At 42.0% G+C, this 103,002-nt stretch overlaps 1 protein-coding gene and 1 non-coding gene across 3 annotated transcripts; both read left to right on the forward strand.

Moving 5' to 3' along the window:
- The first annotated feature begins 1,809 nt into the window (after positions 1–1,809).
- Positions 1,810–98,182, forward strand: XPO6 (exportin 6). 2 transcript variants are annotated; one of them, XM_032460580.1, is made up of 24 exons: positions 1,810–2,449; positions 30,691–30,781; positions 33,732–33,844; positions 34,894–35,091; positions 40,165–40,324; positions 42,232–42,330; positions 50,526–50,979; positions 54,228–54,354; positions 59,116–59,225; positions 66,843–66,951; positions 68,369–68,461; positions 69,605–69,674; positions 74,785–74,944; positions 78,207–78,299; positions 81,377–81,521; positions 83,080–83,226; positions 84,106–84,295; positions 89,083–89,238; positions 90,226–90,340; positions 90,507–90,678; positions 92,087–92,248; positions 94,705–94,803; positions 94,948–95,178; positions 97,488–98,182. In XM_032460580.1, exons 1-24 carry the CDS (start codon positions 2,447–2,449, stop codon positions 97,587–97,589), a joined length of 3,399 nt encoding a protein of 1,132 aa, XP_032316471.1. In that variant the 5' UTR covers positions 1,810–2,446; the 3' UTR covers positions 97,590–98,182. The 2 variants fall into 2 exon arrangements, with proteins under 2 accessions (XP_032316471.1, XP_032316472.1); XM_032460581.1 differs by having other exon boundaries at positions 1,811–2,449; positions 42,232–42,309.
- A 3,898-nt stretch (positions 98,183–102,080) lies between these two features.
- Positions 102,081–102,199, forward strand: LOC116657704. The gene has a single exon (XR_004312900.1). It is a non-coding gene; the product is annotated as a U11 spliceosomal RNA (small nuclear RNA).
- Positions 102,200–103,002: the final 803 nt, after the last annotated feature.

Here is a 103,002-nt window from a genome sequence, read left to right on the forward strand (position 1 = left end):
GCTTATTGCCATAAGATAGGACATGAGAAAAAGTGCTCTCTCTTGCTGGATGTCAACAGGGAATTTTGCAGCTGTGGCTGGTCCTGGAAGCCATTTTGAGGACTAGGCTGATACACAGAGGGTCATAGAGCCAAGAAAATCCCAGAGGAACAGATTCTGGGCTCCCATCACTCCCAGCCTGAAGCTGACCTATTTCTAGTTATCCAGTTCTGGGAGTTATGTGAGCCAAGGCTTACCTCTTATTGAGGATGAGGTGACTTTCTGTTATTTCATTCCATTACACAGTGAGGAAATTAAGATTTTGACAGTCCCTTGCTCAATATACCTCAGCTACTGGTAAGAGCTGGATTTTCCACTCCAAATTTCTCTCATCCCAAAGCCTTTGCTCATCTCAGTAAATTGAGCTAAGAAAGGACAAGTCACTTGGCCTCAATGCATTTACCTTCTGAAACAGCTCCTTTGTACATGCAGTTTATACTGTCTAGGTGATTCTATGCCCCCTCTCTTTGACCAGCAAACTATGATAAGTCTTTCAGGCTACAGCTAAATAAATGTCACTTCCTAACCTCCTCTCCATCCCAACCTCCAAGATTACCTTAGCTCCCTTGGCTATTCACTCTCAAGTGGTTTGTATTTTTCTTTAATGCTCTTATAACAATGATAATTGATTACTTATTTTGTAACATTTTAAAGATAATTTCTTTCTCTATTGATAAGGGCCCAAGTGTGTCTGTTTTGCTCAGCACTGAGTCCTCGGAACAGTGGTTGTCACTTAGTGGGCAACAATAAATATTTGATGAAGGAATAAATGGAAGCTGTTGTTTTCTGTGGTTATATCAGCAGTTCTCAAGTGTGACCCCTGGACCTGCAGCATTAGCATCACCTGGGAACTTGTCAGAAATGTAAATCATTAAGTGCTACTCCTGATCTACTGATTAGAAGCTCTGGGAGTGGGGAATGGCAATTAGTGTCTTAGCAGGAGGCCCTCCAGGTAATTTTGGTTCATGCTGGAGTTTGGAAGCCATTAATACAGATTTGCTCAGTCTGTGCAGTAAGCACGCCCTAGCAACACTTCTACTGCTTGGGACTGTTTCATGATTCTGTTTCGTAAAATCAGCATTTTCACAAGTGAAGTGGGTTGGAAGATAGGAACAGGAACCCATAATATCTTTACCCTCTCAGAACCTCTGCAGTTGCCGTTCCTTCGACTTTGATCGTGCTTCCCACTACTGACTTTATTCTTTGGGCTTCAGTTTACCTTTCCATTCCTCCGTTCCATTTTCTATCTCGGGCCCCGCGTATTCGTTGCGTTCATAACACTATTAGCACTCCTCACTTCTTACAATTAACTTATTCACTTGCTCTCTACTTGCTGCTTATCTGCCTCCTCGAGGGGCAAGGACTACAGCAATCTCGTTTACTGTACTAGTCCCAGAACCCGCAGTGGCGCCTGGGCCACAGAGGGCTCAAATGAGTGTGGACTGAATGGATGTAAGCTCCACGAGGGCAGAGGCTGCGCGCCGCTGACTTCCAGCCAGGTCCTGGGCACGTAAAAGGCGCTCCGTCAACATTTGCGGAATGAATGAGCGAAGATAGCGAAAGAGAAACCGCCCCTTTACTAAGATGGCAGGCCCAGCGCCCTGTACCAACATGGCCGCCAGCCCGCGTGGACGGGCGGAGGGCCGCGGGCACGGGGCGGGGCGGGGCGGAGGCGGGGCCAGACGAGAGCCGTCAGGTGCGGCCCCGCCCCGCGCCCCCACCCCCTCGCCCGCTCCATTCCGGATTGGTCCGGTTCCAGCGCCGCAGCCCGGCGGCCGCGCCGTGGGGCCGCGCCGGGCGCTCGCCACTTCCGGCGCGTTGGGGCTGTTGGTCGGGGGCGGCCGCGCGGCGCGAGCGGGCATCTCCGGGGCGGGCGCGCGCAGGGATGCTCCGGGGGGGCGGCGGCGGCGGTCGTGTGGGCTGAGGCTGCAAGGATAGCGCGGGCCCCCGGGCCTTTCCCTTGAGCCGGCCGCCTGGGCTGCGCCGCCGAGGCCCCTTCAGCCTCCGCCCCTTCAGCCTTGGGGCCGGGCCCGCCGCCGCTTCTGAACGCGGGGGCTGGGGAGCCCCTGCCTGGGTCCGGAGCCTCCCTTCAGGGGGTCCGGCCCGGGCGGGGGGCCCCGAGCCGTTGCCTTCCTCGCTGGCCTCCGAGCCCCATTTCCTGCTTTTTCAGTTTCCTTGGGGAGGGGCGGGTGGGTCTGGATGAATTGTTCCGGGGGGTCCCCGATGAGGCGGGCCGGGGGGCCGCTCTCTTTTTAGAGGGTCCCCGCAGGACCCGGGTGGGGAAGCGGTTGTGTTTGCATGGGTGGGGGACTTCCCGAGCCTTCTGGGACCATGACCTGAACTGTGCGAGCCGGACGTGTCCGAAGCCCGAGAGCCAGCTCACCTGAGCCGCCCCTCCCCGGCCAGCATGGTAAGTAGGGTCCGAGCCTCTTCCCTCCCCGGGTGCCCGGTCTGAGCGGCGGGAGCGGGCCCGGGACTGCTGAGCCATCGCTTCTCCCCAGGGCGGGGAGAGGCGCGTGCCGAGCCCGGCAGTGACACATGCGTGCAGGGTTTGCAGCCCGGCCCTGAGCTCCCCTCCCCCTCCCCCCCCCCCCCCGCCAGGGATGGCTCGGGACTGGGAGGGACCTGGACACGCAGCAGGCACAGACCTTGCATCTGATATATTGACCTCTTATATTGTAGTTTATCATAATAGTTATCATTTATTTTTTGAGGGCTTCCTACGTACCAGACGCTGTGCTAAGTGATTGACATGTATTATTTAATTAGCACACCAGCCCTCTGTTCTGAAGTGGGGAGATTGAGGCAAAGAGCAACTAGTTACCCAGCTCAAGGTCACTCCTAAGTGACAGTGGGAAGATTTGAACCTAGGTAGTCTGATTTCAGAGCTCCTATTAGATCAAACACATAACACAGCTGGAGAGGGTTTTGTTGTAGATTTATATATGGGGCAGCTGAGAGGGTTTATGGTTTTCAGAGGTCATTTACCTAAATAATAGCAAAGTCAGGAATGTCGTATTCTTTTGACACCAGTCTGCTTTTCTTTCTGCTACACGCTCTGGCCTTTTCCCTGGTGGTGCCTGGAGAACTCTTCATCCTTCCAGATCTAGTTCAGAAGCCACCTCTTCTGAAGATAACATTCCACGTTTTCCAGACCCACAGGCACTCTCAGTACTCCCATAGATTTGTGTAGTCACATCTGTTTTTAAGCATTTGTCTTATTGTTACTGTAATTATTTCTGAGACTTAACCTGTCTACTGCAGTAGACTCAGTTCCCTCAGAGATGAAATTGTGTGAAGTTTTATCTGGCCCAGCTCTTGGTGCATGGTAAGCCCGTAGGGAGTGGTTGATTCCCTAGCCTGTGTTTGAGCACCTCCAGATACAAAAGTGTTCTTAAGGCTGCCTGTTTTACCCCTCCCATGTTAGGGGTTTAGTAGAGAAAGGGCCGGAATGACATATGTAATGTTCAGGCCAGTGGGATTTTCAGAACATTCAGGGGGCCTGTGGGTGATGTGTTAGGTGCTGGGCATAGAAAGAAAACCTAAGGTATAACCCTTGTCTTCGTGGAGCTTACAACTAGTCAGATAAAACACACCATTAATACAGAGCAGTACAATATAATAGATACTATAGGATAGTGGCAGATCAGATAATCTCTCAGTCTCGATTTCCTCAGCTATAAAGTGTGGAGGCAGGAATTCTCTGAATAATCTACAGGTATGAGATATAATATTTAGTGAATGATGAAAGTAGTACTCAGTATTCCTTACTTCGTTTATTCTTTCAATGAATTTTCTTTTGCTTTTACTTTTAAATTGTGGTGTTATATGCATAACAAAACTTACCATTTTAACCATTTTTAAGATTATGGTTCAGTAGCATTAAGTACAATCACATTGTTAGGCATCCGGCCCCAGAACTTTTTTTCATCTTGTAAAACTGAAACTGTACTCACTGAACAACCCCCATTCACTTTTCCACCTGTCCCCTAGCAACCACTATTCTACTTTCTGTCTATGAATTTGATTACTCTCATAAATAGAATCATACAGTGTTTGTCTTTTTATGGCTGCCTTATTTCACTTAGGATAATGTCCTCAAGGTTCATCCGTGTTGTAGCATCTGTCAGGATTTCCTTCCTTTTTAAGGCTGAATAATATTCCATTGTGTGTATATCTCACATTTTGTTTATCCAGTCATCTTGTTGATGAACACTGGGTTACTTCCACCTTTTGACTATTGTGAATAATGATGGCTGTGAAAATGAGTGTACAAATCTTTTAATGAATTTTAAGTAGCCACTATATGCCAGGCTCTAGGGAATGTCAGGTAAACAAGAGAGACATGTGCCTCCCCTCGGTAGCTTACAACATTGCTTTAGAACCTTTCGATAGAATTTTATTGGTTATGGACTTCAGCTAGCTAAGCACCCTTGTATTCAGGTTTCATTTTAATTGGCAGTCAGGAGAGCATTGTAAAAATGACCTTTTAGCAATTAGTTGTAAAATAGTTGACTTCATGATCACCATTTACATTTTTTTCAGAGATAAGTTGTTTGTAATCTACCCCTCACTTACTTGAGTATGCAGAGGATGACCACAGCAGATGTAAGGTGAATAGGACTGTCAAATCGTGTCCTTTCTGCAGCACTGACACCAGGGGTTCATCTTCTGTAGGTGTCTCAGGGTTAGGAATGTGGGTGGGCAGATCTTGTCCCCCCAAAACAAGGAAGTCATTGTCTGGTTTGTGTGTTATAGGAGGGGAGTCTTTTGCCTGGGATCACGGTTCTAAATTGTTCCAGGAACTTTTTCCCTCTCTACTTATTACTGACTAAACATTTTTACTTTAAAGAGTTGGCATGTAAGTTTGGGCCTTTTTAATACCTTCTTTCTAAAACTTCTACACTAATAAGATGGAAATGGTGTAATATGATAAAACTACCATTTATTAAATATCTTAGGGGGGTGAGTGTAGCTCAGTGGTAGAGCACTTGCTTAGCAGGCACAGGGTACTGGGTTCAATCCCCAGTACCTCCATAAAAAAATTAATAATAAACCTAATTATCTCCCCCCCCAAACATACATATCTCCACTAAGCTAGCTATATTTCATTTATTGTTTTTTTTTTTTTTTTTTTTTTTAGGCACTCAGTATCAGTTAAGCACACCAGTCCTTCTAGGTACATTATTGCCGTTACTACCACAGGGGGAGATGAGCAGAGCTGCTGTAGGATACCTTTTTAACAAATGATGGAGTTGCCATTTGGGCCCAGGGTGCTCTACTCCCAAGCCTGTGCTCTTTGCAGTGCAGGTGCTGCCTGAGATGGAAGATGATCGGGACTGTCATCCAACTATGTTTTATTTGGTTCTGAGCCAGTAATGCAAGCTGGGGAGTATGGGAGTTTCTTTTAAACTGTCCCTCTACGAGGAGGGATCTTGACCTGCAAGTTTAGAACTAGTTAAAGTTTTGTAGTTGCAGCACAAAATTACTAGAACAGTTAAACTAACTACATTTGATTAAATCATCATTTGGGGTTGAATTCCTATGAGTTCTTAGGTGATGTAACATCTTAGAGGTTCCCACTACTTCTCTGAAAAGTTGTTACTTAATATTGAATGAGCTTTGCTTATTACTGAAATTTTGTGGGAAATTGAATCCTTGCTTAAAATAGCACTTTTTAAAGTTGTTTAGAAAATTACTTGGGTTACAAAGGCTTCTCATTTTTGAATTTTAAACTTCGTGAGTGATCCCTGTAATGGAGGCAAAATCAGATCTTAAATTTGGCCACTCAAATGGTGTTTCTTCCGTTTGTTCAACAGCTGTGTTACATTGTGCTCCCTGCAGTGAGAGGTATGAAGAAGCCATGGCGGTGGAGGGAGATGGCAGGAAAAGGTTCAGTGGTACTTAGAGGTTCCACCTGGCAGTCTCAACATTAGAGATAGTCTGGGAGACTATCAAGAAATGACCTGAACGGCTTTTGAAAAAATTAGTACATGACATGGTTAAAATGTGAAATTACTCAGCTAACAATCCTCCCCAAACCCTGTTAATGTGTTTGGAGAAGTAACTTCTTGCATCAAGCGTAAAATCCTGGGTACTGTGGATACAGTATTATAATGAGATAGTTTATATTTGTAGGGCTTAGCATATACCAGGCTAATGAGTTTACATATGCTAACTCATTTACTCTTTCAAGCAGTGTCAGGAGGCAGAGGCTATTCTTATTTCCCATTTTATAAATGAGAACATTCAAGGCCCAGAATGGTTAGGCAACTTTTCACGGTCACTCTGCAACCAAGTGGTGGAACTCGCATTCAGAGCCAGACAATCTGGCTCCAGAGTCAGTGCTCTTAAGTGTTACACTTTTTACCCCAGGAGGGGTAATATTGCTCCCGCCCTCTAGGAGTCGGTTTAGTGAGGAAATGGGACATATGTTCTGATAATTACAAGAGGCTGTGGTAAGAGTGACCATAGTAGATAAATGCAGTGGTACAAAGGGGCCTATCTGAGGGAGATTAGCTGAGGAGAGGGGCCAGGAGGAATATTTGAGTTTTGAAGGATTAGGAAGAGTTTGAGTTTGACAAGGAAAAAAGGGGCTTTCTACTTAAAAGTTTGCAGATAGTTATGAAGATTAGATATATATAAGAAAGGTCATAGAAAATAATAGGTGTCAAGGGTTGAAGTGAAGGAAGGAATTAACATTTGAGTGCTTAGGACATTTTAGGGCTTTATGTGCATATATGCACTCACAGACATGCTATTTTTTCCTCATCGTGAATGCCTTCACTGCTACTTTCCTGGCCAGCTACTGCCCCATTTCCTTGTTCCTCTTTGCAACAAAACTCCAGGAAAGAGTGGTTTCTGATTTCTCACCTTCCACTCTCTTAAGCTCACTTGTCAGGCCCAACACCCACTGTTGTTAAACGCAGTAGTTAGTCCTCATCTTACTTGATCTGATGTAGCACTGGACAAGTTGAATACTCCCCCTTCTGTTAGGCCTGCCTCCCTTCCTCCATCCCTCCCTCCAGAAATGTTAAGTCTTTCTTCACTTGGCCTCCAGGACACTGAAGTGTGCTTTTGGTTTCCCCACATCTTACTGGCTATTTCTGCCTCATCCCACTGATCTTTGAACAGCTGGAATGCCCTAGGCCTCAGACTTGGTGAGCTCCCAGGCCAGACTTCTCCCCTCAGCTGCAGTTGTGCCTATTTGATATGCAAGCTTATATGTCAGGCCCTTCAAATGTAATATGTCTAAAACTCAACTCTTGATCTTCCCCTCTAATTCTTTTCCACTGACAGCCTTCTCTATCTTAATTGGGGGCAACTCCAGCTTCTAGTTGCTTGTGCCAAAAACTTGGAAGTCATCCTTGAGCTTTCTTTCTCTCACACTATACATCTGGTCCATATCAGGAAAGCTGACTGTTTTCTACCTTCGAAATGTAGCCAGGATTTTATCTCTTCTTGTTCTTTCCACTGCTACCTCTCTGTTCAGGCCTTCATCATCTCTTGCCTGAATTACTGCAGTTGCCTCCTAACTGTTCTCCTTGCTTCTGACCTTGCCACGTTATAGACTGTTTTCAACACAGTAGCCTCAGTGATCCTTTGAAAAATCTCAGCCAAATCATGTGTCAGCCCTGTTCCCGTGGCTCCTCATCTCACTGAGAGTGAAGGCCATAGCGGCCCACGTGCGCCTCCATGACTTATGGTGCCCTCCAGGCCCCAGGTTACACTCTGATCCCATCTCCTGCTACTCTTCCCTTGGCTCACTCTGTTCAGCTACCCTGCCCTCCTTGCTGTTCATATGTTCCGGGTATGTTCCTGCCTCAGGGCTTTGGCCTGGCTGTCGCCTTTGCTTGGATCGCACTTTCCCCGAGATACCTACATGCCCAACATGACCTTCTTCAAGCCTTCTCCAGAGTCACCTTCCCAGTGAGGCCAGTTCTGACCACCCTACTTAAAATTTTAATCCCATTTCAGAACTCCCAGTCCTTCATATCCCACTTTGCTTCTTTATTTGTAGCATTTACACTTTTAAACACTTTACATGCTTAAGTTATTTATGAGGTCTATTTTTTGTTACCTCTTTCTGCTAAAATACTAACTCCCTAAAGCTTTGCTCTGTTCACTAATGTATCCCAAGAGCCTAGAGCAGTTTCTGGCGTAGTAGACAGTTACATTGTAGTTAGGAATGCTGTGGAGATCTTGAGTGTTCAAGACCTTTCGAGAAAGGGAGTAAGCGATGTTCCCTGTGATGACTAGAACTTTCAGAGAGGGGGTGTTTCAGAAGAGAAGGGTATAGCTAAACATGAAGTGTTAAGAAATCATCTAATAGACTGGTTTGGCCATGGTGGAGATTTTTGTGAAGTAGTTGGAGAGAAAGCTTATAAAAACAGTTAAAGGCTGGATGATGGAAAGCCTCCAGCACTACTCTGGGGAGTTTGGCTTTGTTTTTAGGCTAATTTTTCCTTAAAGGAAAATTAATCCATCTACTGTGTATAGGTTAAGAGTGGTGTGGGAAACCAGATAGGACACCAGGCCTATATGGATGTGACAAAGGTCTGCTCGTGGATGAGGAGTTACAAGTGGAGAGAAAGACTTGACCAAGAGAATTGTCACTTAAAACTGATTCCAGACTCGAGGGTTGAAGGAAGGGGTGAGCTTAAGCTGATTTTGGAAGCCTCTAAACTAGCAATTGGGAATAGTGGGAAATTTTAATTAATGGGTGATTTGGATTTGGTAGGAATGAAAGAGATACCAGGTAAAGAAGCTGACATGAAGATGTCAGCAGATGGGCTGATAGAATAAGGGATTTGACTCTGTCTGTAGGCAGGCATTTGCTGCTGTGTTGAGCTGAAGGTAATTGACTTTGGGCAGAACAAGGATCTTGATGATTTTAGGTAGTTGGATTGTCGACATACATGTCCAAGTCAAGGCGGATGTAACAGCACAGGCTGGGGTGAAGAGGGACCGAGCTCCTGAATGTGCGACTGCTACTTTCTGCCTCTACTTTTTCAACCTCCCTTTCCCTCCCTACCAGTGGTTCATTGTGCAACCCATTGCAGACTGGTTTTTTTGTCTTCACTACTTTTCAGTGATGCCTGTATGTTGAATCCAGTGTACATTTGTCCCTCAGTATCTGGGGGATTGGTTCTAGGAGCCCCTGTGTATACCAAAATCAGCGGATGCTCAAGTCCCTTATATAAAGTGGTGTAGTACAATGAATACATAAATAGCCTCTTTTCAGTCCTTGTGTCATCTGACTTTTCCTTTTGGCAACCACTGGTCCTCCTTTCCCCCACCCAAAACCCTTTTTCTTGGTTCCTTTGGCTTCCATTATTTTAGTTCAGTCTCCCTTGATCTTCTTTCTTATGGCCTCAGCTATGACCTGTGTACCAGTGAAAACTCAACCATCCTCTCCAGCCTTGAATATCCACCGGGGTGTCCTGTGGACATCAAATTATACATGTGTTAACCAAATCTATTATCTTCCCCTTGGGGTAGCGCCTCCACCCCCATACTTAGTTCTGTTACTGGTCTTATTCACTGGATACTCAAGTGATAAACCTGAGTCATCTTTAACTTCCTCTTTGCCTTTAGTCCCTCACTTGTAGACCTGTTGATGCTGTAGCTAACTTATTTGTGTCCTGAACTTGGCCTTTCCCTCCATTCCCTCCACTTCGGTCAGGCCAGTTGTCATCTCTTGCTCTCATGGTTGGTGTCTCGACAGCTTCCAGGTTCTTCTTCCTCTAGTCCATCTTCTTCCTGTATTCCTGCCAGAGCTACCTCATGGAACTGAGATGTGATCATGTCACTTGACCCCAAATTATTCAGAGCAGAAGGTCTCCAGTGTTGTCAGAGACCAAGTTTTTACCATGGAAGAATAGTGGAAAGCACATGGGTTCTGGATTTTCATAATTTCACCTACTTTTAGTTGTCTCAGTAAGGATGAAGATGATTAAATACTTAAAGTGATTTGTTTGGAATATCTTTTAAAGACTTCTCGAATTATATCTTGTTCTCTAACCGCAGCAAACCACTTGTCATTCCCAGAACACCAAGTACCCTTTCACACTTACCTGCCTTTTTCAGTACTCTTCCCTCTGCTTGAATGTCTTTTTCTTCTTTTTGCAGGTGAGACCTTACCTACCATGAACATGACCTCTTTGAGGCTCTCCAGCCACTGATTTAACATTTATTATCTTTGATTATAGTTACGTTTTCTTTTTGCTTTTATGTTTTGATTTATTTGTTTTTCTTATATAAGAATTACAAGACTACATTCTTGTAGTAAGTGTCAGATAATTCAGAAGTTTCAAGAGCGAAATGTGAACTCCTCCATCCTTTCCCTGGCTTCCTCTCCCTTCCTCCCCCTTCTTCCCCCTCCAAGCCTGGGGATGGAGAGGATTAGTTCTTTCACTTTATTATGAGTCCGTATCAGATGAGTCTCACTCTTTACGTTCCCAATGCCCAGTGAGCATTGAATAGATATTTATGTAATTGAAGAGTCAGGTTTGAAAACAAATCCAAGATGGTCAAGGTAGGCCCTTGAGGTTAGTAAATGATAGTAGCAGCATTTGGAGACTGTAGTAAGATTGAAAAATGAAGTAGAGTATGAATATAGTAAACACTCTGTTTTTCCAAAACCCATGCAGCCAGCAAGCTCAGATAATAGTATTTTACCCCTGGGCAGGTGGGGGTGGGGAGCAGGTGAGCAAGAGGAATTGTTAGAACAAATGCTGTGTGGATGGTCTACTTGTGAGGCTCCAAAAACTGCTCCTGAGAACTGCTGGGGAGGGGTGGGTGTGTGGGGGGTCAGGTGAGGGCTGTGGATAGTAACTGAGGAAACCCACAGGCAGAGGGAAGTGAGGGAGGTGAAAGAGGCTGATGGGAAGGGAAGGAAGCTGGGGTTCAGAGGGAGAAAAAGGTCTGTTTGTGTTTCATAATTATACTCTGTGCTAGTCATTGTTCAGGGGCCTGATGTATACTGCATGCAGTACCTCATGTAGTCCCTTACAGCCACCCTGCAAGGTTGGTATTACCTGTTCCCATTTTACAGTTGAGGAAGATGAGGACACTGGCTCAGGGAGGGTAATGTAAGTAGCTTGTCCAAAATTATATAGCAAGTTTATAAGAGGGTTCAGACCCAAGCTGCTAAATGTACAGCCTATGTTCTTTCTGTAGCACTAGGTTTCTTTTTGAGACTGGCACATTTACATAGGCATTTTTACTTGAAATGTAACCCAACTGGGTATGTTGTCCCAGGAAAAACAGTACATCTAGTCATCTGGCCTTAAAACATGCATAATTTACTTCTCATAATGGTAAAAGGCAAGATGGTAAAAGTTTGCTGATAACAAACAAGAAAATAGATATTTCTGCATATGCTCTAATGTGATAGAATAGAAGAAAATGTGACTTTGGAAGGCAAAGTGGTAGTTGGACCACATTACAGGACAACAGAATGGAAGGTTTCTTGACTTCTCTGGGTGTTTCAGTTCACTTAAGCTCATTAGGCTTAGCATATGCAGTAGTGCATTTACATCAGAGCAGCCTGCTGTTGCTTTATGTGAAGGTTATAATGAAAAAGATCTCTGGTCTCAGACTCTCTGAATAGGTAAAGGTATTTTGTGTGTTAAATGCAGTCTCGGGAAAAAAATCACTGGTTCCTAAATTAGATAATAATCAGACCCGGATAGATCTTTTTTTTTTTTAAGGTAACAGCTGGATAATTTTTATAAAAACTATGCTCAAAATCAAGCAGTGTCAAAAGACAAAGAACATGGCAAAAAAAAAAAAAAAAATCACCCTAAATCCTACTACCTAAAACTGTGATTAACATTATATAAATAGTCCATAGATCTTTGTATCTATTTGTCTATAGGATAAGGAGGGTAGATACCTAAAATGAATACTTTCATTAAAAAAGTGATCATGTTGATTTTTTTAGGTCATGAGAGTTTTAAAGTAAAAATCAATTTACTGTTGCATTTAACAAAACTGTACTTTTTGAAATATTTATATACTCACAAGAAGTTGCAAAATGAGTACAAGGAGTCCTGTGTATCCTTCACCCAGATTCCACCAACGGTGACATCTTACATAGCTGTGTGCAATACCAAAACCAGGAAGTTGACATTGGTACTATTCAATTATTGGCTTGACTACAGACCTTATTCAGTTTTCACCATTTTTTGACTTGCATTCATGTGAATGTGTATGGTTCTATGCAATTTATTTTATGTACTGATCTTGTAACTACCACCACAGTCAAGGTACTGAGCTTTTCCATCACCACAAAAGAACTAACTCTTGCCTAATATTCTTCGTATTTGTAGCCCTCCTCCCTTTCTCCTAGCAACCACTAATCTGTTCTCCATCTCTGTAGTTTTGTTGTTTTGATTTGGTTTATGAATGTAATCTGAAGGCTGTACCCTTTTGATCCTGATTTTTTTTTTCACTGAACATAGTGCTCTTGAGGTCTCTCCATCTCACTTGAATTTAACAGCAGAAGATGAAACAAGTGAAACTGAAAAATGAATTGTCAAGTATCTTCAATTATTACTTCAATAATTATTAGTTCTTGGTAAATCCTTATATGATAAAGAAAAAAGATAAGAAAAACATTACAAAGATGGCATCATTTTTTATAAATAAATTCCATGTTTCAGTTCTAGGCAGTATCAGTGAACTTCATAATAGGAAAAATAAGAAAATTTTCACTCCTTCCACTTTTCCCTCTCCCTCTTTTTATTTTACTTTGTCAGTGTCTTTAGAGCATTTGTAGCCTGTTCTGTAACCATAATACCCTTGGTATTTAGTCTTAGTTTTTTATTTTAAAGGATTCAAACGTTCCCCACTAGTTCTTTTAACTGTAGTCTTTCTGTATCTGAATTTTTTGATTAATTTCCCTGTTAGCTAGATTTTATTGTCCGTTTTTTTTAAATTTAATTTTTTGTATTTTTAATTTTTTTTCAGGGGGAGGTAATTACATATTTATTTGTTTATTGGTTTATTTATTTCAGTCAAGGCACTGGGAATTGAACCCAGGATCTCATGCACGCTAGGGTGCTCTACCACTGAGCTATACCCTCCCCGCTTGTCACTTTTAAAAAAGGTTGCCTTATTTGGTGAATTAAGAATGTCTGGCTGCCTTTATATTTGAAGGACATCTTGGCTAGGTATAAAATTCTTAGGTTGCACTCTTTCCCTCAGATCTTGTAGACATTGTTGAGTGTTTTCTTGACCCTTTTAATCTATTTAACATCGATCAGCTGATACATACATATTTTTCTGAAAGAGTTCGTGGTTGCTCTATTCTCTGAATTATTTCATTTTGAAAATGTCTGTTGTCCTTATCCATAAATGGTAACTTGGATGGGTATAATATTCATACTTCATACATTATTTTCCTTAAACTTCTGTGGATATTTCTCCATTGTTTCCTTCCATCGAAGGTGGTTGTGTAGAAAAGCTTGGTTAGCCTAATTCATGTAATGCTCTCCCTTTACCTCAGTTAGAGAGAACTTGCCTTTTTTGTATGATTGCAGGGAGAAATCTGTATTACAGAAGTTCATTAATTCAATTAGAGTATCTTTTAGTGTGGATCATTCTTTCATCAGTTTGCCCTGGAATATGGTATGCCTGCCTGAAAGTTCTTACCTAGGTCTTTAATGTTAATTACATTAGATTTTTGGTATATGCTGTTAATGCCATCAGTACTACAATAAACATCAAATATATCTTTGTCCATTTTGTGAGATTGTAGGATAAGATTCTAGAAATGGAATTGTGGTGGCAAACAGTGAATGCACTTAAAAATTCTGGTAAAGAAGAATTCTGATAGCTAGTACTCTTACTAATAGGATAGTTCCTGTTTCCCCATCTTCTGGCTGACACCAATAAAACTTTTTAATATGAAAGATGAAAATGGCACCTCAGGAATTAAATGTGCAGTCCTTTAGTTATGAGTGAAGTGGAACATCTTTTAATGTTTTATTTCTGGGTGTTTTTCCCTGTGTCAGCTGACCATTCCTGATCTCTACACTTTTCTGTTGGCCAACAACTTTTTTTTTTTAATAAAAAATACAATTCGGGTGAATAATTGTAGAGTGATAAAGTTAGGCTTGTATTAGCTTGCACATTTAGTTGATTAATCTTATGCTGCTGATTTTAGACAGATTAACAACACTATCATTTCTTGTGTACTAATATTGTAGGCTTGAATAAAATGATTGTCTTGGTAATGGGACTATAATCTGATAGTTTTCTGAACCATCATACATTTACCCTTTGTCTGATGATCTATGTAATTAAGTTATATATTGCTCCCCACTTGGTTTCGTGTTTATTTGTCATAATATAATGTAAGAACAGGTTTAATTGGAGGAAAGCAGTTCCATTGCCCAAAAGTTGCACAGCTCACCTTGATGAAGTGATTTTTCCTGTAATCATTTGTTGCTGGTTTTGTTAATTGGGCTTATGAACCAGAGCCTGAGTTTAAAATGTTAAAGGATGTATGAAGTAGCTTCATGGGAAAGTTTATAGTCATGCTTAGGGTTCTCTGATTTTCTACTGAAAATTCTCTAATGGCAGAGAGAGCGTACACCTGCTTGAGAAGGCATCTGTCCTGGGGCTATAGGTAAACTTGAAATTTCTTGAAAATTGTGGATTGTTAAGCCTTAATTGTTTAAAAGTCAATATATGTTTTTTCTTTCTTCCTCCTCCCTCTTTTCTTTTTTTCCTCCCTTCCCTCCTCATATACCCCCAACCTTTACAAGCAAATTAAAGATCCAGGCACATATGTTATCTTTGAGGAACACCAGTGGCCTTCATTGCATTTTACTGTGTGGGTGACTGGTCCATGTCTCCAGGGCTCAGTGGGCAGACATGTTTTTCTGAGAAGTGATGAAAAATCCTATCCTTGTGTAGCTGTAAAGGAGACTTTTTATGAAGAGAAAAAACTTGACTTTTGAAAAGATCTCAAAGAAATACAAGAAAATATTTTGAGAAGATCCCCCTTTACACCTCCATAGTGAACAGATTAAAAGAGCTTTGAGTGGACGGCTTTTGTTGGTATACTTAGTAGACACTTGATACTTAACTCTTGTGTTTTTGACTGTCAGTAACCTTCAAAGCCTTTGATAAATCATTTGTTATTCTAAAAAAAAAAAAAAGGCTTGCAATGCCTTCAGGTGTCTGGAGTTAATCATTTGCCTGGCAAGAGTGGGCCCAGCTGATCTAGCTCATTGCAGCCTGGAGGTTCTTTACTCATCAGGGTTATGACTTGGGAGTTATAATAATCTTCATTACTTTATAGAAAATAATCCCCAAAAGAAATTAAGCTAGTAGGACTGGTGTTGCAGATGAGAAGATATGAGGAAGTTTAAGTTCTTAGTTAGCAGAGAAATTATGGATAAATTAAAGAGTAGAATGTTAAAATTTGGTGTCTTAGATCCACCATATTCTGGATGTAGAAAGAGAAAAGCAATTCCTAATATTAAGTGAATGCTGGACCGTTGCTAACACTGCTGATTTTTTTGGAGAAAGTTGAAAAGACACTTGTGTCGGTGTACTCACTGGAATGTGTGTAATTTGTAATTCTTTACTGAAATGGAAAGTCAGGAGCTGGAGGGAGCATTGTTGGTAAATTTGGGGGCTCACTTGAAACAGAGTTGCAAAATAACTGAGAAATCATTTGGCCTACAGCTATTGAATGTAAGTAGGGAAAAGTTCTAAAGTTCTAAAACTAGAAGTTCTAGAAGTTTATTAACTTCTGGAAGAGGAGATGTACAAGTCAGCAAATGAATACAGTTTCTGAGGAATAACTACAGACATAGAACCTTATGAGAGGTACAGCATACTTTAAAAAAAAAAAAAAAAAAAGCCCTGGCCACACTGGGGATGGGAGGGTTGTTATCAGGGAAGACTTCCCAAAGGAGGTGACAAATGAGTTGGGTTTCAAAGCAGAAGTAGGAAGTCACTAGGCAAAGAATTTGAGGCATGAAGTGGGTAAGCAAAGGGCCATTTTGGGCAGATGGAGTCACAGATATACACAGAAGAGTGAAAAAACGCAGTTCATGAAGATGAAATCTTTGAAATATTGAAGAAAAAGACGTCTAATAGGCAGCGCAGGTGATTTCTGTGAAGGCAATTAATCCTGGAAAGGGTTTTATTTAATTCATGAGGAAAGGAGCCATGTACTTTATTAGTGCCCAGGAAATTATTTGTCTATACTCTGCATTCTGTTTTTAGAGAAAGACAAATTAAGTGATCTATCAAGGATTCATTTATTTAATTTAAACATCTTATGTTGAGATATTTTAGACTTGCAGAAGAGTGCAAAAATAGTATGGAGATTTCCTGTGTACTCTTTTCCCAGTAGGGGTTTTTAAAGACAAAAACAAAAACAAAACTGCAGTAGCCAAGCTTTCCAACGTTTGTGGGCAGTGATTTAGCTCAGTTTCTGCACCTTCTTCATCCTAGTAGTGTTTGGCAGTTAAAGCAGGTACTGATGTGATCACAGGTCTTCTCTGTCATCTTTTGATTTTGCTTATTTTTTCCTGATTGTAAAAAGTATCTTGAACTCTGTAGACTATTTGATGAGTATGCAATAGACAAGAAATTATCACCATCTGATTCAACCTCTAATAACACTTTTGTTTCCTTCTAGTCTTTTTTTCTGTTTGCTTTTTAAATATGGTTGATCACACTGTAAATGTGCTTTTTTCTTCTGCCTTTTCCACTTAATGTAGTATAAGTGGTTTTTCAAATCATTAAATACTTCATAAATATTTACAACGGCTCTATAATATTGCATTGCGTGGATTCTTCAGCAGTTAGATTGTTCCATTTTTTTGGCCATTGTAAATAATATGTGATTAATGTTTTTGCGAAAAGCTTTTTCTGTATTTCAGAAAATTGCCTTAGGCTAGATTCCAAGAAGGGCCCAAGGGGTATGAAGATTGTTTTTAAAAATAAACCTTTAATTTTAAAATAGTTTTAGATTTAATATGAACATTTTAAAGGTATGTCAGCAGCTATTTTCTGGACAGGTTATACCAGTTTATTCTTCCACCAGCTGTAGATAAATACTTATCAGCTTTGGGTAGTCTTAATATTGTTGCAAATTTAGTAGGTAAAAAAATGGCTTTTCATTGTTCCTCAGTATCTTTTTTTTTTTTTTTTCGGTAGGAAAAGTTTTCACCAAGTTAGATTTTATTTATCTGCTTATAGGAGACAGATCCCGTATGCTTACTTTATTAACTATTTAAGTATCCTTTATACTCACTTTACTGTATTGGAAATGGTGTCTTAACATATTTTTTCCCGCAGTCTTAAGTTGGTTATTATTTTTTGACTGTGGTAAAATAACACATAATGGAAAGTTGACCATTTAAAGCCTGCAGTTCCGTGACATTAAAGTACATTTACCATGTTGTACAACCACTACCACTCGAGTTTTAGAGCTTTTTATCACTCCAGAGGAAACCCTGTACCCATTAACAGTCACTCCCCATTTCTGTCTCCCTCTAGCCCCTGACAGTCACAAATCTGCATTCTGTCTCTATAGCTATGCCTGTTCTAGATATTTCATATAAATGGAATCATACATTATATGGCATCTCAGTATCTTTTAGAGCAGAGAAAAAAAGATGAATTAGAATAAGTAAAGCTTAATTTGAATCTGTATTAATATTAAAGTTTGAAAATTGACAATCTACCTATGGCAGCAATGTTGAATTCAGCATATTTAGTTGGTCATGATGTCCCATTTGTCATTTACGGTTGCTGTTGGTGGGCAGAGGGCTCCACAGACTTTGGGGGAGGAGGGAACCTAAAACAGGGACAAAGCTAGGAAGAGGGTGGTGCTTGGAGAGTGAAAGCCAATGAAATGACAGCACATTCCATGACTGGGAATATACGGGAAACTTGTAGAAGTTAACCTCTACTAGCAATCATGCAAGCAGCAACAAAGTAGCCAGCCTAAGAATAAATGAGTAAGTTTGTTACAATATCTAATACATAAGACCTCAGAACTGTATACATTTTTGCTTAGAAGTAAGAGTGATGTTGAAGACAACAAGGACAACCAGAGAGGGTCCAGGGGTGTCTATTTTTCGTGTTGGACAACTTCACTGAAGTCCTGGGTGGTGGGGGAAGTTTAGTATTTCTAGGTGAGTGGTTTTCATTTTTCGGGAAGTTTTTCTAGAGGCCTTCAGAGTTTGATCAGGCACCTACTGAGATGGAATGCTTGGTATAGATAGAGGATTTTATTTATTGAACCAAATATAGCTTCCATGGTAAATTCATAAGTGGGCAAGTCCATGTCTTGTTTTCATTAGTCTGTTAATCATTTCTCTAGAGCATGACCCCCTTGAGGGTGGGTTGGGGTCAGTGTGAGTCAGCCCAACCAGTGATACCCTGGGTGGTGGGGAGGGGCTTGCAGTTTGAAGGTAATTTGAGAATTTGCAAACCAGTCTTTCAGCATCCATTTAGTACCTGAAGAAAACCTCCCAGACTTGGTAGAACCTGAATCAAATCTGGAAGGGCTGTAATGCTTAGGAATTTACATGTGTTTTCTGTGCTCTGTAGGCCCTTAGTGTTTCTTGGAGGTGTCCAAATGCTGAGTGGGCATTTGTGTCCTCCTCCACCCCCGTTAACTAAGCAGAGTCTCTGATTGAGTCTGTTTTATATATTATGATTCTATGTAATATTTTTTTCTTTAAAAAAAAAACTTTTTTTTCTTGCTGGAATCAATGGATCTGATTCCTATCTGTGTTGTCCTAAACAGAGTCTGGAAGATGGTGGTGCTGGTCTTATATTCTTTCTTTGTGGCACTGGTAGGTTGATCTGTAGAAAAATGAAAGTGAAGGCAGTGGTATTCTTGGAATTTTTTTGAGCATTTAGTTGACTTATGTGGGATTTTTGTTTATTTGGTCCCCCCCCCCCCAAACTCATTGACTCACCAGTGATGTATAGTGAAATAGCTTTGCTCATTTGTGGTTGAAAGTGCCAAGGGATTTACCTACATTATGTCGTTCATTTCTCACAATTACCTGGTGAGGGGGAATACTGTTGTAAATTCATTTTGCAAGTGAAGAACCTGAGACCCAGAGAGGTTAATTTGCTGAAAGCCATGCACAAAGTAAGAGGTGAAGTTGGAGATCAGATGCAGATCTGGGCTGTCTCCTGAGCCCACACCCTTCACAGTTACTCTGTGGCAAACAATTCATCTTAAGGTGTTCCCAGGATAGGGAGCACCTAACCACTTGTACAGTAGAAGGGCACAGGTGGAATGGTGTGGAGTTTCTAGTCCTTGGCTTTGCCTGCTGCCCATAGTGAGGAGCAGAGCTGGGAGGTGTGACTGAGAAGCAGCACTTTATCTTGACCTCTTTTCCACTACTTTCCCCTATGGTCTAGCAGGGTCAGTTGAGAACTCTGGGAAGGGTGACTACATGCTCCCCTCTCAAGCTCATTGTGCTTATTGTGTGGGGATTGGAGGCTGATGGAGAACTGCATGTTGAGTCATCCCTTCATTATCCAAGGATGTGAGCAAGGCCAGCGTTCCTGGCATGGTCAGACAATTGGACAGGAGCTAAGTATCCATTTCCTTTCTCCTGCATACCTCCCACCTCCAGTCCTCCCACTCCTCATTGCCTTCCTACCCCACCTCCCCAAAATATCCAAAAAGCTGCCACTGTTCTGTCTTTCTAACCCAGTGAGTCTTCAGTGGAGTGGAGGAAGAGAATCCTGTATAGTTTCAGTATTACAGTAGCTTTCCATATTGTAAAAGTTACAGCTTTTAAAAAAATCACAGTTTTGATTACCAAGCATACTATTGAAAGTAAGACTTAAGAAAATTGCATCGACTAGTAGTACTGGGCAGAACCTGGGACATAGGAGAGTTCCTGGCCAGAGAGGGTTGCTCTCACTGGAGCTTTTGGTATCTTCTTTGTGGCTAGTCATTATCTGTGGTGATGGGAGGAGCATTTAGAGCCCTCCAGCCAGGAAGAGTCACTTCCTACTGAATGCAGATCTCTGCTTGTGCCCCACCATCAGGCTTCCTGTATAATGTGTAACACCATCAAAGGTCCTCCAGCAGCTGCTCTCGTGGCCATTATCGTTTATATTGTGTGGGATACATAAGCACCCTTTGGCAGTTGGTAATGGTACTTTGAGAGCCTTAGAGTAATATCATAAATTAAGAATTAAAGTGTTAAGGTGGTGCTGGGTGTATTAAGAGGGACGAGCTGATGACAACTTAGGGGACTTTGCCTTTATAAAAGCAAATCCAAACATGGAAGGCCAGGTAAGAGAAGCTTGTAGTCAGGGAGGAATGACTATATTAGGCAACATTTGCATAGTGCTTTATAATCAACACACAGTACACACACCTACTTGCATTTAATACCGAAGATGCTCCAAGAACTTGCAGGATTTGCCCTAAGTTATGCAGCTGTACTCTGGAGCTGGGGCTGGCTCTCACCTAGTGTTTTCTCTGCCAGGCTGTGGCTGAGGACCTCTCTCTCAGTGGTAGCAGTGGTTCCCATGAAGCCTGTGAGTTCTCTCATTGCTCATGTAGAGAGCACCTTTTCTATGTCCCCTCAGCCCTGCTTTGGCGCACATTCAGGGGGTTGTCTGTACCCCAGATGGGAGCAGTACTGGAGCACATTATTCTGGGCCCTGTCCTCTTCCTCTTATTTCCCACAGGAGTGATTTATCTTCTGATTCATCTGTGATGGGTGCACTGAGAGGAGGTTGGCACGATGGCCCACATGTGCCAGGTGCAAAGTCACTATCAGAACACTGCCCAGCTTTATGCTTGTGTCTTCTCACCTGCTTACCCTCAGGAGAAGCTTGTCTTTCTGTGTCCCACTTCCAATCGTGGCTTCTGTTTGTTTTTTCAGGTTTATTTCTTCATTTTATAAGTTAGACCAGGGGATCCCCAAACACAAGTGATGGTGGTGGATATGGATATGGCATACTGTTTAGTTCAGGTAAAGGAGTCGGAGGAGGAGGAGCAATTCCTGCGGGTAGAAGTGGCGCTGGTAGAGCTGGTGGTGGGGAATGGCCCTCTACCTGTCTGTGGACGCGGGCAACCTGTGAGTCCATGCTCCTGGGTTTCAGGCTGGAATTCTGTTCCAAGGTCTTTGCTTTTTCTATTCCTATTTTTGCAGCTTATCTTGAGTCTATGTTTGGGTTCTGAATTCTTCATTTTTCTATCAGAAGTGTGAAATCAGTGTCTTATTTTTGTCTGTGCTTGAACTCTGTCCACACCTGGGCATTGCGTGAGCTGTTGATCACGCTCTTTGGTTTTCTTACAAAACTGTGACCTGGCTGAGGGTGCGTGCAGGCGGGAAAGATCAGCCTGCACCCAGTCGTGCAGCTTTGGGCCACCCCGGCTGCCACACCTTGGATCCTGGATAGGCAGCCACCACCTGTCCCCATTACCCCCGCTTCTCTGCCTTGTTCCTGGGAGAGGTGGTGGGCCAAGTCAGTTTGGGAGCGGAAGGAGGTTGCAGCTTTGCCAGTCATGAGAAGGACGTTAGATTTTGATCTGTTCTTGGTCTCTTGAGGCTATGTATCAATGAATAGAACCAGGACAGGGGAAAGGAAGTGATTATGCTCCCCCAGATTCCAATAGTCTGTAATACAGTCTGGAGGTTTTTACCAAAATTTCAAACAAATGTTATTTTAACTGTTATTTAAAATGCTAGTTCTGTCTGGGAGTAATTCAGGATAAAGGTGGTATGGGTTTTATAAGAGACTTGCTCTTAAACAGTGCATTTGGTAACAGCAACTGAAATGAAATTATTTACATAGGAGTTGTAGCATTAATTGTGATTCAGATTTGCAGCATGTTCTTATGGTGGTCTGTCAACCTCACACCCATTTGTTAACCTGATTTCATCAGATGCAAGGTAATGCCAGCTTATTCATCATCCTTACAGCCCTTAGAGCAGAGCTCCTGTGCTTTAAGGGGTAAAGGAGCCATTGCTGGGAAAGGGGTCTGGTGGCCCTGCCTGGTGACTTGCCCAATAGCTAGTCGATTTTGGGCAAGATCCTCTCTCTGAGCTTCATTTTCCCCATCTGTAAAATGAGATTGGACTTGCTGTTCTCTGGGGTTTGCTTATTTCTCACTTAAGATTCTGTGATCCTGTTTTAGGAATTCTTGGGTAGCATGCCTTGCGTTAAAGTGCTCAGTAAGTATCTTTTGGAGTTTAATTGTCTAGGCATGCAGATGTAAACACTCATCCTCCTGGGATGTGTACCTGGGAAAGAGAAGCAGATGGGATTGTGGAGAGAGAGCTTATTCTTGGCTATATTACTTATTTATTTTAGACAGTTTCTTGCAGAATAACTATTTTTATCATTTGCTTTTTTGGCTGTCTAATCAAAGCCTTCTGACTAGAATATAAATAAATAAGCATATAAATTATATGTATTTTAGCTCTTAGTAGGTTATGGTTGTTGCCCAACCAACAGATGTGAAATTTTTAATGTCTAGGGTGTGTAATACTCTTTTTCAAAAACAATGTGCAGTAATAAATCTGGCATCTGAGAGAATCAAGTAATCCTCTCCCTCCTGCTGTACTATTTTTTCACTTTTTCTTTCCACTTTGGCCATCTAGCTTGGAGCAGTGAGGAGCAAGGTGGAGGTTACCAATCCAACAGATGCAATTAAAAAAAACTTTTTATTTGGAGAAATTTCAAACTGACAGAAGCTTTCAAGGAAAGAGTAGTGCCAAGAACACTCTTATACTCTTTACTCAAACTCGCCTCTTGTTAATATTTTGCCATGTTTGTTTTATTATTTGCACTTTCTAGGTGTATATATATGCACATACATATATAAACACACAATATTTTCTGACCATTGGAGAGTAAGGTGCCTACATCATGGTCCATTGCCCCTATATAGTATATTTCCTAATAGGGATGTTCTTTTACATAACCATGGTGCAATTGTCAACTTTAATTAATTTAACATTGATTCAGTACTTGAATCTAATCTACCATCTGTATTCTAGTTTTATCACTTGGCTCATTTGTGATCTTTATAGAATTTCCCTCCAGTACAGGATCTAGTCTAGAATCAGGTATAGCATTTACTTGTTATGACTCAGTAGCTTTCTTTAGATTTGTTGGAAATTTTTGAAACCAGTGCATCTGTCCGTTGGTAGCTAATTGGTACTTCTTGTTTTTATAGATTGTCCAGTAGTACATGAATAGGTTTTTCCCAGCATAAAACACACTGTCCTCTGTGTACAAGATGTTTCCTCTAATTGGTCCCTGTGGGGACAGAATATGCTGCCTTGACTTTCTCACTACCACAGTGGGACCAATTGGGCTTTCTGGCCCAGACACCTGGCAGTCAGCCTGCTCCTAACTCATGGTCCTCAGCAGTAAACAGATCCTTTTGTTCATGAAGGAGACAGAGAATCTGACTGGGCACTTTATGCAAACCCAAGAAACACTAAGGGGGAATGTCTTGCTGTTGCCAACTTTATGGTAGTTTTAGACTAAAGCAGAAAAGTGCCTTTTAATGATTAGAATTATGTTTAGGTGCTGCCAAAGTGTACATTTAATCAAATATTAAGTATTTGCTTGATGATATCATATGAAGTTACGTCTGTAGTTATTCTCAGAGGGCAAATATGCTCAGCTTTAAGCTGTAGGCAAGACAAGAAGGAGACAACATTTCCCTTTCTGAGGCAAATGTATATAACTTGAACAGTTAGTTCCAGTCGTGTGTTCATAGAATTGTGGTGAGTGCGTCTGCCCCAGCCTTGCTTTCCCGGAACATGGTGTGGCTCTGTTTCTTTCCTTTAGTAGAAAAAAAATTTTTTCCCTGCAGCTTTTGTGTCTAACTTTCAGAGTTAATTAATTCAATGTATATCTGTAACCCTAGTCTCCCGTTGGTCTTTAAGCGAGGCAGTCAACATCCCAGGGCCTTAGTGGCTGCACTTCTGAGTGATAGACTTTGAAGATTTGGCTGGTTTCACCAGTTTGCTTTTAGAGAAATAAAGTGAGTTTTCTACTTCATCATGACGTATATAGTTTGTTTTTTAAAAGGACAGTCTCTGTAGGTTGAGACACAAAGAGCAGCCACAGGAAAGATGGGAAGAAGACTTGTTCTGAGTATCATTCTCCTGAGTGGGGCTTCCTTTCTAGTGTTTTGAGCTGACTTCAGGAGGGGATGGATAGATGTCACGTTGATTCCTATTGTGTCTTATTTAAGCTTGTATTTCATCTCATACTTCTCTACAGGCCTAAAGGCCAAAGAGATTTTTCCCGTCATCTGTTTTCTTTGCAGCGGTGAAGGGTGTAGGGAAGAATGTGAATGTTCTTTTGAGAGTTTAGACATCCATGATAATCCTGTTAGCTTCCAGAGAGAGTTTATATGAGATTGGATTTCTTTGTTAATGGCCTCTGTTGTAATACACCAGGTATGTTTTACATACTTTTAAACCTTGGTCAGCAGTCAGTATACAATCACTTTGCTCAGAAACCTTCTTTATATATAAGCAAATAGAGTAATAAAACTATTTTAGATATGCTACAGGAATATTTGAATTGTGACTGGTATTCTGGCCCTCAGTTTTTTAGGTTTAGTATCCAGGAAGCATGAAGCTGAATACAGAAGGCTCATGTGATTTACCTCCTTGAAGGACAGACAAAATGTGGCTCCTGGAAAAATGGCAAAAAGCTTGATAAAAGCTTGTATAAAAAAGGGTCATCCCCCTCCCCTCCCCCCCCAGCACCAATTTTGGAAAAAGGTTATGATTTGGAGAGGGCTGTTTTAGAGGCAGTTAGGTAAAACATTACAGATTTAATCAGGATTTGAGAAAACTCATCTAGGTATCTTGTCTTAAGAGTCAGCATCATATCCACCTTCAGTCTCAGTGTTTTTAAGATAAATTATTAGCAGTCTTCTGTTTTTCAAAACATTTTCATTGAGTGCTTTTGAGCAAAGGTCATTATGGTCAGAGCCCTTGGCGTGGGAAATCTAAACAGAGTCATATGTCACTTGAATTCTGAGGAATTACCAGTATTCCTGAGAAACTAAAACTGATACTGACAGTCAGCTTGTTCCTTTTGCTCTTCTGAATTTGGCCTGTAAAATATTTTGAGTACCAGTTTATATTGGGTGTTATAGGAAATACAAATATATTAGGCAGAATCTCTTTCCAATTTATGTTCTGGTTAGAACAGGCCTGATATCTATGAATTATTAACTGTTACAGATACGACTTTCAACCATTACTTTATTCCTGGCATTATGTTTTACTACATGCTTTACATAGCTTATTTTATTTAATCCTCAGAACAACCAACCCCATGTGTTAGGTTCTCTTGTTATCCCCAGTTCACGAGAGGAAAAGGAGTGACAGTAAATAACAAGGCCAGGGTTGAGGTGCATTCTGATTCAAACCCAAGGAACCTGACACCAGAGCTTGTGCTCTTTAATTGTGCCTTTCTGGAATGAGCAGAAAGCAGTGCCATGGGCAAAATTCTGATACTGGTTACAAGAAGAGACAAAAGATGAAAACAAGGAAGGGATCTGTGCTGTAAACTTGGTAAGAAGTTTCATGAAGGTTGAACTATGAATTGCAGACCCAGGAGTAAACGCAGGATGAGAGTAGACATTTGTTATGATACTGAGTATCGAGACTGGAAAGATGGCTTCCTGTGGTGAGTAATGGTAAATTAGGCGTGCTGTCCTTCCTTCCTAGTAAACTCTGCATTCTTCAAAGCCCAAAATGTGTTATCACTTTTGCGAAGCTTTCCCCATCTCCCTCAGACAGGGTTCTATTTGGGCTCCTGAAACCTTTTATATGTGTGTCAGTACTATGCCATGTAAACTGTCATATTCTACATTTTTCTTCATAGGTCTCCCCTTCTTCCTCCGATCATCTCCATTTCTTTGAAGTAAGGAACAGTGTTACTCATCCTTGTATTTCAAGGACTTAATGCAGTATCAGTTACTTAGTGAATATTGATTGAGCTTACTTGTTTGTTAAATGAACAGCTGAGATTCTCAGTTGGTTCAGATTTAAAACTTCTTTATAACTAGGTTTAGAATATATGGAGTAGAAAATCTGTTTAGGAGAATTTAATTGGTAGTGAAGTACAGATTGGAATTGGGAAAGCTGAATTCAGTGTGACTAGGTAAAAGAAGTTACAGTGATCTGGGCAGGAGGTGATTAGGGCCTGGTAGAAGTGGTGGTGAGGGAAAAGGCACAAATCTAAGAAATAGTGTGAAGTAAGAATCAGCAGACCTGATGACATTTGTAGGGAGTTTAAGGGATATGGGGAAGAGTCAAAAAAGATTTCAAATTATGTGACCCTTCCCCTTCTTTCCAATTTTTCTTATAATTTATTAGGTGATTGTGAGTCTTGGTTGACTTGGTAGTTCCATAACAAATTAATCAGTCATATAGTGTAGGTCTCTGAACTGCTGGACCATGAGCAGTGCAATAGAAAAGCAGATAAAGTCAAGGCACGCCCCACTTGGCAGATTTTAACTCTTTCTGGAGCAGAAAAAATATTTTAGATATATACATAGCTCTTCAAGAGTGTATATATTCTGGAGCCAAAGTTTAATTCATCATCCTGCCTAAGGATTTTAATTTGCTGTTGAAGTAAGCCACGTAACTCTTGGGGAAGCAAAGACTCATAGGATTGTAGTACTTTCTGTTGTTACTCTTGCAGTTTTGAAGACAAATAGGTGATGGTCCAGGAGTCCCACGCTCAGACTTCACCTATAGGCCCCGACCCTGCTCTTAGCAGTTGTACTAATAGAGGAAAAACACAATTTCTAAAATCAGAGCCTGCAAATACCAACCTGAGCGTTAAAAATAAGTATTAACATTAAGTTTTAAAAATTCTGTATATATACTTACAGAAGAATACAGAAAGCAATCATCCTTGTGTAACTAAACATTCAGATCAAGAAAATAGAGTATTACTCCTCCCCAAAGGTTAACCGCTATTCTGATTATAACACCATGGATTCGTTTTGCTTATTTTTAAAAGGTTAGCATAAAATGAATAGTGAAGAATGCGTTTTGGCTTCTTTCACTCAACATTGTTAGATTGATGCATGTTGTTGTATGAAGTAATATTCGTTCATTCTTGTTGTCTTACATTATCTTCCTGATGAATAAACCACAGCTTATTCCACTGGTGATGAACACTTGGGTTCTTTTGACTTTTTGGGTATTATGAGTAATGGTGCTGTAAACATTTGTGTACATTTTTGGGGGTATACATGTACAAACGTCTGTATTGTCAAGGAGTAGAATTACAGAGTCATAAAATATGCATATGTTCATTTTCCAGAACGGTTATACCAGTTTATACTTTCACCAGCAGCAGTATGTGTGTGTCCCAGTTGCTCAGCATCCTCACAACACTTGTTACTGTCTTAAATTTTAGCCATTCTGATAGGTTTGTAGCGCTATCTTGTGGGGGTTGTCTTGTTTTGTTTTGTTTTTAATTTAGATTTCTGTGCTGACTGATGAAATTGAGCACTTGTTTTATGTATAGGCTTTTTGAATATCCTCTTTTATAACTATTTGTCTATCAAAAAGTTGAGTCACTTATCTTTTCCTCATTGATTTGTAGAAGTTATTTTATACTCTGATAGGAGTTCTGTGTTACCTATATTGCAGATATCTTTTCCCATTTTGTGGCTTTCTTTTACACTCCATTGTGCCATCTGATGAATATTCTGACTTATCAATCTTTTCCTTTATGATTAGTGTTTCCAAGAATTTTTTCCCTACCCTAGGATCACGAGGATGTTCTGTATTATCTTCCAGAAGCCTTAATGTTTTACCTCTCACATTTTATATCTACCATCTAACTGAAATTTTTTTGTGTGAATATGCTTCACTTGGTTTAAGTTGACCTTATCTTTCCTTAGTTTAGCAAGATCTGGGTCTTAAATCCCAAGTACAAGCTAAGAAGCAATCACGTGTGTCTGAATCCTTACTGTTCTGCATAAATTAGTCAATACAGTGCTTGAATAGCTTTTAGGAATTGAAACCTTCTCTTCCTACCATACCATGGCATTTGGTTTTTGTTTCATGCCTTTGTGCTTTTATTACTTAAAAGTGTAGTCTGTGTGGAATATTACCATGTATTACTTGCCACTAATTTCTTAACCCACTGCAATCTGCTTCAGTACTTGCTTAAAACAGCGGTAAAGAGCCTAGTGGCCTTCTTGCCAAATGGCGGTAACTCTCCAGTGATACTATCCTTCAGCCATTTGCAGGTCTTGAATGTATCCTTTGTCTTTATATCTCTGTTCTCATTGTATGACCTTGGCAAAGTCTCAGCCTCCTTTTCTTCTGAAACTTACATAGTTTTGTTTTGAAATCCAGTTGGAAAAACCCCATTAGATATGACTGGGACAAAGCCCTTACACCTGAGGGCACAAATCTCCAGTTTCAAGGTAGGCCTGACCACTTTTGTTGTTTTGCTTTGGTCTGTTTTCATTTGGTATCTGAGACCAAACAAAAATGATAGCAGCCATAACTATGAATTAGATAACTCCTTGGAGTTTACATAGCAACTTTACGTGGAACACTTCATTTGATCCTCTTAACACCCTGTGAGGTAGGCGTTTGTACTGTAGTTAGAGAAGTGATTGAAAATGCAAACAGCACATTATTTGTTCTTGTTGAGAAACACCTGGTGATGCCATGGGATTATTAGGTTTTGGAGTTTCCTTTTTCATATAGCCATCATTTGATGAGAGCATCATCCCTGTGATTTTTTGGGGTACTTTTGTCTTTCCACTTCCTGTGAGAATGTTAGCTTCTTGGGTTGGGGCGGGGAGGGTGGGGTTGATGGGACTGGGAATGGACGTAGAGTTGGAATCTTTGGGGAGTCAGAAACTTAAGTCAGCAGCCTTTGATGTATGGCCGTATATATTGTAATACTTTCTGTTGTCACCCTTGCAGCAAACTTTTTAAAAATAGCAAACCTTTTTTTTCGGATGAAATGGTACACCAAGTTGATTTATGAAACAGACCAAAGCATTCTTTTATTTATATTAATTCATTTTAGGAATCTGAATTTATAGCACTTACTTAGAAAGTCTGTCAGTGAGAACAGTGAGGCTGTTTTGATCAACACAAAAGCTTGAAACAGGTTAAAAAGGATTGCAGTCCTATTTTTGTCCCACATCCCAGTTATTTCTGCATTTGAAAAACTGTGCAGTTTGTAATAAAACAGCTTAGCTTACAATTCAAAGGTATTTTTTAGTTGAATGATATATTGGTTTGACAAAGGACTGATATTTAACATAAAATTCAGACAAGACAGTCCCTCAGACTAACAAGTGCTTGGACAATAATTCATCCCTCAACATGTCAGAAGTCTGCTATCATTGCACAGCCGTCACGATGACTGCAGCATGGGAGGGACAGCTGTGCCTGGCATTGCTTGAACGTGGCCCCCGTGTGCTGTGTAGTGTGCTTAACGTGTGCTCGTTGATGTAGATGGGCTGATACAAGCCTGATTCAGCCTCTATAATTAGTACCAGTCCTAAGAAGTGCTGGTTTATCCACAGAGATGGTCCAAGTTCCTTAGTGTCCTCAGCAGCCAATTACCAAATGGAGGCCCCTGTAATATTACAGTTTGATATGTGACACATTTGAGTGTGGACTTGTTTTAAAACACAGTTTTTATAGTTAGCTTCCATTCTGGGGTCAGTGGAGTGAGTATGCGCAAGATGGGTGGGAAGAAGGAAATGAAGAGACAATTAAGAAATCAGAACTGCGGTTGGCTCTTGATTATCTCTGGGCACATTAATGCCTGTGAGGATTCAGAAATGGTTTGGGGATGCTCACCTTTTTGCAGACTAGTTGTGTGAAGGAGTGGTGACTCAAGTTCATTGCTGTACCTGATGTCGCCTACTTCAGTGAGAGAAGAGGAAGTGGATTTGGGGGTCCACATGGTAGAGGGAGAGGATGAGCCTTGGGAAGGTCGAGGGCCCCTCTCCTCTCATTGTCCACCTGAGCGGTTCTGTTGGAGAGTCCGGATGTCTGTGGGCCAGTGGTTGGGAGGCACTGTCTAATTTTGAGTCCTTGCTTGGCTTGGCTCTTAGATGCACCTTAATCTCTGTTGGCTGTTCATGTGAGATGAGAGTTGAGTGGATGTTGGCTTTTGAAATCCCTTCAAAAAACCCCAAGAATCCATGCAGCAGTTTGACTGCAACTGCTCTGAATCAAATATGGCTGATTATTCAGACACTGGGCAAATATTCTGTTGATGGATAGTCTATAAAGCACCCTCACCTCCCTGAATCTCTTCACTCTATTCAGCCAGGGCCAGGGGCTGTAATTTGCTTTCAATATGTTTCTAGAATTACATTTTAAGTAATTTGCTCCTTTTTCCTTAGCATAAATCATTGAAAATCGATTGAATTTATAGAGTGTACTAAAACTGTGTTTTGAGCCAGCCAGGAAATTCCCTGCAATTTTTCTGGCTAATCTCATGTATTTGAAGAATGTTGAACCAAGGTATTTTTGAGGAAGTAAATTACTATGGCTATTGAATGTGACCTAGAAGGAACTGAGGAACAGTAGAACGGAAAATACAGTTACTAATTTTTTTTGCTTCCAATTCCTTTGTTAGGCATCTGAAGAAGCCTCTCTCAGGGCATTGGAAAGTCTGATGACAGAGTTTTTCCATGACTGTACAACCAACGAAAGAAAACGGGAGATAGGTAAGTCAAGTGTTCAGTTGTAAGGAGTCACCTATAATGAAAGGGCCCTAGTGGGGAGGAAGGAGTTGGTAGCCTTGACTGGTCAAGCCTGCAATTTTCACCTTGAATTCTTGCTCTTTTTGCTCCGGTCCTGCTGGTTGATGGCTGTGAGGTCCACAAACCTCTCTGCAAGGGTGATGGTCCATGGAGCCCACTATAATCCATAGTGATGAATTTTCTTTCCTTTGGCCACGTGTGAAAAACAGTCCCCTGTCTCTCGGCTTTGCTCTTAATTTCAGCAATGTTGAGCTTTTATAAGAAGTCTGTGATAAATTAAAAAAAAAAAAACCCTCATGAAAGTGTCAAAACAAACGTTTTTGGTGTGTAGAAGTGTAACCTGCACCTCATCTAGTGCCCAGAAATCCTTTAATGGGTATTACCTTTGGGGCTTCTTGCTTTTTCCTTATCGCCACTGTTATTGCTCTCATTCTGCAAGTTTTGATGAACAAAGGCTTCAAACAACAGAGAGGTGTAGGTATGATAACTTTAGGTCTTCTGGGAACCTCAGCACTTTGTAGAATCTTTTTTTCAATTTTGTAGTCACTGATAATGCACGACATTCATTAAAACATACTGTAAACTAGAAAGTGTATTCAAGTGTCAGATCTCTGCCTCAGGGACATGCTGCACTGAGGTCCTGGAGTAGGCTTTTTATTCTGAGTCCTCATTTAAACCCTGAACTTGAAAATGAAAAGTATTTTTCTTGATCCAAACCTGCAGGCTTTTCCCTGCATGTCTGACTGCTCTGTACAACCTTCATTGTTTTCACCTCTTTGGAGGCCTTTTTCTGTGTCTCCAGGACTCTGCAGACCCATTTCTCTCCACGTGGCTTCTTTAAGTCGTATTATCCAGCTAAGTGTTATGGCTAAGTTCTGCCCTTGGTCGGGAGCTTGATTAGGGTTTGGATTTTCAGGTGGCCAGTAAACCTTTGGCTGCAGCCCATTTTCCCTTTCATCCTTTGAGCATCACATCAGCTCCTGGTAGATGCTAACTTCTTACCTCTTTTAATTTTAAATGCGGTGGTCTCTTTTGGGCCTGCCCTGTATATATCTTTTTTTTTTTTTTTCTTTTTCTGAGACTGTGCTGTAGGGAACTGGAGCATTGATAAACAAGGGATACTGACAGAAGCTGAGCCCAGTAGATGATCAGGCACCTGGCTTAGAAGATCCACTCTGCTTGCTTCTCTAGGTTTTCTCCTATTACTCAGTTGGGCTAACCCTCCTCCTGCCCCCAGAGTGATCCCTTTGTTAGTTTTATGCTATCTGTTACCTTTTACTTACAGTAAAAATGTCACTGGTGCTTTCTACCAAAGAGGCGAAGGATCTTTGCCTTACGTTAGTCTGTTACATTCCAACGCTAATTTCTCTGAAGTCCTATTTTTAGCTTATAATTGATATGCTTTTGGTTTTTCTCTTAAATTTTGGTTTACAAAGCAGATATTGCTCACGTTCAGCATTCATGAATTAAAAGCGGAACCTTTTTAACATGTTCCTATTCTAATCTGATTTTAAAACAGTTTTAAAGTACAAATATCTAATTTAAATGCTGACTAAGGGGAATCCGGGGGTTTGATAGTGGGCATGCCTTAGTTTAGTTCTCTTTGTACCTGGTCTTCATAGCTTCGAATGTGTAGGCTGGAACTGCTGCTTGCTTCTTTTTTCATGTCTTAGGATAAACTAAAGGCTTTCCTAGCTAGGTAGGAGAAAGGAGGGAGATCTTTTATTGTAGGGGCTCCACCCACCCTCCACCAAAGTGTGTTTTTAGTGCTCTAGAGATAGAGCTGTTAGGGAACCTCAAGAAACAGTCTGATCATTTTAACAGTGGAGATGGGTGAAGCATCAAAGAGGAACAGTGATTTGCTTGGGCTCAGACTCAGTGAATTAGTGGTAAAGTCTAGGACAGAGTCCAGAGTTCTTTATTTCCAGCCAGAGATCATTCTCTCTGGTTGGACTTCACCTCTGGGATTCATAGGAACTTTTGCTTACTTAAAAGAACACGCCATCAGTTTCCTTTTATGGAATTTGTAATGAGACTGTCTTGGTGCATTTAGCCTAAGTTGTAGGATGCTGGGAGAGCAGTAACTTTAGGATTAGAATGGCCTGCTGTGCTTGCTGCTTTTCCAAGGGCTTCCTGTAATTTCTCAGGATTGTTGCCTTTGTGTTATATTTCGTGACCAGCGCAGTGGGTCAGGGTGACTAAGGGGCAGCATGTCCAGAAACATGGTGACAGACTCTTCATGCTTGCTGTCTGTGGGTCTGGCTGATACTACCAGCAGTCCCGGGATGAGGAAAACCATTTCTAACTGATTTGAGGTGGACAGGGCAATCCCATGATTGCTACTCTTCTTTTTCACAGACTTTTTTGGGTGATATTTTTTAAGAAAACCAACCCAAATGAGGAGAGTTAGCCATTTTGTATTCTCTTACATTTTTTTTCCAATCCTGTGTTTATAAAGTTAGTTTTAATTTTTTCTTTCCCTACTTTTCTAGCCATCATCTTGTGTATGTGAGTGAGAACAGTGTTGAGTGGTGAGGAGATATATATATATAGTTGTACCCCAGAGGAAACAAGTTACCAATTAGCCATCATTTATAAGGTAAAGTGGTACTCTTACAACTATCTATCCACACATTAGGTTAAGTAAGAACTTCAACAGTGAAGGTTTCTCTGCCTAAAAAAGTGTCCATAGCAAGGTTATTGGTTTTTAGATGGCTGAATACACTGTCAGTGTTCATGGCTACCTCAGAGTCAGAAAAATACTGTATGCTCTGTCCTTTGTATCTTGAAGAATCAGCTGAATTTTGTGATTAGTTTTGATGTAATTTATATTATATCAAGAGAGGTGTGTTTACTATTTTATTAATTTCGTGTATTTTCATAGCCTTCTCTTGTTGCTATTTAACTTTTCCAGAGGAGCTTCTTAATAACTTTGCCCAGCAAATAGGAGCTTGGAGATTCTGCCTGTATTTTCTCTCCAGCACTAGGAATGACTATGTAATGATGTACAGTTTAACAGTTTTTGAGGTAAGTTGTCAGATAATTTTATACTATTCTGAAGAGTATTTTGTAAGGGGGTGGGAAGGGATTAATTGGGAGTTCAGGATTTGCAGATCCTAACTAATATATATAAAATAAACAAGTTCCTACTGTATAGTACAGGGAACTATATTCAATGTCTTATAACTGATGGTGAAAAAGAATATGAAAATGAATATATGTATATGTTCATGTATGACTGAAGCATTATGCTGTATGTCAGAAATTGACACAACATTGTAAACTGATTATACTTCAATAAAAATATATATATTAAAAAAAAAGTATTTTGTAGTCACATTGGCATGTCATTGGACTTTACTTTTGATGTGTACCTGGCTCGGAAATAGTAGCTCAGCTCAGGAACTTCTTCCCACATATCGCCTTTGTCAGGATATCTGGGTTTTCAGGGCACCTATCTTCAATACCAAAAGATAAGATGGAGTTAGGTCATTTGTGGCAACATATAACTTCTTCTTCCATGTTACCATTTAAAAGAGAGAGATAATTAAAGAAAAACAGTTTGGGAGGGGGGATGATACCCATTATGCCATCATCCCAACTACAAAAAGTTTTCATTTATATCAACTCTCTTGTAATCTTTGTCTTCCCATGCACACTTAAAAAAAAACCTAATTATAATCATATTGCTTATGCTGTTTTGCATTCTGCTTTTTTCCCCGCTTACCTTTATGTTACAATCCTGTACGTGGTTGTACTGTTATTCACCAAGCCGTTCTCCTATTTTTGGATGTTGAAGTTGTTTTTGTCATTATTTTTTGGTAGAGACAATGGTGTAATAGAAAGTTTTTGCACCTATACCTTTTTGTTTCTGTTAAATTATGTAGCTCATCTTTTTAGGAATGGGATTGCTGTATCATAAGATTTGAACATTTTATTACTCTTATTGCCAAATTGCTGCAAACTTTCATTTAAAAGCATAGTTTCTCGGTTGAGGGATATAGCTACTATTGGATGAAAACCAGTGTGTTTTGTGTATAGATTATTAACTTTAAAGGTGTATACTTGTTTTTCAGAATCTGATCAATAAAATGTGGCTTGGGGTCCCATCTCAGGATAAGATGGAAATCCGTAGCTGCCTGCCCAAACTCCTCTTGGCTCACCACAAAACCTTACCTTACTTCATCCGGAACAAGCTCTGCAAAGTGATTGTTGACATTGGCCGTCAGGATTGGCCCATGTTCTACCATGACTTTTTTACTAACATTTTACAGGTAAGGAGATACCTGTGGAAACCTTGTAAATTGTTTTTAAAAGTGATTATTTTCTTGTCTTGAAGAGGAGTTTTAAGATTAGCATTTTGCAACTGCAGTAGTGAGGTCATTGTGGGATAGATTATCTCATTCACTTAACTTTGTGTTCTTGAGACATGTTGTACCTTTGTGCAGTGGAGAAGGTGGTGTTAGGGGAACCCTAATCGCTTTGTTAACCTCTTGTAAAATTTTGTCCAGCAAAATTTGAAAGCCAGTTAGATACTGTGCCAGGTGTTGGGTGCAAGGATGTGGCCTCCAATGGAGTTTAGTGGGGTGATAGCTCTGCAAATAGTAAGTACCCAATAATGTGTTAATTACTATTACTGGAGTATTGTGCAGAGTGCACTGGTAGTACAGCATTTAGACTCAAGGAGCTGAGATGTTTTCAGTGTTGTTAGTGATGAGATGTGGAGTGGTAGAGTGGAGGCAAGACTGATGGGCAGGACCACAGCAGGAGGGGCCTTGCTCTTGCACGGGGCTTCAGTGTTTAATTCATAGTCCTTCCTTGGGAACTAATGAAAAGTTTGGAAAAGGGAGTCAACATGGTCACATTGTTATATTGAAGTGACAATTCTAGCTATAGTGTGGAGTCTGGATTGCAGAGGGGCAAGGCTGGAGCAAAGGAGGCCGGGAAGGCTGCTGTTGGAGAGGTCCCAGTGAGCTAAGGGGGCCTGAGCCAAGCAGAGGCCTGGCTGGTGGATGGAGGCAAGGCATGTAGGAAGCAGAATCAAGACGCTTTGGCCAAGGACTAGGCTGCAGGGATGTGGTGGGGGAGGACTCTACAGTGCCTTTCAAGTTCCTGGCTTAGATGGCAGATTTTCTAGATCAAGGATGAAGGAGGAGGAAATGGGTTTGGGTAGAAGATGGTGAATTCAGTTTGGCAGAAAATGCATTTAAGATTTGTTTGTTCCTTCTGTGCATATCTGATGAGACATTAGGAAGTGTGGATCTGGGGTTTAGGATTTGGAAATCATCAGAGAATAAGTGAGACCTAAAAGCCAAGAAGGAGATACTTTTCTTCATTTGAATCCCATGATAAAGTTGGAAATGTTTTTATGTAATTGAGGGAGTCTTGGTGTGCAGGGAGTGGGTATTAAGCACAGTTTATAGAAATAAAATTCTATGAAAATTGATTATAGTCTCAGTGACTGTAGGTTCTGAATTTTCCAGGAAACAATACCATTTCCTAATGTTTTGCTTGCTCTCCCTATGAAGTATTTGAATGATGCAGCAATTTAAAAAAAAGATTCAGCATCCATATTGCTTCTGTCAGATTGCCTCTCAAAGTGGCACAAAAATTCTTCATTCCGTATTGTTTTGTATAGTGATTTATTTATCTAGAAAGTTATAGAATTGATATCGTAAAGGAGAGTCATGAATTTCTTCCATAAACTATTTGTTGAATTCCAGCCATGTACTAACCAAGCACATATGGGGGGATATAGTAATGAACAAACACTTGCCTTCGTGGATATAGACCCAAGGGGGAGGCATCAGTAAATAATAAGCAAATAAATTCTTTCAGGTAGTTATAAGTATTGTGAGAAAACTAAATCCAGGGTAAGGAGGAGGAGAACCATACTTAGATGGGATGATCATGGAAGCATTTTCTGAGAAGCAGACATTTGTGCAGAAACCTGAGTAGAAGTGATGGAGTGAGCTGGTGGGCATCCAGGGGAGCAGTGTTGTGGGCAGAGGGAATCACAGTGCAAAGAACCTGAGGAATGGCAAGGGGGCAGGGAGCCTGGAGCAGTGGGTTAGGAGGCGAGAGGCTTTGCTGACTCTCTGATGACACTTGCTTTCACTCCAAGTTGACAAGCAGTTGTGGTCACTCTTCATGGCTCTCTAAGAGGGAGCCAGGAAGTCCTTTGGAGATGGAAAGGACCTAGAAGATTAGGGGTCTTGTGAATTCCTTCCTGGGTTGTTCAGTGGCACGTCTTGTGGGGAAGAGCAGTGGAATGTGAGCCAGACAGAGAGCCACAGCCCTACCAGCAGCAGTGAGGAGGAGCCGCGCTTTCCCCTGGCTAGGATCAGTTCCTCTGATGAAGAACAGGTTTCATCTGCTTGTGAAACATAATTAATGATAATAAATGAGAGTTTGGAAGAGCATTTCTGGGTGAGGTGCTAATGGAGATTTAAAAAAGGTAGTTGTCTTCCTCTCTCCCCCACCACCTCCTTCTGTCTAGCCTTCAGAAATGACTCCTTTCACCTCATGCAGCCCTCATGACTTTGAAACACCCCGTAGAGGAAGGAGTGCCGGATTGGGAGGCAACTGGTTTGCGATCTGTGTCCATTTTTGTCACAGATCACCTTGATTTTAGCAGCTCTTGCCACTTTCGTGAAACTCCATTTCCTTCTTTGTAAGATGGGAGGATTGGACTAAGTGATCTTTAAAATTCTTTCCAATTGTGTTATTCTCTGCTTCTTATTCATGCATGAGAACCAGTCAGTAGCATGAGAGCCATGTCAAGAAGGATTGGTGCTCAATTGCTGACATTTCTGATAAAGATAGTAAAGTAAATCTTTTCTTCAGGTATTGGTAAACACGACCAAATTAGTTCTGGAATCAGCTTCACCATCATTTAATCTTTTGATTAAACCATTTGAAAGATTTTTTTTTGCCTAATTCCATTATGTCTGCTTGTAGCCTGGGGTGCGTAGTTTTTTGTTTTTTAAAAAGTTCTGTAACATTTGGCTTGGGGACATCTGTGCAAGTTTATGCCATGATCGTGATGACTGCCATACAGGCAAAGAGGAGTTGATTTGGGAGCCGCAGAAAGATACTTGGAGTTCTGTGTGTTGGTTGTAGCCTTTCTAAGCCATTGGAGAAGGAAGTAGTTGAAGTCAGAACTGACCTTGTTCTCCCTACCTCCCCTCCACCTGCACCAGCACACATCACACCTTTCTAGAGACTGTTCTTCAGAGTCCTGAAATCTGCTGAGCTGGACCTGTGGTCACATTGTGCCTGGGGCCAGATAATAAAGGGGCAGACACTGAAAAGAAGCATAGGAAAGAATTGATGTTTCTTCTCGATTGAGTGGTGCAAGAAAAATTGTCAAACCTTTTCTGAAGCTGACACTAAGAACCTGAACTTGATCTTCAACCTAAAGGTGCTTATTCTCTATTAAAATAAATTGCAGAGGTTACCTGTGTTGTTACTTTTGTTGTGAGCTTTAATCATATATGTGAAGATAGTAAAAGGAAATCCTTTTAATAAAAAGCTTTCTGGACACAAAGCTAGTGAGAAGGAAAGTTACATATTTCATCAGGCTGTTCTTTCAAGTAAAAAAGAACTTTCATTTGCAGCCAGCTTCTTGCCTGACTGTGTTCCCTTCTCCCAAATGATTAGGGAAGGTAGGGCCTTTAAGATACATTTTCCATTTTGTAGGAATTTTTAATTTCTGGAGAGCACAGAAGCATTTCATATGTGCAGGAAGAGTACTGCCCAATGGAATGTTTGGTCTCAGCTGAGTTATTCCCAGCTGAGAGTAAAAATGAGGTCTTGGGGGAAAATAAAGACAGATGAGGTGGAGGAGAAAGACAGAAGTGGAAGGGGAAAAGTTATAGAACTCTATTAAAATATAGATTGATAATCCAAAGGTGTCTGATGAAAAGAAGTGCTTAGGAAGGGTCAATTCTATTTTACTGTATAAAGAAAAATTGCTGGAGGAGAATATTTGTTTCTCTCCCAATGCATTACCTGAATTTAAGTTAGTGTTACAAATAGTCCAAACTTACAGAAAATGAAGGGAAAACATGTGGAGGATGTACTTTAAGTTTAGCGTTCAAGAGAACCGATTTAACAGAGAGCAGTTTAAATGTGTCATTACTTGCTGCTGGTTTTCTGTAATCTGCTTTGAGGGCAGTAGGATGTCTCTGAGTTTCTATTATTGAGTGCTACTCTTTGGGGACGTGCTTCCCTTTGTCTGCAATGGGAAGAATTATTTTTAAGGGACAGGGAAGTGCCCTGTGTTTTTTGAAACAGAATATCCTTTATATCTTTCTGTGCGGTCCCTGGTGTCCTCCTCTTCCTTAAGGCTTATGTGTTGTAGACTGAATAAATAAAAAACTTATTTTTATCAGGGAGTGAACTACATTTAAAGTTAGTTATCAAAGAAGATGGTCAAGTGTTTGTTAAATTGTTTCTTTTTTATAGATTATAGCAAATAACCCAACAGAATTTTAATAGCACCTTGATTACTTTGTTCTACCATTTCTGGAAACTAAAAAATAAATGTTTTGAATTTGTGAAATTGGTTAAAAAGATATAAGTAGTGTTATGCTTTTGAGTGCACCTTTTTTCTGTCTTATTTAAGGAAACTTTCCAAGGATATAGTGGATATTGCAGGTGATAGAAAAAGTAACTTAATTTACTATTTAGGTATTTGAAAATCATAATAACCATATTATAGTTTAATGATACCTATGCATGTTTCTGCTCTGCCACATGTTTAATCTTGAATGTTTATGAAGCATGCAAAGCTTAGAACTGTAAAGTTGATTTAACACGTGAATGTTGGAAAAATATCACAAATTGGTTTATACATATCTTAATCACTAGTATTTTAACCCTGGCAGAGTAACTAAGGCTCTGTTGGGAATGTGGACATGTATAAAGATTGTCATGTTGGTTGTCAAAGAGCATTGTTTCCTTGTTGTTTTTAAGTTCATGGTATTAGAATTTTGTCTTTAAAAATAAGATGAGAATATATTTTGAATGGTTGAAAAAGGTACATCAATATACTCTGTCATTTTTCTTAAGTGTTGATTTATGTAGCCTATTCATATAGGACTACCACATACAGTTGACATTCTGTATCCATGGGATTCACATCCTCAGATGAGGAGGGCTGACTGCACCACACCACTGAATCTAAAGGACTTGAATGTCCTTGGATTTTGGTATCCACGGGGTCCTGGAACCAACCCCCGACAGATACTGAGGGAAGACTGTACTTCACAGGTTTAACATCCTTTAGTCTTTTTTATACCTTAATTGGCCAGACACTACTCAGAACTTAATTTTCCTGGCAGTTAATTCAATCCCCTGTGACAACTCCCCTTGGGCTGATCATGTTGAAGACAACTTCAGAAGAGCTGGCTTGTCCGCGTGAGGACCTCAGCGTGGCTCGGAAGGAGGAGTTGCGGAAGTTGCTGCTGGATCAGGTGCAGACAGTACTCGGGCTACTGACAGGTGAGCAGTCCGGCGGTGCCACAAGTCGGAGGCCTGCCTGCAGACGCCCAGAGCGCACGCCCTGGCGCTCGGACTTCCGAGTAGTTGTTTTAGCTGTTACTGAGCCTGAGCGTAAAAACAAAGAGTGAGGTGCTGTATTCCCAGTACCTAGCTCAATGGTTTGTACATGGTAGGACCTCAAGAAATGTTTGTAATTTATTTTCCTTTAAAGTCTTTCATTAATTTGTCCTCGTCATAGCTGTGATTAGTGAAGTAGAGACTGGGTCATAGGAATGTGATTGAAATGCTGATTACTGCATTCTAAGTAAGGTGGGTGGCAAGCACTTTAAGATGATTTGAATCTAAGGTCAAGAGAAGTTGGAGGAGGAAGATGTGAACATTTCAAATCCTGTGTCAGGAAGTGAGACAAGGTGTGGAGTCAGCACCCTGTGCCCTGGGTTGTAGTTGTACATAGCATTTGCCTTGTCCTCCTGTATGTTTTAGTAGAGCCTCATGACGATGAGTGAAGAGTAAGAATAAGCAGAAGGCAAACTGCAGATGAGACTGGAGGGTGGGAAGAGAGCGGAGCCCCCGCATCACGAGGGCGAGGGCCGTGCCTCGCTGCGCCATCAGTGGAGCTGCTGGTTCTGAGGTGTGAGTGCAGCACCAGGCCATGAGGCCGAGCCACGCTGCTCAGGGAAACGTTATACTGAAAAGAAGTGTTTTTATCCCCAGCTCTTCTACCCAGGTTTCTTCTTGGATGTCTAGGAACTTTTTTTTTTTTTTTTGCATGTGTTACAGAAGTGCTTGGCATGTAATGGGCACTTAAAATTGTTTGTAAGAATGTTTGATTAAAAGTAAACTTGTTATCCCGCACCCCCATCCTTCCCCAAATCCCTAGGGGGAAATGCAAACCTCAGAGCATTTATTCATTCAAAGCATGTTTGTTGACACCCCAAACTAGAAACTAGATATTAAATTTCTGGTGTTAGGGACCATGTCTGATATCTGTGTCCTACTTGGGCGGACATTAAAGTTTTTAAATTGAAATTAATTCACTTATCATAAAATCTATCTTTTTAAAGTGTAGTTTAATATAGTCACAAGGTTGTGCTACTGTTACACTATCTAATTCCAGAACATTTTCATCACCCCCAACCCCTGGCAACCACTAATCTATTATTACCTGTCTCTATGGATTTTCTTATTTGGATGTCTCATAAAAATGGAATCACAGAATATGTGACCTTTTGTGTCTGGTTTCTTTTACTTAGCATGGTATTTTCAAGGTTTTCCATCTTGTAATTTTTATGATCATTTTAGGTGCCAGGTCCTGTAAGGAGATAAACAGAGGAATAAAACACAGTCCCTGCCCTCTAGTACTAAATATTCTAGTATGGCAGAAAGACAGCGTGTTAAAAGAGTTATAGTAGAGGTATGTTTTATGTACAGCTAAACTGAGGAGGGACTTCCTGGAGGAGGTGACAGCTGATTGGAATTCTGATGGACAGACAGGTAGCAGTTAGTCTGCTGAAAGGTCAAGTTGGGATTGAAGGTAAGAGAGCAAGTTAGAGGTTGAGAAGAAGGACACATGAGGAAGAACAGCTAACAGTTCAGCATGATGATGCCTTTGTGTGGGGGGAGGGTGAGGCCAAATGAGGAGAGCAGAGGCCAGATGCCTAGATTGCGTGGGGTGGTATTGTTGACTGGGTGAGGAATATAAAAAGATTAGTGGCAGGTTTGTGGGAGAAGATAAATTGAGTTTGGAATATCCAAGTGGTGTTGTCCAGAAAAAGCAGTTTGACATACAGATGGACATTTAAATACTGGTATTTGATGAAAGATATCAGTACATCGTTTTTCTAAATCTGATTTTCATATGTTGGATTTTATTTCTCTCTTGAACTCAACCTCTCCTCTCTTGGTAGGTATCTTGGAGACTGTCTGGGACAAACACAGTGTGACTGCCGCCACCCCACCACCATCCCCGACCTCAGGAGAAAGTGGTATGGTCTGCACCACACATGGTATTCCTCTTTTTAAATGCAGTTGGGGGTCTCGGCTGGGTAATAATTGCTTATCTATGCAAGATACAGATGCAGATTCTTCCTTAAACTATTTTTGGCCTTTCTGCCCATGTCTTCTGAGTAGCTAGCTTTCTTAGTTCCTTGTAAGAACTTGTACTTTCTAATACAGTATTTTGAACAACATATTTTTTTTCCTTGCCCATATGGAGGATGGCACCTTTGATCTTCTGTCATCCACTCCTATTCCCTTCAGCTTATGGCTGTCCCTCCTGGTTTTTTTTTTGGTTTTTGTTTTTTTTCCTTTTTCTCAAATTTCATGACAATTGCTCATGCTGAGGTTGGCATGAGCCTGTGGGTGTGATGGGTCTGCTTTGCAGTTATTCAGGGGTCGGGTCACAGGAGGTGGGTGGCAGGAGGAGGGGTCGTGGGAATGTGGAGTGCTTTCTTCCCCACTGGGCTCAGGGAAGTCATGTTGGCCTGGACAGATTGGGGACCAGTGTGCAGTAATCAGTGTTGACTTTCTATCAGTTTAGATTCAGTTGCCAAAGGATGGACATATTTACAGTGGTTATTAAATAGTTTACTGGTGGCTAGTTATTGTCCACAGTAAAAGTCAGAGTGCAGTTCACCTAAAAATGGCTACTTTCAAGGATGGATGGAAAGAGGAAATTGTGTCTGAGCAGCAACTTTTAGTTTCTAAATGGTTTCTGTTTACACTAAATGATCACAGATGCTTTTCAAGTACAGTACATCCTGTGAAATGGCACATACTTCTTCCTCTACTGTAAAGGTTGATGTGGCTAATGAGAAACATTTCCACATTTTCCTCCTTTACCTCAAGGAAATGGGCTGTTGAAATCAGACATTTCTAAGCCCAAGCTGTTTTCTGTAGCCTGTCGTACTGTGTGGAAGTTAAAATTCTTGCAGAATTACTATAGAATTGAAAATATTTCCATAAAAAGAGAGGAAATATTTCATGAAGTTTTGAGGACTAGTAATTTACTCTAATTCCATTTATCATACTTGGATTAAAAACTATGAGAGTCATTTGTCATACTTCTTAGATTAAAAACTATTACAGAGTTCTAGAGTATATTAAAAGCCTATAGGAAATTGAACTTTATTTGTACTTGGTGGCAAACCTTCATTTTCAAAGTAGGTTTTTAAAGTGGGGTAGATTTATTGAATTTTTTTTTTTAAATGGAGGAACTAGGGATTGAACCCAGGACTTTGTGCATGCTAAGCACACACTCTACCACTGAGCCACATTCTCTCCTGCAAAGTATATATTTGAGGTGACTTAGATTCATATTTTGCAATATTTGAATGATTAAAGAAAAACATTACAAAGATGCAGAGATTTGATTTTACCGAGTGTATGCCTTCGAATCTTGTGTAGTTTGGCTAATCTTAAAATTTGTCATCTTATTTAAACAATTGTTTGCAAAGGTTAGTTCTTTTGCATTAGATTTGTTTTAAGGTAGTTGAATACTAGCTTGGCATCCAAACTAAGATAGCAGCAGCAGTTTGGTAAAGTTCAGTAAAGTATAGTAAAACTTTGTTTTTCTGAAATCGCTTTCTAGTACCAAAGCTGGGAGTTTTAGTTGGCGTCATTCAGGTATACGTTCTGAGCTGACTCAGTTTATATTTTGCTAGACTTATTTTTCTGGAGGCCGGGGTGGGGAATATCAGATAATAGAAATCAAAAATAAATGCTTGCTTCTTTCATGTATTGCCTATGTTTAGTTTATGAGGTTAGGTGAAATAAAATAGGAACTCACGTGACATTTCCATATAAACAAAACCTAAAAATATGGTACAAACTTCTCACAAGTTGCCTCTTAGCCATTGTTAAAATTTTCGAAGTTTTGAATTTTAGTATTTGAGAAAAAGTAAACTAAATTGAGACTGGGGCGGGTGGAGTAGGAAGTTAAGTAAGTTTTCAAACTGATATACTTCCTCTTTAAAAAAAAGAATTGCGTGTTCATTTGTTACTTTTTTCTTCTCTTTATGACAGTTGCAAGTGAAGTCATCAGATGTTGCCCCATTATTTGGGCAGTGCTGATGATTTAATTAACATTCATTTTGATTCTTTTGCTTAACTGCCTTTGTGCCCTGAAGACACCTAGTTAAACAGTAAAACTTCTAGAAAATTATTTAGCTTTCTTGACTGTGAGCTCAGTTTTATGGAGGAAGTTGATTCTGAGCAACCTTAGGGCTTAATGAGTAAAACAAGTAATTCCTTAACACACCTCATCAGCAGTCCCTGCCAGGCTCTCATTACCCTGCCCAGCTGCCTGTCAGACTTGGCTTTTGGTCTCTTTTCTCGTCCACTTTCTTGTAATGTCATTTTCTACCTGATCACTTTCAAAGAATGAAACCTGGTTGAAAAATGAAAGTAAAAGTGAACAAAATGAAATTATATAAATACTGTAGTTCTGAGTTAACTTTGTTTGTTCTGCAGTAAAAATTAAGGTATATCTTTCTTGTCCAGATAGCATTTAGTTTCACATATAGATCTGTACATATACTGGTGATAGAAAGTTTTTCAGGGTGTAGATGTCTTAGCTCGAGTTGATTGAGACAGATTTATACCTTCCTGTTTTCTCCTGAAGTCTTTCCAAGTTGCGCATGTTCGTGCACTTGCAGTTCTTTTCACTTAAGGAAAGAAGGGACTTGAGAGGGTCACTCACAACTCCTGTAATCTTGTTTCTTCCTTCCCAGGGGTTCCCTGAAAAGAGTTTCTCCCCATTTTACTGGACTGAGGCTACAGTTAGGTCAGAGGTTCCCAGTTGGGGTGATTTTGCCCTTCAGCGGGTATTTGGCAATGTGGAGAATGTTTTTCGTTAACATAACTGAAGGAGAAAGTACTACTGGCGTCGGGTGAATGGAGGCCAGAGATGCTGCTAAATATCCTGCAATGCGCAGAACAGCAAAGAACTATCCAACTCCAAATGTGAATAGTGCTGAGGTTGAGAAACTCTGAGTTAGTAAATAGAGAGCTGAATAGAAAAACATAAAATTTCAATAATTAGAATGAAAAAGCTGAGGGGATCTTTGCATGAAAGTCCATTACAAATGTTCCAGCCACGTCTGAGTCACTTCCAAGTTAGTAAGTGCACTGGAGTTGCCCACGCACTGCTTTGGGCACGCGTGCGTGTTGCCGCCCGGGCCTGCCCTGGTCTGCCCAGGTCAGGGATGATGAAGTTGCTCACAGGTTTTCTGACCAAGGTGCCCTCTTACTCAGGGTGCTTGTTAGAAAGCTCTCTCAGCTTTGCTTTGGACATGCTGCAGCATGAAGCAGGGTCTCTGTTCTGTGGCAGTTCCTTCCACTTTGATTAAAATACAGTTTTGGAAAAACTCTGCTACAGTTTACTAAAATTTCTTGAAGTATTTAAAGTTGAATAAAATAATTTTTATTAAAACGTTAAAAGATTATAACATTAAAAGATTTTTTTTATAATTTTATTATAACATTAAAAGATTCTTGTTCTGAGGGAAAAAAAAATCAGAGATCATCGTCTCCACCTAAACGGTATTTACCTTTGCATAATCCTGTTCAGTCTTTCTACAGTTGTAGTCATGGTGTATACACATTCTTTTATATATGACTTTAGAGCCTACGTATTTTTCTATATTTGAGTATTAGCTTTCTGACTGATCATTTTCCCGGCTGCACAATCTTGTAGTTGACTGCCTTCAGGGAAGGAGCATATGCTTTGGGGCCAGACCTAGGTTTTAGTTTCTGCTCTGTCTCTTAGGAGCTGAGAAACATGGTGGAAGTGCTTAATCTATTTGTATTTTAGTTACTCTAACAGTCTGTAAATGCAGATAATAGTAATACCTACCTTAGAGTTAGGAGATTTAAATGAGACTGTATGTAAAATGCTTAGTACAGGAGCAACCTATGTCCATCGACAGATGAGTGGATAAAAATGTGGTATATATACAATGGGACATTACACAGCAATGAAAAAGAATGAAAGAATGCCATTTGCAGTAATATGGATGGACCTAGAAATTATCATACTAAGTGAAATAAGTTAGGCAGAGAAAGAGAAATACCATATGATATCAATTATATGTGGAATCTAAAAAAAAAATAACACAAATTAACTTATTTACAAAATAGAAATAGACTCACAGACATGGAAAACAAACTTATGGTTACCAAAGGATAAGTGGAGGGGAGGAATAAATTAGAAGTTTGGGATTAACAGGTACCACTACTATATATAAAATAGATATGGCACAAGGAACTATATTCAGTGTCTTGTAATAACCTATAATGGAAAAGAATCTGAAAATATATATATATGTGTGTTTAAAAAAGAAAAAAGTGCTTAGGCCAGCACCAAGCAGATAACAGCACATGAAATGGTAGCTATTCTTAACAACATTATTACCATTAATATTTTGCTTTTTTCCCCCACTTAGCAGTCCCACTCTGGAAAAATTCTTCTGAGCAAGAGAATAGGGCTAACCTTGTTTGTTTGTTTGCTTTGTTTTTAAAGCCAGAATTTACTTCTACTTAACAATTTTCAAGATACTTTTAAAAAGGCCCAAGGGCCCAAAGATATCCAGGTTTAATACAAGATCATGTTGAGGTGCTATCTGTTGGTTCCTCCATTGCTAAAACCTCAGTTTGATCCTGGTTGATACATGCCCCGATAATTCTAATAGTTGAGTAATGATGATTTCCTCTGACTTTGGCATCTTTCATAAATGGCTATCAGAAAAAAGCAATGCCAGAAACAGTCATTGAAAGAAAATTGTATGACTCAAGTGGAAAGCCACCACAGCAAGTCAAAAAATCAAAAATTAATCTAGTAACAAAACAAACTGAAATGTTTGCAGATTCTGCTTGAACATCTTTCTTGCATTGTTCTTTGAAATCAGGTCTTCTGATTATCAGTTTGGATAGCTGAGATCATGATGAGGCTCATCTGGTATTAAATGTAGCTCTTAAAGAATAGAAACAACAAATGCCCTTTAAGATAAGATGCCAGGGGACAACTTTCTAATCTACTTATAACAGTGGAAATCAAATCCCTTATTAATAAGTCACAAAAATCCTCATTTTAATGGTTAGGGAGATGGAAGCTAAGAAAGGTGAACTACTTTGTTCATGTTAATCCAACATTAGTATAAGACAGCAGTTCTGAGTAGGTCTGGGGACCCCTGGAGGTCCCCCAAACCCTTTAAGGTCAAAGATGTATTTATAAAAATACTAAGATATTGTTTGTCATTTTTATTCTCATTCTCTCATGAGTATACTGAATAAAATAGCTTATTCAGATTCTACCTTAGCAATTAACCTTTTAGAAATTAGTACTCATCAATTTTTAATATTATATTAAAGCAATAGCTGCAATTACCTGAAAAGACCACTAAAATACGTCTTTTCTTTTTCAGGGGGAGGGGATAGCTCAGTGGTAGAGTGCCTGCCTCGCATGCACATGGGTTCAGTTCCCAGTACCTACACTTAAATCCTGGGTTCAATCCCCAGTACCCCCACTTAAAAAATAAGTAAATAAATAAACCTAATTACCTTTTCCCTTTAAAAAAAAAAGGCGTTTATTTTCAGTTACATATCTATGTGAAGCTGGGTTTTCTTCATATACTTCAATAAAACAACATAGTGCAACAGATTGAATACAGAAGCAGATGAGAGAATCTAGCTGTCTTTTTTAAAGCCACACATAAAAGAGATTTTTTAAAATGTAAAAACAGTGCTATTCTTCTCACTAATTTTGGGGGGTGTAAATACAATTTTTTCCTTTAAAAATGTTACTTATGTTAACATGTAATGGGTTTACCATTAAATGAAGTATTTAAAAATTTCCGAGTTTTAATTTCTAATATGACAAATAATCAGTAGGAATAACCTACGTAAACAAGCTTTTTGATGGCCTCAATAGTTTTTAAGAGTGTAAAGGGGTTCTAAGACCAAAGCATTTGAGGACTGCCTGCTGTAAGGTAAAAAATGAAATGTAATAATTTACCTAGTATCCACCATACAGAAATAACATCGTTCCAGACCTCTCTCTCTCCATATCTATAGATAAAGATAGATTAAACTGAATAAAGAGATAAAATGACATACATATTTTTGTTTTTAATAAAAACAATTATATTTTAGTTTTACTTGGATTTAACAGAAAGTATTTAACGGAAGGAGTACTGACCTTGAGATGCTTTTTCCACAAAGAATATTAGTTTGTAAAAGATGTCTTTAAGGTTAAGAAAAAAAAGATTATGAAAACCAATTTCTGTTTTAATTTTAGACCATATAATTTGAGACTTCTTGCTTTTGAAAGATGAGAAAGTTAGCTAGCACACCCTTCTATAATTCCTGCATTTTTTAGTCCTGATTCTATATTTAATTCAAATTCAATGCTTGTATTAGTCCCTTTGCCACAGCCTCTTCATTCCTTAATTCTTTATTTTTGTTTCTTTATTTGCATGGTTTCATTGTTCAATATCCTCCTTAAGAATTTGTGGGCAGTATATCATCTGAATTGTGCATGTTTGAAAAAATGTCACCTTTCTTAAGGAGACCTTTGGATTAAGTCATTCTTTGTCTAGAACTTGTAGACACTGCACCACTGTATTTTAGCTTTGAGTGTTACTGTGGTGAAGTGAGTTTGGTGTTTTCTCCTTTGTAGATGTGCTCTTTCTTCCTCCATTCCTTCCTTATTCCCAAAGTCTTTGTATTGACTACTCTTTAGATTTTTTTTTAGATTACTTTTTTTTAATGGGCTTGTTTTTATTTTAATTAATTAATTAATTAATTAATTAATTAATTAATTAATTAAGTATGGGGAGGTAGTTAGGTTATTTTTGGAAGAGGTGCTGGGAATTGAACCCAAGACCTCATGCTTGCTAAGCACAGGCTCTACCACTTGAGCTATCCTCTCCCCCCATGTATTGACTACTCTTCATAATTTTTTCTTGGGGCAGAATAAGCCCTTTTGTATAGTTGCATCTTTATTTCAGGAAAGTTTTCTTCTTGTTATAATTATGAATATTTTTCTTCTTTAGAAATCATTTTATAGCGCCCCCCCCCCCATTTCATTTTGCATGCTTTCCTTTAGTGTTTGGTTCAGTGCTTCTCAAAAATTGAGCAAGTGTAAGAATCACCTGGAGAGCTTGTAACAGCATGGCTTCCGTCCTGCTCCCCTCAGGTTCTCCTTCAGTGGGTGTGGGTGGGGCCTGATTATTTGTGTTTCTGAGAAGCTCCGGATTATGTTGATGATGCCAGTCTTTGACTAGCCCAGTATGTTCAAAGTTTTGGTCTCTGGACCTGTTTACTCTTTTTAAAAAATTGTGATATAAATTACATATAACACTGTTAGTGTTAGTTTCAGGTATATAATAACATAATGATTTGCTATCTGTATAGATTGTGAAATGATCACTACAGTAAATCTAGTTAATATCCATCACCACACAGTTACAAATTATTTTCCTTGTGGTGAAAACTTAGTTTACTTTCTTAGCAACTTTAAAATACACAGTACAGTATTGTTAACTATAGTCACCATGTGGTACATTACATTCCCAGGACTCCTTTGTCTTACAACTGGAGGTTTATACCTTTTACCACCTTCACCCATTTCGCTCACCCTGGACTCCTTAACTCTTGAGAATTATTGAGGTCCTCAGAGAGCTTTGTGAGTTTTATCTACTAATATTAAAACTGGGAAATTTTAGAAATATTTATTTTTTTAAAAAAAAACTGTGATGAACTCTGTGTATAACAAATAATATATTTTAATGAAAAATATTTTCAAAAGCAAACAAGTTTTTACTAATAAGAGCAGCATTATTTTTACATTGTCACAAATCTCTTTAATATGTAGCAAATCTCTTTAATGATAAGATAGCTTTTGCTTTTCCACTGGTGCATATCACATGTATTGTAGCCTCTGGGAAGCTCTGTTGTACACCTGTCAGATAATAAAAGAGAGGAAAATAACATTCTTTTGAAAATAGTGTTGAATTTGTGACCACCCCTTCACCCACCCCCACCCCAAATGGTCCTAGGAACCTTCAGGGATCGCTGGACCAAACTTTGGGAGCGTCTGCTTTATACTAATGCTTGGATTTTCTTGTTTTTTAAAGGAGAATTACTTAAATTGGTTTGTGAGAAATTTGATAGCATTGTATCTTAAAAGCCTTTTGTATTTCAGGTGACTTACTGAGTAACCTGTTGCAGAGTCCTAGTTCAGCCAAACTGTTGAATCAGCCAATCCCCATCCTTGATGCGGAGAGTGAGTATATCTGTTCCCTGGCCTTGGAGTGCCTGGCTCATCTCTTCAGTTGGATTCCTCTGTCTGCCAGCATCACCCCATCCCTCCTTACCACCATCTTCCACTTTGCACGCTTTGGCTGTGACATCCGGGCCAGGAAGATGGCATCAGTTAATGGCAGCAGCCAGAACTGTGTGTTGGGTCAGGAGCGCGGCCGGCTCGGGGTCCTAGCCATGTCCTGCATCAATGAACTCATGTCCAAGAACTGTGTGCCTATGGAATTCGAGGAGTACCTACTGCGTATGTTCCAGCAGACTTTCTACCTCCTGCAGAAAATCACCAAGGATAACAATGCCCACACGGTGAAGAGCAGGCTAGAAGAGCTCGATGAGAGGTAATGAGAACAGGTGTGGAGTCGGCTGTGCCCTGAGAATGGGCCTTGGCTGTTTTATCACATTGTGCTGCATAGTGTCTGTAATCCTTTTTGGTTTCAGAATTTGGGGCTCCTGGTGAGGAACGGAGAGGTAGGTGTGTACCAGTAAGTCTGAGCTTAGCTGGAAGGGCTAGGGTGGTTAAGGGAAAGAGTTGAGTTAGAAAAGTGGTTGTGAATTGTGTAGGTTGGTTGTCTTCTTTGCCCATCCATCTTCTGTCCTCCCTTCCACCCTCGTCCGCCCTCTTCCTCACTCTTTGCCTGCAGGTCTGAGATGGTGCAGGAACTGAGACTGCCGGTCATGCGTAGCCAAGAACAGGAGAGGAGGCCCGTGGAGGTACAGGAGTTACAATCGCCCTTCCTCACTTGATGTTGCCTGTCGGGTCTTACTATTTGACTTTGCTCAAGTGAACATCGTGCAGTGCATAGAAATATTGTCATTATTTTGAATTTTATACTGATGACGAGTTTACACCTAAAGAAAGAAGATAATGTGGGCACATTAATGGGGGCACACACCTGTGTTTCTCAGTTACTGTCCTCTTAAATGGAGCCTCAAATCACCTGGCCTCTCTCTAGTAAGAGCTCTAAAGGATGACTCCACAGTATGCTGAGGCATGGTCTCATTTATTTCCCTTACAGATGGTGTCATTTATGTATCTTACAGCCTTCATTAATATGATGCTACTACTGTGTGAAAACAAGGGGGGGAACCTGGAAACTTATATTAAGAATGTTATGTTGACTGTTCAGAAACTTTCAAGCAGATGAATCGTATTGAATTAGTAAATATAGATTGCCTCGCAGCAAAAGTTGTTAGTATTTTAATCAATTTTCCTTCGCTTGTTTTTGTTATTAAGTCATACAGAATTAAGCCGTTTCCTTTTCCTTAGAGTAAGTAGCAGAATATAAAGTCAAGTGCCTAAAGTTAAGACAGTTTGGTGCTTCTTAAATTTAGAGATTTTAGTAAGTTTTTCTAAAGTTAAAAAAATTGGCACGGAAGATTATTTTGGTTTGGTTCATTGTAAACAAGCTTTGTGTGAAATTTTCTTTGTATAATCACAAAAGAACTAATAATCTAATATGGTAATGTGTTGGTTTTATTTGTATTATTTGGTAATGGCTTTCTATTTGAGTTTAGAGGCATTAGCATTCAAAGACACAATTTTATATCCTTTCTAGCTTTGGTTAAGAAAGACTGTATTTTCATATGTAAAAAAAAAAAAAACCACAACAGTACCTAGCTGCTTGTACCAACCATCAGATATCAGTTGTTTAGACTTTGACTTGTAGTCTAATGTTTGCTATGGCTTCTGTTTGGGTGGTGTAGAAATGTCATCATGGGTCATCTATTTGCTGATTTTGTTACGTATAACTTGTGTGCTCTCGGTTTTATATTTTAATCCTATGCTTCCTATTGCCCTGTGAAAGCTGAGAGGTGCCTGGAAGCAGAAAGGTGACATGACCAATACTGTGTGTTTGCTTCTTGGCTCCTGGGCCCCTTAACCACTAATTCTCAACAGCTAAGTCCATTCTCAGTTGTTTAGGAGCTTCTTAACCAGGTCCTTTGCTTCTCTTCTCCCCTACTGCCTTTTTTCTAACTTTCTACTGCTCATTAGCACCTGTACCAGAAGGTGGGCCAGGGAAAGAAAATGAGGTGAAATAAAATCTGAAGTTTTAGCTACTGAACAGTCTTGCTTGTATTCTTTAAAAAAAAAAAATTGGGTTGGAGATTACAATAAAATTGAGATTGCATAGCATTTGACCCGTGACTTCTCTTTATTCTTTTGTGGGTGGTAGGGAAATGAGTGCACCTTCCTAAAGAGCAGTAAACTGAGCAAGGAATGAGCAGTTCCTGCTCTGGAGGGTTAGGGACTGAAGGCCCCAGAGAGAAGTCTTTTTGTACTTCCCATCTCTAAAATCAGTTGATTAGTGCTTTACTGTTTTTGAAGTATTTAGCCCCATGATCCTTATTAAAAAGGTTAGTTCTTGTTTTTCTTTTTTTTAAGCCGCACATAAGCGCCCATATGTGTGGTGGTCACACAGACAGATGGGCCACCCTCAGGGTGATAGGTCCCAGGAACAATATGGGACATTTTCGTTATGGGCCAGTTTTGCTCTTCACAATAGTAGTTATCTTCTTCCCCTTTACTGTTTCATGTATCTTCACTTAAAAAAAAAAAAAAACTTTTTGCAGTTAGGAGTTTCAGAATTGCTTTTAGCCATTATTCAGATTTTGTTGAAGGCCTAGTGTATCTTTATCTTTTTTCAGCAGTCTTTGAAATGTGATTTATGGAGGTGTGTCCATCTCATTTTCGAATCACCTTTTGGTATTTAGGGGCTCAAAATGACAGTTTCTGAAATGTGAGAGTGGTGATGTGCTGTGTATTTAATAACAAAAATCTCTTATCCTTGCAGCTGTGACCCACGCTCTTCTGTGAAATGATTTTTGAATACAAATGAATTGGGAATTCACTGTGATGTGAAAAGAAACAGCACTGGATGGGGAGTGGATGGTAGTCCTATTCTGCCATGTGCTGGCTGAGTGACCTTGGGCCACTCACTTTTATCTCTTGGGGCCTCATCTGTAAAATGAAGCATCACTCAATTGTCCCTGAGTCTTGTCCAGCTCTAACAGCCCTCCTCTCTTACACTGAAATCACTTTCAGAGTGGATTGGGATGTGCTATGTTTAGTTAGCACCAGGAGCCAGAGGGTGGGGGAAAAAGGGAACACTAGGTTGCAACTGAACATATCTTACCTGGATGCCATGCCTTTTTTGTAGCCTTGTCTTGTTTTTTGGCTTTTATTAGCACATTCATTTTGATATTTTGGCCTCCTAGCAGAGAAAACCAGCCTTCCAGACCTCCCACATTGATATGACACATGATCTGCCCACTGACTTTTTAGTACCATTTCCTTTACTTTAATTGGGTCATAACACTGACTTAGAAAATATGAGAGCACTAGCTTATAAGATGCCTTACAAGATAGTGTCTGAGGATTAAAGTTGCTTTTCTGCTATGTTTCAGGTGGTAATGGAATGAAGGGTTGCCTGACCTGTAGGTAATTGTTGCAGGCCTTTATATTTTTAACTGAAAATATGTTATAAATCTGTATAGTTCTATACTGAAAGAAATTTGGATTGAATTTGAGTTCTGTTCAAAGGAGGTGGCTGGGTTTCTCATTGTTACCTTTTGTCTTCTTATGTAGCTACATTGAGAAGTTTACTGACTTCCTGCGGCTCTTTGTGAGTGTTCACCTAAGAAGAATTGAGTCCTACTCCCAGTTCCCTGTGGTGGAGTTTTTGACACTTTTGTTCAAGTACACATTTCATCAGGTAAAGCATCAGAACTGCCCATTCCTTCCTGCCCCCAAAGTCTACTTTGTTTTCTTTGGGAGAAAGAACTTACTTATTTCTCAAACATTTATATAGTGCTTACTATATGAAGATTAACACATTTATCCTTCATAACGCCCCTATGAGGTAGGTGTTATTATCATCCCCATTTTGCAGATAAAGAAACGGAGGCACAAAGAAACTTGCTGAGGGTCATACAGTTAGTTAAGTGGGGGAGCCAGAACCCATAGAGTCTGTGCCCTCTTAACCACTATTATGTTGGAGAAGCAAAATATAGAAAAAGTCTGAAGTTAGGGCCTTTAGTTTTAGCCTGCAACTAGCACTAAAAATTCCCACAAGGAGATTATAAATAGTGAAGCTCTCAAGAGTTAAGTTTTGATGGATCCACTTGTTTCCCCCATTCAACAAAACAAAGTCCTTGCCTTCACTGAATTTACATTCTGGTGACCCAGTAGTTTTTATTTGTGTATGTATTTTAGCAGCTTTATTGAGATAAAACTCACATACTAAGAAACTCATCCGTTGTAATTTTACTGTTCAATGATGTTCAGTAGATTTGTAGATTTGTACAACCATCATCACAGTCCAGCTTTAGACACTTCCATCATACCCTATCACTTGTGTGTCTTTTTAAAATCAGCTTTTTATTGAAGTATCACACACATGGAAAAGTACATACATCATACATGAACAGCTTCATGAGCTTTCCCAAAATGAACAGACCATTTAACCATCACCTAAGTCAAGAAATAGAACGTGACCAGCACTCCCAGAAATCCCCTCGTGTCCCTTCCCAGTCACTCCCCTCCTCCCGAGAAGTAACCCTAGTCCTGACTTTTACCTCCTAGAACAGTTGTGCCTGTGGTAGAACCTCTCTAAATAGAAGCACCCAATGTGTATTTGTTTTGTTTGGCTTTTTTCGTTCAACATCGTGTTATGAGATTCATCTGTGTTGTGTGTGGCAGTACTCATTGTTTTATAGGAAGTCATTAGAAAACCCACTTTGCTGCTGATTTGGGCTGCTTCCAGTTTTTGGCGATCATGAATCATGTTGCAGTGAACATTCTTGTCCGTGCTTTTTGGTGTACATGTGTGGCTCTTCTGTTGGTGCATACTAGGGATGAAACTGCTGGGTCAGTGAGGGCACCTGATTTTATAAGTAGACTTTTTTGGTTGTTTAAATCACTGATGTTGTAACTTAATGAGGCTAGAGGAGAAGGCTAGGGTGGAGGCTGGAAGGGGTGTGTGTGTGTGTCACAGGGGATTTGGGAGGGTGCAGGTGCAGGAGGATCAGCGGTTGAAGAAGTGACAAGATGTCTGATAGAGGGACGTGTGAGTGCAGAGCGAGGAAACACGCTGAGCTCACCAGGCCTAAGAAGGGATAGAAGAGGTAATGAGACGTAGGAGTTTGAGGATGTAGGAGAGAAAGCTCAGAGGTGGGAGAGTTTTGGATGGATCCAGAGAAGTCTTAAGGAAAAAAGAGAAGGATTTGATAGATACCTTAGAATAAGTGTAGCAGAAATGGAAGAGAGATAAAGAGCCGGTGCTGAGGTCAGAGAGAAGGGGTTTATTTGGAAAAACAGAAGGAAAATGTCTTGCAGTTTTGTTCCCTTTATTAAATGGGGTCTTCTGGTATACATGGTATAGAGGAAAGTGAAAGAAATGTGTTAAAGTATACATGTCTTATGCCTGCTTCTTTGGACATGGACCCAAAAGTTCTGTGTTTGAGCTCTGGTTTTTCTGTTAGGTCTGTCTTTGGGCAGGTCTTTTAAATTTCTTTAGATTTCAGTTTCCTCACCTAAGGAGACTGTAGTGGGCACCTCTAGAGTCTTTCCGTGTTCATCTTCTCTGATTGTTCACTTGAATCCTACATGTTAGTTTTCTGTTGAACTGGTTTTATATGTTTATATATGTTATGTACTGAGAAGAGAGCTAGACTGGTCATGAAGCAAACAGCAGGCTTCTCTCGTCCTCCCTCACCAGCAGGTCACTGTCAGCTGAGCTCCCCGTACTCTCCTGGTCTCCCATGTGAGAACTTTCTGGGCGCAGACTCTCGACTGTGGGGGTCGGTGGCCTTGAGGTGCAGGCAGAAGCAGGCTCTGAGCCCTGGGCGGTGCCCCGGGCAGTTCAGCCTCAGGGAGGCCGCCCTTTTCTAGAGAAGTGGGGAGGGGAAAAGATGGCAGGGTGCACTCGATAGGAGTGGAATTCTTTGGGATAAGATTTAAGAATAAGAAATTGCTCTCAAGAGAGAGCTTTAAGTTCTCATTTATTCATTAACAGTGTATTCTTCCTTTATCATAGTTTAATTATTTATAAAATGAGAAAACATGTGTTTTCTTTTGTTAAGAGGGTTATTATGACTGTACTTAGCCTAAAATTCATGGAAATTTTAGTACTGGTCAGCACATTTTCAAAGAACAGTAATAAGACAGACGGCGTTAGTATCGTCCTTTAACTGCTCCCTCTCTGTCTTTTCCTGCGTCTTTTCTTTCACCTGAGCGTCCCGCCACGGTCCTTCCAGCCACTAGTGCACACCTCGTGTTTGCCTCCACGGTTACTTTCCTTGCTTGCTGAGGCCCTGGGGTGTCTGTATAAGCACATGATTTCTGTCCTCCTCTTTCTCTTGCTGTATCATCACCAGTTCCTTCTTGGTCTTGCAGTTTCCAGTTTGCCCCTTCTTCCTAAAACATGCCTGAGATAGTGTGGCAGAGGGGGAAGGGCTCTGGACCTGGAGCCTTAAGATCCATGTTCTAGTTCTGTTTTTGTTCCTTGCCACCTTGGGCAGGTGACTTTACTTCTGAGCCATGGTTTCTTTATCTGTAAAATGGGAAGAAACAAAATACCTGTCGACTTTCCAGGACTATTGCAAAGATCAAATAGACCAGTGCCAATGAAAAGAAACCACTTGGAGACAAGAGTGGTATCATTAGTTTCTTAAAGAAACTTGTCAGGATCGTTAGTGACTAACCAGCCCTGGGACCTAAAAGGTAAATCTGAGTACAGGTACATTTTAAAAATGGGTCTGGGAGGGCTCTGAAAAGTTATATAACTCAAGTGCAGTCAGCCTATCTTTGTGACCTTAATGATCTGCTCCCACAGCATTTGTCAAAGGCCAGATTGCAGACAGTGTACACAGTGCACTCACAGTGAGGGCTGTAGATATGGATGTGAACAGTGGTGTTTCAGGTCCTGCAGAGAGTGTATCTGCTCACCCTTTTTTCCTAGCCTCGAGCCACATAGTAAATCCTTAATTGAAAGACGTGGGGAAGATGTGTATAGTTGTGAAGAACTTTGACATAGCCATAATATTTGGATTTATGAGGTGGCTTTTCTCAAAAGCACTTCCACATTCATCTGATCAGTTATGTTTTTTTGGCAAGGGGGCTGGTAACTATTTTTAAGCCAAGGAGGGACGACTGGGTGACTTACAGGAAGCCAGCAAGCCAAAGCCCAGACAAGACTACAACTCCTGGCTACAAGTCGAGTACCTGTCTGCTATATTATTTCCACATGGCTTATTAATTATTTTTCCTGCTTATTCTTCAGGTTCATTTTGTGTTCTGAGGATGGCCCTGCCTGTGGTTCTGACTGAGCTGTAGCAATCTACTTCCAGGGCTACCCTGTGGGTTGTGAGGTTGGAGTCTGCCACATTTTTTAAGTTTACAGTTTTTCTGTCTCAGACTCAGCCTGAATACAGAACTCTCACTGTACGTCACCACCATCATTGTTAGTTATTCCTTGGACAGATTCCATATGTGCCCTTGTAAACTTCTGGATTTTCTTGTGGATCAGAAATGAAAGGAAACTGATAAACCATGAAGGTGATAGTATTATTTCTTTCCATATCAAACCTGCCACCAAACTGTAGTTCAATGAAGTAACCACAAGTAAAACCAAAGAGTTCTTGTAGGTAGCAAGAATTCGAGTGGATGTATAAGGGATTGGGGGACCACAAGTTAAAACTGAATGTGTATGAGAAGGACTAGATGTTGGAGAATATAGTGCTTGTATTTTGCATAAAATAGAATCTCAAGGCTCTTGAGAAGGTTGATGAGTGCAGTGGTCCAGGCGCTAGGACCCTGCAGAGACTTGCTCTTATCTCCTCACTTTGTCCTTATTAGCACCTGGCTAGAGGTTGCTCTTTGCCTGTTTGACACCCCTGCTTTTCAGATGAGCTAAAGCCTGTGGGTCAGATTTAACAAGCTCATTTTCAATCTGTTATGTAGGAAAACTGCAAATGTTACTTTCCCAGTGTACAAATATGTAAGCCTGTCACTTTGGAGCCACTGAAACTTATTTTTGGTTTTGTAATAGTATGTAGTGGAAAGAGCATTGGCTGAAGGTAAAGGGACCTCCTCCTACTCCTGACTTTGAACATATCTCTGCATCTCAATTTCTTTTTCTCTAAAACAGATTGGAACTGGATGATCTGTAAGAGCTATCTGCATCACAGTCTCAGATTTTAGGATGTGTGTTCACCTGGCTTATTTTGTGAATCATTTTGTCCTGTCCTGCATAGTATCTCCTCAGTGATGTGTTCCATGGTACCCTTGTTTTGTTAGGTTTACCAGGGACCAATCATGAAGACTGAATAAAAGACACCAGTTGTGGTTATCAAGAAGCTGAGGGAACCTAGGCTTATGGTTGTACCATTCTGGTGGAAGTAAATGCTGGTGGGTGTGTTTCTAAGGAGTAGCTGCATTAAGTAATTTCATTGTCTGGATTTCTTTTGCATCATAGCCTACTCATGAAGGTTACTTCTCTTGTTTGGATATCTGGACGCTCTTTTTGGATTATCTGACAAGTAAAATTAAAAGTCGTCTGGGAGACAAGGAAGCAGTTCTCAACAGGTAAACCACAGAAACATTGATAACTAGAAATAGACCTTTTTGTTAGTTTTTCTTATGACCATGTAGAGGCAACCATGCAGTCAGACCACTTTAGTGAAACTGAGTCATGTAAGCTATTTAGGTAGTAATGCCACTGAGCAGTTTCTTCTTTTTTCCCCTTAGATATCTTTTTAAAAAAACATTTTTCTGATTAAAAAAGTAATATGTATCATTAATTTTTTTAGGTATGATAATACTTTCTTGGTTCCCCCCCCCATAACCATGGCCTTTACTTGAGAGATATAAATGGAAGTATTTATTGGATGAAATGATAGGACATCTGGGATTTGCTTTAAAATAATTCCCTGGGACTATAGGGGAAAGTGGATTGGCCATGTGCTGGTAATTGATGTCAGACTTAGTTGATAGGAACTTGGGGTTCATTATATTCTTACTCCTTCTGTATGTGCTTGAAATTTTCCTTAATAAAATAATAAATAATTGTCATAAAAATATTTATTTTAAAAACTAGCAAAGACAGAAAAATATGAAGACGATAAGTTATCCGTAATCCCACAGTCCAGAGATAATTATTTTTATACTTATTATATTTTAGAAAACAGAAAATGGGGAAATGTTGTTTTCTTCATATGTTTCTCAAGCCCATTTTTCTTGTTTGCAGGCAGAGAGTATGTTTCCTGTACACTGTGGTCATTATATATCTAATACCTAAAGCTAGTATATCTAGAACGCCTTGCACATTGTGTTGTGGTATAATGGAGATGGTGAAGACACACTCCCCCTCCCTCCATCCCTGGTCTGGGAAGAGTTGGACTGAACCTCTAAAGCCCTTTCTATTACTGAGGTTTTATGAGTTTTAAAAATTCTAAACAGTATTTGCATTCCATGTTTAAGCATTTGCACTTTTGTTTCCAAAATTATTTTTAAAGTTATTATGGTGTCAAGTCATATGGGTAGTATATTTGTAACTCAGAAACCTTCTTACACAACAGTAGATCCTATTTTTAGTGAATTTGCCAACTGTGAGTAATTGTGTTTTTGAATGAGATTCTTCAAAGAAAAGGCACTTCCGCCAACTTCTCTTTCTTGTATGCCGAACAGTTGCATCCTTTGGTTCTGGGGCTGTGCCTGATTTTGCTATACTTAAGTGGTAGATATTTTTTCACATCTCTCAGACTTGTTGAAAGAATAAACTGAGGAAATGATTAATATGAAAATGCTTTTTAAAGCACAGTACAAATGTGCTTTAGGTGTGGAGAATATGGTTCCATTGAGAAAATATATGCTAGCACATTATTAATATTAAATATACGCTTGTGCAGATGATTGCACCAGTAGAAGAGCAGTGGTGCAGAGTTTAAATTCCTTTTCTGCTTCATGGTAGCAGTGTTACTTTTGGTCAAGTTACATGCTGAGCACATTTCCTCTTGCACAGTGAACATACTAAGAACTGCTTGCAGGATGGTTAGGATTCAAGGAAATCGTGCGTGTAAAAAACCTGGCACAGCATCTAGCATGTATTAGGCACTCAATCAGTGGTCACCACGATGACCACACTAGTCATAATAAGTAATAGACGATGCTGCTGCCATTTAACTGAGGTGGTGACCATGGAGTTAAGTGAACAGGGCCCCTGGACGGCAAAGCCCAGTTACAGATGTTGACCTGCCTGCCCAGGCATCTGTCATCTGCTGTCTCAGTTGTCAGTGGTTCTGGCTGACCACTTTTAAACACTAGGGATTTTTCTCATTGATCATTTGATTATTATCCATGCAAGGCTTTATAATTTTTCATGGCTTTTCTTTTTTTAAACATATACGTGTAACACTTATGCCTTTAAAAAAACAAAACAAAAAAACCCCAGACCTTCAAAGCTGGTCTGTGGTTTATGCTGTTAAATGGTAACCATCATCTGGGGAACTGCTTGTCCATCAGACACCTCCTGGTGGTCTAAGGTAGTAGAGTACAAAGAAGGGTGTATAAGGTAGTCCTCTGGGGTGCACAAAGAAAATAGTTGGACTTTAATTTATATGTTTTTCCTATTACCTCTTAAGGGTGTATGTTTATACAAGTATGTACTCCAAAATTTTTAATTGAAAGTTTTGAAAGTTTGACAACCACTACTCTAGGTTATATTAGAGACCCCAGTATATTAGAGATGCACTGTTTTGCAGAAGCAGCTGATAAAGAGCACTGGCTACTGGTAATTACCGTTTTCATTTTAACGAAGAGCATGTAAATGCGATCAAATGTGTTTCAACTGATAAAATATATCTGTAAAGGAGTTGGGGGGCTTTTGTGGCTTGAGCCAAAATTTCAGAAGCAACTGATCTTGCAGGAAGTAGTCAAGAATGTTTTCTTGGTGTCTTAAATGGGAAACGTAGGTGTGGTTAAGTCACAGAAGCAGCATTCAGTTCCTGTCCCTTGTGGTTTAAAGGTTTTGCATCATTCATCACAACAAAGTGGTAGGCATTGTAGGCTACGAATTTAGAAGCACAAACGTACATGGATTTATTTTTGGTCCTAGGAGCTTGGAAATTGGAGCTCTACATGCCTTGCTCAGTGAGAATGCTTAAGGGTTTTTTGATCAGAGCTGGTGGGGACTTAGAGAACTGAGTCCCAGTTTTAATGGAATAAGTGTTCTGTAACATGCTAAGCTGAACACAGCTGTTCATGGGGTTCGTTGTCTAGGTTTGCCATTTTGAAGGGGCGGTGTGGGAAGACCTGAATTTCAGTCTTTTCCTCTTTGTACTTGGGGAATGGTTGTGCTTACTTTACAAGTTGAGAATATTAAATGAAGCGATGTGTGTAAAGTATCTTGGTTGACATTAGGTGTCCAACAAGTAAGTACTGGCTGTCTGCCCTTTTCTCTCTCTCTCACTCCCTTCTCTTTGTGCTTGTCAGTGTGAAAGGAGACACCTATGTAGAAACTTCTTTTTACAGGAAGATGAGGAAATCTGAAGTGAGTTAAGCAACCAAAAGTTATTGAGTCATGTCCTGTGAACCTCTTTGTCATGAGAGTGCTGGCAAGTGCTGACCACAGCCTGCCAGGGATTCTGGGTGACATTAGATTGGCCTGTAAACAAACATGGCTAAGCGTGAGAAAAATGGCTACCCCTTTTTTTCCCGAGTGTGTCTTTCTGCTTAATAAAGAAGAAGTGCCATTGTGACACATAGCATTTTCATGCAATTAGTAAAAGGTACTAACGAGGTTTATATCAGGGCTCCAGTAGCATTCTAGCTCCTGCTAAGAGAAATTCATGCTGTTGACTTGCCCCAGAGAGCAAGATCTTAGTTATTTCACTGAGTTGAAAAAGCTATCCAGGATTGTGCTTCAGTCCTTTGTACTTACCTGACTTGGAATTTTGTCTCTTTATTGCCTGTGTTTTTATTCATTTGTTTGTTCTTTAAATCATCATGTATTTACTAAGCACTTCTTCTGTAGTTGCCTTAACATATATATAATTTTAGTTATTTCTCAGAAGAAGTTGGGGTGCTTTTGAAGTCACATTTGTGGCTTGAGCTGCACAGGTCTATAGGTTATCTCCATTCTATATTTAAGCATTTTAATGCTGTAGATTTCCCTCTGAGCACTGCTTTAGGTTTATTTATCAAATTTTAATATGTTGTATTTTCCTTTTCATTCAGTTTAAAATATTTTGTAATTTCTCTTGATATTTCCACTCTGTTGTTTAATTTCTAAATCTTTGGGCATTTTCCATGTTTTCTTGTTAACTATTTTCTAGTTTATTATGATCTGCAAGCATATTTTGTGTGATTTCAGTTCTTTTCAATTTGTTAAGGTTTGTTTTATGACCTAGTGTTCTTGGTTGTTGTTCATTGTGCACTGGAAAGGGCTGTGCATCCTGCTGTTGCTGAGTGGAGTGTTCCAGGTATGTCTGTTCTGTCAGGTTGGTTGATAGTATTCTACATGTGGTCTTTATCCAGTTTGTTGTACCCATTACCAAGAGACAGGTGAACTCTCCAAAGTATAATTGTGGATTCATCTATATCTTCTTTCAGTTCTGTCAGTTTTTGCTTCACTTATTTTGAGACTCTTGTTAGTTTCATACAAATTTAGTTTGCCTTTTCAGTGTCTATTGAATGTTTGACTGTATCTCTTCATGTGTTTTTTTTTAAATGATTGCTCTGGGTATTAAAATACATATATATTTAACTTTTCAAGTTAACTGAATAGCACTTCAAGTGGAATGTAGAAGCCTTACCACCAGATAGATCCTTTTGCCCTCCCTTCTCTATATTGAGGTTATATATTTTATATCTATGCACATTGAAAACCCCCCCATACAATGTTCTATTTTTGCTTTCATCCAGCTTCATATTTTAAAGATCTTAAGAGAAACAATAGAAAAACAATCTATTGTTTTTACCCAGACATTTGTCAGTTCCCTTGCTTTTTCCCTTCATTCTTGAAGTTCCAGGTTTCTTTCTCATTATCATTTGCCTTCTGTATTAATCAGCTTGGATTGCCATAATAAAATACACTGGTTGGGTGGCTTAAACAACACAAATTTATTTTCTCATACTTCTGGAGACTGGAAGTCAGGGATCAGGGACGGTGTTGTTAGATTCAGTTTCTGATGAGGGCTCTCTTCCTGACTCGCAGACACTGTCTTCTCTGTCCTCACGTGGCCACTTTTCTGTACATTCATGGGGAGGGGGAGAGAGACAGTGAGCACACTCGCACCCTCCTTGTCTCCTCCTCGTCATATAAGGGCACTAGTCCTGTTGGATTAAGGTCCCACCCTTATGGTCTCACTTAACTTTTATTGCCTTTCATAGGCCTTATCTCTTAATGCAGTCGCACTGAGAATTAGGGCTTCAACCAGCTTTGCTTTTTGAGTGGACACAGTTCAGTCTGTAACACCTTCCATCTGAAGAACCTCATAGAGAATGGTTACAATAGCTGCTTTAAAAATCCTCGATAATTCTAACATCTGTCATCTGTGACAATCTGTTGACTGTCCTTCCCTCCACAAATGGTCAGTGTCTCCTTACTCTTTGTATGTCAGCTAATATTTTGGATCTCTTTACCTGTTTGTTTTACCAACTTTAGTCGTGGCTTCCTTGTTGCCTTATGGTCAAAAATGGATGCTGAACCTGTAGACATCACACTCATGATTCAGGTGGCAGGAATAAAGGGAAGAGGTTGGACAAAAGAAGCTTTCCCCGAGGCCCCACCTAATGACTTCTTCTATGTCCTTGGCCACCTCTGTCTGCAGGGAGGCTGGGAAATGCGGTCTTTCAGTTGGCCTCGATGCCTAGTGTTCTCTTACCAGGGAAGAAGGGAAGGATGGATTATTGGGTAGGGAAATGACAAAATGACAAATATAAGTTCTAGGCTTACGTGTTAAATCTTACCTTTCTCTGCAGTTTACCGAAGTGAAATTTTGAGTCTGTCAGCAGTTCTACCCACAGATGTTACCTATTTTATTGGTGATTTTCTCTGCCAGCATTCTTCTCTGGGCTATCATGCTCAGTTGCTAATATCTTGTCTAGGTTGTTAAGTTGTTTGTAAAACACTGAGTGACTCATTTTGAGGGGAGGGATGGACAATGTTTGTCTCTAATGAAGAAATGAGCTCTTGTGCCCACCCAGCTCTGAAGTGAGACAGTTCAGGAGGATTTTTAAGTAGTTTCTACAGTCTCATCACAGGGATTATCACTCTTAGACTAGGTGGACTGTATTTGATCTTGGCATTGGATACCTTTTAGTTTTCATTACCTTATTGTCCTGCTACTCACATATATAAGATTAGGTAGTTTATTTGAGTCCTGTTAGGAAAATAGAACCACATTTCATTATTTTAAGAATTCAGTGTAGGAAGTTGATTAAAAAGGTTTTAGAGGAGTGGAAAGCAAAAAGGGAACACTGAGACAACACAGATGATAACTAGAGGAAGCAGCTCCACCCCTAGGGCTAGGGGTGCAAAGGAAAGAGGTGTTGGGATCATTAAAATGTAGGCTATCAGAGGGACGGCCCCCATGCAGCTAGAGCTCAGATCTCTGAAGAGAGGTCACCAGCTGCCACAGGAGCTCAGAGGAGGGGTCCCAGGGAGCTGGGATTTATTTCTTTGAAGACACGATGTAACCTGGCTGCTGCTTGCACCTCTGAGAGTGCATGATGAGTCTGATTTGGGGAATATGGAAGCTGGAAACTGGAACCAGTTATTACTGCCAGGTGACATTGAGGTAACACTGTCAGGACAGCAAGCCCACAGGAAGAATGGAGTCCCTTCAGCCCTCCTTCTGCCTTCTGGTTTTCCTCCAGTGCCCCGTTGACAGAGCCAAACAGATAGAGGAGAAATGTGTTTTATGTAGTCTCAGCCCCATGTCACAAAGTGTGGAGAGTGGACTGGTGCTGAGAGCTGAATAACCAGCGTGGGTGGTTTGCTTGTGAGTGAGAGCAGCCCTGAACTTCTCTTAGAAACATTTCAGGACAGGCATACATTTAGGCTCCATGATTTGTTCTTGGAAATTAGTGGTGTGTTGGCCCTTGTGGTAGTGTTACATATAACTTTGGTGTCTTCTGAGTTAGCTTCTTACTATGTGTAGGAAGTATCCAAGCCTTAGGCTCAAAATGTTTTTTTGAGAAATTATTCTTAGACATACATCAAAGGGTCAGGGTTTCCCTAGGCTTTTCCCATCTCTTCTTTTAGGTTTTATGTGTTCTTAAAGGTTGACTGAAGTTTTAAGTTTTGGGGAGTGGGTGGAGCAGGCACAAAGCCTGTTGGTGGTTTATGTGTAGAGAGAAGAACATGAGATGTTGCGTTAGGGAGCCCTAGCTTCGTGACCTTAGGCAATGTATTTGACTGCTGTTAACTGTGGTTTCCTCATCAGAAAAATACCGATAATACCACCTACTTCTCACAGTTGTTAAAAGGACTGAATCATTAAATTGATACTCATATATAGTACTTATAATCCTAGGGCAACCACTGAGAAGAAAGCTTTAAAAAATATGATAAAACGGCAAGGGAATTAAAATAGTGCACTAGAAAATATCTGTTTAACACACTAGGGGACAGTACTGGAGAAATTGAGGAATAAAAAGTATGACAGAGAAAACAAATAGCAAAATGGCAGAAGTAAGTCCTTCCTTATCAGTAATTACCTTAAGTATAAAAGATTAACTTCTGCAGTTAAAAAGCAGAGATTGGTAGAATGGATTATACAACAGGTAGTTGGATTTTTTTTTTTTTTTACAAGAGACTCATTTGAATTGTAAAGACACAGGTATGTTTAAAGTGAAAAGATAGAAAAAGATATTCCATGCAAACAATAACCAAAGGAGAGCTAGCATAGCTGTACTAATAGATTTTAAGACAAAAATTGCTACCAGAGCCAGAGAGGGACATTGGATAATGATAAAATGGTCAATCCATCAAGAAGGTGCCTAGAACATAACTAAATAAATAAACACCCCTGCTACTGTTCTACTCTCACTTGCCATCCCATAAACTAAGTTTAGTTTAGATGCTTCTCGTGCATGGTAATCCGACACAGACACCATTCCCTTCATAGTGCAGAGGCCTTTTTGAAATCCTAGGCTAAAAGCCTGTTCTCACCTGATGTTGCATTTCTCTCTGCCGCATAGGTACGAAGATGCTTTAGTCCTCTTGCTCACGGAGGTGCTGAATCGAATCCAGTTCAGATACAACCAGGCCCAGCTGGAGGAGTTGGATGACGAGACTCTGGATGACGATGTAAGCAGCACCCCCTGATTGACCTTAGTCATTGCCATGCTGTGGTGTGAATGAAATGGAGACTTGGAACCTGTAGCCCTTTGCTCTGGAGACTGTTTTTAAGCCAGAGTAGTCTTAAAGTTTGAGTTATGCACTTGAAATGTATATCCTACTGGTTTCCTTGGGTTCATTCACTGTTTTAAGAAAAGAAGTTTTGCAGGCATTTACCTATATAGACCAGAGATATAAATAGAGAAACCATATGTACAGTGAAAAATGGTTTAGTAAGAGCTCTGGATCCCTCCTATTTCTCCTGCCTTGCACCCAGACTGGCAACAAATAAAAGTTAGCTGGATGCTGGTGGAATTGGTTAAAAGAGATATTTAAATGATAAGGCTAGAATGAAAGGAAGTCTTTTTTGACTGTATTTTGTAAACTGATATCTCTTAAAATTAATCTTGAATTTATTGATGCTGGTGTGCTCAACACTGGTAAGGAAAATGTCTTATAAGGACACAACCCAGTGTCCCTTAACCACCCTGCATTTAAAAATTTTCAAGTTGCTGCTATGGCTCTTAAAATAACAGTGATTGTGGCATGATCAAGACCTTGAGGGCAGCCATACTTGCGTTAGAAATAGCCTTGTACTTGGAACCAGATGGCCAGGTTTGAATCTCTGCAACCTTGGGAGATGGAGATCTGGTCACTGAATTTCTCTGAGCTTTAATTTCCTCAGCTCCTAAAAGGGGAAGGATATATCTGGCTGACCTGTGTTGACAGTTATGTGAAGGTAATACATGTGGGTATACTGGCTCTGTGCCTGGTGGGTAGTAGGAGCTGGGTAAACTTTGGCTTCACTTCCTGTTAACTGTCTGATATAGGCCAGCGAATCTCATATTTTAGCATGGATAAGAATCACTAGAAGACCTTGTTAAACAGACTTTGATTCAGGAGGTCTGGGGCGCAGCCACAGAGCGTGCATTTCCGGCAAACCCCCAGGAGACGCTGACGCTGCCTGTCCATAGACCTTGCTTTGCGCGGCGCTGGTGTGGTCGGTTTTGCTTTCTCCAGCTTAGTAATGGGCTGTCTCACAAAGTAATGAATGACCAATCCCTATAGCTGGGATGACGTAAAGAGGACTCGAGCATTTCACAGGTGGCTTTTTAAATCTCTCATTCTTGTGACAATAGGGAGAAAAGAAGGTCATTCTATGGGATCATTTGCTTTTTGAGGAAATAACTTCTTATGAAATTAATTCATTGGATTAAACAATTTTTTTAGCTTGGCCTTTTTAAAGTACCAAATAACCTGGTTGCATTATTTGCTATTCAGAATATTTATGTCTAAGGGTGGACTTGAGGTTGAGGACAGATTGGCAGGGAAGATGAAGAGACTGTGCCTGCCTGGGAAAGCTGATCCCTCTGTGTTTCCCCTGCAGCAGCAAACAGAGTGGCAGCGGTACTTACGCCAGAGCTTGGAGGTAGTGGCCAAAGTGATGGAGCTCCTTCCCACACACGCCTTCTCAACACTGGTAACTCAACCATTTGGAGGGGAACGAAGAGCCTAATTGTTTCCCTGCATATAGCATGAGTAGTAAGGCTTTTTTTGCTCACCAGTATTATAAAATACATATATTTTAAACAGAGAATAGTACTTACCATAACCGATCCTCAAATTTAACGAATGTTAACATTTTCCCAAAATATTTTAAAATCAACTTTTAGAAGCCCTGCTTTTCTTTCCTAAACTCTTGGATATAATGTGTACTAATGCCTTCATGCTTTCATCAGTAGCTCATAAGTGGCCAAGCCAAGTAGAAAATTTACCTATAAAAATTACGTTGCTGGAAAGCTAGCCTTTAGAAAGCTTACTCTTGGCAAATTGCTGGGCACTCTTACGTTTATGTGCAAGCACCTTTAGTCACAAGGATTGATTTCATTCACTAAGTGATACTTGTTATTTGAGGTGATTTCATTAAGTCCATCTCTCCTTCAAAGGCAAGATGACTTATTGGAGCCAGCTTTGCATTGCATAGTCCAGCTGCATCTTGTGTTCTTTTACGGAGAGTGCCATTTTATTTTGCCATCTGCCTTTCTGTCATATTAAAGGCTTAATTTTATCTTCATGGTGAGTTAGTAGCTTTAGAAAGAAGGATACAGCTCTGGTTATGAAGGTCCTGTCTGCTAAATGAGTAAGGCACACTGACTTGCAGATAATTTGGCTGTCTTTTCACTGTGCCATGCACTTTAATAAGGCGTATCTGCTGCTTCTTTCAAGGGCAGGGTCTCCCTTGGACTTGAAGGGAGGTAGGCCCTGTCTCAGAGCTCTAGAAGATGTAGATCATTTGGGGGCTTGATGTCCTTTTTTAGGAACATAATAGTGATAATAATCATACCAGGCATCCAGTGCTTTGTTTAGAAAAAGAGTATCAGGCTGATATGTTATTTTCTTTCTTAATCCAGATATTAACTGATGTTTTCAATTGTAGAAATTGTTGGGGGTGGGAGGCACCGAAAGCTCTTAGCTACGTGTAGAGGTTCCCAGAGAAAAGTTTTTTGTCCTGCTCCCCCCCTGCCCCCCGCCATAGGTACTTCTTTTAATGTTGAAATGCTATTACAATTCACATTTTTGGTTTTTTGGTTTTTTTTTTTAATCTTTGTTTCTTTGTTTTCAGTTCCCAGTTCTTCAGGACAATTTAGAAGTTTATCTGGGGTTACAGCAGTTTATAGTTACTTCAGGGTCAGGTAAACTGGCTTTTATTTTCTAATTTAACCAACATTCAGAAAAAAGTGGACTAATATTTAATTACTGCCTTCTTTGTTGTCAGAACACCATTTCTCCACTGCCCCTTCCCCGCGGCTCCATCTCCCTCCGTTTCTAAACAGAGAAAATTAAAAAAACAGAAAAACCCAAAAAACATGATAAAAGGGAGCTGTGGGGGAGGTAAAAGATGGGGCTGAGACAGTATATTCTAAAGAGGTGTTTCAGTGAAAGAAAAGAATCTAATTTGGAGCAAAGAGGAAAGACTTTTTTTTTTTAAAACCCTAGAAATTAGAATATTTCTCTGTCTTTTAAACTAGCAAGAAAAAATTGGCCTTGGACTTTCCTGCGATGTATTCTTCTGGCTTTTAGAATCAGGAGAACATAGGAGCCACTCAGGACTCAGGGAGCTGATCCTAGGGATTGTTAGCTCTCCTGTGTAAATGGCCCTGGGAGGCTCTGACTGTAGCGGGTTGGAAAGGCTTTGGCTTGTTGTTTGCAGGTTTCACCAGCTTGGGGTTTAGGGTTAGTATTTTTGGTTATTTTGCTAATAATAACAACAATAACTTCTATTTGTAGAATACTCATTACATACCAGGTACTGTATTATTCGCTTATGATATCTTAATTTAGTTCTCTGAACTGTCCTGTAAGGTGTAAGTGCTAATAGTAGTTACCCTGTTTTACAGAAGAAGAAATTGATTTTCAGAGATGTTAGTTTACCGAAACTCACATAGCTGTTAGTGCTAGCTATTCCTGAGATCTCATCCCCAGTATAATAGGGGATGATTAAAAAGTTCAGTTAACCAAAATCTGACATTCATTCTGCCAGCTGAAAATACCAGAAACTTAACATTGTGCTTGCACACACACACCTGTCCTGCACGCACACACAGTCGTTTCACACCACTCTTTTACTCAATTTTCCTTACAGGAGTTGTGCCTGGCCCTGGCCTGTGGTTCCTCTGTTGTGTAACTCTGTTGTTTCAGCCTGGCACAGAGCTGCACAGGGTGCAGCCTATCGTCTGGATGGGCTTGCTATTTGTGGCAGAGCCTCCCTGGGAGGCTCTTTCTGAGGCTGCCCTTCTTGGTGGCCTGTGACAGCTTGTTTCCATGACTATAATAGCTCCTAAATAATCCACTGGGCCCCAGGAGGTTGACGGGACTTGGCATGCCCCAACTACAGGCCTGGTTGTGTAGATAGGGTAGGAACAGCTCATGCAGAACTTTAGAAAGACCACTTTTCAAAGCAAACATGCCTGTAAATATGCTGTCAACATTAATGGAGGTCATTTGACTGTGTACAAATGCTACAAATGTCTCCAGAATCCATTCTTGGGAAAAATCATACTGTGGTGGTCTGTCCCTCTTGATCCTAAAGGCCCTAAAGACATTGTTCTTGATCTTAATTAAAAAATTGAGCATGTATTCCTTTCCCCCAAAATTGCCCCCTAAACTTCCTTTTCAGTGTTAGTAGCTTACTTTTTTATATTTTGTTGAGTCTGTCTTTAGGTGAAAATCTGTAGTGACCCTTAAGTTCTTTTTCTGAGACATAGCTGATAACTTAGAGCTTCTCAAGTGAGAAGGATAGTCTAATTTATTTTTCCCTAAGTGAAATATCGCGTAAACCTGTGCTCACTGAGGCGCATTTACTGGCATTTTCACAGTGCGCTTGGTTCTTCCCGGTCGTTTCTAAATTTCATCCCTAGCACCGATCCTTGGTGCATATACTCCAGTGGCAAAACCTCTCCAGCCAGAGAAATACTTATTTCCTGTTTTAAACTGAGCTCTCTTATCCATGACAAAGCAAAAGCCAAGTTTCCAATGCAAAGGCTATTAAAAAATGGAAACTCTGAAAACGTTTTGTTCCTTGGTTCCCATGACCATTTACCCCTCACATAACCTCCATGCTATGTTAGTCAGCCTTACTGCCTCTTCCCAGAAACCACATTGCCTTTTCCCCTGGTGGGTTATGGCCTGTTCCTCTCAGTCGCATTTACCCTCTGGCCAGCTTGAGTTCTTGGGTCTCCTCTGGAGCCTGAGATGAGATGAGAGTCTTAGCTTTGTGATTGTTGATCGTCCTGCTTCCACTTCCTCAGTAAAGCCCAGGGCAGAGCACATTGTGGCTGTGCCTCTCCTGCCACTGGGAGTCGTCCTTTGCTCCCTGTCTTTCCCACCTGGTTGTGGTTTGAGAAATCCTTTTATCGGTTGTTGTGCTGCTTGTGTCCTTACTAGAGGTGTATTTCAGCCAAGAGGAGATTTGCACAAATGCGACCCTTGTCTCCACATCTCCCCAAGACTGTCATGTGGCCACAGGCTTAGGCTTATTCTTTGTTCTGCCCTCAAGGGGCGGAACCAGGGATAATGAAGAGGAATTATAGGGAGACAAAGATTTCTTCTGTGCTTTTGACCAAGCTGTTCAAAGATGGAAGAGGTGCTGGGCTCTAGTGGTCAGTTGAGGTGTCCAGGAAGAGGCTGAAGGGCCAGGTGAGAAAGTGAGGAAAGCATGTATCAGATGTGTGTGTGTAGATGCAGGGGAAGAGGGGCAGGCCTGTTCAGGATGACTTTTAAGCTGTCTAATGATCATCTATTAGGGAAACCTGATTTAGGGTGGTGTTTTGGTATAGTTTTTAAAAGAGAAACACAGTGTTTCCCTTCATGCTTAAAGTAGTTAAGAAACTAGTTCTTTGGTTGCACCTAGGGGTGCCTAGTTCTAGATATAAGAACAGTGAATAAGTTGAAAACTAGTCATCAGGGTAGAGCTCGGTGGGAGATGGAGTGGACAGTGAAGATGGGTGCGTGCAGGGAGAGCGAGGGGTTACTGATGCTGATTGAAAACCTGTGCACATTGCTCTTTGAAAGAAAAGCTGACCTCATCTCTTTTTGAAGCCTGTTCCACATCCAGTTCCAGGGTATATTTTTCTTAAGGGTTTCTTTCCCGCAGAGCCCGAAGGCTTGGTTGGAGTGCAAACAGCTGGACCAGCAGGTTTTAGTTTACCCTGGGCTTTGGTTACATAGCAGTAACTGAAAATCCTTGACATTTGGAAAGGTGTATACTTGTGGAACTTTTGTTAACTGGAAGAGGAGAGAGGCATCGTTCTCTCATATGACCTGCATGGCCAAAACCACTTCTTGGTTCTGTGTATTCTGTGAGTTCATCTGGCTGGCGGTATGGGGTGGTCACCCTCTTGCTCTGACTAGAGGAGCTGGCCCACCCTCCTTAGATGCCCACCCAGTGGCCTTGGCAGGGCTGCCTGCAGGCTGAGAATCCCACTGGGTGTTTTCTGCACTGAGATTCTGCTCTCCATGTGGTGTGGGGGGATGGGGTCAGGGGACAGGCTTTGTTCCTGGCTGTCTCCTTCAGTTGCCCTTTCCTTTTGTTCTCCTGCTCCTTGGGGTGTGACCCTCTGTAACAATGTCCTGGCCAAAGTATCCCCTTTTTCAGGCTCCTTTCCCCCCCTTCAGGGCTGTCACAGGCTCTGTTCCAGCTTCACCTTGGAAGTTGGTATAGGAACTGAGCACTGAACTTGCTACCTCATCCACCACTTTCGTAGGTGTCAGCCTTCCTTTTTCTTCTCCACCCGTGTTGATTGTCCATATTCACCTTTAAATAGTAAAGTGAATATTCCCAAGGGCAGTAGGAGGAAATTCAGCCCCCTAAGTTTCCCTCTCCTGCTCTAGCTTGCTCTGTTCTTTTGTATCGAATTCATTGATACATGTGGTCACTCATTGTGTCCCAGGTGCTGTGCTGGGCATAGCCCCCTCACCACGGAGGAGTTCATAGTCAGTGAGGAGACAAATTTGTAAATCAGTAGTTTTTCTCTGTGTGCACAAGGTTGCCTGGAGGGATGGAGGAGGGGAGGGAAGCTGATACTTCGGTGAGTTTGCAGGATATGTGAGAGTGTGCGAGGTATGAGTGGCCAGAGGGTGAAGTGGGGAGTCCAGGCAGGGACACCAGCTTGTGCAGAGACAAGGCACCGGGGGTTATCAGTGGGTCCAGATGGTAGAGTGGAATTGTAGGAAGAGGTGAAGTCACAGAGACCTGGACTTGAGGCTGGGGAGGTCAGGCTTTCCCCCTTTGGCCGGAGGGATCTTACTCTCAACTGCCTGTCCCTTCCTCCTCCTGGATGCAGAAGTGGGACTTGGTGTTCTAGCTTGGCAGTCCTTACTGTCTTTTGTGGACCTTTGTGGGGAGAAGGGTCCAAAGGGCAAGGAGGTGGCTGAATTGAGGATGTTTTTGTTCTTCACCTTTGCCTCCTCCTTGCTCAGCTTGAAGACATTATGTTGAAGGAAAGTTTCAGGCCTTAGAAATCACTAGCTTTTTGTTACTCATTATGAACAATGAATAATGCTCTACAGTTTACAGGGTTCTTTACGCATTCTAACTCAGCCCTTACTGTAGCGAATTAGGTAGTAGTGGTTGTTTCCATTTTAAAGATGAGGAAACTTATAGAGGAGCTTTAGAAGGGCTCCCTGAGGTACAGAGCCTGCAAGTGACAGGGAACTTGTGTCTCCTGAATCCAAGTCCTGTGCCTTTGTTCCATACGGTGTGATCTACAAACCTTCTGAGGTGGAGTGCTGAGTACACCCAGTGCTTTGAACAGGGATGAGCCCGACCTTTGAGCCCATGGAGGTTTCACTTCTGTGAAATGAGTCTGTGTGCAGAAGGCCAGCAGATTTGGAGTCACATAGGCTTAACTTAGGAAACCAACTCTGCTCCGAAAATATGACCCACATTGGGCAAGTTACTAGGCCTCCCTGGGTGCATTTCCTTATATGTAAAATTGGCGGTGTTTTACCTCACAGGGTCAAGAGGAATCCGCTCATGGATCAGATTGGTCCATGTGAGCATGCCCCAGGCCATCTGTCCCCCTCCCTCCAATCTATCTGTCTCTCCCTCTGGCCTCGGGATACACGTGGGTCTGGCTGGAGATCAGCCAGTTTCCCTGCTCAGTTACTGGGCAGCAGTCTGTGGGTTGCTGTATTTCAAAAATTGTTTTTGCTAAATGTTGCTTGCCTGGATGAGCTGTTATCTGTAGTGGTAACTACAGCGTGTTCTTCCTGTGGAAAACCTTCTGAGGTGCTTTGTTCCAGGTCACAGGTTGAACATCACGGCGGAGAACGACTGCCGGCGCCTGCACTGCTCGCTGCGAGACCTAAGTTCCCTCCTGCAGGCTGCGGGCCGCCTGGCTGAGTACTTCATCGGGGACGTGTTTGCCGCGCGCTTCAACGATGCCCTCACCGTGGTGGAGAGGTGGGTTGGAGCTCAATTGTCCTTACTTATGTGAGGGACGGCGTCTTGCCAGGCCGCTTCTGCTCTGGTGCCAGGTGAATGGAGGCTCTGCCGCATACAAGGGAATAGGGAGCAGTCACTTACCCTCTCTGAACTTCAGGCCCCTCGTCTGTGCAGTGGCGTAGACGTCATATCCTGTGGGCTTATTTGAGAATTAAATGAGGTAAGGCAGTGAGCATGGTGCCTCGCGTGTAGCAGGTAATAAATCTAAGCTGTTATTTCATGGGAGATCTTACATATATATATATATATATATAGGTGTGAAGACAGGATTAACCTTGGAAGGAACGAATGAGGTCAGTCTTAGGTCTTTGCTCATAGGATAAAGAGGCGTTAGGAAAGCCCTGTCAGTAAAAGGACAAACAAGTAAGCAGTAGGCGCTATCCGAGTAGGCAGCTGAATGCCAGAGGGGGGCCTTTTCCAGTCCTATTAGAAGGGGATTGGTTTTCCTAGTCCTCTTAGGGTCCTCAGGAATTGGAGCTGGGCAGCCTCCAGGTCTGACCTTGAGGGGTGGTTCCCGACCTTCCCACCACTGAGCTCCTTTTATTACTTTTTCCTTGAGACTCCTTCACAGGGTTCATGGCTGCCTTTGTTGAGGGTCATTGCATACTGCCTAGTCCTCCCCCTCCCTTCTCATGAACACATACACTTAAAAAGTCATTTGCTCAAAATATAAATGACAGGAGGGTCAGATCACTTCAAGGTAACCAGTGATTTGATTAGCTCAAAACTGGGTGGGCGTGGGTCCAGCTCAAATTTGAGACACCTGATGATTTCACTGGCCTAGTAGCTGTATCCTTGGTAACACATGATGGGGAACTAGGCCCCAAGCCTAAGTACTTGCATACCAGATTTTTCATTAGTCCTAACTTAAAAGCAAAGATAACTAAGAATTTTAAATAAATCTTAAAAAGTCAGATTAATATTAATAATAAAAGCAGCATACAGTAGCAGGAAGTTTTCAAAGTAGTTTTGTACATTTTCTTTCATTCTGTACTTTGATGGCCAGGTATTGTCATTTCATCTGAGTGGACTATAGCCCAGAGAAGATGAGTGCCTTGCCTCAGTCACACAGTTCATGAGAAGGGAGCACGTGGACTGTAACCAGTTTCCTGAGACCAAATGCTACGCTCTTTCCAAACCACAGAGCGTCTACTTCCAGAGTCCTTTTTCCTCTTCTTGCCCTAGGCCTGTTTCCACTGATAGTAGAAATAGAACATGTCTTTCTGTCATATTTTTAAAATTTAAACATAAGCAATGTATTATATTCATCAGATAGCTCAACTTCATAGTGAGATGACTGATTAGAGATCCTGAATTTTTATTTTATAAGTCCTTATATGTACATGTTTCTGCACTGCTTAGTTTACAGATTCAGTACTTAAAAGATACTTTGCTATCTTGTCTTCATTTAGAATAAAGCAGGAGAGAAGCCTCCTTGTTAAGGCTACGTGATCTTAATAGCCATTATGATTAGTAGTGTTTTCACTTATAGGTTACGTAAAATACAGCTAATATTAAAAACAGAAATATTAAAAGACACATTTAGAAGTTCATTTTTAGTGTAGAACAACATTAGCGAATGCTACTGAATGTAAAAACACAATGTAAAGTCCCAAACTATGATTTCACTTACGTGAGGTACTTAGAGTAGTCAAAATCATAGGCAGAAAGCAGAGTGGGGGTTGCCAGGGACTGGGGTGGGAGGAGGTACGGAGAGTTGTTATTTAATGGATATAGAGTTTCAGTTTTACAAGATGAAAGAGTAATGGAGATGGATGATGGGGGTGGCTGCACATTATGAATACATATATATATTTTTAAAGATTTTATTTTACTTATTTTTATTTGTTAATAGAGGTATTGGGGATTGAACCTAGGACCTCATGCATGCTCAGCCTATGCTCTGCTACACCCCATTATGGATATATTTAATGTTCCTGAACTGTACACTCAACAGCATGGATGTAAAGAATGTAGAACAGTTTAAAAAATTAAATACGGAGTGCACATTGGTGTATTACTGATAGTAGTTGTTTTGATGCCTAATTATTACCACTACACCCCCCTTCCTAGGACTTCAGATTGAGAATTCTTGGCTCTTTTACCCTTACTTCCTTGGCTGACTGGAAATGCCTTTCTGACTGCTCCCTAACCCTGAATAAGTTGTGGCTCAAGCTTGTGGTTTTCTATTAGAGTCCTGCTTTCTTCCCTCCTCAGGGAGGAGCATTTTTCAGAATATGCGCCACATGCATCAGGGTCCCCTGGATGCTTCTCAAAGATGCAGATTTCCAGACCTCTCCCCACAGCTACGAGTCAGTCTGTGGGCAGGACCAGTGAGCTGCATCTGTAACAAGTTCCCCAGTTGATTCTTATGCTCAGTGAAGTTTGGGACCCTCTGCACTGCTGAATTGAGGGCGAGAAACACACCCTGTCTTCCCTGTGTCCCTCGCAGACCTGCTCCCAGGATTCCTTACAGAGTAGGGACAGATAAAACTTAGCCACTCGCCAGTTGTTGTTTTTTAACCTCGACTCAGAAAGGAACGTCTGTCTCTAATGAAAGAGGCATTTCCCATTTCCAGCAGAGCTGGCTGTTAATTATTGTATTTAATGTTCATTTGTGTATAGTGAGCCCTTGGGCAACCAGTGGGCTCAGTAACTTGCTTCTTAAAGAATTGTGCTTGAAGTGAAAAATACTTTAATCTATTTTAGAAACTTCTATGTGCCTCCCGCTCCCAATGTTTTATCATGAACATTTTCAGATCTTCAGAAAGTTAAAAAAAATTATATAGGGGATATCCATATACCCATCACCTAGATTCTACAGTGAACATTTTGCTGTATTTTGTTTATCGTATGTCCATCCACCTGAAACATATACTTTCTTCCCAATTTTTTTAATGTAGTAAAAGTACACATAGCATAAAATTTTCCATCCTAATCATTTTTATTGTATATATTATATTACATTATATTATGTTCTCTGCGTTGGATATTTATATTGTTTTCAAAATTTGGGGGGACTCTAAGTGAATGAAGCTTTATATATAAATCTATATGTACATCTCAGATTATATCTTTGGGATAAAATTGAAGACCTGGTCTTAATTCTTTACTGAATGAAAAAAGTCTGATCCTCAAGACCTTTGCTGGTACCTTGTCCATTTTGTCTGTTTTAGTCCGTGAGCTGAATGTTTTTTCTTACCTGCTTCCTTGCCGACAGGTTGGTTAAAGTCACTTTGTATGGATCTCAGATAAAATTGTACAACATTGAGACTGCCGTGCCATCAGTATTGAAGCCTGATCTCATTGATGTGTAAGTATAGTTCTCCATCTGTGTGTTCTCAGAAAGACTCTGTCCTCTGGCCCCAGATAATTTTAGAGATGAAAAAGGAACTGTAGTGGCTGCCGTGAAAAGAAAAAAAACTCCTACCTCCAAACTTAGAAAGGGAGAAGTTTGTTTGATTATATCTGGGGCAGGTGTTGGTTGGAGTAAGTGGAATTCATCAGATGAGAGCTAGGAGCAGAGGGTATGTGGAGCAGGCATTTCAGGAGGAAAGAACAGCACAAACCAAGACACAGACATGCTATAGAGTCCCATGGTTAGGGAGGTGGTGAGCAGTTTCTGTGGTGAGAGTCGAGGCTGGATGGGCATTTTAGGATGAAGGTGTTTCACCTTGAATGCCATGAATCTTACCCTGTAGACCAGTGACTGAAACTGTAGGGTGCAGAAGAATTGCTTGAGGAACATATTCCCTCAGAGATTGTGGTACTAGCAGAATGGCATAAGGCTTGGGTATTTGCATATTGAATAAGAACCTCAAGTGATTTTGAAGCAGGATATCCAGGGACCACACTTTAAGAAACTTCAGAGATAGTGGGAAGCCATTAGGAAAGTGACATATAGAAGGGATAGAGGAATGGGGACTAGAGATGGGGCCATATCGCAGAGATCACACTGCCCAGAAGGCTTGCTCTAGAGCAAGAGTTGGCAAACTATGGCCTGTGCCAAATCAGCCCACTGAGCTTTTGTAAATGATGATTTATTCGGAACACAGCCATGCCCATTCATTTACATATCATCTGTGGCTGCTTTTGCACTACAGTGGCAGAGTTGAATAGTTGAGACAGAGAGTGGATGGCCTGGCAAAGCTAAAATATTTATGCTTTAGTTTCTGCAGAATAAGTCTCTGACCCCTGTTCTAGAAATAATAGAGTCTTATTTACTGTGGTGGTTAAAGGTTTTTTGTTCTTTTTAAAAAAATATTGCTTTCCTTTTTAAAATTTAGAGAAAGCTTCTTCCAAGAAAGACACTCTAATTTCCTCATAAACACAATGTCTTGCACATTTTAGAGCTCCTCCTTTCACCCTTAAGGAGCTCTATAAATTTGGTAGGTTGACTGAAATTCTTAGATTCCCAAAGACAGACTTTGATGCCTTCCTCCTTATGTTTGGTACTTTATTTAATATAAAATACAAAATAACTGCCTGGTCACTATGAATTTCAAACTCCCAATATCTATATTTTCTTACCTTAATGTAATTAGTACTTAACTATTTTCTTATTTTCTTGTCTAACTTCTTATCTTGAAAAAGTTCAAACCTATAGATTAGGGCAAAAATAAATGAATACTCATATACTCTCAAGCTAGATTCATCAGTTATAAATATTTGCTGCTTTTTTCCCCGTGCTTTCTCTCTGTATATACATGTGCACACACATATGTTTTTTTGTGAACTGTTTGAAAATAAATTGCAGACATGTCACTGCATTTTTATATCCTTCAGCATGTATCTCCTAGGAACATTCTCCTATGTAACCATAATACCATTATCAACACTCAAGACTTTCATAGATACAGTTATGTCATCTCTTATTTTAAAGAGTATATGTATATATATTCCATATTCAGGTTTTCCCAGTTGACCCAGGAATGTCATTTTTACAGATGTATCTATAGATATATATTTTGTGGATCCAAGTTATAACTAATTGTGAAACACACGGTATGTTTATCTCCTGTAATCTAGAGCCAGCTCCCCAAATTATGTGTGTTTGGGAGGGGTAAGGTGGAGAGAGAGAAAGAGAAAGTGACTTTTCGGAGATCTGGACCTTAATTTTTTTTTTTAAGAGAATCTTAAAAATCTGTATTTGTCTAGTTGTTTTTCTCTGTATTACACTGAAGTTAAACATTTTTAGCAAGAATACTACACAGGTTGATGATATGTCCTTCTTGCATCATATCGAGGCACTTGGGGTCAGTTTGCTCTGTAAATTCTAAATTTGCCCTATGTATTCTAAAATATACTCTCCACTAATGGGAACCAGAGCTCCTTGGAGAAATGCTCCAAGTCTGGTGCAGGTTGATCCTGAAGAATCGTGAGTCAGTAAAGAACGTTGGCAACATACGAAAAGGACCCAGAGGCTAGCTTGAAAGGAATTTTCCTGGTCAAACTTGACAATTTGATCCTTAAAATGAGTTACAGTATATTGAATATAAAGAATCCATGCATCCATATGATTAAAAAAAAAAAAAAGATCTGGGAGGGAAAGCTCTTTTTACAGAGGAATACTTAGCTAATAAACAGAAAAAGAAAGAGAAAATTTTCACCAGTTTGCAACCACGAAGACAAGAATGATTTACGCAGGATCCTCAACAGGTGTTTGTTGGGAACGGCATGTTTACATAGTCTCAAAGTTACCACTCCACGGATTACTTGGTAATTTTTTCAGGAAAGGGAGAAATTACCCACTTAGGTTTTTAGAAGGTCTGGTGTTTGTAAGCTCTGAGACAGCTGCTTCACTTTGTTTAAGGTTTATTATTTATTATCTTTGAATTATGAGCTTTTATATATTTTGTTAATGTCTGTGGTACTGTACAAAATTGGCAGAAACCAAACATAGTCTTCGCTACTTCGTCTCTAGCCAGATAATTTGCATGGTGTGATGGAAGCTTAAACTTGAGAGTCTCTTATCAAAGCTTATTTCTGAAGCTGTAATTCCTGGTAGTTTTCTACATCTTCACCTGTATTTATGGGTGTAAAATGTTTACTAGTTCCCAAGTCAATACATTATCACTTAAGGTCTTTGTTTTTTGGTTTTTTTTTTTTTAATATTTACCATTCTCTCAGGTGAACTCACTGTTTGTCACAGAAAGATTGAATGAGATCTGATAGGCAACTGCTTTCTGTATTCCAGGCAATGGTGGCATATTTAGATGATGAGTTTTAACTTTTAGGTTCTATTCAAGCAAGTAAATGGTTTCCATGCTTTCACGTGTGACCTAGAATAGGAAATGTGATGGATGGAATTCTTACCTCCTGTGGAAACAAGTTTAGTACTAATATATTTTGACCATAACCTTTAAAATTGCGTCTCCTCTCCTTTCGCAGGCATGCTCAGTCCCTGGCTGCTCTGCAGGCTTACTCTCACTGGTTAGCGCAGTACTGCAGCGAGGCTCACCGGCAGAACACGCAGCAGTTTGTTACGCTCATCTCCACCACCATGGATGCAGTCACACCTCTGATCAGCACCAAGGTCTTGAAACAGCGAAGGCTACACCTTTTATATAACTCTGTGTCTGTCTTTCTGTTCACATACCCACTTTATTATAAAATTCAAATATAGTATTAGGTCGAATTCTTACTGCTGTGATAGAACTGTGTGTCATTTCATGTTCCTCTTTATATATAAATGTGAACTCTAATTTTTTTCAGTTCTCTAAGTCCCACATGAATAATGCTCATTGTGAAGAAGTAAAATATTGTTCAAATGTACAGACTAAAAAAGTTATAATACTCTTTAATCCCTTCCTCCAGAACATTTTCCTTTCCAAGATGAACACTGTTGGCAGTTCACTGTATATTCTTCAGACTTTTTTCTGTGCTTACACATATAAGTAAAAATTTGCAGATAGCTGGAAATGTATCTTCTTTTGCTTAACAATATACCTCAGAGACCTTTCTATATGTAGAGCAGCTTTAGTTTTTCAAATTGTCCAGTGCTATTCTGTAGTGGGGGTGTATGATAATTTTTCTATTGATGGAAATTAAACCCTTGTATGTACATCCTTGTAGGATGGATTCCTGGAAGTGTAATTGCTGGGTCAAAGGTTATAGTCATGTAAAATTTGATAGATTTTATTAAGTTGTCCTCCAAGAAGACCACCAATTTATATTACTAAAGCATATGGAAGGATGTTTTTCTTTTCTTTTCGTAGTTTTAATCATACGTAGCATTTTGTACCACTATTAACAGAACAGTGTATTGTTTCCCATAAATTTTTGGTGTGTTTGTAATTTATAAATGAGTTATGATATCCTGAGAGGGGGTGTTTCAAACTTTATCCATTGATGGGCTTTTAAGTTGCTTCCATTTGATAAAAAGTCGTTACAAATAATTCTGAAATGTGTGTACTCGTGACTGTAGCTTTATCCTTTTAGGTAATTTTCTTAGAATAAGTGGGATTATAAGGTTAAAGGTTAGGGATATTTTATGGTTCTAGGAAATTATGGTAATTTTTTTTCCTAAATAATTCTACATGCCACTGACTCTTTGGTGTGCTGTTTTCACTAGTCTTGCCAGTGTTAGTTTTTGTCTACAAAGAGTTTTCTCTTTTGCTAATAGAATGGTACTTGAACCAAGGTTTTGATTGTCATGTTGAGGTGAAGGACGTGTAGGGTCTGATTGGGTACAGAAAGGGGGGGGTGGAGAGAGAGGAGCAAGTTTGGTTTGGTTGGAGCAAGAGGAGTGAGATGAACAATACCAAATTGTTTGAATGATGTGCCAAGGAGTTTGTCATGTGATTTAAGAGCTGATAGGGAGCCAGTGTAGATTCTTGAGCTAAAGAGTGACTGAGTTCGAAGATGCGAGTGACTAAGAGCCAGAGGAGCTGGAGATAGTAATCCTGATTTGAGGGCAGGGGTTATGGGTGTGGCAAAGAAGAGGATGCCTAGTTGCTGGGCATCATCCAAGGAAAACTTTGAGACAGAGCTTAGGTGGTATAATTTGGCATCTGAGAACCACATTTAGCTGCTTCTAATACTAGTCTCACAGGGAATGTAGTGTGAGCTGACATGCCCTCTTCCCTCTCCAGGTCCAAGACAAGCTGTTGTTATCCGCGTGCCACTTACTAGTCTCACTGGCCACCACAGTGCGACCTGTCTTTCTGATCAGCATCCCCGCAGTACAGAAACTATTCAACAGAATCACCGATGCCTCTGCCCAGCGACTTGTCGATAAGGTGAGGCCCCAGGGCTACACAGAGCCATGTGGCTCAGACTCAGGGAAGCTGAGGAAGAAGAGTCTGGCTTTTTTTTTTTTTTTTTTTTTTTTTGGCCCTCAGAGCTTACAGGCCGTGCCAGCGTAGATGGACATTGTACATGTGTGGCACTGATGCAGCCTCAGTGCTCTCTTGTTGTCACTCCCCAGCACAGTCAGTGTGCTGATTCAGACATAAAAAGTTCCTCCCAGTAGGCACCGAGGTGGTGCTGCTTTGAGAACTGGGAGTTTGGTATTATGAGCATCCTCTCTGCATTCTTTTTGGTTTAAAACAGTCTGCTTTTGTTGTTATATGTTTATTTTCTTAAGGTTGAGACACTCCAGACAAATATACTCTGCTAAAATCCTCCAGGAAGCTTAGGCTAGAAGTTTAAAAACAATAAAACGGGTGGGGTCAGAAGGGAGTTAAAGCGGTTACTCTTGAGCACCTGGGACATGAATGTATTGCTTCTAACCTGGCGCTGAGAGATTTTCTTAACAGCCCTGTTCTGAGTAGCTTCTTGGAGGGTGTCTGAAGCCAGCAGCTGAGGGACAAGTTAGATCCAGCCTCTGTGATTGCTCCCTCTGTAATGCTTCCAGCACCAGATTAGAGGGGAAGCGACAGCAGTAAGAATGATTATTGAGGCTGGCCCTGGGATGTGATGGACCCAGACTTAGTATTACTGCCTCAGTTTCTCTTTTCCCCTGGATGCCTGAATTGGACCAAAGTCCCAGGCCTGGATTGTAAGGAAGGAGCCTGAGCTCAGTGTGTGTGGTAGGTGCCCAAGGTGGTGTCAAGCACAGCTGCTCTGTGTCCACATTGCTCTTAAACCTCTGATGGATGCCTTGGGGTCTCTTCCAGGCCCAGGTGTTGGTGTGCCGTGCCCTCTCTAACATCTTGCTGCTTCCATGGCCAAACCTCCCAGAGAATGAGCAGCAGTGGCCCGTGCGCTCCATCAACCATGCCAGCCTCATCTCTGCACTCTCCCGAGATTATCGCAACCTGAAACCCAATGCTGTCGCCCCACAGAGGAAGATGCCACTGGATGACAGTAAGTGACCCCTCAGCAGGGGCAGCCTCAGGGGATAAGTAGGGCAGGCATTGTTCTTTCGTGGCAGATGGGGCTTGCCTCTGGGGCTCATGGGTGAATCATCTGTCCACAGTCACACAGCTGCTAAGCAGAAGAGTCAGACTCGGGGGTAGAAACCTGCTCATTCGTGGAATTCAGTGAACACATCAGCTGGGCCTATTTCCTGAATGCAGGAGGTCCCTTCTCTTACTTAAAATGTCAAAAATAAGAAAAATACCCATTTGAAGGCACTACTGATGGTGCCTTCCATGGATAAAAATCCTACAGTGATTATCAATCCATTTCAGATACGTGTATAAGCAGTCAAAGCAGTTCACTTCTACACACTGGGAAACAGGAATTTAAGAACTATCTTTTAAAACTGTTTTTAACCTTTCTCCAAATACAGATATTTTAGAGGCTTTGAAAGAGCTTAGTATCTTCACAAATGACACTTCAAATCTGATTATATTAAAGGAGGAAAAAAAGAATCAAGAGAGCACAATAGTTCAAGTAGAAGGCATCAGATTTTTCTGAAAAATCTTCCTAAAATAGCAAATATTACAGAAATATTTTGAAAATACAAGTCTATTTTCACAAAAAGAAAATAACAGAACATTATCAGATGATGTCATTTATAGAATTCAACAAAAATGCGTTGTAAAATGTTAGAAATACTAATAAATACTCAACATTTTTTAAAAAAACATTACTTTTATGATCAGCAATATTAACATATGCTCATTGTACAAAAATATTAGAATAGTATACAGAAGGAAAATGAAACAAATCTCACCATTTTTAGTATTTTAGAAAGTAACCCATTATTTTAACTATCTTGTTGTCCACCTTAATAATATAATAGACAATTATTTTACCAGCAAAAGCTAGTTTATTCGGGAATAGCCAGAGGAATTGCACTTTGGGATATGAGACCCATGGCAGAGGATAGGCAAATCCAAAGAATAAGAAAGGGGAACTTGCTTTTATAGGGTAAAGGGGGGGGAGTTGGGAGGAGCTGTAATAACCAGAGTTCTCTGGAGAAACCTGGGAGTTCAGAGTATGAAGGCTTCTCATTGTTTGGGCTCCTACAGTCTCTGATTGGCTGGGCTGTCTTCCGGTGGAAGAGTAGTTTTCTTCCTCCTCCTGGATAAAGTAGGCAACACCTTCCTGTTTGTAGTAGTTGACAATACACGGTGGGGGATGGGAGCTCCCCCTGCAGGCCTGTCCTGACTCTTAGCTGAGGTTCTGTTCCCCACTGTCTTCCTTTTTCTATTTGTAAATATATTTTATAGTTATATAGTTGCATAAGAATGGCTGTCTTAATGAGGACATTCTGTGTGCTAGGCTCTTGCCTTGGTGATCTTAACATCCTCGTCAAATCTCTGGCTATGCCAGCATCAGCCTTCAGAGTCTAGTATTTGATCCTTGTTCTAAGTGTTCTGCATTCAGTAATTCATCTAATTCTAACATCAGCTTTATGAGATAGGTACTGTTAAATATCCTCATTTTATCCCTGAGGAAACTGAGGTATGGGAAGATCAAGTAACCTGCTCAGGGGTTACATATAGCTATTGTGGAATCATGTTTTATAAAGTTTAATGGTGTTTTCTCACTTTATCTTACATGTACTTACATCAGGCAGCATAGGCTAGGTTATGCTATAGTAGTAGCAAACAGTCCCCAAGGCTTAGTGGCTTTTATTTCTTGCTCATACTACATATCCAGTGTGGGTCAGGGGCTTGGGGAGGTCCTGCTTACTCTAGTCACTCAAGGCTCCATTGCAGTATGCACTTACACTGGGCAAGCAATGTGGTGAACTGTGGAGTGGTTCTTAGAAGTTCTTGCCTAGAAGTGACGCTTGTCATTTCCACTCACATTTCATTGGCCAGAGTGAATGGTTATATGGCCATGGCTTGACTGCAGAGCAGGTAGGAATTGTGATGCCACCATATGCTGGAAATACTTGCTGCATAGCATTAATAGTTTCCACAGTGAGCATAATGAAAAACATGGTTAACACTTGTTGAGTGTTTACTGTGTGCCAGGCGCTGGGCTGAGAACTTTATATACATTATTTAATTTAGTCTTCCCTATAGCCCTGTGAGGTGTGTCTTACTATCCTTATTCTACAAGTAATGAAATGAAGGCCTGGAAAGTTTTTCCTATCTCAACTTTATACTTTGCAAAAATGTCCAGACCTACAGAATAGTTGAAAGATTAAGAAAATGAGCAACTGTTTATCTTTCACCAGGATTCACCAGTTGTTAATATTTCGCCACACTTGTGTTCTTCTCGACCTCACACACGCTTTTTTCTTTTTAACTGAGCCATTTAAAGGAAGTTGCTGACATCAGCACTTTATCCCTGAATACTTAATTAACCTTTATCTTTGAGAACAAGATATTCTCTTATATAACCAGAACACCATTAATGCAACCAACCAAGCTGTGGGACATTGTTATAGTAATGTCATTTGACAAGTAGACCATGTTTAAATTTTCCCCAGTTGTTATCAAAATGTGCTTTTTGCTTTTTAAAAATCCAAGATACTTTCAAGGATCATGAGTTACATTTGGTTGTCACATCTCTTTAATCTCTTTTAATGTAAAAAAAATTCCTTTTTTTTTTTTTTTTTTTTACTATTTTTTTTTTAATGACGTTGACTTTTTTTTTTTAATGACATTGACATTTTTAGCGTCCAGGCCTATTTTCTTATAAAATACCCCATAATCTTGTTCTGTCTGATCGTCTCTAGCAGTCATTGGTGATGTTCGTGGGATCACCAGCTTTAGGCAGCGGCTGCCAATCTCTCCGTCATAAAGGTTGCTGCCCCCCCACCCCTACCCCGGCCCAGGCTCAGCAGGTGTAAATTGCTCCAGATCGTAGAGGAAGTAGTAGCGTCAGGAATGGTTCTGAAAAGTTTCAGATCCCCTGCTCTTCACCACATTGCCCTTTCTTCTTGAAAGCATTGTTTTTAATGGCTTTATAACATCCTATCCTGTGGAAGTACCACAATTTACATACCCATTCTCTTATTACTACATATTAGTTTCTCAGTTTCACATATTAGTGCTTTTAGTTTTCCATTTTTCTGAATAAATCTTGGCTCTTGTTTAAGGTTTTGTTTGTTTTTTTGGTCTGTTTTTTGTTTTATTTTTTAATGGAAGTACTAGGGATTGAACCCAGGACCTCGTGCATGCCAAGCACATGCTCTACCACTGAGCTATACCCTCCACCCCCAGTTTTTGTTTGAATTTCCTTTATACATCAGAGGTCAGACTTGGGTCTCTTGACTCTGTTTTCTTTTCCCCCTGAGCTGTTTTCCCTGTGCCTCGTGTGTTCTTGGGGGAAGGGTCTGGCCAGTGCAGTTTCCTGGTTTGGTGAGTGTCCCTGTGCTGGTAGTGTTGAGAGAGCTGCTCCTTCAGGAGTAACAGGTGCCTTTCCTTCACTTTCCAACATCCCCATGACCCACCTTCAGTGGCCAGGCTTGTTGTGCCATGTTTTCTTCATGCCCAGTCCTCTGAGTGTGTGATGAGGAAACTGAGACTCAGAATAAGCAGTGTCAGGAGTCAAACCTGATTCCACCTCCCTCCAAAGCATGTAACCTGTCTGCTTGTCTCCTTCCCTGGGAGCTGCTGCTGCTGCCTGCACAGAGGCTGGTGAGCCCTGGGAGCCAGAGCCACCCAGAGAGCTGCCAGGTGGAGGCTGGCTCTCAGCCCAGCCTGGTTCCACTGCTGGAGCTCTGCCGGGGTTGAGTCGCCAGGCTCAGGCGGAGCCCCAGGGGGCTTCTTGAGGCAGCTGGTGGGAAGAGGAACCCTTTCCCACCAGAACCAAGGAATGTTGACAGCTTTCCTGTGCTGGTCTTCTTATATGCCAGGTGCTTTGCTGGAATCATTCTGAACCCTGTCTCTAATCCTCATGGCAACCCTGCAGGGGTGGGGGCTGTTGACCAACCCTGGTGTACTGACAAGAAACATGCCCCTGGTATATAGCCGTGTTGACCATGTGCAGTTCATACGCAGGCTCCTCTGATCTGGGCTCTCACTGTGTCCTCTGAGATCCTGCTTGTTTGCTAGCTCCTGCCTCTGTTTTCCCTCTGTGCTGTCTGGAGTCATCCACGAGCTCTTACATGGGGTATAGTTATATGTATTTATTGCCAATGTCATATAATATAATGCAGAATAATAATAAAAATTATATATTTTTTTAGGCCATAGGCCCAGTAGGCCAAGGATTAATCAGGTAGTTTATTCCTTACAGCAGTGGTAGATGTGCACAGCGGGTGTGGTGTGGATGGCCAGAGCCTTGCCTGGAATTGAAGGAGGGTGTTTGATCCACATGTGCCCATTCTTGCCTGTGGTAATTACCACGTGACACTTACTCTCACTGGTCTGCTCACCGTCTTACAGTCTGAAGTCTGAGACACCTCCAATGAGGGACATTTCATCTTCTCTGTGCATTTGTTTCAGGTGGATAGAGGCAGAATACAGGCAAAAACTGAGCAGGCTGGCTCACAGGCAACTGGCATCCTGGTAGGAAAGGGGGAACAAAAAAGAAAGAAATGGATATAGAAAGAGGGATACAGAGAGAGCCTTTGATAACTCAGTCAAGAGAGACTGAAAAAAAAAAGAGACTGAGTTCCTTCCCGATTTCTGTGTGATTGTCCTCTGAATACCTTTGCAGATTTCTCCCCTTCCCTGTGTTCCCTCTTAACTCTGCTTTATCCTCAGACAAGTCATAACGTGCAACTTAATCTTGGTTTGCAGCCAAAGTGATTATCCACCAGACACTTAGTGTCTTAGAAGATATCGTGGAGAATATCTCTGGGGAATCCACCAAGTCCCGACAGATCTGCTACCAGTCCCTGCAGGAATCCGTTCAGGTCTCCCTGGCCCTCTTTCCAGCTTTTATCCATCAGTCAGGTAGGAGCTGGTCGCAGGCCTCACTCCTGGGTGGTGCTGACAAGGACCAGAGTAACTGCTTAGCTCTGTAGAGCATGCCGAGTTTGTCGGCAGAGCAGGCCTTGCTGGTGAAGGCAGAGGGCTGTGACATCCTGTGACACTGGATCACTTGGGAACATAAATGGATGACAGAAATAGGAGCATTATGTAGGAGCGGACAAAGAACTTTTTCTGATGAGTTCTACTTATTTTATGGCAAGGTGGGGTTTGCTGAGATGCTTCGCCTTGCCACACTCTGTCACTGTCACTGAGAGAGGCTCTTGCTAGGTCCCTGTGCTTGTGTCGCCTGGCTCTCATGAGAGCATTTACAGTAGTCTTGTCAGTCTTATGAGAGAAATATCGGGAGCTTCTCCATTAACAAATATTCACTGATTGCCTCTTGTGAACAATCAGAGTGTGCTGCTCAGGCCAGGACATACTGTACAAGATGATCGTTCAGGTCTGGAAGTGGAGCCACATTAAATGTAGACAATATTTTCTGCAGTTAATCCATTTAATGGCCCAGGGCCATGCAGTCTGAGTGCCCCCTCGTTATCCACTTTCAGCCACTTAACCCCTGACCCAGCTGCAGGGATTATTGGTCATAGAAATGACCGAAGCCCTCAGGTGCTGACCCAATTCAGTTGTTGCATCAGTGAGCACAAAATGACCCATCTGCAGTGAGAATTCTGCATGTGTCTGGATGCTGGGCAGTGAGGGTGGCTTCAAGATGACCTTCATTTCCTATCATGAGCTATCAGGCAGAGTTCACTGTATCAGAGCTGTTTTCTTAGCATGTTCTTAATTTTCTACTTTCCATCATTGGCTCTGATGGTGTTGGGGATGTGTCTTCCAGCAGGAAGCCTTGGAGAGGATAGTGCAGATTGCAGAAGGAAGACCATCAAGCCCAGGGCTTCTGTTTATCCCTGAGTGTGTGCCTCTCATCGTTTGCTTTGTCCCTTTATTTAGATGTGACTGATGAGATGCTGAGCTTCTTCCTTACTCTATTTCGAGGCCTTAGAGTACAGATGGGCGTGCCTTTCACTGAACAGATCATACAGACTTTCCTCAATATGTTTACCAGGTAACTGCAGACCTGCTGTCCTTGGTTTTTGGACACCACTTAGAGACTTGTTGGGACCTGGCTACAAAGCATGGGACTTTTTGCTCCTTTTCTTCACTTGTCACAAGTATTGGTTTTCATGCTGGTCCCCAGAGAAACATTTCTTTGTGCTTTCTCTTGTCTGCAGAGAACAGTTGGCCGAGAGCATCCTCCACGAAGGCAGTACTGGCTGCCGGGTGGTTGAGAAGTTCCTGAAGATCCTGCAGGTGGTGGTCCAGGAACCTGGCCAGGTGTTCAAGCCCTTTCTCCCCAGCATCATCTCCCTGTGCATGGAGCAGGTGTATCCCATCATCGCAGAGGTATGAGGGGCTGGGGTGGTTCCCTGTGCTGCCTCCTGACTGCAACTGAGGAAGGAATGAAATGTTGAGGAAAATGTGTTCTAAAGCTAATTTCTTAGTTATTTTATTTTTCTTGTAAAGTAATTTTTCTTGCAAGAACAAATGCCATTAGCTTGGTACAGTTTTTTTGTTTTCGTTTTTTTTTAATATGTGTTGAGTTACTTAGAAACTAGTGTAGTGTAAGCATAGCAGGTTAATGTCACAAGTTTGGTTGGTAAGGAAAATCAGTCTCCCATGGCAAACAATTTATAACTTAAGGTGAGTATGTGGTTTTCTCCAGCAAACACTGTTTTAATAACAAATGTTAATAATAACAACAATACTTTATAATACTTTCCTATTAAGAACTTTCATGATCTCAAGGGTACAAAACAAGTTCTTGGAACCATTCAGAGCTTTCATTGTTAGAAAGCTCTTTGTCCTTCTTTGAAAACAGACACCTAGCATGACAAAATCCAAAATAAGTATAAATGTATATTTAGTTTAAGTTTTCTATAATAGGTAAATAAGTGCCAGCCTTTCTTACTGCTCAAATTCAGGGTTAGGTAAGTCTGGTTGCTTTGCCTCATTAAACACACCTGCGCCCTCTGAGGATTCCTGCCATGGAAGCTGGTGCCCTCTGGTCTTAACTTAATTTTAATCAAGGCCGAGTTAAAAAGATCTGGGCCTTATAATTTTGAATTCTGCCGAGACAGCTTGAGTAATGTGACCTGCCATGCTCTTGAGTGACGTGGAGGTTTTTGGATAAACTAGAAAATACTGCCTAGCCTGCCTCCCTCTCCTCTCGTCCTCCTGCCAGTGAAAGAGGAGACAGGCTCAGAGAGCTGCCTCCACCTGGAGGTCCTCTAATGCTGCTTTCAGTGGTTTCTTAGTGCTCTTTAGTCTCCTTTTCTGTAGCGAGCAGAGCCACTTTGAAGTCTTATTTGTCTTTATCCTTATCCTTATGTTGGCATAAGACCAACAGGTGAGCTGGGACAGCATTTTTTAATCCTGGAAAAGGAACAGCACAACCAGGATGTGACAGTTCAAACCAGCTGCTTTTGAAATAGGAAATCCATATTCCTAATTGTTCTTCCATTTAGTAGCCTTTTTTCCTAGCTTAAAAAGCTGAGTGCCTCCATCAGAAACAGGGCCCCTTGGCACCCACCCAGGCGTCCTGTGTCAGCCGGGGCCCTGTCTCTGCCGGGGTACTCCTTGTTGGAACTGCTGGCCCACAGGGGCTCAGGAGGATGAGAGCGTGGGTGGGGAGCTGACACGCTGCTTACTGTTACCAGGCCTCTCTCAGACCCCTTTGTTACCTGGGCCCAGGCTATGAGTGACTCCCTCACGTAGGAAGGGAAGGTTTGAGGGTCTGTGTGTGTCTCCACAGCGCCCCTCCCCTGATGTGAAGGCTGAGCTGTTTGAGCTCCTTTTTCGGACGCTCCATCACAACTGGAGGTATTTCTTCAAGTCCACTGTCCTGGCCAGTGTCCAGAGGGGGATTGCTGAGGAGCAGATGGAGAATGAGCCCCAGTTCAGTGCCATCATGCAGGTAACGTGGAAGAGCTGGTGAGGCTGCCATTTGATCCAAGATCAGACAGGCCCTCCTGGACACCACCTGGGTCCGTTGGCTGACTGTCTCTTTGTTTGCTCCCTGGCATACAGTCCCACTTCCTCAAACGTGGTCACTGCAACAAGTTCTGTTTTTGAAGCCTTGTGGTTTTGGGTCTGAAGCTCGTCTCTGCCTCTTAGTACCTGTGAAGTTAGTTAACTTCTTGGAGCCTTAGGTCTCTCCATCTGTCTGGTAGGGATAACACTGCCTATTTCCTGGTTTGCGGAGTTAAATGAGGGCACACACAACATTCCCGGCACAGGGAGTGCTGGGTAGATGTCCGTTCCCTTGGCCTTGCAGCAGTGTTCCCACGTGTAAGGAGACTGCCTGCCTCGGGATCCCCTGGGGCCCTGCTTAGCTGCACGCTGACTGAGTGGACTCTCCTGGGGAGGGGCCAGTCAGCTGCATTTTTTAAAAATAATTGAAGTATACTCGACCTACAACACTATGTTAGCTGATCTGCATTTTTGAAAGAGAACCCTGACTTGCCCCATGTTGGGAGAAGCACTGCCTTGTGGTTCAGTGCTCCCTTTTAGATCCTGTTACACCCTAGAGAGCGAGTTCTCTGGGGGCTGAGCACATGCTGTGGAAGACAGGGGCGGCCTCCCCCTGCCAGGGTGGCTGGCCGGTCAGCGACCGCTTTCAGGCACTCTCCTTGTTCTGCACTCAGTTGTATAACCTTATTATTCTGAGCCTCAGTTGGAGTAGAGCGTTTTTCTGTTTGTTTGGTTTTTTTTGTTTTTTTTTTTCCAGTGCGAGCTTTTCCTCACGGGGAAGCCAGAGGGATTCTACCACTCCTCCCTTCAGCTCCCCGCCAACTCGCACGCACTCCCTGTGCGGAGATTCCTCTCTGGAAGAGCAGATGTTCCACCCCTGGTCTCTGCGGTTGTTTCCCTGTACTTTCATCTCCGACGCCCCATTGCGGGCTTGGGTTTGGAGTATTCAGTGCTTGCCCCTCTCGCCCTCGTACCTCCCTCTTAAACTCTGTCCTTGTGTAAGACTTTTTTGGTAGACTGATGCCTGATCCTCTGTTCAGGACTGTAATAGCCACTCTGGGAAACAGCTTCACGTTTGGCAGTTAATTTATAAAGTTAAAACGTATAGTTACTATGTGATCTAGCGTCCCGCCTCTAAATATTTTACTGAAGGTGAATGAAAACATATATTCCCACAACCTGTACACAGATGTTTATAGTGGCTTCTTTCATAAAAATTGCTAAAAGCTGGAAGCAATCCAAATATCCATCAGCTGGTGAGTAGATAGACTGTGGCAGGTGCTACCCAGCAGTCAAAAGGAACACGTTCCCACGCACACACAGCATAGATGACTTCCGTGTGTGCTGTGCTAGGTGAAGGAAGCCAGACCTGGAGGGCTGCTTGCTACAGGATTCCATGCTGTTATATGATGCATGTTCTAGAAAAGGCACATCTAGAGGAACAGAGAATGAGCAGTGGTTGCCTGGGGCAGGGGGAGAGTACTGACGACAAAGGGAGCTTGAGGGAACTTTTGGGGAGAGGGAGACGTTCTGTGTCTTAATTGTCATGGTGGGTAGGTGACTCTGTGGTCAGAATCACACAGTGGTGAGCCTCAAAAGGGTGAATATTACTCTGTCACACTTTGATAAACCAACTTTAAAAAATAAATAAAACCATTGGGCACTCTTCACTGCAGCAGGGATTACATGATCCCCTTACATGCAGTTGAGGAGCCCAAGGACAGAATGGCAAGGGGTCACCGGCTTCTAGGGAGTGTCCTGCACACCAGTGGGTGTGCGTGTCACTGGCCCTCCCTACTCCTCCACTGTCACTTTCTGTCAGAGCAGGGCTCTTTGTGTTTTAGGGGGCAAAGGGGTATTTCTTTCTGCCCTTGAACTAGTAACTTCCACAGCCCAGAAACAGCAAAGCAGTTTAAAAATTTGCTCTCACTTAACCTCAAGGTAGAGGCAGCCAGTTGGGAAGGAGCCTTCAAGGATTTGTGGTTTATAAGACCTGGGATGCCAAGGAGAGGATGGGCAAGTGGTTGGCATTGGGTTGAGGGGAGGAGGGCAGCCTTTGGTGCCTGCCAAGATGGCTGAGGTATTTGACTAGGGGTGTTAGCCTCTTCCTTTAAAGACAGATCCTGTTTGGGTGGATGGGTAGAGTTTTATTACAGAAGGTGTAAGATGAAACCAAACAAGAAATGAGGCCCAAGGGGGAGGACTTAGGAGCTAAGACTATCCGGAGCGTTCCACAGATCTGAGGGGACAGGCCAGGAGAATGAGGCAGCAGAAGCCCTCGCCCTGCATCCAGGGAGCTGGCTGCAGAGTGTTGGTTCCTAGGGCGTAGGTAGTGCCCTAGAAGGGCTGGGTCTGAGGGTGTTTAAATGCTGCTTATAAAATGGTGGTCTTATTTCCTAGGCTTTCGGACAGTCCTTTCTGCAGCCTGATATCCACCTATTTAAACAAAATCTGTTTTACTTGGAGACTCTCAACACCAAGCAGAAGCTCTACCACAAGGTAAGTGCCCCTCCTCTTAGAAATCGGTTTCTTCATCAGAGGTGTCCCAGGCCGGGCTGAGTCCCACCCTTCTCAGGTCAGCGCTGCAGAGCATGACGGGAGCCCTCCCGGCCGTCACTCACCCTGGTCTCTGTCTGTCTGCAGAAGATCTTCCGGACCACCATGCTGTTTCAGTTTGTGAACGTGCTGCTCCAGGTCCTGGTTCACAAGTCCCACGACCTTCTGCAGGAGGAGATTGGTATCGCCATTTACAACATGGCCTCTGTGGACTTTGATGGCTTCTTTGCAGCCTTCCTCCCAGAGTTCCTGACCAGCTGTGACGGTGTGGATGCCAACCAGAAAAATGTGTTGGGGCGGAACTTCAAGATGGATCGGGTGAGGAGAGAGAGAGAGGCCAGGCTGAAGTGAAGGCAGGCGTGGGCTCTCCAGCCAGCGCCTGTTCGGTGAGGTGGGGGCAGGCTGCCTTGTGCGTGGTTGTGCCCCTGGTAGTGGTGGCTCCACTGTAGCTCGTGCGGCTCCCGGATGACTCGGTGCTGTGGCTGGCTTGAAGGGTACATGCTCTCCCCCAGCGGTGGCTTCTGCAGCACGTATGTTCTTCGTTGCAGCCACTGGTACTCAGGTCCAGCCCCAGCTGTCCATCTGATTAGTCTCAGCTTCTTTGTACTCACTATGCCCTGTTGAGCACACCTCCGACTGGGGCCCAGCTGTTGTGTCCTCATTGGTTGTGAATCAGTTACAGCCGAACTTGCAGACAGGCTGAGAAAGAAGATTGATGCTTGGAACTGCATCTCTGGGTCCCCAGGGTTGGAGGTGGGGCCCTGGACTCTTTCCAGATGCCAGGCTCTGCAGGGGCTGACCTGCTGCCGGGTCCTGGGAGGAGCCCTCACAACACACACGCTCTTGCCCCCAGCAGTCCACCCGGGGAAGATGAGGTGGGGCTGTCCCGCCCGTGCAGCCCCTTGGGTGGGAACTGGGCTGGTGAGGTCTCTAGATGCGCACAAAGCCGTCGTTACTAGTATGTCTGGGTCTAGTGGTACCCAGCTTCTCCTGTCCCAGGGTTCTGATTCCTCACCTGCCCTCCTCCTTCCTATGTCAGCTGTTAAGTCTCTGCTTCTCACCTGAGAGGCTCTTCCCGGAACTTCTCCTGTAGAATAATTTTTGTCTTTCACCACCTCACACTTGATACAGTGACATCTTCTCTTTCTCCCACATCCTCTTGGTGTTGCTGACCCTACTCCTGCACACGAGCAGCCTGTCCACGGTTCCACTTCAGTGTTCAGGGTTGCATGTTGCTCTGGCTGGAGCAAACTCTACTTACTCCTTGCAGGTCTCACCTGTTAAATGTGCCAGGAGAGTTCTTTCTCAGACTCAGCTCCTGTCTTCCTTTGACTTGGAGTCTTTCTCTCCTTGGGATCGATCTTGTTTTTTCCTGAGCTTGACGTTCACGTCAGCTACTTGGGTATTTTGTCATCTTTGTCCTGGAGGCCAAATCCTAATATTTAATGATCAGTTTCTGATTACATCAGTATCAGTCAACTTCTCCTCCTCCCTCTTCCTCCTCCTCCTTTTTTTTCAGTCAACTTCTTGATTTAAAGTGATTTCCACATCTAGGTATGCATCAGAGCTCCTGGGGTGCTTATTAAAAATGCATAAATATACTCCTGTATTCGATTCAGGGAACTCGAATTTGGCATTTGGGAGCCACTGATTAGGAAAACATCCCTTGGTTTGTTTTCTTGAGGATGAAATAAGTAAAGGAATCAGCACCTTCACTCATTCATCCCCTGTGTATCTGAAGTTGGCTGCCTCTCCGGCCTTGCGCCAGGTGTCCAGAGCTCCCTGCTCCCTGCCTTCAAGGAGTCTTGCTGGAGAGACAGGCAACAGCGCCCTCTGTGGACCACACTGAGCCAAGCACCTTGTGTGCTTTCCAACAGCTTTCTCAAGTGTCGGTCCTGTTAACCCCATTTCACAGATGAGCCCAGGCTCAGAAAGGTTAGCAGTTAGTTGGCAGTTACAGAACTTGGGACTGATAGAGCCGGGAAGCAGGCTCCAGAGCCTGCATGCACCGTCCACAAATACGGTGAGCTTACAGAGCTTGGAGCAGAGGCGCCAGCCTAGCCCACTGGGGCCAGGAAATAGGTGTCCGAATGGCCTTTTTGGAGCGGGCAGGCTTTGAGCTGAAGTTTGAAGCGGAGGAGAGGTTGGCCAGGTACCTGGAGCCCTAGGTGGAAAAGGTGCTGCAGACGTGGCTGGGCTGGCCGTGGTGGGGGGAGGCGTGTGCTGGCAGCCACACCGGTGCTCACGGGCGACACCAGGCTGGATCCCCTCCCTTCCTGTCTGTGTGACCTGCGGCAAGTCTCTTCATCTCTCCGAGCTTCCCTTTCTTTACCTTTAAAATGGTGGTACTGATGAGCCTGCATCACAAGCTGGTGTGAGGATTAAATGAGTTTGTACCTGAATTGCTTGGGACGGGGCCTGGCACGTGGTGGGCTCTCGGGGAGCATTAGCTGTTGCTCCTTCTCCCACCGTGCCTTTACTGACACATGGGGAAAGAGTGAGTAGAAGTTTCGAGTTTTGTAAAATGCAGATCTCCAGGGTGCGCTGTGGGGTAGAAGTGGCTGGGGGGTGGGGGTGATTTGGGGTGTCGTGTGGGGCTGGGCTGCAGCTGTGCCCCTGCCTTCCAGGACCTGCCCTCGTTCACCCAGAATGTGCACAGGCTGGTCAACGACCTGCGTTACTACAGACTCTGCAACGACAGCCTGCCCCCCGGCACCGTGAAGCTCTAGGCACAGCCTGCTCACCGCCCGAGGGACGCCAGCTCCCGCCACTGCGCCACCTGCACCTGCTGCCACCGGTGTCTCCCAGCCGGGCCAAAGCAGCGTGGCCTGCCCCCGCCCTCCTCCATGCCCCTCTCCTGCCACCTGCCCAGCAGAGCTGGCGCCAGGGTGTCTCAGCACTGGTTGGAGTGCCCGGGGCATTTGGAGCAGGCAGGGGTCATGCAGCCAGGTACCAGGGAGGCACCGGGAAGCCCCGTGGGGTGGTCTCTGCCGATCATGCGTGTGTCAGTCATGAGGCCGAAATGCCAAGGACAGCTGTGACGGTGCCACCTTCTCACCATTCCACCTCCCCACCCCTCCCCGGCCCAGCCGGCTCAGGAGAGGCATGATGTTGGAACTGTTTGGCACTTCTGTCAAGCCTCTCCCCCCCTTCCCCCCTCAATTGCCTTGAAGTCTCTGCTCTTTGTCGGAGATTTGCAGACTCGTGGGGTTTTTTTGTTTTTTGGGTTTTTTTGTTTTTGTTTTCTCATCATTCCATTGTGATACCAAGAAACTAAGAAGCTTAATGAAAAAATAAAATGCTTATGTTGTTGTTATATAAATGCTGGTTAGGGAGGTTTTTTCCCACTCACAGCTTCCTCCAGGGCCAGCATCCAAGTGAAGGGGACCCTCCTAGTGGGGAGCAGCGCAGTGAGGGGGAGGCCTGTGCCCTGGAAGAGCCTGCCAGGGGAGGACTGACTTGGGTGGTGTCTGGTGACGTCCCGTCCTCTTCTAGATAATGTCTTTCACCCTGAGAAGATGCAGGGTCCCGTTTCTTCTGTTCAGGGAGGGTGGGGACTTGGTCTTAACTGACAGTTGGCCTAGTGGTGGAGGTGGGTGTGGAACCAGGTGGTATCCGCCCTCCTGCTCCTCAAAACGTGGGCTCCTACTCCTCCCCCTCCCAGAGAATGGACCCCTCGATGGACCAGCGTCTCGCCTGAGGATGGCCGGGAGGTGGAGTTCTCTTGATGAAGATTATCTGAGAGTGGTGGTTGGAGAGGGGAGGGGAGATGGTGTAGCCAGCTGGGGGAGTAGGTGGGACTCAGGGTTCACTGGTTTGGCCTTGGTCAGCTGTTCATGTGTGGAAATGGACTTGTCCTCGAAGTTTCTGGGAAAATGGATCAGCAGCTCCTCCTGCTTTAGGTGTCACAGGGACTGGACAGACGGGACTGGGTAGCTTCTAATGAATACCATGCCAGGAGGTTCGCTCACCTGAAAATGAGGGTAAGGTTGTGTTCTCTGAAGGAGAGGATGGCCATTAGCTAGATCGGGGGAGGAAGAGAGTTGGGGGCCGAGGGCTTCTACTTCTGAGATCATTCTGTACAAGAATCACTGGGTGGGAATGGGGATCTGGGCTGGGTCTGAGCAACATGTGAGGTGGGGTGTGTGTGCGCACAGCCCTTGCTCCGTATCAGTCACAGCCTCCCAGCTGCAGCTAGCCTCACTAAAGAGTTCATAGAGGAGGGAATTGAAACTTCAGTCGCTCTTCTATAGAAGGGAATTAACATCCAATTATTCTCGGGCTGTAAATACCGCCTCACCTGCCTGCTAGGGAAGGCCAGGAGCACTCTCAATGCCTGAGATTATGAAAGGGCTTTTTGAGTGCCTAGAGGTGGAGTGGGTGAGGGGATGGGTTTTGTCACCTGTGAATCCTACCCTTGGACAGAACACAGGCAGGACTTGGGATGATAGGGGAAAGGCCTTGAGGACTAAGGTGGGCTGGGATGGAGGATTTTTCTCAAAGACTGATGGGCACAGCCCCAGCTGTATGGACTGTGTTGAGCTCTCAGTCCTTGGTGGTGGGCATAAAGAGGCTGGGTGACCTGCAGGAAGGGTCCCACCCCTGGGATGGAGTCAGACAGATTTCTGATTCGATTCCTCTTGACTGCAGTGCCCCATGTAGGGGCTGGCACAGAGCAGGCCTCAAAGAAGCATGGCTGGAATTGGATGAGTTCTCAGGCCCTTGGCAAATCCAGAAACAGCCCTTACATGCTGAGGACGGGGATACGGGAAGGCTAGAGATGGACCAGAGGGAGACTTTAGGTCAGTCTCAGCTGGGGACAGATAATGGCTGGGAAGTTTTTCAGCCACCTTCGTGTGCAAGGAAGCTGTCCTAGCTCCATTCTGGTCCCCATGTCCGGCTTCCTCCCTAGGTTATATCATTTGCATCCTGCAAAGAAAGGCGCGGCCAGTGGCTTTGGGAAGGAAGGGATCTGGTGAAACATTTATCTTCAATTTATCTACGATTTCCAGTATTTTCCTCCACTGCCTACCATTGGCCTCATGCAATGGAGGATTGACTTTTTTAACAGCTCTTTTTTTTCTTCGACTATAAAATGTAGAAGAATATGTGGAAAATGCAGAAAACTGGCGGGGGGGGGGCCAGGGGGAGCTAATCCCAGTTCCCAGAGAAAACCAATTAATATTTTGGTGAATTTTCTTTCCAGATTTCCCTATATGTGTGGAAATATATATGGTTTTCCATTTCCTTTTTTTTTTCTTTACACACTGAGTTTCAGTTTTTGTAGTCTTTCAAAAATGTACCTAACATGACCATTTTTCTCATTATGTAATTCTGTGAAAACATGATTTTTAACAGCAGATGGTATTCTATCATATGGCTGTACCGTGGTTTGTTTATAATTTTTCTTATTACAAATGAGGCTGCAGTGAGCATCCTTCTACATAAATCTTGGTGCTCGTCTGATTATTTCCATAGGTCCAGTTCCTGTACGTGAAATTGCTGGGTCACATATTTTTGAGGCTTGTGATATCACTGGGGCCCAATTTCTATTCAGAAGAAGGATAAAAGTTAGAGACTTCAGAGCTGCAAAATGCCTGAGCTGTAAGTCTCCGCTGGGACCATTTGACCAAATCAGCCCCTAGTTTTGTGGGTCCCCAGAACTCTGAGCCCCAGGACCTCTTGGCTGGTTGGTGGCGGCCTAACACTTCTGAGGAGCATCATTGTCCCAGACTGACCCCCCTGCAGGGTGGCTGGGACTGGGGAAAGGAGAGAGCTTATAGTTCTAGTTGGTTCCTTGAGCCTTGACAGGAACCGTGATTGATGGTGGCTCAGCAGTTTACCCAAGTTACTGAGTGCCTCTGTAAGCCAGAGACTGGCCTGCGAGTGAAGGATTTGGAGATTAATAAGACACAGCCTGTGTCTGCAAGGAGTTCACAGACCAGTGAGGAGGCAGGCAGGCAGACCTTTGCAGAACCTAGGTGCTAAGTACCGTGATGGGGGTTAGGAGTCCAGCAAATGGACACAGGGTTGTAGAGGGAACTAGGGGAGGGCCGAGAGAAGGGGAGCCTTCACTGCTGGTGATGATCATCTGAGCAGGTCCCTGAAGGATGGGGAGGAGCTCGCCCGTGGGCAAGTGGTGTAGAGAGGGTGAAGACACAGGCGTGACGGCGTCTTAAGGCTGGCATGCTGACTGGAGACATTTGAAGATTGCCGTGAAGCTTGGGTGGAGAAATGGGTAAGTGACACCATTAGCAGTAATTCTGGGACAACAGGTGTGAGCTGGGACTTCAGTTCTCCCAAATCCTGGAAGGGAAACTGCCCCTGTGAGGCTTGTGTCATGGAAGACAGGTGACCCCTGGTGTCCTTCCTTCTAGATTCACACGCAGCAGCCTGGCTCCTGCAGAGGGATTGGCTCTGAGCTGGTCCCAAGCACTGAGACAAACAGATGACAGGCAATGTCATATTCGTCCTAGCAAGCATTTTGACTAATTTGGGTCACCTCCCCACCAGCTCTTGGGGGAAAGCTGGGGTCTTCCCTGACCCTCTGGACCTTAGCTGGCTGTCGTCCTCCAGGTCCTCCTCTCCTCGGAAGCTCTCATGCACACCCCTTGACCGTGAGGCTTCCTTACTGGCCCCATGGCACCTGTGTCCCCCACCAGAATGAGATCTCCTGGAAGACGGGGGCGTCTGTGTCCCCAGCACTCAGTGTAGGACCGGGCCTGGCCTGCAGCAGGTGCCCCCAATATTGAGTGTGAGAATTTTCCAGATCTATCCAAGTGGGTTTTTCCCTGGGGTCACACTGAGGTCTCTTGTCTGATTTTTAACATAATGAAGCCACATCCTTCATGTCTGCTCAACACGCCTGGCCTTACTTTCAGGGCTCCTTGGGGAAAAGCACTCGAGTAAACGGCTCTCCAATGTAGGGTTTCTTTAGCTCAGGGATTCCCTTTTCTGCTCTTCCCTGTCTGCATCATTTGGAAACATCTTTTAAAAGCCATGTTAATTGATTGGCTCAGGCCCTTGATGGGGTGGTCGGTTTCACCGCAGACATGGGATATATGGCCTCCTGGGTCTAAGCTGAGAGTCTTGTATGGTGCCAGCTGGGAGGGGCAAGAGTGGCAGAAAATCAATTATTTAAACACATTCAGCAGCTCCACAGGGCTGACATAGGTGGGCAGTTTGGCAACTGGTATATTCTCCTTTTAATAATAAACTTTAAAAAGTGGCACACGGAGGGCAGCCTGATTGCTCTGTGTGCGGAATCACCATCAAGAGATTTTGGAGGCATAATTTTTTGGCATTTGGGCAGCTGCGGATCACTGGTCCTGGCACCCCTACTTATAAGTCTGAGATAAAAGGGCAGTGTTTGCAAAAAAAAAAAAAAAAAAAACCACCAAAAAACACTTTGCTTTTTGTCTCTTTATGGTACAAATAATACATGTCTCTTTCTGATAAACAAAAGGAAGAAACTAAAAATCTCAAATCATTTAATGACTCAGGTGGGCTTCCAGACCTTTCTCTGCTTATGCACATACACCCACCCACTCACCTCTCAGGGTGAATCAGACGATGTTACATGTATGGCAGGGCTCTGCCCTCTTCAGCCTCTCCGCATGTACACAACTTTCGGTGGGTCACAGACCCCCAGAGACCCCAGTCAACCATGACTGGGGCCAGTGAGGCCCCTTGAACGTTGTGGAACGTAACCTGTGTCCTCATCTCTCAGGCCCACAATAGTGTATGAAATTAGGCTGTGGCCTGAGTCCAGAGACTCATCCAAACTGGCCTGGAGGTGCAGCTCCTTCCAGAAAAGCCAGGACAGTTACTGCTGTCATTAAGCCCTGAGGAAGGCTTAATACCCACTTGGTCTGAGGTCAGGAGGCTGCGACCAGCCCATGCCCCCGCCCCCCGGCTCTCCCTGCCCAAGGCCATGACTTCCGGATTCCCCCAGAGTCGCAGCGACCTTGCTTCCAGCCTCTGAAGGGCACTGGAGTAGAAGTGATTCAGACTCCGGCGAAGGATGTGCCCAGCATCTCAATCTTTTCCCCCTGCTGAGCCCGCCTGGGCCGGGGCCAGGAGCCCTGAGGAAACTAGGGGCTTTCGTCACATTCCTGATCTGCACTGTGGCGTTTCCAAAAC

Source organism: Camelus ferus, chromosome 18, assembly GCF_009834535.1.
Source record: "Camelus ferus isolate YT-003-E chromosome 18, BCGSAC_Cfer_1.0, whole genome shotgun sequence".
NCBI classification, from domain to species: domain Eukaryota; kingdom Metazoa; phylum Chordata; class Mammalia; order Artiodactyla; family Camelidae; genus Camelus; species Camelus ferus.

Excerpts from the sequence above, each read along its gene's own strand:
- XPO6 (XM_032460580.1), top strand. Across the intron at positions 69,675-74,784 it reads TATAGTTACTTCAGGGTCAG|GTCACAGGTTGAACATCACG; the intron begins GTAAACTGGCTT and ends GCTTTGTTCCAG. Across the intron at positions 83,227-84,105 it reads CCCAGCGACTTGTCGATAAG|GCCCAGGTGTTGGTGTGCCG; the intron begins GTGAGGCCCCAG and ends GGTCTCTTCCAG.